Genomic DNA, 123,994 nt, shown 5'->3' on the forward strand with positions numbered 1-123,994 from the left:
TAATTAAAATAATGAAAATTAAATCTTTTAAAAAATACTCTGCCGGGCGTGTTGGCGCATGCCTTTAATCCCAGCACTCGGGAGGCGGAGGCAGGTGGATTTCTGAGTTCGAGGCCAGCCTGGTCTACAAAGTGAGTTCCAGGACAGCTAGGGCTATACAGAGAAACCCTGTCTCGAAAAACCAAAAAAAAAAAAACCAAAAAAAAAAAACCTCTAAGGGGGGCATGTCATTGGAAATGGCTTTACAGTGCACACCTTGCAGACTTGGCAGATCAAAGAAAAAATTAAAACAAACAATCCAGGGCTGGAGCGATGGCTCCACAGTTAAAAGTACTGGCTGCTCTTGCAAAACACTGAAATTAGGGTTCCAGCAACCACTTGGCAGCTCACAACCCTCTACGGCTCTAGTTCCAGAGGATCTAATGCCCTCTTCTGGCCATTGTGGGCACTGCAGGCATGTGGTACTCAGCCGTTTGTTATGCAAAACACGCATACATATAAAATAAAAACAAACAATCTTTTATTTGTTTAAAAAAATAAATAAAAGACTTGGTGTCACATGACAGCTCACTTTTTCATTGCTGAAGAGTACCCATTGCCTGGGTCCCTCTGCACCCACCTCAATGCCTCACCCAGTCCCGTTTGGTGGACATTTGGGTTGTTTTTTTCCTGATGCCCATGTTCAAGTTCTGCAAACTACATGTTTAGGATGGACAGCAGGGCTGTGGTCTGTGTGCAGTTTAAGTGTACACAAGAACTGTGCAGTGCTCCTCCCTGAAGGATAAAAATCATCGCAACAAGAGAGAGGATGTTACTTAGCTAAGATTGCAAATCCCGGCTGCCTTGAACCTGGAGTTCCCTGCTCTCGGGCCCAACTGCTTATTCAGCAATGCAAGCTGGACAGCTGAGATCTGTCGTACTGTCAGGCTGAAAGGTTATTGGGGGCTGTCACTGGGGGCGTACATGTCCTGTTATTCTGACCTCTGTCCCTAACCATTAATTATTAACCCTCCACCACCACCCCAAGAGACTGCTATCCTAAAGATTTGCCCAGTTAATCAGTAACTGCCCCCCAGCTGGGCAAGGGGCATTTGGTACAGCTGCTATCTGCCTGGCCCCTTCCCCTAGTGTGGTGGTAACCAGGCACTTGCAATGATCTGGACGCGTCTGCCGCTGTATGGCCCCTCCAAGCCCTCTACAGGTGGCTGGCAGCCCCTGCGCTTTGATGGTGGGGCCTTCCATGTCAAGGGAACCGCAGAACTGGCACGGGCTTTGCTAGTGCTTCGCCTATGCGCCTGGCCCCCTTTGGTCACTCATGGACTAGCGGTGAGCAGTAGGCACAAGGTCTGGCCTGGAAGTCTCCCAGACCTGGCTCTGAGCATGTGTTCCCTGTCACCCAGTTTCAGGCCTGGTCTCAGCGACTCCTGGGATCCCGGCTCTCAGGCGCACTTCTTCGAGCATCCATCTACGGGCAGTTTGTGGCCGGGGAGACAGCAGAGGAAGTGAGGAACTGTGTCGGGCAGCTGCAGGCCCTGGGACTCCAGCCCCTGTTGGCAGTACCCACCGAGGAGGAACCAGACTCCACTGCCAAGACCAGGTGAGTAGAGAGAGGAAGGGTAGAAGGGAGGATGGAGTGGGCAGGAAGGGGGCTCTGGAAGCTGACCTCCACTGGCCGGGCAGTGAGGTCTGGTATGAGGAGAACCTTAGCGCCATGCTGCGCTGTGTGGACTTATCCCGAGCCCTCGTGGACGCCCACGGCCCAGCCAGGAACAGCCTCATGCAGCTGAAGGTGACCGCGCTAGCCAGCACTCGGCTTTGTGTAAGTGACAAGTGAGATGGGGGTGGCGATGTGGGGGTGGCTGCCCACCAGGACACCCTCACCATGCCAGCCACCAACCCATTTCAGAAAGAGCTGTCGGCTTGGATCCAAAGACCCAGAGGCTCCTCGGAGCTGAGCCCTGAGAGGCTGGCAGAAGCCATGGACTCGGGTCGGGTAAGGAATGCAGGTGCTCCTCACTGAGGATATGGTTGGCCTGGATAAACATGGGACTCTTGGAGTTCTAAGGGAAGTGTGGGGGTGAAGAGCTATCCAGAGAAGGGATCAGACCAACAGCGCTTTCTCCACAGAGGGCAGGACACGAATAAGACCTGTTGGTCAGTTGCTGAGCATGGTCGTGCATGCCTGTAATCTCAGCACGTGGGAAGCTGAAGCCTGGGCTGTAGAGTGAGACTTGCCTCAAAAGCACTGGCTGGAGAGATGGCTCAGCAGTCAAGAGCCCTCTTGCAGAGGACCAAGGTTTGGTTTTCAGCACCCGCATGGTGATTCATAGCAATCTACAACTCCAGTTCCAGAAAATGCAGCCGTCTCTCCTGACCTCCATAGGTGCCAGGCACACCTGTAGTGTGCATACAAGCATGCAGGCAGAACATCTATAACATAACACACACACACACACACACACACACACACACACACTCACACATGTTGGTGGGTTTGTTTTTAAGACATGCATCCCAGGCTGGTCTTGAACTCTCTGTATAGCCAAGAATGCCTTTGAACTCTTGATCTTCCTGCCTCCACCCCACTAGAGATATAGGCATGTACTATTGTTTCTGGTATAGCTGGTCTTTGCTATTTTTGTGGGTTCTTCTTTTTCCTACATGTATCCTTCTCCCCCGGCCTCCTGCTCTGGTTTCATGCCCTAACACTAGGGATAGGGCAAGAAGGATAGAGGGGGGAGAGAGTCCTGAACTTAATTTCTTTCCTTCTGTTTCTTCTTTGAGCTTGACTAACAAACTACAACCAATCCTCCCCCAAGGGACCAACAACCACTAACCCTGCCTCTTGGAGCCCTGGCATTTATATACCCACTGAAAAGTTCCAGAATTCCAAACTGTCAGACCCCCGAAGCTGGGCCTCCTCTCAAGTCCCGGGATGAGCTGGCCAGCACCCAGTGACCCGAGAGAAAACCACACCTGATGCAAACCGCAAGAGGTTTTATTATCAGCTAGCTGAGGACCAAGTCCCTCTGTCATACAGGGCAGGGGAGTTCGACCCCGAGCGGTGACAGTAGGGGGCTTTTAACAGCTAGCTGAAGAATTGGGAGGAGTTGGAAGGAGAGTTGGGAGGAGTTGGGAGGAGTTGGAAGGAGAGTTGGGAGAAGTTGGGAGGAGTTGGGAGGAGAGTTGGGAGGAGTTGGGAGGAGAGTTGGGAGGAGTTGGGAGGAGTTGGAAGGAGAGTTGGGAGGAGTTGGGAGGAGTTGGGAGAAGTTGGAAGGAGTTGGGAGGAGGAGGGAGGAGTTGGGAGAAGTTGGGAGGAGGGAGGAGTTGGGAGAAGTTGGGAGGAGTTGGGAGGAGAGTTGGGAGGAGTTGGGAGGAGTTGGGAGGAGAGTTGGGAGGAGTTGGGAGGAGGGAGGAGTTGGGAGGAGTTGGGAGGAGAGTTGGCTACAGCTCCTTTCTGGTGAGGGGGGGAGTGAGCTGTAGCCTCCTCTCTGGCGTCTATCTCCATGTCCTTGTAGGTCTTCCTACAGTTATCGCATCTCTGGCTGTAAGGCACAGAAACAAAAAGGCTTTTTGCTGGCTATAGAGAACAAAGCTTCTTTCTGGCTGTATTTTTAGAGATCAAGGAAAACAAGCTTGGGGAACATCCAGGGGCTTTACCTTCCAGGGAGAAACACTCTAAGTCAGGGTCTCACATTCCCCACTCCTTCTAGTACATAGTTCTAACCTTAGATCTAGGAAAATTAAACCTCTGGTCCAGCTGTCAAACAAAGCCAACGTGAGGTCGCAGCTTTAGGATTTGTAACATTGAGAGCCTCAGAAGCCCCTCGAATGAGACTAGAGAGTCTCTCCTCAGTGGTAGGAGGGAGGGAGGAGGTTCCTGTGCTGTGTCTGGTGAGTGTGAGCAAGTGTGAGCAAGGCCAGGCCAGTGGGCTGCAGCAGGGCTGGGAGGGGGAGCTGGGTACATGCTGGAGGAGCAGCGGGGCTTGTCAGAAGCACCACGTAGGGTCCCTTCCATCTGGGTTCAAGGTTGCTGGAATGGTGGCACCAGACCAGGACAGGATCTCCTATTTGAAATTTATGTGGCACTGCAGTGGTTCCTGGTTCATACGCAATTCCCAGGCGTCTTTTCTGACCAGTTCTAGGGCCTTCAAGCGAGCTAGCAGGGGTTGGGAAAAAAGGAACATCAAGGTCGAACATTCTCCTGCTTCTGTTAAGGGGGCCAGTCCCGATGGAGGAGTTCAAAGGGTCTAAGTTTAAATTTTCCTGGGGTGTTCTGTACTCGAAACAAGGCTATGGAAGGAGAGCTGTCCAATCCTTTCTGCCGGTCTCTAAAGCCAATTAAGTTAAGATTTCTTTAATGGTCTATTTACCCGCTCTACCTGTCCTGAACTCTGGGGTTTATAAGCACAATGTAACTTCTAATCTATCCCCAATTGTCTGGCTAACCCTTGGCTTACCTGGGCAATGAAGGAGGGGCCATTGTCTGACGAAAGTACTTTAGGGATGCCAAATCTTGGGAAATTTTCCTCTAATATCTTCTTTGCCATGACATTGGTGTTCTCCTTCTTAGTGGAGAAGGCTTTGACCCACCCTGAAAAAGTGTCTATTAAACCTAATAGATATTTATTACCGTACTTGGCTGGCTTAACTTTAGTAAAATGTACTTTTCAGTATGCCCCTGGTCGGCCACCTCTTAGCCACCTTCCAGGGGCGTTCTTGTGGTGCCCGGCATTGGTGAGGGCACAGGCTTGGCATTTATTAACAATCTCTTGGGCAACGTCAGACAGTTTTATAACATAGTAGTTTGAGTTCTTAACAATTTCTTTGAGCTTCTTAGTTCCCAAGTGCATGAGCCAGTGTAGATTGGCTACATATTGTTGCCCTTCTTTGGTGGGCAGGGCCGAGCAACCATCTTGGGTCTTAGCCACTCCCTGGGGAGTATACCCACATATCTCAGGTATTTTGCCTGTTAGTTCCTGGTCTTCTGAAGTGTAGTCAAAGCCTGCTTCTTTGAGTTTATAATGGTCTTTAAGTTCTTTATTTTTCTCTTAGGGCCACCTGTTTGGCAGCCAGGTCAGCCATCTGATTTCCCTTTGCTATGGCATATTGGCCTTTCTGGTGACCAGGGCAATGTATGATGGCCAGTTTTTTTCTTTTTGGCAAGTGTATGGCTTCTAATAGGCTCAAGATTTCTTCTTTACTTTTAACATCTTTCCCAGCAGATGTGAGTAGCCCCCTTTGCCTATAGATTGTCCCACGTATGTGAGCGGTGGCGAAAGCATACCTGCTGTCTGTGTAGATATTGATGTTCTTCTCTTTGGCCAGCCGCAAGGCTTGGGTGAGTGCGATTAGCTCTGCTCTCTGGGCTGTCGTCCCTTCAGGCAAGCTGCTGGCCCAGATGGTTTGTTTTCCGTTGACCACTGCTGCCCCCACTTTTCGCTTACCTTCAACTAAAAAGCTGCTACCATCCATGTACCAGTTGGGGCAGTCTGGCCATGGCTGGTCAGTGAGGTCTTTCTTAGTTCTGGTTTCTTCTGCCAGGATGTCCATACATCGGTGCACTGGTAGGGAGTCATCGGTTTCCGGCAGCAGGTGGCAGGATTCAGGATAGCAGGGGGTGCAAACTTCACTCTCTCAGTCAGTAAGAGGCTCTGATAATGGGTCATGCGAGCATTAGTCATCCAGCGATCAGGCGGTTGTCTAACGATGCTTTCTAAGGCATGGGGGCTACTACTATAGTTTGTTGACCGAGAGTCAGTTTGTCAGCATCTTTGAGAAGTAGTGCCACAGCAGTGATAGCTTTTAAGCAAGATGGCCATCCACTAGCCACTGGGTCTAATTTTTTTTTTTTTTTTTTTGACAAGTAGGCCACAAGTCGTTTTCATGGCCCCAGAGCTTGGGTCAGGACCCCTCTCGCTATTCCTGCTCTTTCGTCTACATAGAGAGTGACAGGCCTAGTCAGGTCCGGCAGGGCTAGGGGTAGTGCACTAAGCAAGGCCTTTTTAATCTCTTTAAAAGCCTCCTGGTGTATGGGGGGTCCATGAGAAAGTCCCAGTCTCTTTAGTAAGGGGGTAGAGTGGGGCTGCCAGAGTGGCAAAGCTTGGGATCCAGAGCCTACAAAACCCAGCTATGCCCAGAAATTCCCTCACCTGCTTCGAGGTTGTTGGAATGGGGATTTGAGTCACAGTCTTTTTCTGAGCTTCTGTCAGCCATCGTTTCCCTCCCCTGAGAGTGTAACCCAAATAGGTTACTTCTGTCTGGCAAATCTAGGCTTTCTTAGCAGATGCCTTGTATCCCAACTTGCTCAATTCCGCCAGTAATTTCTCAGTTCCCAGTCTGCACTCTTGCTTGGTGGTGGCAGCAAGTAGCAGGTCATCAGCATACTGAAGGAGAGAAATTTGGGGGTTTTCTGACCTGAACAGCACCAAGTCCCAGTGGAGGGCCTCATAAAAGAGAGTAGGAGAGTTCTTGAATCCTTGAGGCAAACGTGTCCAAGTTAGTTGTCCAGCCTGTCCCGAATCTGGGTCTCTCCACTCGAAAGCAAAGATTACCTGACTCATGGGATGTAGTTTTAGGCAGAAGAATGCGTCCTTCGGGTCCAGGACCGTATACCATTGTCTGTCAGGGTGGAGAGAACTGAGTAGATTGTAGGGGTTAGGGACAGTAGGATGAATATCTCGTACTCTTTTGTTTACTTCTCTTAAGTCTTGTACTGGCTGATAATCATTAGTGTCTGGCTTTTTAACTGGTAGCAATGGAGTATTCCAGGAAGACTGACAAGGGGCCAAAACACCTAGTTCTATGAGCCTTTGAATGTGAGGTCTGATGCCCTCTCGGGCCTCTTTGCTCATGGGGTGTTGTACCCCAATAGGAGTCACACCAGTTTTTAGAGTCACAACGATGGGGGGGAACACCCTCTTTGCCTCTCCCATACCTCCAGTCTCTGCCCAGGCTTGAGGATATCTCTCTAACCAGGTCCCTTCTAGTACTTTTTTCGATGGGGCTTGAGGCTCATGTAATCTATATTCTTTTAATTTTAAGGCTAAAATTATAGAGATAGGGGCTTGCCAAGAAACTGAAGTTCCTTCCGAAGAGAAGCTTATTTGGGCTTTTACTTTTGATAGTAAGTCTCTCCCCAACAGTGGGGTGGGGCATTCAGGAATGATGAGGAAGGAATGAGTTACTTGGCTTCTTCCTAGATCAACTTTCCTATCAGTGGTCCAAGAGTATGGTTTCTGACCAGTAGCCCTGATTACTACGGTTTTCTTATTCCTCAGTTTCCCCAGTGGCTCTTTCAGGACTGAAAACTCTGCTCCAGTATCAATAAGGAAATCCGTGGGGGTCCTCTCTACAGGTAGGGTTTCCCTAGGCTCGGGGACGGGGTCCGAGCCCCGTCTCCCCTAGTCATTATTTTTTAGGGTAAGGACCTTGGGCAGTCTGGTATCTGTCTCTTTCTTGGGGCAGTCTCTTGCCCAGTGTCCCTTTTCTTTACAGTATGCACATTGGTCCTTATCTAGAGGTGGTTGTGAAGGCCCTCTGGAGTTCTGAGGTCCTTTTGGCCCTGCGTTGCCCAGGTACCCTGTCTGCCTACTTCTTTTACCTTTTTTATAAACTTTCTTATCACCTGCGAATGCAGCCAAAACCCTAGCTAAATTTTTTTCCAGCCTTCTATCTCGTCTACTTTCTCTTTCCTCATCCTCTCTCTTTTTTCTTTTTCAGTCTCTCTCTTATGATACACTTTCTCTGCCTCCTTAACCGGATCTTGCAAAGATAATGTTTGCAGACTCTCTAGACGCTGTAACCTTCTCCTAATGTCAGAAGCAGACTGCCCGATGAAAGCCATGGCCACTGCCGCCTGCTGGCCCTCTGACATAGGGTCAAAGGGAGTGTAACACCTGTATGCTTCTAAGAGGTGCTCCAAAAACACTGCTGGGGGCTCCTTTTCCTCTTGTAGGATCTCTCTTACCTTGGCCAAATTGGTGGGGCGCTTGCCAGCTCCTCTCAGTCCTGCTACCAGAGCCTGGCGGAAAACTGTCAACTGTTCCCTACCTTCACCCCAGTCAGGATGTGTCAGAGGGAAGCCTGCATCTATTTCATTTGGAAGTTGTGTCGGCCAGCCATCCATTGGCCCCCAGCATGTTCTTTCTTGCCTCAGCAGAATCTTTTCCTTCTCCTCTGTGGTGAAAAGAACCTGTAAAAGCTGTTGACAGTCATCCCAAGTGGGCTGATGAAAGAACATGAGAGATTTTATTAGATTAGTAAGGCTAGAGGGGTTTTCAGAGAAGGGGGCATGGTTTGCCTTCCAATTATAGAGATCAGAGGAGGAAAAAGGCCAGTACTGAAGGGGCTGCAGTTGTCCAGGGTCCGCTGGAGGAGGGCCATAAGTATGTAAAGGCAGCGTGGTGGTTGAGTCTGGTCCCTCTGGGCTCCGAACTCACTGGCCTTGGGTTCCAGCAGCTGGTCCCTCCCCCGAGTCTCCAGCGGCACCCCGTTGAGAGGTCTGGGAGGGGACCGGTTGGGGATATGGGGGTGGGGTGTTACGCCATTCTGGAGGTTCTTCTATCTCTGGATAGATCCTGGGAGGAGCCAAGGGCTGCAGTTCAGCCCCCACCATTTTTATTTTAGTTTTTTTCTCTGGGTGGTGGAGAGCCAGGACTCGGGAGCCCGGCTTGTTCTTTTGAACCCAAGGCTTCAACCAGGATGGGGGCTCCTGTGCTAAATTTCCCCAGATGAGAATATAGGTCACTTGATCTGGTTGAGACCCCAGTCTCTTCTGCATAACATTATCTTTAACGGCAGAAATCACAATCAAATCAAGAGTGCCCTCTGGTGGCCAGCCAACATCAAAAGCTGGCCATTCTGGAGAGCAGAAAGTTCTCCAAAATCTCTTTCTGACATCCACAGATTGTGAGCTCTAGTCTTAATTTCAGTCCAATGCTCGAGAGTCAGTCCAAGGGGAGTGCTAATAGTCTGTCCCATCGTCAGAGTCACATACAGGGAAACAAACAATATATACACACAAAAAGATTACAATAACCGAGACCAGGACCCAATCAGACAGCTGAGTGAGCACACTCTCTCTCACTTGGCACCCAGTAGCAGAAACAGACGGCTGAGTGAGTACACTCTCACTTGGCACCCTGATGGGAAATCTCCAGGCGTCCCTGGAGCTCCCTCAGACCTCCTAGGACATCTCCCAGGGTGGCAGCCAGTTACTCCTTACACGTCTGTCAGGAACCCACCCCTCCATCCTAGACAGGGAGTTCATTGCTCTCACGAGCACGAACGACTGCAAATCGAGAATACCGAATTCAAACACAGCCTGCAGACAAAGATAGAGACAAAGAGACAAAGATATAGACAAAGATAGGATCCTACCTCTAAGCGGGGTCTCTGAGAACTGGGGTAGGCCACAAATCCCGGTGGACGAGCCCCCACATGTGAGACCCCCGAAGCTGGGCCTCCTCTCAAGCCCCGGGATGAGCTGGCCAGCACCCCAGTGACCCGAGAGAAAACCACACCTGATGCAAACTGCAAGAGGTTTTATTATCAGCTAGCTGAGACCAAGTCCCTCTGCCATGCAGGGCAGGGGAGTTCGACCCTGAGCGGTGACAGTAGGGGGCTTTTAACAGCTAGCTGAGGAATTGGGAGGAGTTGGAAGGAGAGTTGGGAGAAGTTGGGAGGAGGAGGGAGGAGTTGGGAGGAGTTGGGAGGAGTTGGGAGGAGAGTTGGCTACAGCTCCTTTCTGGTGAGGGGGGGAGTGAGCTGTAGCCTCCTCTCTGGCGTCTATCTCCATGTCCTTGTAGGTCTTCCTACAATTATCGCATCTCTGGCTGTAAGGCACAGAAACAAAAAGGCTTTTTGCTGGCTATAGAGAACAAAGAGCTTAGTTCTGGCTGTATTTTTAGTCAGGGGAAACAAGCTTGGGGAACGTCCAGGAACTTTACCTTCTAGAGAGAAACGCTCTAAGTCGGGGTCTCACAAAGCCTCACACAATCACAGAAACTATCTGCAGCTGGCAAGACCATGTCTCTGCTAGAGCATGAGACAAATCATAGTCAGCTGCTGCGGACAGTCAGCCCCATGTCCCACACCTGGGATTAAAATGTAAAAATATTATAATATTTCTATATTTTTCAAAGAAACCAAAATCACAGAATTCTTACTACACTCTGGTTTTTTACAAAAACAAAGTAATAAGTTTTCTTTTATCAATTAACAGCTACACAGGTGTGTGCTTCCTGCATGTAAACTCTTATGTGACCAACGGGATATTCTTTTTCTTTGTGTGTGTGTGCATGTGTCTGTGCGTGCGTGTATGTGTGCATGCGTGCGTGCGTGCGTGCGTGGGTGTGTGTGTGTGTGTGTGTGTGTGTTTTGAAACAGGATCTTAGCATATGGCCCAGACTGGTCTGAAACTTACAATTTTCCTTCTCAGCCTCCTTAATCTTGGGATTACTAATGTTTGCCATCATGCCTGACCCTTCATTCATTCATTCATTCTTTCTTTCTTTCTTTCTTTCTTTCATTCATTCATTCATTCCTTTGTATTATCCTAATATCCTATTTCTGTGTGCAAAATGTGGGTACATGTGTATGCATGTTTGTGTGTGCATGTGTGTGTGTGTTCATGTGCACATGCCCAAATGTGAATGTCAGAGGCTGGCAACAGGCTTTTTCCTCTATCACTCTCCATTTTATTGTTTGTGTTTTGCTTTGTTTTGAGACAGTGTCTCTCTACACAGCCTTAGCTGTCCTGGAATTGAATGAGTAGATCAGGTTGTCTTCAAACTCACAGAGCTCTCTCTGCCTCTGCTTCCTAAGTGCTGGCATCAAAGGTGTGTATTGACACATCTGGCTAATAAACTCTTTCTGGTTTTTTGGTTTTGGTTTTTGGTTATTTGAGACAAGGATTTTCTATGTAGCCCTAGCTATCCTGAAACTCACTCTGTAGATCAGGCTGGCCTGGAACTCAGAATCAGAGATCCACCTGCCTCTACCTTCTGAGTGCTGGGATTAAAGGTGTACATCACCACATCTGGATGTCCCAGTTTTTTGTGGTTATTTTGTTTGTTTGTTTGTTTGTTTCCAAGACAGGGTTTCTCTGTGTAGCCCTGGCTGTCCTGGAACTCACTCTGTAGACCAGGCTGGCCTCGAACTCAGAAATCTGCCTGCCTCTGCCTCCCAAGTGCTGGGATTAAAGGCGTGTGCCACCACGCCCCGCTCGTTTTATTTTTTAACAGGGGGTCTGTCGTTAGACCTGGAGCTCACTGTAATGGCTACACTGGATGGCAGGGAGCCCCAGGATCCAAGTGTGTCCATCCAGGATGCTCTGATAGGGTTAGAGGCATGTGCTGTCTCACCTGGGCTTTTATGTAGTGCTGAGAATCAGAGCTCAGACCCTCACAGTCACCTAGCAAGAGCGTTATCCACTAAGCCATCTCCCTAGCTCCCACTGCCATTGAGATTTTTGGCATAATAAATGTATACTTGGCAGTGGGAACAGGGAGAGGTTGCCTTGCTAACATTTCTTGAGACAGGGTCACTATGTAGCTCAGGCTGATCTGGAAAACACAATCTAATCTTTCCACATTAGCTTTCCAATGCTGGGATTACAGTCATTTGCCAGTATACCAGGCCTCTTTTTATTGTCTTATGTGTTTGAATTTTTTCATAACAAAATGTTAAGAAGCAAGGCATAGCTGTACACATCTTGAAGCCCAGCATTTGGGTTATTGAAGTAGGAAGATCTCAAGTCTTAGGCCATCCTGGGCTACATAGTGACATCATCCTGTCTTTAAAATAGAAAGAGCAACAGATGTACCTCAGTGGTAGAGCACCTGCCTAGAATCCCCCAGTGAGGGGCTGGGGGCGTGGCTCAGTGGTAGAGCACCTGCCTAGAATCCCCCAGTGAGGGGCTGGGGTCGGGGCTCAGTGGTAGAGCACCTGCCTAGAATCCCCCAGTGAGGGGCTGGGGGCGTGGCTCAGTGGTAGAGCCCCTACCTAGAATCCCCCAGTGAGGGGCTGGGGGTGTGGCTCAGTAGTAGAGCCCCTGCCTAGAATCCCCCAGTGAGGATCTGGGGGTGTGGCTCAGTGGTAGAGTGCCTGCCTAGAATCTCCCAATGAGGGGTTGGGTGTGTGGCTCAGTGGTAGAGCATCTGTTTAGGATCCCCCAGTGTGGGGCTGGGGGCATGGCTCAGTGGTAGAGCACCTGCTTAGGATCCCCCAGTGTGGGGCTGGGGGCGTGGCTCAGTGGTAGAGCACCTGCTTAGGATCCCCCAGTGAGGGGCCGGGGCGATGCTTGGTGGCAGAGAGCTTGTCTAGTATGTAAAGGTCCTAGGTTTACCCCCAGCTCTGCAGTGGTAACATTCAAAAAGTAAACAGCTCACTGTGCAGTAATCATCCACACACCCGGCACCTTTAGCATTTAGCCACACAGCCGTCTCTGAGAAGCACAGGGCACGGGGTGAAGCAACTAAAACCTGAGCGTGCTCCAGTCCACCAGCCATGGTATTTGCGTATAACCTGTGCACATCTTCCTGGGCATGGTAATCCTGTCTGGGTGACTAAAACGCCAAGTGCAGTGTACCCTACATAAACAGTCACTGTGCAGAACTGGTAAGGACCTGTCTGAGTGTCTTTTCCTGGTGCTCTGATAAAATGCTCTGACCAAAGCAACTTAAGGGAGAAAGGACTGATTTGGGCTTCATGAAAGGAACTTGAAGCAGCTGATCACATGGCATCTAAGCTTAAAAAGCAGAGAGCCACAAGCACTAGCTTCCTGCTCCCAGCGCCTTCTCTCCACTTATACAATCCAAGATGCTCACCAAGGACCATGGTCCCCCTGCTGCGGGTTGGAAGACAATCCTCGGCAGGCATGCCCGGAACCCTGGTCTTTCAGATGATTCTAGATGTGTCAAGTTACCAATACTAACCAACTCAGGGAATGATGACAGCATATGACTGTCTACACTTAGTGCAGATGCAGAGGTTTTTGTTTTAATGTATTATTTTACTAGTGAATGTGTGCACCACATGTGTGCAGTGCCCACAGAGGCCACAAGAAGGGTAAGATCCCCAGAAGGTAGAATTACAAATTCTTTTCTTTTTCTATTACCGTTTTTAAAAAATTCTACTACATTTTTGTGCTGGGCCTGATGGTGTAGCTCTTTAATCTCAGCTCTCTGTGAGTTTGAGGCCAGCCTGGTCTACAAAGTGAGTCCAGGACACAGAGAAACTCTGTCTCAAACAAACAAACAAACAACAAAAAAACTACTACAATGTTATTTATTTGGGCTTTTGGTGTGTGTGTGTGTGTGTGTGTGTGTGTGTACCCCTGTGTACATGCATGGCACAGTATGGAGTAGAAGTCAGACAACTGTCAGGAGCCAGTTGCCTCCTTCCACCACATGGGTCCTGAGACTTGAACTCAGGTCTTCAGGCTTAGCAGAGGGAGTCTTCAGCCACTGATCCAACTAGCCCTCTTTCTTTCTCCCTAGATAGACTAGCTCAGGCTGTCTCAGCCTCCCAAATTGTGAGACTGCAGGCACGTGGCATCCTGTCCTGCAAGTCACTTTCTAATTTCCCACCAAGTCTTCACGCATGCCCTTTCCTGGTGGGAAAGAGGACTCGGTCCCAGAGGAGTCTGTAGTCCTGAGCAGTCTCCTGTTCCCTGGTACCTCCTAGAACCTCCAGCTCTCCTGCCTCAGCACAGAACAGAATCAGCACCTGCAGGCCTCCCTCAGCCGCTTGCACCGAGTGGCACAGGTAACACATGGGCATCCTGGCTCCCCACCCCTTATGGACCCCACTGGCCCTGACATCTTTCTCTCTGCCCCTCAGCACGCCCGGGCGAAGTGTGTGCGGCTGCTGGTAGATGCTGAATATACTTTCATTAACCCTGCACTGTCCCTGCTGGTGGCTGCCCTGGCTGTGCGCTGGAACAGCCCTGAGGAAGGTGGTCCGTGGGTGTGGAACACTTACCAGGCCTATCTAAAGGTAAGTGGCAGGCTCAGAAAAGCTGAGAGTGGGAACTCAGCAACCTGACCCCCCTGAGTCTGTCCATGTGCTCTGCAGGACACTCACCAACGGCTGGAGCAGGACGCCGAGGCAGCACACAAGGCTGGCCTGGCATTTGGGGTGAAGTTGGTGCGAGGTGCCTATCTGGACAAGGAGAGATCCATGACACAGCTCCAAGGGAAGGAAGACTGTACCCAGCCTGACTATGAGGCCACTAGTCGGAGGTAGGGAGAGGACCGAGAGGATGTAAGAGGAAAAAGAAATGACAATAACATGTCAGGACAAGCAGATGCTATAGGCTCTAGGGGTCAGTGCAGCTGAGACACTGATCTTGGGTTCAGTGAGAAACCCTGCCTCCAACTGTAAGGCACAGAGAGATGGAGATAGGGAGATTGACCTCTGCCCTCTACATGTGAGTGCACAGTGAGCATGCACTCACAGACACTCAGGTACACACACACACACACACACACACCCCTACACACACACAAACACACACATATATACATAAAGAAACACACAGATGTACCAACACACACACACACACACACAAACACATATACACAGAGACACAAACACGCATAAACAACACACACACACACACACACACACACACACACACACACACACACACCGCACATGGGGGCTTTTCTTAGTATAATCCCAGTCCTGAAAAGACAGGGACAGAAGAACGTCTAGAGCTCACTGGCAGCAGCCCACTCTAATTAGCAAGCCCAAGTTCCAGTGGGAAAAACAAAAAACAAACAAACAAACAAAAAACCCCGACCCTGTCTCAAAAAACAAGGTGGGGCTTGGGGTGATAGCCCAATGGATAAAGCACTGGCTGGCATGGCCCTGCAGCTGCAGGGCAGATCCCCAGGACCCATATAAAAAGATGAACAGGTGTGGTGGGTGCTTGTCATCTAGACAGGAGCCAGGAGCCAAGTAAATAAAGTGGAGATCCATCGAGAACAACGCCCAGTGTCAACCTGGGCCACAACCCACACATGTGCACATGAACACAAATGGACACACATACATACACACATCAAATAAGAAAAATAAAATGTAACTCTTCTTTTATGGGAAAGCCAATTACCTAAACTTGACAAGCACTCTACCACTGAGCCAGCCTCTGTGGGGGTGAGGGAGCAGGAGCTCTACCACTGAGCCACGCCCCCAGCCCCTCCCTGGGGGATTCTAGGCAGGGGCTCTACCACTGAGCCACGCCCCCAGCCCTTCCCTGGGGGATTCTAGGCAGGGGCTCTACCACTGAGCCATGCCCCCAGCCCTTCCCTGGGGGATTCTAGGCAGGGGCTCTACCACTGAGCCACGCCCCCAGCCCCTCCCTGGGGGATTCTAGGCAGGGGCTCTACCACTGAGCCACGCCCCCAGTCCCTCACTGGGGGATTCTAGGAGGTGTTCTGCAACTGAACTCTATCCCCAGCCCTCTTTCTACTTTTGTTTTTGAAACAGACCCTTGCTATGTCCCTAGGGTGACCTTGAACACACTCTACAGTACAGTTAGGCTTTGAAACTTGCAACCCTCCAGCCTTATTCTGCAGGCCTGCACCACCAGGCTGTAACAATATAACCTTTCACTTGCTCCTCAGCGGCCATGGGGTTTGGTGCCGAACATCTTGTGTCTCTATGTTGCTTCCTCTCTCCAAGGTTTTAGGATGTTGTTGTTTCCCCTCTGGTCAGCAACTTCTTCCTTCCTCCTTCACTGCCCCCACCATCCCCAGCTTGGCTGCTTCCTGCTTAGCTGCTCCCCCCCCCCCCATCCCTGGAAGTCCTTCCCCAATTGTGAGAGCTTAGGTTGTTGTTAATCACATTCTGCAGGTGTATCGTTACTCTTCTCACTCCTTTGACAAAAATCGCTCACAAAAGCAAGTGATGGAAGGAAGAGTTTCTTTGACTCCTGGTGTGAGGGGACAGAGTTCACAGCACCAGGGAGGTATGACCATATGGACCTGAGGTGGCGGCAAGTCACCCTGCATCAGCATCAAAAACCAGAGAATCAGATGCTGCTGCTCTGCTCATCCCTGCCCCCATCTAGGTTCTGTTTGTTTTATTTGTCTGTGATTTTCAAGACAGGGTTTCTCTGTGTAGCCCTGGCTGTCCTAGAACTCACTCTGTAGTTGAACTCACAGAGATCCCCCTGCCTCTGCCTCCTGAGTGCTGAGACTAAATATATGGTCCACCACACCAGGGTTTCACTTTCTCAATTGTTTTCGACCTGGGACCACAACCCACAATCAGTGTGTGTGTCAGGGGTTGGGAGTCTTTTCTTCAACAGAAGTCCTTAAACTTCTGTGACAATGTCATCAGAGACGGGCCAACATTTTTCTCTTATACGTAATTCCCCATCATGTCATATTGAAAATTAAGACAAGCAGTGGCTGGAGAGATGGTTCAGCCGTTGAGAGCACTGCTGCTCTTCCAGAGGACCCAGGTTCAATTCCCAGCAACCACATGGCAGCTTACAACTGTCTGTGACTCCAGTTCCAGGGGATCTGACACCCTGACACAGACATATATGCAGACAAAACTCCAATGCACTTAAAAATAACAATAATAGGTAAATCATTTTTTAAAGGGGGAGAAAGAAAATTAAGACAACTAACACAGGGCTCAGCAGGTAAAGGTGCTTGCCACCAAGGCCGATGATCTGAGTTCCATCCCTGGGACCGTCACTGTAGAAGGAGAGAACCGACTCCTGAAAGTTGTCCTCTGATGTACACACACACACACACACACACACACACACACACACACACACACACATGTACACACACATGTACACACACAAGGAATAAAATGTAACTTAAGGAAAATAAAAAATCCATCCATGCTGCTGCAGTGACTAACCCTAGGCAAATGTCACCTTGGCCGTGGTTGTGGCGGCCACCAGGTCAGAGACCGGTCACTGTTGGCCTTTAAGAGCACGTGCTTGTCAGCCTTGTCCATGGGAGGCAGAGGCAGGAGAGTCATGAATTCTAGGCCTTGGCTATACTCGGTGAAACTGTGTGTCAGAAAACTCTGTTTCTCACACCCTCCCCCATCCTGACGACCTGAGGGGAACTCAGGTCACAAGAGAGGGAGAGACAGCTCTGAGGAGCCTGTGCCCATGGAACAAAGGCGTGTAGGCACTCCATCCTTGGAGCTTGGTCCTCACTCCCTAGATGAGCTGAGCAGAGCATCTCCCTTCAGTTACAGCCGCTGTCTAGAGCTGATGCTGCGCTGCGTGTCGAACCACGGTCCCCCGTGTCACCTCATGGTGGCTTCCCACAATGAAGAATCCGTTCGCCAGGCAACTAAGCGGTATGAGGTTGAGGGGTGGGAAACCAGAGCCTCTAGGAAGCCCCTGTGTCTACACGACAGTGAGGGACGGGTGGTGAGTGGGGGGACAAGAATAAATCCAGCAAGAAGGAGCCCAGGGAGGAGGATACTACAGATATTTCATCCCAACCTGCTATCGTGACACACACCTCTTAGTCCTTAAGGCTGAGGCAGGAGGATCAAGACACTGATGCCAACATGGGTTACATAGTAATCTTTAAAAAAAAAAATGGACTCTATGCCTACATATATCCTGTAGGCTCAGGTGTGACAGGGCATTGTCCTGTATTTACTGTGACACAGGGAGTACTGAGGATTCCATAATGCAGCTAAGACTCACAAGAGAGCTCCTGGGAGTTGTGATTGATTGATTAATGATCGATTGATTTGATTTGATTTTTATTATATGTATGTGTATGTGTGCACCCATGAATGCAAGATGCAGGGGCAGTCAGAAGAGGGTGTCAGGTCCTCTGGAACCAAGGCTGCAGGCAGTTGTGAGCTGCCTGCCTTAGGCACTCGGAACTGAACTGGGATTCTCTGCAAAGGAAGAGCTCTTTATTAGATTTTATTTAATTTTTATTTTTAAAAGGTTATGTTTGGGTATTTTGCCTGCATGCATATGTGTCCACCATGTGCATGCCCGGGACTTACAGAGGCCAGAAGAGGGCATCAGATCCCGTGGAACCGGACTTAGAGACAGCTGTGAGCTGCAGTGTGGGTGCCGGGGGTCAAACCCATGTCCTCTGGAAGAGCAGTCAGTGCTTTTAACCACTGAGCCATCTCTCCAGCCCTGCGGTGGTTATTTACCATTGAGACTGGGGATAGAGTCATTTCTCAGAATCTGTAGAAATTGTGTTCTAGGACCAATCTCCATGGAAACCAAAATCTCCAGCTGCTCAAGGCCCTCATATCAGATGATGTCATGTTTGAATATTTGCTTATGACCCACGAGCATCTTCCTGTATGCTTAAAGTCATCAGGCTCATTAATAATACCTAGAATAACGAATATAAATGCTACATAAACAGCTACGCAGTTAAGGACAATCTAAGGGGAAACCTATGCAGGCGTTCCACCTGATGCACCTTGTGTCCGATCCCTGGCTGAAATCTGTGGGTGTGGAACTGTGGCTCCATCTGCCCAACGGTTCTTCCATACTTGAGTTCTTGGGTGGGTAATGGCTGGCTTGCTCTCTAGATCTAGCCACTATCTGGAGTGACAATGTGACCCTTTCTGCAGCATGTGGGAGCTGGGCATTCCTCTGGATGGGCCTGTCTGTTTTGGACAACTTCTGGGCATGTGTGACCATGTCTCCCTGGCATTAGGTATGTGAATGGCCCATCCCTCCATTTCCATCCACCGCCACCTTTCACCCCTATTCCCTCTCAGCAGATCCCTCCTCTTCCCACTCTCACATGGAACCTGCAACGGGCTCCACTTCCTTCCAGAATGATCTCCCAGACTGTTCCAATATTTGAGGCCCTTGCTGGGCTGTGCCCTGCGTCTTCTCTCCTGATCTGTGCTGGTTCTTGTTTATGGTGCCATACTGCCTGCGTTATTTAGGGTCTGACTGCAGTCCCTAGTGTCTCATGCCCAATTTCTCTCCATCTGTGGGGTATTAAGGATGGCCAAAGTTCTTTATTACTGGGAAGATGGCTCAATGGGTAAAGTGCCTACTGTGTGGCCCTGAAGACCTTAGTTCAGATCTCCTGAACCCATGCAAAAGCCAGACAGTAGTACAAATGTCAGTCAACCTAGAACAACTATGGGGATGGGCGGCAGAGACAGGAGACCCTCCAGAAGCTTGTAACCCAACTAGTCTAGATTTATTCAGAGCAAAGAGTCCCTTCTCACACAAGGTAAAAAGGAGAGGATCAAACCCCAAACCTGTCCTTTGACCTACGCACACACATACACACACACACCACAACACAGAGATGTGTTTTCAAAGACCATTTTGCTCTCAATCTACATGTGTAGGTGTTTTTGTTATTTGTTTGCTTTTTCTAAATTCTATGTTCACTGTAGCTATCTTCAGATAGCTGAAGAGTGCATTGAATCCCATTACAGATGGTTGTGAACCACCACATGGTTGCTGGGAAATGAACTCAGGACCTCTGGAAGAGCAGTCAGTGCTCTTAACCACTGAGCCACCTCTCCAGCCCTTTGTTTTTGTTTTATTTTTGAGACAGGGATCTGTAATGTAACCCTGCCTGGCCTGAATATCCACATTGACTGAGTTGGTCTCAAACTCACAGAAACACTTCTGTGTTACTCCTGGGGGCTGGGATTAAAGGCATGTCCCACAACACAACCAAGGTTTCTTGAACTTCTTGCTCTCTGTGTAGTATCTTAATCAACTGAGGTTGTTTGGTTTTTTTTTTTTTAATTTTATTTACTTATTATATGTAAGTACACTGTAGCTGTCTTCAGATACTCCAGAAGATGGCATCAGATTTCGTTACGAATGGTTGTGAGCCACCATGCGGTTGCTGGGATTTGAACTCAGGACCTTTGGAAGAGCAGTCGGCGCTCTTAACCACTGAGCCATCTCACCAGCCCCCAACTGAGGTGTGGTGGTGCAAACCTTTAATCCTAGCACTCAAGAGGCTGAGGCAGAAGGATTTAGATTGGAGTCTAACCTGGACTACTTAATAAAAGCCAATCTCATAACAAGCAGGAAGAAAGGAAGGATGGAAGGAAGGAAGGACGGAAGGATGGGAGGGGGAGGGATAGAAGGAGAAAAAGACAATTATCACTTTTAGGTGTGTGCTGGGGAGTGTTTTAGTGATGGATTGTGTCTAACGCACTTCGTGTGCCATGCACACTAAGCAAGGGAAGTCGCTATTGCTGCTGATACCCAGGAACGCCTCTCTCTGAGCCCCACACTCTGCCAATGCTATCCCAACAGGGCAGGCTGGATATATGGTGTACAAGTCTATTCCCTATGGCTGCCTGGAGGAGGTGATTCCCTACCTGATCCGAAGAGCCCAGGAGAACAGGAGTGTGCTGCAGGGTGCCCGCAGGGAGCAGGCACTACTCAGCCAGGAACTGTGGCGGAGACTGCTGGGAAGGACGGCCTAAGATGTCTCCATCAGCACCATCAGGGGCCATGTGCTCAATAAAGGTCCCGAGTCCTGGCCCTGTCTGTACTTCTCAGAAGCTGCCTCCTTGGGGAAAGGGCTGACCCTGGTGTCTGCTCGGACAGGTGGGGCATGCCTGAGACTCAAGAGATCTTTAGTCCTGTGTGGTGGCACACTCCTGTTATCCTAGCACTTGGGAGGCTGAGACAGGAGGGCCATGTGTTCCAAGCCAGCCTGGACTACAGAGTGAGAAGAAGGAAGAGGAGGAGTGGGAGAGGGGAGGGGAGGAGAAGTGCTAGCCTAGGGTGGTAGTGACTTGGTAACCGAAGGGTAATTAATCCTTCAATGTGCTTAGCCAGGGATCTAGTCAAGAATTCTTTCCCTCTCAGAGGATTTGTAATAAACAACACAGGTGAATAGCAGACACTGATGGCCTACGACAAATGACTGCTCAGAAGGGGTGGGTCATTCCTTCAGTTAATAAGCACCGATGAGCAGGCTGAGGAGATGTTTTGGTCAGTGACATGCCTGGTGCACAAACTTGAGGACCTGGATTTACTCTCCAGCACCCACATAAAACTCCAAGCATGGGGATACAGGCTGAGACACAGATACTGGTTGGCCAGCCTTGCCCAGTTGGTGAGCCACAGGTTTCCAGTGAGAGATGCTGTCTCAAACAGATGTGGCACTCGGAAGCACAGGCAAGAGGATTCCAGGTTCTAGGCTAGCCTGGACTACATAGTGAGACTCTATCTCAAACAACAGCAACAAAACCCAAGAGCTGAGGACATAGATCACTGGCAGAACACTTGCCTAGAGTCATCCCGTGAGAAGCTGGGGCACAGCTCGATGGTAGAGTATGTGCTTAACATGCACAAAAAGTCTCTCTCCAGCACTGCAAATGATAATAAAAGCCACAAAGATGGAAAGGAGTTCCATGGTGGTGGCACATGCCTTCATCACAGCACTTGGGATGGGAAAGCAGGCGGATTTCTGAGTTCAAGACCAGCCTCGTCTACAGGGCAAGTTCCAGGACAGCCAGGGTTACATAGAGAAAACCTGCCTCAAAAAACAACAACAAAAAAACAAACAAACAAACCAGGGGCTGGAGAGATGGCTTAGTGGTTAAAAGCACTGGCTGCTCTTCCAGAGGTCCTGAGTTCAATTCCCAGCAACCACATGGTGGCTCACCACCATCTGTAACGGGACCTGGTGCCCTCTTCTAGCCTGCAGATGATTCATCAGAGAATTCATATATTAAATAAATTAAAAAAAAAAAAACCACCACCAAACAACCTAAAAAAATCCCATAGAGAAATGGTTCAGATTAAGGAGTGAGGAGCTACGGATAAAGGGAAGTACAGGGCCTTTAGACTTGCTCTGTGCTCCAGAGGCAACAAGGAATCATGGGAGTTACAGGCAGAGGGGACATGGCAACAGGTTCTCTATCATGTGGACGGTGAGCCAAATTAAAGGCAGCCATACCAGCATAGCTTGTTTCAGTTTCAAACAGTGGCAAATACTATGAACAAGTTAGGGGAAACTTCTTGATGCATATTGTTAAGTAACAAGGCGAGACAACCATCTAAAACTGAATGGAGCCAGCCTCGACAGTCCAGGTGATGTCTAAAGGGAGACGTTCTGAAGGGCCTTCAGGTATGGGGCTCAGGGAAGAGCCTGGAAGTAGTCATGGTGAACACGGGACGACAGTTAGAGATGCGGAACCGCGGTTAAGAGGGTCCAGGATGGCATGGCTGGGAGTTGGGAGAGATGGCTGAACGGTTAGGAGCACGGGCTGCCCACCCACCCCAGTGTCTTGATTCTTAGCACCCACAGGGTAGATCACACGCCCCTTTAACTCCAGTTCCTCTCTTTTGTCTATCGTGGACTTTAGGAGCCCGTGTGCTGCGCTTACATACATACAAGCAAAATATTCATACACATAATTAATATAAATAATAAATAAAAACTAAGAGATTCTGGCTGGCCTGAAGTTCTGGAGCACACAAGGAGGAAGGAGAGTCAACTGAAACCCTTGGGTCAACATCTCTGAACCTTCGCTATGAGATGGTGGGGTCGGGTTGGGGGAATGCTTCTTAGGGCAGGCTACTGCGCAAGTGCGAGGTAGCAGGAAGCCGCCGGCATATCTGCATCTAGAATTCCAGCACAGACAGCCGTGGCTGGATCACGGTTACGTGACAGTCACACTAGCGCCCAACGGTAGGTACCTGGCTGGGCCAGAGTCCAGGCCCAGAACTATTTGGAGCTTTCAGGACCCACGGCTCTTCACCACACCCACCTCATCTCCATACTCCACCTCCAGCCCCAGCCCTGCCCTCTTTCACTCAGACCCCACGTCTGTGTTGGAAACACCTAAGATGTTCCCAGCCCGCAGACCCCACCAGCCTTCCGGGCCTCCTAGCCTTTTGATACTTCAGAGCCTTACCCGGGCTCAGATTCTGCCCAAAGCCCTTAAATTTTCCTTGAAATGCCCGCCCTTGCCCTAAACCTCCCACTTATCACTTCTGATCCCTCGGGCTCCTGGTCTAATGGTGTGCAGCTCCCTGGCCCGGCCTACCAGACGGTAGATTTCCCATCAGAAATCTCCCAAATTCCCTTCTCAAGTAGACTGCTCCTTAGCTAGCCCTATTGTCCTTTATCCCCGCCCTCCCCTCAGGAGTGTACCCCATTCCAGGAGCTGACAGGCTCTAAGCGGGCTGCAGATGCATTCACAGGCTCCCCGCTTCCCTGTGGAGCTGGGCTCCGTGAGGGATCCAAACGCCCAGGTGGGGCGTCTGCATCGCCTAGCTATGGCCAGAGGCCCATGCTGGGGCCTAGCCAGGCTTCTGCGCAGAGGTGAGCTTCCACTGCCGGTGTGGTGTGGGGAAAGAACCAACCACGGAGGGACAACTTCAATTGAGCCGGTCCAGAACTGGGTGCCAGGGTCCTTATGCTGTTGCTTGCCAAGATCTACGGTCAGAGATGGGCTATCAGGGTGAAGCTGGCCTCGCGATCGTTGGGAACAAAATGTAGTTGGTGGGGAGGGGTTGTGCTGCGTGTGATAGGAGTCTCACAGTGTAAACCATTCTGCAGAAAACTGGGGGAAGGGATCCTTGGAAGCTGGGATGGCCTGGGCCAAGGCCCTAAAGTCCAAGCTGGGCATGTGTGTGACTAGCCAGATGTGGGGAGAGGAGAGTAAAAAGGTATTGAACCCAGACAATAAGAATCTGAGAAGGCTGGGCAGTAGTGGCTCACACCTTTAATCCCAGCACTTGGGTGGCAGAGGCAGGTGGATTTCCGAGTTTGAGGCCAGCCAGGTCTACAGAATGAGTTCCAGGACAGCCAGGACTACACAGAGAAACCCTGTCTCAAAAAAAAAAGCCTGAGAAGATGAGGGAATGGTGTTGGATTTTGTTGGGTGTTGGTTGGGAAAATCCCATTGAGACAAACATTCAACAATTTCACAAGTTTCTCTGATTTCTGTTATGTATCTGGCCACTGTCGGAACTTGCTTAGTAGCTGTGATTTTTTTTTTTTTTTTTTTTTTGCTGGGTTTTAATATTTTTGTTAGTTGAAAAGGGAGAAAACAGGGCACACGTGCCATTCTATTCCTCAGAAAGCTGCGGCTGGGGGAAAAAGACTGTGGGAGAAGCCTATGCTAATGACATAGCCTGTGCTAATGACATAGCCTGTGCTAATGAAACCCTGCCTCCAAAAAAAAAAAAAAGTATTTTTTCTTAAAGTATAAGACTAAACTCCCAAACCACGGTTGCCATTTGACACAGATATAGATATATATCTATAAAGAATTAAGTCTCTTGGGTGGTGGTGGCTCATACCTTCAATCCCAGCACTTGGGAGGCAAAGGCAGGACGAACTCTGTGAGTTCGAGGCCAGCCTAGTCTAAGAGTGAGTTCCAGGACAGCCAGAACTACATAGAAATCCTGTCTTGAAAACAAACAAATAACAAAGAATTAAATCTGTTTGTGCACTGAGTATCATGTTTGCTATTTGGGGTTTATAAGTGTAATCATAATTAGCAATTCCCGGCTAAGTCGTCTGAGTTTTTTCTCCCTAAGAGGATGGAATCGTACACAGGTGTTACACTTCATTGCCTTCCCTTTTTCTGTATCATCAAAGCTAAAGTGTGATTTTTTTTTCTTCCCACTGGTGCTAGAGCTAGAGATAGAACCCAGTGCTTTATCCATGCCAGGCAAGCACTCTGCCACTGAGCCACGCCCTCAGCCCCTCACTGGGAGATTCTAGGCAGGGGCTCTGTCACTGAGCTATGCCCCCAGCTCCTCACTGGGAGATTCTAGGCAGGGGCTCTCCCACTGAGCCACGCCCCCAGCCCCTCACTGGGGGATTCTAGGCAGGTGCTCTACCACTGAGCCACGCCCCCAGCCCCTCACTGAGGGATTCTAGGCAGGTGCTCTACCACTGAGCCACACCCCCAGCCCCTCACTGAGGGATTCTAGGCAGGGGCTCTACCACTGAGCCACGCCCCCAGCTCCTCACTGGGGGATTCTAGGCAGGGGCTCTGCCACTGAGCAGTCCAGGACATATTAATTTTGTCCTTTAATCCGTGAAAGTTGATTACACTGATAGGTTTTCTTAGGGTGAATGGTGCCTGCTTTCTGGGAAGAAGTCAGGTTTATACCTGTGTGTTCATAAATGGAATTCACGTACAGTTTTACTTTCTGGTTCTGGAAACTCATCCACGCTGGCCTCGTAAAACAAGCCTCACCCTGTTGGTGTATTTTCATTTTGGAACAACTTGTTTGGGATGATGGAGTTTTGGCAATGGTTTGTGTTTTAGGAAGATCCCTTTGGGGCACAGGTTGAGAGTGGAAAGCCAGTTGTCACTGCAGAAGATGGCAGAGGCCTACAAGTAAATAAGAGGCTGCGGATGTGCTGCTCAGAGATTCCAGCAGGGCCACCTCTGGTCTGGGGAGGAGACAGGCACCCCACCTTGTTCTAGCTCTGTGGAGCTTCTAGTGCACTGTGTTGAGGCGCTATTTCCTGAACCTAAAATCAAGGCATAGGTGTGCTACGTTTGAGGTCGCGGCTAGGACAGAACCAGAGGCGATGGTGGGATGGATGAAGAAAGGGGCGGGGATGAAGACAGACAGCAGAGGCTGGACTTGACCAGAGTGTTTGCCTAAGGCCTGGGGGTGTAATAGAGTGCGTGTTTTCAATGCTCAGTGTCCGGGTTGGGGCCTTAACACTCGCATGTAAATCCCAGCTCTCCGAGATGAGAGAAGCACAAGTTCACGGTCATCTTTGGGTGCATATTGAGCTCCAGGAGAGCCTGACAGACATGAGATGTGTGTAGCCTGGTGGCTGGAAAGACTTCTGGGAATCTGGAGCGAGTGCAATCTTAAGCTTTCTGTCCCTCAGTTGTTCAGGTAGATGGGGAGAACTCTGCTGGGCAGACAGCGCTCTTCCTGTCTGCGCTACTGGGCCACACTTCTGCTGTGCGCCTCCTACTGGCCTTTGGCGCCAACCCCAACCAGTGAGTGAGTAAACAGGTCCCTGTACCCTAACACCCCCAGGGCACAAGTCCCCTTCAATCCCCTCAGTGCCCTTCCTGTTCTCAGTTACCCTCTTCTCACTCCCAGAACTCACAAAGGTCCGCTCATCCCTGGAGTTCTCACGTGACCCACCCACATGACTCCACCCATCCACTCAGCCCCCATCCAGCTTCCCACCCCCTTTTCATCCATCCCGCCCTTGCCTCCCATTCTGCCCTAGCCGCTGCCTGGATGGCAGCACACCCATGCATGCAGGTGCCTCCTCTGGCCGAGGCTTGGTGTTGTGGCACCTGCTGCAGGCAGGAGGTGACCTGCGTCTGCGTGACCAGCAGGGTCGCACGCCAGGAGATTGGGCTGAGCAGGGTGACGCCAAGCAGAGCTGGGAGGTAAGTAGTGTCCAGGGCAGAGTGGAGGCTTCAAGGCCAGTGTGTGCTCCCAGGCTGACCCTGTGCCCCACCCAGGTGCTGGAACTGTTACAATGGTGCCGGACCCACATGTCAGCACTGGTCCAGAGTGGGGAGTTGGCCCCCAGTGTGTCCTTGAGTCAGTTGCAAGCTAGCTCTGGACACAGCCTGTGTGGCTCCCTTCCTTCACTAAGGCTGGTCCAGGCAGACAGGTAACAGCCCACACCCTTGAGTCTCAAGGGCCAGCACACCCGGTGACCTCATACCCACAGCCTACCCTTTATTCCAGGGCACTGAGGCAAGGGCAGATCAGAAGGTCCCCCAAAACCCCAGCGTTGGGGTTTGGCCAGGTAAGAGGGAGTGGGTGGGAGAGCAGTGACCACCTCTGCATCCTCTTGGTGCTCAAGCCCAGGCTCTCTTCCCTCAGTTGAGCAGCCTCCAGCCACCGGCACTGGTAATGGGCATCCCAGTAGTAGACCCCAAGGAGCTGGTACCAACCCAGGGTGAGCCTGACCGCACCTACAACAGCAGTTCTCATACTATCATGACCAAGTGAGAGCTTCCTCCATGCCCTCAGAGAGCCCTTCCCTCCTGCTGCCCTCACAAGGAAATCCTGCCCCTGGCACTCACCTGCTGCCCATTCTCCAGCCTCCTGTGGAAGGGCCACCCGGTTACTGTACGGCAGCTGAAGAGTTCTGAATCCAGCCCTGATGTGCTATTGGCTGACCTTCAGCACTGCAGGTTACCAGTCCCAGCTGACCTGACTCCATCAGCCCAGAACCAAGTGGGTGTGGTACAAGCCACAGCTGTACCTTTGGCTCTGTGCTAGTCTCCAGCACAGTGCCCTCCAACTGTAATGACCCCCCTCCCCTACTACTGTACTCTTCCCATAGAGTAGTACCCAGATCTGTGTGGTATGTCTTGTAAGCCCTAGAGAGGAGGAAGGGGTGGGAGAGGCCTTAGGCTGTTATGGGTGGGGGCTGGCTCTGCTACTGCTTGGCTTGTGATGGGCATCTCAGTGTCCCCTGTATGGTGGCTGGTGGGACAGTCTTCCCCTGGCCCACAGTAGATGTTCTGTGGCCTGACAAGGCTTTCACCCTGCGCAGGTTGGGGCAGTTTATAAAGGGCCTGCTCTGTTCCCTCCCAGCATCCTGCACCACCCTGGCCTGCTGTTGCTGATGGCACTGAGCCCCTCAGAGGACCTGTCCAGACTGAGTCTGCTCTTCGAGCCAGTGTGGCTGGGCTCCCTTTACCTCCTGCTGCACTCTGTGAGAGAGGATGAGGAAGGTCCCCCAGCCCTGCCAGGCCTGCTGCCCGGCCCTCTGCTGCTCCAGGTGTTGGAGGCCCTGTTGTTCCTGCAGTCCCGCTGCTGGGCCCATGCTGGCCTGACTTCCCATGCTGTGCAGCTTGTGCGGCCAGGCTTGGCTAAGGTGAGCCACCTAGAACACGGGCGTCCACTGCACCAGCCCAGGCTGCAGCCCAGGTGAGAGCCTGCCCCCATGTCTGCCCTATGGCCCTCCCACTATCCACTAGCTCACTAGACCTCTTGGCCTCCCCAGACTGAAACAAGACTGCTCCCAGAGAGACCCAAATCCAGGGCTGCCCCCACCCCCTGAACTGTACCCATGGCTACCACTTGAGCTGATCCATGGCGACGTGCCAGCCACTACCTCAGACCTCTACAGCTTCTGCATCCTGGCCCAGGAGGTCTTCACGGGTCAGTGATCCACCCTGCATTTACACCCAACCCCAGAAACATCCCACTAGTGCGGGTCTCCTCATGGTACCCCTCCACAGGAGAGCTGCCCTGGGCTGGAGGAGAGGGGCCTGAGGTGAAAGCTAAGCTGGAGGCAGGCCAGAGTCCAGGCCTGGACCCCTTGCTGCCAGCCCCCTACCAGGCCTTGGTCCAAGCTGGGCTGGGTCTAGAGCCTGCTGACCGCTGGGGCAGCTTGCAGAGCACTCGGTACCTGCTGCGCAAGGCCATGGCCAAGGTACAGGAAGGTCAGAGTGGCATGGGGGTTTATGGAAGCCCAGGCAGGGCCCATAGCACTCCTTCTCATTTGCTTTCCACAGGACTTGGCACCCAAGGCCAGCTCCCCACTAGAATGGACAACACTGTCTCCTGTAACCCTGGGTTCCCTGCCAGGTTAGAGAGCCAGGATCACGGTGGGGGACTGTGGCAGTGTGCATCCAATTCCAACCGTCTGGTTTGTATCCCCAGAGCATCTGTACTGTGAAGGGGCTCCCAGGACCAGGGCCAGAGCCAGGCTTGTGCTCCCTTCCCCAGACCCTTCCCAGGTAGGAAGCAGGGGATGGTCTGGAGAACCAAGGGAGGTATGAGGACGCAGACAACCATGCCTGTTCAACATTGTTTTCTGCAGGCTCTGGAGACTCCTGAGGTCACAGGTCACAGCAGGGACCAGCAGAATGCAGCCTGGGACTCTGGCAGTAGCTTGACTCTAGGCAGTAGCCTCAGTCCCAGTCCCAGTCCCAGCCCCAGTCCCAGCCCCAGCCCACACTGTTGCCCGGAGCCCACCTCAATAGTACGGATACCCCCACCCCAGGCTAAACCGGCAACCCTTGCCTCCAGAAGTCTCCCAGCTCCCTCGGCTCTGACCTGTGGTTCCCTGAGCAGCTCTGCTCCCCCCAAGGGCCTCCCCTGCACACCAGCCTTTTGGAACCAGCCTCCCTGCTAGGGAGGATGTTCTGTCAGAATCTAAGCTCCACAGGGGCAGCTGTGGCACACATGGGGCTGGTATTTGGACCCCCAGCACTGGGAATCCACCCCTACGTGCTGACCAACAAAGAGGCTTCAATGCCCAGAGAACTGCTGACAGGGAAGGCCATAAGTAGAGCACCCAAAAGACCCAGGCTCTGAACCTGCAGGGCAGCTGCTGGCAGTGCCAACCTTTCCTCCTGCAGAAACCTGCTAGTGAGGATCTCGAGCTGACAGAAGGCAGTCTCTTCTCCAGCCTACAGGAGTGAGATAACACAGGCTGTGGTGGGCAGCCCGGGTCCCTCCCTCATCCCTGAACTAAGCCCAAGTCTGTCTCTGCCCTCCACTGTCCAGGATGGATCTGTTGGAGGAGATCATGGCAGAGCTGCAGAATAAGTGCCACCTTGAAGCCAAGCCCCGACTGAGTCCCAGTCTTAGCCCAGACTCCTAGGATGCCCTCCCTGAAGTGTCTCCCTTCAGACACTACCCTGGGCGCCCTCCCAAGACTGACCCAACCCTCAATGTTTGCTTCAAAGCAAAGAAGATGGAAAGTTCCCAGTTTGTCTCTATCATTCACTAGCTCCAGCAACCAAATTTCTGCCATTTTTATTCCTTAATGTTGTCAGGTGGCTTTAGTGGGTGGGGTGCACGAGGAAGGTGGGCAAGAACTGTCTCCCCACCGTCTGTGTACAGGCTGGAGACTCCTAGAGGGAGTAGGGACAGGCTGTCAGCCTTGCCCCCCCTCAATTGTGCAAGAGTCCCAGGAGGGAGGGGGGTGGTCATATCCTGCAACCCATAATAGGGACACAATGATTTTGGGGTTAGGGACCCACATCAGAGCAAGTTACAAAGTTAGAAACCTGGGGTGGGGTGGTGAGCTCAAGAAAATACAAAACAAGGGATTGACTTGGGCCAAGATCCAATGCAGGGAGAGTCCTTTCCTGGTCCTATCTCAGCAGTAACTTCTGGTCTGTCCTTCTGAATGTAAGGACCAGCTGGGTGTGGGGTAAGGAGGAGGGGGACCAGCCCCCTCTCCTCTATGTCCTCCATTTCTGTACAAGGATCCTCGGACCTCCCCTCCCCTCCCATAGGATGGTGGAGCTGGCCTATAGAGCAGAAAAGGTTCGGGGGAACCCCAAGGTCCAGGCACCCGATGGGGAGTATGTGGACCCCAAGGAGCCCGCTGTTTCTGAGGGAGGCGGGGAACAGGAGGCCCAGGATCTGACCGGCTCCTGGGGTGGGCAGGAGGAGAGGAAGAGGAAGAAGAGGCAGGTGAAGGGCCCCTGGGCCCTAGGGCTAGGTTGACATAGAGGGGCTCAGGACGGGTAGGGCGCCGGGCAAGGCGCTGTGAAACTGAGTGGGTAAGGTGCTCTGGGGGAAAGCAGGAGGGGGGAGGCGGGTAGCTGAGCAGGAAATCAGGGGACCTGTGGAGCGGTGGTGACTGGCCAAGCATACCATAGGAGGCATTATGCCTGTCGGGAGGCATGGAGCGAAACGGACTCCAGGACCGGCTGGGGCCTGAGTAGGAGGTCCCCTCCCCTACCCCAATTTCATAGTACAGATTCTCTCCCCTGTCCAATGCTGAGGGGGCACCCAGAGAGTTCCTCCAGACTGGGGCTGGAGAGCTAGGTGGGAAGGATGGGGGTCCCAGAGAGTACAAGCCTTGTTTGGGGACGCCAAGGAAAGGTGGCAAACACTCTCGGGGGGTTGAGAAGAAGCTGGGGTTAGAACCCTGTGAGGGGACAGAACATGGTGACTGGGCTGCCATCTCTGGAGCATCCCTGTAAGCCCCGCTTGCCCTGAGATGGGCACTGACCTGGGAAGGCCCTCTGGGACTTCTCCTTGAGGTCCCCAAGGGCCGCTGGCTTCTTACCAGGCTCCCATCACTCTGTTGCCTTGGGAGGTAAGGTGGGGGACCTGGAGCCCAGGCACCTGGGTGAGCTAAGGAGGGAGGGTGTATCCCACTCCCTGAAGTCCCCACAGGCTCCCCACCCACCTCTAGGGACAGAGAGCGTCGAAAGGGGGAGTGGGGAGCAGGTGGGGTGCCCCCCTGCTCTTGTTGGCTCTGTTGCTCTGCTACCTGCTGAGCTCGCTCAGCCAAGGCCAGGGCCATGAGACGAGCTGGGTTCTTGGGGGGAGGGGGCGGAGCCCCACCAGGGCGCAGCAGAGGCAAGGGTGGGGGCAATAACGGTGAATCCATGCCGCCAGGACCTACAATACAGAAAGGAATGGGAAGGCAGTCAGCCGGGTCCTGGGACAGCTTGGGGGCTGGGTCTACTGTGAGTGGGGTCTACTGAACAAGGCTCACTTTGCTGGCCTGGAGCTCCCCGGGTTGGTGCTAGCTTGCTGCTGATCTCCTGCTGACAGGTGTCACTTAGCTGGGCCTCAGCTCCACGCAGCAGCAGGGGGATGAGATGAGGGCTGAGAGCCGGTGTTGGGGTGGCTGAGGCAGGCGTTCCTCCAGCTCCCAGTAGTTCCAGGACAGCAGGTGGTACTGATACAGCCAGGGGCTCTGAGATGTCCAGGGCAGTGGGTGAAGCAGGCTTAGTGGGTCCATGGGGTGACAGAGCCTGTGGGGTTGCCCGAGGTGGGAAGGCAGAGGCTGAGGCTGGAGGTGCTGGGCTGGCAGGAGGTGCAGGGTCCCCTGGGGTGGGGCTGCTGCAGCGAAAGGTAAGGGGATCAAAGTCAAGTCCCCGAAGTCCTTCCAGACAGCGGGGTGGACTGAAATCCAGATCATCGCCATCATCTAGCCAGGCTGAGGTGCGGTGTGAGGGGGAGCCAGAGAGTGGCCCCAGGCCACCTGCTGAAGACTCTGAGGAGGAGGAGGAGGAGGAAGAGGAAGAAGAGGAAGAAGAAGAGGACAAGCTCTCGCAAGAGCCAGCAGGTGCTGGGCCCACGGGAAAAGCATCGCTGCTGGAGTGGGGTCGTCGCAGCCGGTGCAGCCTCTGGAGGCCTGTTGGGAGAGGGTTACAGTTAGAGATCAGAACCTTACAGACCATTACATCAGTAAAGACCAGATGCAACTTGGCAGAAACAATGTGAAAGAAAGCAAGAACTCCCTGGAGGATGCCCAGCTGACTCAGAGCTGTTGCAGCCAACAGGGGTAGGGCAAGGTTATGAACTGGTCCAGACCCAGAGCAAGGATGGGGTTTGGTGACTGCATAACCTGTGAAGTATGAGAGCAACAGGATATCATGCACTGTGCAGGGTGTCCTTGGAAAACCACTGGCTGTTCTGTTCCTGTCCAGCTACAATGCTGACCCTACAGAACAGCTTCACTCTTGGGCATCTGGCAGAGCAGTCTCCCAGGACTGTGAGTGCGGTGGGGACTGCTGACCAGAACCACCAAATCCATTTGGTGGAGGAATGATGCTGACCACACTGGGGGTGGGAGCACATGTGCGCGCGCACGCACGCACACACACACACACACACACACACACACACACACACACACACACACACACACACACACACACACACAGTGGGAGGAAGCAAGCTGCAGAGGGCCAGCGCAGATGAACTTCTGGCTAGGTGGTGACTGAAAATCAAGCTGCAGATGCAGAATGCTTCCACCTCCCATGTTGCCCACAAATTCTTCAAAGTAACTGGAACTGAGCAACAGCTATTCCCACATACACCTGTAAGTGAGAACAACTCCCACTGAGGGATGATGGCTGTCCAGGATGCCTCTGGTCAGGGGCAGCAGCAGGGAGGGAAAGACACTCTCAGGTAAGGAGTGGGGCTCCTTTAATTGCATCCAGGAAGTTTTGGGGTGTTGCAATATTATTTAAGTCTTTTTAAAAGGAATGACTAAACAAAAGACCCTATATGAACCAATGAATACCGAGTGTACTATCAACAGCAATTTATATCTAATTTGTACCTAAAATGTATCTAGTTTACACCTAAGGCCTTGGTTTTAAAAGTTTGAATCCCACCAGGCTGTGATGGTACATTTGTCTAATCCCAGCACTCAGGACATTTGAGGCCAGCCTGGTCTACACAGAGAAACCTTGTCCAGAAAAAACAAAAGTTCAAGGAAGGCTCTTGCTGGATGTAGTGACTCACACATGTAATCTCAGTTCTCAAGAGTTGTGTGGCCATCCTGGGCTCTATAGCAAGTTCCAGGCTAGCCAGAGCTACATAGCAAGACCTAATCTCAAAGCAGTAACCAACCAAACCAAAGAGCCAACACCACCAACACCAAAAACACAAGGCCCTCTCTACGAATCTGAAGTACAGTATTTAGAGATGAAGCCAGGGCCTCAGTCCTCCTAGCTCAGTTTAGGTACATGTGGGGTCCACTCTGTGCTCACCAGCCCCGCTGGCCTGGGATGACAGAGACTCCTCACTTTTGGCAGATCTCAGCGTGACAGTGTCAGGTCTGCTGCCTGTAAGGAGGAGTAAAATAAGTCACGTGCCTCTCCAGCATACAGCTACTCCTACCACCCCTCAGCGAGGCCCCAGTCTCAGACCTGAAGGCTGTGGTGGGGCTCGGCTGCCACCCAGCCATGGCAGCGGCTTCTTCCGGGGTATGCTGGGGCCCCGCCCCAGAGCAAAGAATGTCTTCCAGCTGCTACCTCCTGGCTTCCTTTGTTTCTCCGCCCTCTCTCTTTTCCTCCTGGAGTTTGGGTGACAGGAAGAGTAGGCAGTCCGAAGAACCAGGGCCTCCAGGCTAATCCTCCCCTCACCAGCATCCCATGTATACCTTTCCACTGGTGAGGCTGGCGTCTTAGGAGTCGTGGGCTCTGTAGGTGTTCCAAGACGGCCCTGAGTTCGTGCCTGGGCTTCTTCCAGTGTTAGCAGGCGAGTGGAGGGACTGCTCCCCGCAAGGGACTTGGGTCTGGGAAGGAGGCAGCGACCTGGAGAGGTCGAAAAGGGGACAGCTATAAGCTTTGAGTCATTTGAGACTACAGGCAAAGCCAAGCGCCACAGCCCAAGCCCCGGCCCCCGCAGCGTGCCCACCCGGGCTGGCAAGGCAGGGGGCCGGTGTAGATCAGGCGGGAATTGGGGGGAGGGGCAGCAGGCAGGTAAGGAAGATGGGTAAGGCAGAACGAGCTGATGAGAAGGCAGCTCCCAGCAGCCAGCAAGGGCAGTGGCTCTGGTCAGTTACCTCGGGCCAGAGGGCCCTCCGACGAGCAGAATCCTGACTGGGCTGGGGTCCGGGGCAGGGCAGGGACTCTGGGCAGGGCCAGGGTGGGGTCAAGTCTGGGGACCTCCCACCTCCTCCCGGGTGGACCCAAGGCCCCACGCGCCCCCAGGAGCTATAAGGGGTGAAGGAAGAACGGTGTCCTGGCCAAGAAGTGGGGATCCTGGGCGTAGGAGCTGAAATGAGAAGGAGGGGGGCGCGGGGAAGGATGGGCCAGGGTGGGGTCCTCAAGGAGCTGCGGGGGAGGTCTAGTCAGTGGAGTAGGGATAGGGGCCAGGAGCCCACCTGCCCTCCCACTGCAGCCCTGACACTGAGGGGCAGTAGCCAGGACGTCAGGGGATGGGCTGGCCATACCTGCAGGGTCCAGGCCAGCAGAGGTGAACGTATCGCTGAACAGAACCTCCACGTGGGTAAGCAGGAACTCCACCACCACCGACTGCACCCGGACCTCCCGGAAGGCGGCTGCCCCACCCAGCCCCACCGACTCCAGTTCCATAGACCTGGAGTTGGGGAGAGTAAGGCCACCCACGGACTCTGAGCCTGGTTGGCAGTATAGGGTGCCAGGACGAGATCACTAGTGATACCAGTCCTGCTCTAGTGGTTCTGGCTGTTCTTGAACCCTCTTTCCTTCAAACCCACATTCAATCTGTCAGCAACCCCGAGTGTACTCAGACCTCCAAAAATCGACCCAGATTCTAACAACACCCTCTCCCTCCACTGCTGCTTCTGACCCCATGCTGCTTGATAGAGCTTGAGAAAGTATCCCCCAAACACCCATGTAATAAAAACTTGGTCCCCAAGGTGGGGATTTAGGAGGTGGGACCTGATGGGAGGGGTCTTTATGTCACTATCTCTCAAAGACAATCCTGGGGTCCTGGCTCCCGGCTCCCCTAACCCTTCCTTTGTCTTGGCCATGAGCTGTGCATTAATTCTACCGTATATGCCCACCATGTTACCTTGTTACAAGCCCAAAGCAATGGAGTCAGTCAATTGTGGACCGAAATCTGGAAAACTGTGTTCTAAACAAGTCCTTCTTCTTTATAAGCTAACCACCATGGGGATTTTGTTATAGTTATGGAAAGCTGACTAGCGTTTTAGCCCAGTCTCCATTCCTCCCATGTGGAAGTCATAGTAGCCTCTTTCCCTTGTCCCCAGCAGACTGTCCTCAGAGAACCTGTGCAGCCCTGACCAGTGAGGCTTCCCAGCTTCCAGGCCTTGGCTATACCTCAACACACATCAAAGTCTTTGCTGACTTCTATCTGGTCTTCAATCTGTGACGTCATCGCTACTTCCCACCCATGCTCATTCACTCGACTACAGCCAACAGACCTCCGTGGGGCCCCTTCCAACCACCAACCGGGCCATGTGCTGCAGGCTTGCACTCTGCGCCTTCTGCCTGCTCTGATTTTCCCTGGATGCTCTCATGGGGCCCATGTAGGTCTTGACTCATGTTACTTTCTGAATGGAGTCTATCCCACGGAGGAAAGCTTACCGTAGCAGGTTGGGTGCCCAGACAATGGCCAGGTTGCGGGCATGCATGCTGGTGTTAGCGCTGTGTCTTGCCATGCGGGCCAGGTGCCTCAGCAGGTACTCCAGGGTCCTGGGGGCAGAAGCAGTGACAGATGACTACTTACTTCCGTTCTCTGCATCCTGAGATGCCCTTCTTGACTCTGCCCATTTACCTGTAGTGTGGTGGAGGCAGCTGCTGGATGACGTCATGCACTCGCACTAGGCGTTCTTCCTCCCCAGGCACTGACATAGCCTCCTGAAATGATGGGAAGGCATGATGATGCTGGGCCACATGCGGCTGCCCCAGCCCCCCCAAAGCCCCCCCTCCCCGCTGCCCTAGCCAGTTCCCTTACTCACACTGAACTTCCCATAGAGCTGGTAGGTGAGCAAGGGGTTGGGCAGTTCCCGGAAGTAGAGCTTGCAGAGGGAGGACACACTGTGGATATCTTGTAGGAAGGCGGGGCCAGACAGCTCAGGGATCCTCTCACTATCAAACTCATGCCTGAGAATCACCACAGCAAGGAGAAGTTCATCTCGCTCACCAGGCCACGTCCCTACCCCTACCCACAAGCCCCACAGATGGATACAGCAACCTTCCCTAGGCCCCGTGCAGGGATCCAGAGTGGGAACCTTATTGAATCTCCCATTGGAGAGAGACCCTGCATGGCAAGGACAGGGGAGCCACTAGAGAAGGGGTATTGAGGCCCAGGTATAAGATGCCTCTGTCGATAGCTATCCAAGGACTCCAAGTCTAACTGTGGCCCTGCCATAAGCCCCACGCTGTGCTGTTCGCTGGACTTTAAGCAGACACTGGGAAGTGAAGCACTCACTACCCCGTTGAGCGTCTGTGGCTCACAGGCAGAGCTTTCCCTCTGGGATTCTACTCAGTCACTGCCCCTCAACTTTTCTGCTCTCGCACATCCTAGTTTTCTTTTTCAGTGGTGGAGGACTGTTTTGGTTTTTTTTTAGTAAGTCTCTTACATAGCTTAGTGTGGCCTAGAACTCCCTATGTAGCCAAATACAACCTTGAATCCCTGACCTCCGACATGTTAGGATTACTAGTATGGCATCTGTTCCTTGCTCTGTTTTAGTTTTGCCTATCCTCATTAGCACAAATCTATTTTTCTCCATTGCACCTGTGGTAACTTCAGCAATCTTGTTTGTCCCTCAGGACCTACAATATGGTATGCCATTCACTGAGGTGTCCCCCAGTTCTAGAGTTAGTCCTGGCATATCATGGGGTTCGTTAAGCTGACTCTCTGGGGATGCTACTCCTATTCTCACCTTCCAGCCTTAGCCTGGCTGTCACCTCCTCAAGGAAGAAGCTTCAGGCCACCATTGCATTGCATTTGTGCCTCCCTAGCTCCCCACACATGTGACACTGGCACGCAGCATAGAGCTGGGACAGAAGGTGCTCACCGAAGCCTCTGGATGTTGGAGGACACGCCAGAGAGCCTGTAGATTCCATCCACCACACCATGGGCCTCAATAAACTCAGAGCAGCAGCGCAGCACTTGGGGCACTGGGAGAGAGGGCGGGGTCAGGGCCAGAGCGGCATCATGGGTGAGGCAGGACGGGTGAGAGACCCCAGGCCTCACCGTCTTGGCCTGAGTTGCTGAGGTGCTCTCCAAGATCACAACCAAACACCCTCTGCCGCAGGATTCCCCGTTGGCGCAGCCGCTGGCGAGAAGGACGAGAGCGCATGAAGGTGCGGAGGAGTCCTGCCAGCTTCCCACGTGGCCGGGGCACAGCTGTGGGGGCAAAAGCAGAGCATTAGAGTCAGGAGTGCGGCTGGCTTGCTGGGGCAGGGGCAGAGATCTGATTTCTCATTTCCATTACCTGAGGTCAGAGAAGAGATGCCCTGGGGAGCTGGGATGCCACACAGGGGACTGTCAGCATCTGTGGGTGGACAATGGTAGAAAGGACAAGTGGTAGGCTGAGGGTGAGGGGGACTGCTGCCCACTCCCCATGGCACTTACCTGCCTTTAGGCCAGGCCCTGGCCTCTCCGTGAAGAGTTCCACACACTCACTGGGGAAGAAACCAACCTGAAGAAAAATCAAAGTGAGTAGCCGGGCCACCCTAGTGGGCAGAGCCCTAGTGCACAGGTCCACCTCAGACCCAGCTCACCTGGAAGCCCCGTTTGCCCCGCCACCAGCTCCGATCCTCTGTAGGTGGCATGTCGATCACTGAGACAATGTCTCCCACCTGGGAATGGATGGGAGGACAGGGTTCAGAAGAGGCAGGAGAAGCACAGAGCACAGGTAGAGTCCATTCCTGCCAAGCCTCACCTCAAAGGACAGCTCATCTGGCGCCTGGGCAGTGTACCGCTTGACCACGTGGGCAGCAGCCACAGCAGGGATATTGAGGGAGGCTTCCTCACTGAGGAGCAGGCGCCGGCCATGGTTGTCCAGCTGAAGTGGAGGTAAAATGTGGCAAGGAGAAGTCAGAAGGGGTTACTAATCAGATCAGTTTCCTCCGTGTCCGGTGAGACCACCACCTGTCCCTAAGAGCATCTGTCACTCAGAACTATTGTCCAAAGCTGGAGAGATGGCTCAGTAGTTAAGAGCACTTGCTAGAAGACCCAAGTTCAGGTCTCAACATGCACAAGGCAGCTCATGAGATCTGAAAGTGTAGTTCCAGAGGATCTTGGGCTTCCCTCCCACCTCTGCAGGCATGCATGTGCTGGACACACAGGCAGGCAAAACACTCATACACATAAAACATTTAAATCCAACAAGATAACAGCAACACCAAGAGATAAGTAGTTGCCTGCCCTCCACCCAACTTATCCCAAGACTCTCTTGTCCCCAAACTCCCAAGGACATCTGTACATATTTTATCCAAAATTCATTTAGTTTAAGTGACTGTCAGAAAAGATGTATTGTGAACTGCAAGCAACACATTTCTAACTGGTATACCTTTAAATCTCTACAGCCACACAGCTACACACACACACGCTCGTACAAACAACACATTTCTAACTGGTATACCTTTAAATCTCTACAGCCACACAGCTACACACACACATACACACGCACACGCACACGCACACACACGCTCGTACCTTTCTCTTGCTGGCATGCACCCACACAGACACTAAAATACCAATGCCTCCCCACTTCCCCCAGCTTCCTTCTTTCCTGTGCCCACACACTCCTAGGCTGCTTCTTGTGCCTCAGACACCTCTCATTAGATCTTAGCTCCAGGTTCCCCATATCAGGCCCACCTCCATCCAAGTGAGCACAGGTCCACAGTTGAGGTTACTGTCCACCAGTCCTGACAGGGTCTCCAGGTACTGCAGCAGCAGCGGTACCAGCATCTGGGAGCAAATTGCCAAGGAAGCTGCTGTGAATTGATGAAGACAGAGCCCCCTCACTGCCCCCCACACTTCCCACAATGCTCAAGCTCGTCTCGGCAAGGCTGATTCAGCCTGGATGCCTGGGTGTGGCTCAGCTGCGAAGCTCTGAAATGTTATCTGAGCTGAGCTCTGGAGTGAAACTGATGTGGCTGTGCTGACCGGTGAATCCCCTTGGACCTTCCCATGATCCTCAAACTACCGGGGCCCTCTAACATCCTGATTCATTTCTAAGGCTTCTCCACACAGATTGGTTGGAACTCAGATCATATGACAGGAGCCTTCCAAGTGCTGAGATTACAGGCTCACGTCAGCATGGCCAACTCAAGAGATCTTTATTACCTCTTCCCCTTGCCTTACTGGCTGCACACATAGCTGATGATATACCCTTGATTGCCCAGGAAGGGATTGAGGCAAGTAGGTTACCTGGGCAGCCCTGGTACCCTCTGGAGGTGGAGGGAGCTCTGGGAGGCAGGAAAATCTCCGGTCAAATATGCACCGGTGGAGATGGGCATCCAGAGAACGGAAATCGTCATAGCTCCGGAGGACTGGCCAGGAGCGGCCCTGTTGAGGCAGGCAAGACAGAGGGTGCAGACTCCATTACACAGAGCTGAGGACTACAGAGGCTAGCTAGTCCATGTTAGACGAGAGGCAGAGGCAGCCTCACCTGACAGGTCACCTGTACCCCAAAGACCAGCTCATTTTCTCCAGAGAGGCTGGGGCCCTCACGCTCTGGAGACAGCAGGAGCTGCAGAAGGAAACAGAAACCAAAAGGAGGGCTTTAGTTTTGTTCCAGACCTAACCTTTCTTGGCTGAGACTATCTAGGGGTAAATCCGTGTTCCCCATTGGGCCTCCTCAAGGACAGGGCGTGACGGTGTCACTGTCTGGGTAGAGAGTCTTGTCACAGAGCAGAGCCTATCAGAACCCTGGTGTGGAGGAATAAATAGAAAAATAAAGGGATGAAGCAGTGCCTCCCGGCCAGCTGGGACCTTGGCTTTCTGCAAGTGTCTGCTCGAGCATGCAGGTGGCCAGGGCTCAGGGATGGGCTTCTGGGGTATAGTGGCTGCTAGCAGTTCACCTCCCTGCCTGAGCACAAGTTCGCATACCTGAATGTGGCCAAAGTCAACATTCTCATAGTGGAAATGGGCACAGTCAGCCAGCCGGGGGAAAGGGCCTCGAGGAGCTGAGAGCCTGGAAGACAAGCAAAATATCATCCACAACAAAATATCATCTCCTGGGGCTTCCCTCCTCCCTCAGCTAAACCCTCTGGCATCCTCTCACCTCTTCCCAGGCTTCCCCTTTGTACCCGGCCCCCCAGTAGTGGGTACGGGCTGCACTGAGCCCTCCCCTGGGCCATCCAGGCTGTCAGTGCTGCGGGCCTGTAGAGCAGAGAGAGAATCAGAGGCCCCCAGAGATGGGAGCGGGAACAACAGGAGCATTGTTATCTGCAAGCTTGGGCCTTGGGCCAGGAGGCTCTCCACACTGTCCTGCAGCGTGGGGTAAAAGGGCAGGTCAGCAGGAGATGAGTGCTGGGCTGGAGTCAGCCTGTTTCTTCCTGTGTGGTCTGGGAGGAAGGACTGGAGGTGCAGGGACCAAGGGTGAGCAGGCAACAGGAGCGAGGGCATGCCGATCCTGTCTGTGCGTGTTTAAGACCCTTCTGTAGCAACCATACAGCAAGGGTACGGTCACTTGCCACTGTCCACATCTCAGTCTTCTGTTCCCAATCTTTCCCCCTCCTGGCATGATGCTTTCCACAAAGTACAAATGTGATTGGTTTTCCTGCTTCCGTGACTCTCAGGAATTCTAGATGAGGTTGGACTTCTCAGGTCTGAGAGCCAAGCTTCCTTGAGCTGGGTTCCGTTTGCCACTCCAGTCCTGTCTCTCCCCTGCTGCCCCAATTCTCAGAGCTCTGAACTTTTCAGAACACACGTGCCAGCTTCTCATTTACCTTCTATGCCTTTGCAAAGGCTATTCCTCAGACTGGAATGTGGTTTGCACACCGTCACTAGGTTCTCTCCTCCTCATTCCTCATGTGTGTTCCTTCAGAAAGCCCTCTCTGTCCATCTAAGGCTGTTTCAGACAATTGTCTCCATCCCATCCTGTGGGCTTTCTCCATCCCATACTACACAACTATACCTGAGCTTATCCATCTCACTCTGAGATGCTTCCTGCAAGGAACTCATCTCTCCCTTTGGAAATAGGGCCCCAGGCTGACACCCTCACCCCCACCCCCGCCAATGCCCAACAGAGATCAGCACAGAGTTAGTACTGTATGTATGATTCTTCTCTGGGTCCCTGACACGCAGTGCCAATCCAGTTGCACGGCATAGACTGGGCAACTCTGATGAATAAAATAACCAGCTGCCAGATGGGGATTCGGGGATTTGCTAGACTGGGCTTTTTCCCTCCTCCGTGTCCCTGCAACCCCAAGTTCATCCCTGGGTCTCACCCTCAGAGTCTGTCCCCTGCCAGCCCATGAAGCTCCCCAAGGCAGGATGGGATCTGACTGTTTCTGTGCCTGGAGCATGGGGCCTGCACAGAGGAGGTCTCAGTGAATGTCTGTGGAGTGAGGGAATGAATGGATGAATGAGCGGGAGCAGTATGGAGGAGGGGAGATGAAGACAAGGAGATGGAGAAGCCCCAAGGCTCAAGTGGAACGGAGGCGGGAGGCGCGATGTTGGCCTCGAGTAAGGATCGGGAAGCGGCGGGAGAGACTTCGATAAAGGTTCAGATCGATGTCGGTGGAGGGATTGAGAGCGCGTGGCGTGGGATGAAAATGAAGAAGAAAAGGGTCAGGCAGGGGATGGAGTGAGATGGGGGTGGGGCTCAGGAATGAGAAAGGGGCTGTTGGGAGCAGGAGGTGGTGGTCGGGAGGGTGACTGGGGATGAGGATGCTGAGGAGGGCGCTGGAGTGGGGGCTGGTTTCCAGGGAGCCTCGGCAGACGCCTGCAGGGGGGAAGCCCTCATGGGGCGCGCGGGTCCTTCCCTGAACCAGCCCCCTTTTCTCAAGTCCGGATCCTCCGCCACTGTCACCCCTTTTTCAGGGCCCAGAAGGGGGAGGGAGGAAATGTGCGCTGAGGGGGCGGGGTCGAGGCCCGGGCCGCGACCCAGGACCGCACCGAGGTGGAGACCGTAGGGGACCGCGAGGAAGGGTGAGGGGCGGCGCGCAGGCCGCGGGCTCGGGCGGGGCCGGGGGCGGGGCGCGCAGGGCGGGGCCGCGCGGACAGACTGGCACGCGGACACACAGACTGATGGCCCCGAGGGCCCCTCACCACCATGGTCGCGGTAGCCTCCTCAGACCCCGGCGGCTTTCGAGCCCTCGTTCGCAGTCCTCGCCACCGCCGCCTCCGCCGCCATGGTGACACAAAGGGGAGGGCGTGAGGCGCGCGCGGGCGGTCGCAGGCTCCTCCCCTAACGGCTGCCGGGGGGGTCTCTGGCGCGCGCCCCATGAGGGGCGGGCCAGCGGGCACGCGGAGGCCCTTCTCATTGGCTCCAGTTTTGGCCTGAGGGCTACGCCCCGCCCACAAGGCGGCTGCTTATTGGCTTTGAGTGCTGCTCTACTTCCCGCCCCCATCCCCGCCCCGTCTCTCCAGTCCCACCCCCCGAAGTTTGACAGCGCCACGCCCATGGATGGTTGGCATTGGCTGTCAGGGCCCTCCTGAGATAAAACCCTGTATTCTTTATGCTCCGCTGCCGCCACTTCTCTCCTTAAGCAGCCTGCCCTTTCCTCCCGCGGTCGCTCCTCGGACGTGCTTCATTGGGTTCGCCTACGACTATCCCCCACAAGCAGCCTTTTCGAAATGCGGGTCCTCCAGTCCCCACGCTGTCAGTCCTGATCCTGACCCCGCCCACAAGCTTTTTGATCTCGCACACCCCGCTGTGTCCCCACCCTAGGCTCTGTGCGACTTGGCCTCCCCCTATTCACTGGACATCTTTCCTTGTTTCCCTATATTCGCTTATTTGAGGCTAGCCTTTGACATCTTTTTCTAGGAAAAGCTTCTGTATGGAATGCTATGACATTCATGCCTCTCAGAAAGCCAGGTGCAGTCTTTTTTCTTTTTTTAAACGATAGAGAAGTGCCTAGAAAGCATTGCAGCCACACCCTTTCCGGAAGGATGCTTTCACTGATCTGGACCTGAGCAGGCCTCTCGTTTCGGTAGCACGCTCCCGGTCCAGGCTTTTAAAGACTTTGATTATTTAATTCGGGGATATACCAATAATCAAAAAAAAAAAAAATACAGCCTTACCCATATGGAAGCTCAAAGGCTAGTATGAACTAGGTGATTTCGGTTTGTAATCTCAGCACTGGAAAAGTGGGTGCAGGAGAATCATGAATTTGAGGCCAGCTTGAGCTGCATAGTGAAAATCTGTCTCAAACAAACCAAATTAGGGACTGGAGAGATGGCTCAGCAGTTAGCACTGACTACTCTTCCAGAGTCCTCAGATTTCTACTCCCTGTTCCAAGCACCCACATGACTGTTCACCAGCTACAGCTCCAAGATGTCCAGAAGATGCTCTCTGTGGGCACTAGGCACACATGGAACCCCCAACATATACACAGGCAAAATACCTGTATGCATTAAATAAAAAAATTTAAAACCTCCAAATCAAAGGCTGATGGGGGAAGATAATGAACAAAATAAATATAAATATGTATCATCCGAGAGAAAAGCTAGTTGGGATGGCGAAATATGGAAAGTGCTGGGTGGGGGGAGGGAATAAGTGTAATGAGTGATGATGCTACTAAGTTTTGGGGGTGGTTTGTTACCCAGCCACAGTTAAGATGGCCTCGGTCAAGTAGGTAATCTCAGCTTAAGTGTGACTTCCTCGGGCAGCCTTCTAGTGCCCCCTCTTAACTTGATCAGGATGTTATTGTGAATATCTTCTATTGTTCCTTGTGTCTAAACAGCTACCTCCTTATTGATTCAATCAAGTGTGTGGTTTGTTCAAAAGGATGAAAACCCACATTTATCTTGTTTCTGACATAGAGAATTGCATGTCAGAAATCTATCCCATTTCCCTTCATAAATCCCATACATATATCAAAACAACATTGATCTCAGATTAAAGAATCCCAGAAACCCTGTCTTAAAAAACCAAACCAAACACACACACACACACACACAAAAACCCTCAACCTAACCCTCATCATATATAGTTGCCATCATTTTATTTATGAAAAGTTCTAAGATAGGGAAAGTTGACACCCACACATCCACCAGCTAGCTCTTATCATTAAAACATTTTACTATATTCATTTTGTCTTACATCTACTTATTGCTTTACTCACCCATCCAACTCATCTTTGGGAATGTTTCAAAACAGATTAGGCTGGGTGGGTGTGGTGGCCCACATCTGTAATCCCAGCACTTGAGGATGTGAAGGTAGGAGACTCAGTCCAAAGCCAGGCTTAGGTTACATAGTGAGTTGGAGCCTAGATCTTAAATGATCCTATTTCAAAAGACAAACCATTGCATCCATACTATCCTGGAATTTTCCTCACTTCCTTTTTTTTTTTTAATGGTTTTTCGAGACAGGGTTTCTCTGTGTAGCCCTGGCTGTCCTGGAACTCACTCTGTAGACTAGGCTGGCCTTGAACTCAGAAATCCGCCTGTCTCTGCCTCCCAAGTGCTGGGATTAAAGGCGTGTGCCACTACCACCCAGCTTCTCATTTCCTTTTGTAAAAGTCAAAATTTGTACCTAATATTTCTTTTTTTTGGGGGGGGGGATTCGAGACAGGGTTTCTCTGTATAGCCCTGGCTATCCCGGAATTCACTTTGTAGACCAGGCTGGTCTCGAACTCAGATATCCGCCTGCCTCTGCCTCCCGAGTGCTGGGATTAAAGGCATGCACCACCATGCCCGGCACTGTACCTAATATTTCTATATTTCTATATTTCTATATTTTTTTTTCTGAGACAGAGTTTCACTATGCATCCTTGGCTGGCCTGGATTTCTCTACATAGACCAGGTCACAGAGATTAAAGGTGTGTGTGACCATGCCTTGCTCACATGTATCTCCTTAGCTAGAATTCACTTTTTCCCTTGAGGGAAACCACCGCAGGGATTTTGATGAGGATGGCCTTCATAGGCTCAGACGTTTGGATACTTGGTCTCTAGTTGGGAGACCACTGTTTGGCCTTGTTGGAGGAGGTGTGTCACTGCAGTTAGCTTTGAGGTTTCACAAGACTCCCATTCCCAGTGTCTCTGTCTCTGCCTCCTGGTTGAGTCTCAAGATGTGAGCTCTCGGTGCCACTCCAGTGCCATGTGCCCTGCCCTGACGGTCATTGACTCTCTGAAACTCTTAAGCCTCAAATAAACACTTCCTTTTTACATTCCCTTGGTCACACTGTCTTATAACAGCAATTTAAAAGTAACTAAACCACCACAGAGAACGAAACAAATCTCACTGAGCTCAGTAGATGCATGCTTGTGTGTCCCATCCCTAATATAATGACTTTTTTTTTTCCCGACACAGGGACTCTCTGTGAGAGTGACCTCAGAGTCGAGATCCTCTGTTCTCAGACTCCTAGGATTACAGGTGTGTGCCACTGTGTCTAGTAATCAGATTTTATAGCAGACTCTGAAAAGCATCCGAGTCACAGAAAGTAGAAGAAAAAGAACAGAACAGAACCCACTTTCCTGACAGAAGCTGCAGGCCTTCAGTTGCATTTAATTTGTTGAAAGGCTCAGTTTCAAAGAGAAGCAATAGGATGTCCCCCTGGGTGGCAAGTGCATCAAAGAGTGAGCAGATGTGTTTATAGTAATGACAAGCTTTCAGCTGTATAGATAGGAGGTAGCCTAGACTGAGCTGAGGGCAGTGGGAAGGAGTTGGGTTCTGATAGACAGAGTCAGCATCTAGCAGGTGACTGTGTGTGGGAAAGAGAAGAGTCAGGATGACAGAAGATGTTGGTCCTGAGTAGAGAGAACACAGTTGAAGAATGTGAAAGAGGGGGAACAAACGTGGGGAAACACCAGGAATTTGAGCACCTGTGGGAATTGAGGCATCTCTTAGGCCCGTGGATGGAGATGGCGACCAGGGAGGGAAAGATGCTAGCACGGATGGAGATGTACTATTGTCCAACACTGATGTTTCTTAGGACCAGATAACAGGGCCTTTGTCTCCATCCGAGATATAAAAATCCACTTCTGAGTTCCATGAGTCAGGTAGTCAGATGCCCACATTATCTAGAGCCATGTGCTCACCCACAGAGAGAGAGGGAGAGAGACACATTTCCTTATTAGCACAATTAGCCTTTCTACAACAATCCATTTCTTTTTTTTTTTTTTTTTTTGGTTTTTCGAGACAGGGTTTCTCTGTATAGCCCTGGCTGTCCTGGAACTCACTTTGTAGACCAGGCTGACCTCGAACTCAGAAATCCGCCTGCCTCTGCTTCTCGAGTGCTGGGATTAAAGGCGTGCGCCACCATGCCCGGCTCAACAATCCATTTCTTAGAGATGAACAGTAAACTGGAAAAATGTTAATTGGGGACAACTTTATTTTTACTCTGTGTGTGTGTGTGTGTGTGTGTGTGTGTGTGTGTGTGTGTGGTGTTGTGTGTGGTGTAGTGTGTATGTGCCCCACAGCTCGTGTGTGGAAGTCAGAGAATTTCAGAGATTCGTCTTTGCCTTCTACCTGGATTGAGCCCCGTCCATCTCCATGGGCCAGCTGGCCTGTCCGCTACCTCTATGCAGGTTCAGGAGATCCAAACTCGAGCCTCCACACTTGCAAGTTCTTTGCCCACTGAGCTATCTCCTCAGCCCAGGAAAAACCAGAATTTTTCTAATTCAAAGTCGTCTGGACTCAAGGGAGGTTCCTTCCCTCCTCAACCGCATTCTTGAGGACCTGGAAGGTGACCTGGCTAGAGGAGACGAAGATCCCGGGTCTTTAGTGTGGTCCAAGAGGAGAGATAACTGGGCATCCACCTTCCTGGAGAAAAGTGGGGAGAGGTAGAGGCTGAAGCATGCGCTCACAATAAGAACCTGCAACAGCGGGTGAGGGGTTCAGGAAAGGGACTTGGAAGAGACAGGCACCAAATAGGGATGTCACAGGACTCAGGGGTCCAGTATTGTGACTCCTGGTGATGAAGAGTCACCTTTTCTGCTGCCGGAGCTCTGCCCTCTGAGCCCTTAGCAGCTGCAACACAGGATCTTCCTGAAACTCGCTGCCGTCCGAGTCTGGGGAATAAAAGACTGAGCTCCAGAAGGCAGATACAGGGTTTGGGTCCACCATCAAGATACCCAAGGGCCCAGGAATCCCCCTCACCTTCCGCAGCCTGTAGAAGTTTGGTGGCCTGGGATAGCAAGTCCTCGGAAGGGGCGTGGCTTGAGGCAGGGGGGACAATGGTCAAGGGGTCACCTGCTCCCATCCTGGGTGCAGACATCTTGAATTCACGTGGTTGGACCTCTAACAGAGTGGATGCCTTTGGAGCTGTAGCCGGCTGTGGATCCCCAGCGTCAGCTGGGAGGGTGACTTGACTTTTGCGGGACTCTGTCTTGGACCCACGCCGAGACTCAGGTGGAGGTCGCAGAACTTTGGCTTGAGAAGGGATGGCCTGGACTTTCCGGAAATCTGCCTCAGATGGAGGCGTATCCTCCGGGCTGTCCGGGAACAGCCGAGCTGTCACTACCTGGCTCAGGGCCCCCCTGAGCTGTGAACAGGGACCCTCAAAAGCTGTAGTGTCTGGCACCGTAGTCTTCTGGTGAGACGAAGTGCTCACCCTCCTTGGCTTGGGGCCCACCTTCTTGGGCTGGATAGAGCTACTCAGCTCAGGGATGGCTGGTCCCTGGGGGGTGTCAGGTAGTGGGAGGGTGGAAGCGGGGGTGGAAGCGCAGGGGGGTGGAGCGGAGGTTGGGGGCCCTGGGATGCAGACCTGGGGAGTGGGGGTGGGAGCTGGGGTAGTTGAAGTAGAGGTAGGTGGTACAGGAAAGGAAGCCAAGGGAGCAAGGGTGGAGGTTAGCAGTGTGGTAGGAAGCATCCCAAAAGATACCCAAGGATTGGCCTGTGGGGCCCAGAGAACCCCGTGGGTTCCGGGGGCCCAGATGTGTGGAGAGGGCCCTGAAAGAGGTGGCCTCTCCATATAGAAGGCCTGTGAGGGAGGAGGCTGGGCCACACTGCCACATGGTGCAGTGCAGTTAGGCTGGGTGTCCTGGGAACCAAGATTCACGGCAGAGACAGGAGGAGTCTGTAAGCAGAAAGGAAGAGGTGAATGGTTCTGTGTCACTGGGAGTGACCCTTATTACCGTCAGGCTCACTCTTCCAACTCACCTGCGTGGTGAGGGCCGGCATCCGAGGCAACACCCAGGTTCCATCACCTGCGCCCTGGAGAGACTGTTCAAGCTTCCTCCGCTGCCGCCATTGGTATAAAATGTCATCCTCAGGCTTAAGTGTTGCCTGGGACGAGGCTGGGCGGGGTGCAGGGATGGCCTGGGATGGCCCCGGGGCTGCGGTGGAGGGAGTAGAGAGAAAAGGGCTAAGGAGAGAGCACGAGGTGACGCCGGCAGGCCACTGTGCGGGAGGGTTGTGCAGACAGGCCGATGCCCAGACACCACCCAGATCTGTTTTGAAGTGGGAAGCTGGGTTGGGGCTTCTAGCTCTCTTACAGTTTTAATCTGAAGCCTGGGCCTGGTTCAAATTGGCAATCCTTCTGACTCAACCTGGGTTTATAGGCAAGTTCACTACACCCAGTAGTGTAGTTCTATTTGCATTTTTCCTTATTTGTTTTTTCTTCTCTTCCTCTGTGATTCTTTCAAATTTGATCACTTGCCTGCCCTCTGTTGGTCCAGCTCTGGTCCAGGAGCAGAGAGCAGCCACAAGACCCTATTAACATCCAGAAAACAATGTTCCCTCCAGTGCTCAGAAGTCTCCTCTCCAGGCCTCCTTGGCCAGCCTCGGCCACCTGTACTGCACTGCTCCATCTCTAGATCTTGCCTTGTCTCACTATGCAACCCTGGCTGGCCTGAGACTCACTGTGTGCCGGCTCTCCTGCAACTCACAGATCTGCTGTCTCTGCCTTCCACATGCTCAGATTAAAGAGGTGTGTTCTCGTCTTAATCCCAGCACTTGGGAGGCAGAGGCAGGTGGGTCTGAGTTCAAAGCCAGACTGATTTACAGATCAAATTCCAGGACATCCAGTTCTATGCAGAGAAACCTTGTCTCAATATCACCCCCACCCCTGCCAAAAAAGGCATGCAGTCTCAGACTTGCTTCCCTCTGGCTCATGAGGTAGTCTCACAGAGCCAATGCTGGCCCCAAAATCAGGGTGTAGCTGAGGCTGGCCCTGATCTTCCTACTGGGGCTGCCTGCTGAAAACTTCATCTCTCAAGTTTTCGGCCTTCAACAGTTCAGTAGCCAAGTTGCATTGATGAATGCACTACGGAGGTGTTTATGTGCACTATAGACATATTTATATGCAGTGTAGATATGGGTTTGGGACAAGGCAAAAGGCTGGAACACACTGAGACTTAGCTAAGTGCCATGCCCTTCAGTGAAGTCTGCTTGACAGGCTGAGAAGCCTAGAAGCCACTCATGAGGCAAAGAGTTTCACGGAAACTCACCTCCTGGAGCTTTGGCGTTCTCATTAACCTGTATACTCATACCCTATCCCTGCGTTAGTCTGGTGTATGGATCCACGTGCTCTCTTTTAGTATTATTTTATTATAAGTGCTTTTTAAGATTAAATTCTGATATAGTTAAGTCTCCCACCACTGTTCCAATGTTCCAGAGCTTGGAACTGTAAGAATGCAGTAAGGAAGTTATCTATTCAGTAACTAATTAAGCATTACAAAAGATGGAGCCAGTAGCTCAGAGCTGGTCTGCAGAGTGTTTACTAAGAACAGTAGCAAATCTCACCCAAACAAGGGAATACCATAATAGAGCCAGGGAATCCCACTGAGATAGAAATCTTCAGTCCAGGCTGCATTGCATCTTAGAAGTAAGTTGGTGAATTTTTCTGACAAATGGAGATTCTCCAGATACTTAAAAGTTACACTCATATAAGAATTTAGCAAGGCCTAGGAAATAGGGGGGCATTCTGCTAAGAGCAGAACCCCCTGGTGCTAGCTAGCCTTCACAAGGCTCAAAGGAGCAACAATAATTGTTGTGACTAGGGTGTGAAATCCTTACCTGTCATTAGCTGACCCTAGGCAGGACTGCTTTATCTTTACTGTAAACATTTACCTGGTTCCTGTAAATCCTTTTGAAGTCGTTCCTTTGTTTTGTGTCAGGCAACTTGAATGTACTTTGCCTGCTGTGACTTCCTACCCCTTTTATTTTCTGTACTATATAAGACTGGTGCTCACTTTGTGACAATACATTTAGATTCTACACAATCTCGCGTGTTGGTCTGTCTGTCACCCGCCGACTCCTTGCCCACCTGCCCCAGAGACTCATTCCAAGCAGACAAGGGACCCAGAGGGTCTGCGGCAGCTAAGCCATATAAAATTGCCAGACACTCAACTATTTTTGACCTGCAAAAAAGTTCCATGTAGTTCATTGTGATATACACAAAGCAAAAGAAAAAACAAAACACAACAAAACAAAAACCATTGTGTAGAGATGTGCTCCTGTAATCCCAGTGCTAGGGAGGCTGAGGCAGGAGTGCTGAGAACTCACGGCCAGCGGGAACTACACATGGGTTCCCAGCCAGCTTGAGAGGCATAGCAAGACCCTGGTTCAAAGAAGTAAAACTCAAATCAATAAAGTATAATGTGAGTGAGGGATCCAGTTATTAATTCCTGGTTCCCAGTTAGAGAAACAAGGCCGGGAGAGGCCCAAGTCACGCAGCTAGTAACTGATAAGATGAGATCTGAACCTGGCTACCATCAGCCCTTACCTCCCAGCACAGGTTCTTTGGGATTAGAACTCTTGTTGGAGTCCGGATTGAAGGTCACAGAGCTGGGAGAGAGGCCATCGGAGCTGATGGGGAAGGAGGAGCTGCTGGCATCGTTGAGGGAGGCCTTGCTGTGGGGGGAAGGCAGCCGTGAGGAGAGCAGGGACTGGGTACAGCTGGGAAGGGGGACCAGGGGGAGGGCATCACCTGCGCTTGAGCAGCCTGGCAGCTCGGCTTTGTAGGCTTAGGGTCTCCAAGTCCAGCAGAGACGAGTTCCATGAGTTCAGACTCTGCAGAGAGAGGGACCAGAAGCTAGCCCCTATGCCAAAGGTCGCTGAGAAAGAGGCTCTCTGCAGAAGGCCTGGGGGCCGATATTCCACCTGCTGCTTGAAGCTTACAATCTACTTCTCTACCTTGGGGGAAGAGAGGCTCTCTTTCCTGCTTTGACTTTTGGGGTTTCTGTCTTTTGACCCCAGGCTGGCCTTGAACTCTCCATCCTACCACCTTGGCTACCCCAGTATTAAAGGCTTAGTGGGGGAAGTACTTTCCGTATAGGCCTATGATCCCTAGAACCTACACCGAAGTAACAGAAGAGAATCAGCTCCTAGACTGACTTCTCTCTCTCTCTCTCTCACACACACACACACACACACACACACACACACACACATACACACAGACACACACACACATACACAGACACACACACAGACACACATACACACAGACACACATACACACACACACACACATACACATACACACAGACACACACACACATACACAGACACACACACAGACACACATACACACACAGACACACACACACATACACACATACACACACAGACACACACACACATACACAGACACACACATACACACACACACACACACACACACACACACACACATACACACACACACACACATACACACACACAAAGACAGGCAGACAGACTTATACACAGACATGCACCACATTTAAAATGTAAAAAAGGAAGATGAAGCTTATCTTCCTGACCAGACTCTGCCTAATCAAAACATTCTATCAAATAGTTCAGAGACTGACTCAAGGGTGACTGAATAAAAGACAGAGATGTGGGGGCTGGAGAGACGGCTCAGCCATTAAGGTAACTGGCTGTTCTTCCGATGGATCTAGATTCAACTCCCAGCACCCAGGTGGAAGTTCACAACTGTCTGTAACTGCAGTTCCAGGAATCTGACACCCTCTTCTGGCTTCCATGAGCACCAGGCCCACAAGTGGTACACAGACATACATGCGGGCAAAACACCCATTCACATAAAATTTTTCATTAAAAAACAAGAAGAAAGACAAGGGAGGGAAGAAGGAAGGCAGTTAGTCCTTCAGTCTTACTTTCCAGTGTTATATCTGAGTACCACAGGCATCTCGAGCCACTGGGGCCATCTTGGTTACTGTACGGAGAAAGTCTGTGAAGGCTTAGGTCAGGGATTCAGAACCAAGAGTTAGGTTTCCCCCCAGCACTGTCCAAACATAAGGATCTGGCTCATGTTTGGAATGCTAAGGTCACAGTTTATGGTACCAATTTGAAGGCTATGGACTCTTTAAGAAGTAGGGCCTTAGGGCTGGTGAGATGGCTCAGTGGGTAAGAGCACCCGACTGCTCTTCTGAAAATCCGAAGTTCAAATCCCAGCAACCACATGGTGGCTCACAACCACCCGTAATGAGATCTGATGCCCTCTTCTGGTGTATCTGAAGACAGCTACAGTGTACTTACATATAATAAGTAAATAAATAAATAAATAAATAAACAAATAAATCTTTAAAAGTTCATAAATAAATAAATAAATAAACAAATAAATCTTAAAAAAAAAAAAAAAGAAGTAGGGCCTTGCAGGCCACTAGGTACAGGCTCTTGAAGGTATGCCCACACACGATTCCAACCTGCACTCTCTGCCTCCTGGTCTGCTAAAACATGAACACCCCCACTCCACACTCCTGCACTGGCAGCCTCTGAAACTGGGCTTAGAATAAACCTTTCTTCCCTTCTTCCTACCTAGTGTCTTGGTCATATTAACATGGGTGAGAATCTACTTTTTTAAAGAGTTCAAAGTTGTGGGGCTGGAGAGATGGCTCAGCAGTTAAGAGCACTGGCAGCTCTTTCAGAGGTCCTGAGTTCAATTCCCAGCAACCACATGCTGCCTCACAACCATCTGTAATGGGATCTGGTACCGTCTCTGGCATGCAGGTGTACATGCAGATAGAACACTCATACATTAAATAAATCTATTTTTTAAAAAAAAGGTTCAAAATTGTATTTAACTAGCAAATCCTATTGTTAAATTTTTATTCTATTATTAATTCTTTTGAGAAAGGATAGTCTACAGCCTGGGGCAGCCTCCAACTGGGATGACCTTAAACTTCTGCTCTTCCTGTCTTTACCTCCTGGGTGTTGAGGTTACAGCTATGTGCCACCATGCCTACTTTATGTGGTGCCCAGAGATCAAATCAGGGCTTTGTACCTGCTAGGCAAGCACCTTCCCAAATGAGCCATACCTCTAGGTCTACAAACCCTTTTTTGTTTATGATGCTCTAAGTTAGTCAGTATCTCTGCTTCTGTCTCAGGCACATGAGAGAGGGAGAAGAGAACACTGTCACCTGCTTTACTTTCTGAAGAGGCGCAGAAGCCAGAGATGTACTGGACACACCAGTGGGAGATGGACCTGTCACAGCAGATCTTCCTGTAGGTTCACCAGCTCCTGCTGGGAAACCTCCGTTAAATGACCGGGACCAGGAAGAGTGGTGGCCGGGCTCTGCAGGACAGATTTAGGTATACCTGCTGCAAGGTGACCACTCGAGTCTGCTGTAGGCTGTAGCCACCAAAAGTCAGCTGAGGTCGGGCCTGCAGGCTGGCGGTCCTCTCTGCTCGTGGGCTGAGCTTGGCGGAACCTGTTTATGTACCTGTGAGCATCAGTGCATGAGACGACAGAGGGAATAAGGGAGCCACGTAGTAATAACAGTAACCATCACAACAGCAGTAGGCACATCGCTCTTCAGTTTATCAAGCACCATGCAAAGGTATGCTCAGAAGCCCAGACAAAACGAACTCCTTTTGGTGGATGGTGGTGGCACACACCTTTAATCCCTGCCCTTGTAGTTGATAGGGGTGGGTGGGGAGGCAGGCAGATCTCTGAGTTAGAGGACAGCCTTGTCTACAGTTAGTTCCACAATAGCGAGAGGCACACAGAGAAACCCTGTCTGAAAAAAATAAACAAAGCAAAAATAAAAATAAAAAATTGCTTTTTTCACATCTACCAAAAGCATATAACTGGCCTCAAAAATCCGTTTCTTTCTTATATAGTAATTTTAATTTTTTCACACTTCATTCTGCAAGTGTGTACGCATGTATATACATACACATGCATACAGGCATGGGTGCACACTTGAGCAGGCATACTACCGGACACACATGGAGGTGGTTCCCAAGGATCGGAGCCACCTTAGGTTGGCAGGCTTTGGTGGCAAGCACCTTTATCCATAGTCAGCCCGATTTTAATTTTTTGTTTTAGTATCTTAAAAATTTTGAGGGGCTCCTCATGTAGCCCAGGCTAACCTCCAGCTCTGCAGCTAAGGACTGCCCTGAAGTCCTCATCCTCTTACTTCCACCTTCTAAGAGCTGCAGCTGCAGGTGTATGCCACCATGCCAATCTTAGGTCTGTCTGTCTTTCTTTTTAAAAAATTATTTAACCGGGCAGTGGTGCTGCACGCCTTTAATCCCAGCACTTGGGAGGCAGAGGCAGGCGGATTTCTGACCAGGTCAGCCTGGTCTACAGAGTTAGTTCCAGGACAGCCAAGGCTACACAGAGAAACCCTGTCTCAAAAAAACAACAAAAAAAAAAATAAATAAAAATTATTTATTCATGTTTGGAAATGATGAAACTTGAACTCAGTGCCTCCTTGCGTATACCAGTATATCAGTTAAATGCTATACTGCCTGGTCACAAATTTTTAGCCAGGTACATAACTATTTTTTTTTTTTTAGAGATCTGTTTATGTGTGTGCCTGTATATATGTGTATGCACCACATATCTACATATGCATACAGGTTGCCCACATAGACCAGAAGAAGGTGTCTGATCCCCGAAAACTAAAGTTATAGACTTATAAACCACTATGTTGGTGCTATGGACTACATTTGTCATATAACTTGTGAATACATAATTAGATTTATTTTCAAGATAGGGTTTCTGTGTGTAGCCCTGGCTGTCCTGGAACTTGCTCTATAGATCAGGCTGGCTTTGAACTCAGAGATCCGCCTGCCTTTTCATGAGCCACCACTGCTACGCCACAATTAGATTTTTAAAAATTATTTATTATGGTTGTATGTGTGTTTCTGCGCACTGCATACTTGCTGTGTACAGGGATAGCACACGCATCACAGCCTGTGTGTGCAGACAGAAGACAACTTTGTGGAGTTAGTTCTCCCTGTCCGTGCTCACGTGGAGGTCTAGGGATCAAAAGGAGGTTGCCAGGCTTTTGTGGCAAGGGCTTTGACCCACTGAGCCATCTTGCTGGACCCTGGTTTTTTATTTGTGTGTTTTCCACAAGGGATCATTTAGCTTAGGCTGGTCTTGAATTCACTATGTAGCTGAAAGTGCCCTTGAACTTCTGATCCTCCTTCTTCCGCCTTCTCAATGCTGAGACTACAGGCAGACATCACTATGCCTGCTTTTATGTGGCTTTGGGGATCAAGCCAAGGCACTGTGTATGCCAGACAGGCACTCTAACAGCTGAACTACATTGCCAGCCCAAATGATTCTTGACCAACAAAGAATAAGGAAGAATGATTCTGGAAGAGTAGTGTCACTGAGAACCATTTTTGGCCCATGAGGGAAAGGACAACAGCCTAGACATAGGACAACAATAAGACAGACAGAACCTAGGATCCTAACACCTTACACTGGGGCTGCTGGGTCAGCTCTGGTTTCTTTTGTAACAGTGAAACAGAAATAAATGTTATCTTGGTTAGGCCATAATTATCTTAGGACCTTTGTTACAGAATCTTTTATTTCTCTATCTTTCAAATTCAAGTACTTACTCTAAAATGAGTGGGTTTTGGTCTTAGTTTGTTTGTTTGATTGATTGGTTGGTTTTTTGAGACAGGGTTTCTTTGTGTGGTCCTGGCTGTCCTGGAACTCACTCTGTAAATCAGGCTGTCCTCAAACTCAGACATCCTCCTGCCTCAGCCTCCTAAGTGCTAGGATTAAAGACATGCACCACCACCACCACCTGGCAACAGGTGCTCTTATAGTTCACTGTATGGAGGAACTGAGATTTCAAAACAACTCCAATGTTTGTGTGTGATTAATATTCCCAGTTGAAGGAAACTGAGACCAAAGCAATATAGGGAGTAAGTTAACAAGCAGGATTTGAACCCAGGCTCTACAGCCCTCAATACTACAGATGAAATGCCTGGTCCTAAAAAAGTACTGCATAAACAGCTCTGTCTCTGATAGTTATTATGGGATGCCTTCTTCCTCTCTTCCCCCGCCCCCCAGGAATTCTGGTACTCACTTGGCTACTATTGAGTCCTCGTTGTCAATTAAGTTGCAGGGTGGAGAGGTACTTTGTCCCTCAGTGGTACTGGCTGGGGAAGGGGTCCATGAACTAGATGGCCAGGACTCCTCAGACAGCTCATCGGAACTGGCTGCTGTGGCCTTGGGAGCTTGTGGCCTTTGAGACCTGGATGGACCCGGGATTTAAATAGGGAGAAAACATAAGAAGTAAAGATCAGATCAGAAAGGTGACCTCATAGGGGAATGAACACACATAGAGGGTGTCAGAAAGAGGAAACATCCCACACTGTTACCATCGGGAGGTTCAGTTAACTACCTAAGTGGGGCTGTGGTCAGGGATCCAGGTGCTAGAGAGCTAGAAATGCGTAGACCACCAGCACTGGGGTAAGGGGTTTCTCTTAATCTCTCACTGCATGCCTTCCTTCCCTCTAGTGGTCACTGACAGCTACCAGTCTGAGGCACAGAACTTTACCTAAAAAGTGTCCTCACGCCAGGGCTACACAGAGAAACCCTGTCTCGAAAAAACAAACAAACAAAACAAACAAACAAAAAAAGTGTCCTCACCTTGTGGCTCCAGTTCTGGTTTCTTGATGGCCCAAAGGGTTGTCCACCTTGGGGAACATTTCCAAAGGGGTTGTCTTGGGAGGTGAAAACTAACAGGCTATGAAAGAAGCAGAGCATAGTAAGAGGAGGACAGAAGCTGACAATTCCTATAGATTACTGGAAGAAATGTCTTGCGCATGCTCGACTGGCCAGGAAGAACGACGCTGCAACAGGATCCTTCTGCACACGTTTATTGGGAGAGCTTGACTGTAGAGGCGAAAAGACCCCGAGCCCAGAACTGGTGCTGCTTATATAGGCCTAGGAGAGGCGTGTCTCACATCTGATTGGTTAACTTGTCTCTCATCTGGGCAAAAGAACCTTCACTGCCTGTGTATGTGTGGTGGCCAGCAGTAGCCAACTACCACTCTGCAACTGCCACTCTGCAACGGCTTCCCACAGAAATGGACTACAATCCCCATGAATCATCACAACTCCCATAATTCCCATGAGCTCTAAGTCCCATGATAGAGACATAGAAGAACCTAGAAACTAGTAGTTGGTAGTTCTCAACTCTGGTAGCCTAGTAGGAGCTTTATTTTTGAGATAGGGTCTTACTCTGTAGCCATGATTAGCCTTGCACTTGAGGTGATCCTCCTGCCTCAACTTCTTGAGTGCTAGGACTTTAAAAATTACAGACTAATGCCAAATGTGTAATGTTCATCTGTCGTCCCAGCACTCAAGAGGCTCTGGCAGAAGGATCCAAAGTTCCAAAGCAAAGGCTGAGGAGATGGCTCAGTGAATACGATGCTTGCTCCCCGAACATGGGGACCTGAGTTCAAATCCATAGAATCCATGGAAAGCCAGATGTGGTAGCACAATCTGCAATCCGAGTACTTCTATACAGAGGTGGGAGGTGGATACGGGAGAGTCCCCTAAAACTTTTCAAGTCAGCGAGCCTCAGAGGTGAACATCAAAGAGAAGACCCTGGCTCAACATGGTGAAAGATGAGAACAGACGCCTGAGCCTGTCTGATTTCCACAGGGTGCACACACACACACACACACACACACACACACACTCTCTCTCACACTCACACACACACAGAAACAAGTGCACTCATACGCAAAGGCTGCATAGAGAACTCTTGTCTCAAAACAAGAATAACATTTTACCTGTTGCCTGCCTGTGGATCCTGTTCCTCTAACTGGACTGCCTTGCCTGGCCTCAGTGGGAGAGGATGTGCCTGGTCCTGCAGAGGATGTGTGAGAGTGGGTTGGTACCCATGCACACCCCCAGAGGATGAGTGAGAGTGGGTTCCCACTCCAGGCTAACAGAATCAGACTATCAGGAAACAGGCTAGACACTGCAACTTCTTCACACTATTCAGGCAATTAAAAAAAGATTTATTTATTTTTATTTTGTATGCATGGGTAGTATTATGCCTGCATGTGCCTGTGCACATTTATGTATGTGCAATGCCCTTGAAGACCCTGGAATGAATGTGAGTAGCCATGTGATGCTGAGAACTGAACCTGGGACCTCTGGAAGACCAGCCCCTGCTCCCAACCAATGAGCCCTTTTTCCAGCCCCATTCAGGAAAAACCTGGTCTGTTGCATAGTTCTGTTTTGTTTTTAACTGACACTAATTGTACAAGTTTATGCGGCACAGTATGATATTTCAATACGTGTATACAATATGTTACAGTCAAATCAAGGTAACTAATTTCTACCTCTTTAAACATGTTCCAAGAAGCCCATTTCATGAAGCTCCAATTAATTCCACGAGGAAAAAAAAAAAAAACCCAAGTAATGTAGCCAAGAATGGTGGTGGATGCCTTTAATCCCAGAACCCAGGAGGAAGAGGCAGGAGTTTAAGGCCAGCCTGGTCTACAAAGTGAGTTCCAAGACAGGGCTGTGCAGGGAAACCCTGTCTTAAACAACAACAACAATACAAATCATTTTAAAAAGCACCCATATGGGCTGGACAGATGGCTCGGTGGTTAAGAGCACTGGCTGCTCTACCAGAGGTCCTGAGTTCAATTCCCAGCAACCACATGGTAGCTCACAATCATCTGTAATGTGGTCTGATGCCCTCTTCTGGCACACGGGAGTATATGCAGAGAGAGCACTCATATACCTAAAATAAATAATAAATCTTTTTTTTAAAAGCATACAAATGAAAAAAAGAATGAAAACAATAGGCAAAAACAAAACATTAACAAAGAGCCACGACGAAACCGTACACAATATGTTTCCGGTTAAACCTGTTAAGGGAAGGGGGAGGTGGTGGCATGACTCCCAAAGAGAAAGGGGCAGTAGAGACTACAATCCCCATGAATCACTGGGCTCCTCCTAAGTGAAAAAGTTCATAGACAACACCCCTAGATGTCTGGGGCAATTTGGAAACTAACGAACTAAATTTTCAAATTTCTTTTCGACTCTTCTTCGGCCCACCCTGCGGGAACAAAAGACATGAGACACTCAGAGATGTTGGAGGGCCCAAACTGTGTGGTATCTTGGGAGTTGTAGTTCTCCTGAGATTGGGCGGGAGACTTCAGGCTCACGTAAACCCGTGTTGCCTTCCCAGGCCTCCTGTGGTCTCTGAAAGAGGACCAACCTCACCTGCAGTCAGTTTGTCGGCATTTACCGCAGCCTTAGCGCCAGCGGAGCTTCTTCGCGGAACAACCCTGCGCCTACTCTCCTCGCTAAGCAACGCCGTCAGCCCCGCCCCTTTCTGGCTGTGCAGAGTAGGAGCGCGGCCTCCAAAGCGACCAATGATAGACTAGAAAATAAAAGTAACTGGAAAGCGGCCGAGGGGCGTTCTCTCTTGACGAACTGGGAGAGCGTGTGTTTGATTGGAGCGTGCAGCAGTAATTGGCAAGACTTCAGACCAATAGTAAGGATCAAAGGCCGGGCTGACGCTTGAAGAGCGCTAAGAGTCCTGCCTTTTACTCAGTCCTTATTTCTAACCGCCAGGATACCTGTTGGAGCGAAGGCCTGACTCCAGCCTAGCTACTATTGCAGGGCTAACCCGAGACGTCTGTCTTTACTTTGACTGCTATCCCGTCCTGATGGTCACCTTAACCACTTTCCTCTTGAGCAGCTGGCCGTACTCCTTGCCAGGCCCGGGCTCCTGGCCCAGGTAGTGGGATCAAAACGAGCTATTTCGGGCCCCGGCGCGCAGCCCCCGGGGGCCAACCTGGAGTGTTCATGCTCATGCCCCCTGGCCGCTGAGCACCCCAGGCTGAGTCAGAGGCACAGAATTAGGCCCGACCTACTCTGGGGTAGGGTCTGTTCTGTGTCCTCCTGACTGCCTGGCATGGGTGCAGCATTCTCCAGGAGTCTGTTACTAAGACTGATGCGTCATCCTCAGAGCTGCCAGCCTGGCGGAGATGGATTAAGAGGACTGAGAACTCTTTGGGGGACTAATCGGGACCCAGGGTCCCAACTGCCACAATGATTGCCACACCTATAAGGGTCTGCCTCCTAGACTTTTAGCTTCCCCTTACAGAAATGGAAAAAGGCTTAATGACATTTCCCTGGTGTCCTTTTCCGGGCATCCAGCAGGCGTTTAATAACTGGCCAAGTAATTATTGAAGTTTCTAAATAAGGAATACTAATGCCTGAGTTTGGCCTCAATCCCAGTGTCCCTGAGAGGCCCGCCGCAGGGGCGGCACAGGGCACAGTATAAATCGGAGCCAGCGTGCGTTTGGGCACTGCGGGGCCCAGGGTGGCAGCGTAGGAACAGGATGGAGATCCCCGTGCCTGTGCAGCCTTCTTGGCTGCGCCGTGCTTCAGCTCCTTTACCAGGTTTCTCTGCTCCGGGACGCCTCTTTGACCAGCGTTTCGGCGAAGGGCTGCTTGAGGCAGAGCTGGCTTCACTGTGCCCTGCTGCGATCGCCCCCTACTATCTGCGCGCCCCCAGTGTGGCGTTACCCACAGCCCAGGTGCCAGGCCTAGGGAGAGGGCCAATCCAACTACTAACAAGACTGGGGGCCAGGAGGGGGGTCTAACCCCGGGCCGGGGGTGCGGGAATGTCTGTTGATTTTTAACTTAGAGGAGAATGTCACCCCTCAGTGGGGCCATTGGGTGTCCCTTGAGTGCGGTATTCTGAGCCCCTCCCCCCCCCCCCCCCCGTTACTGATCTTCTGAGGGGGTGAAGGGTGGGGCAAGTGAGCCGGGAATCTGGGGGAAAGGACAAGTGAGTCCCGACGGGCTGTAATGTTCCTAGGGTTGCATATGGTGATGCTGCATCTTCAAGAGGGATCCTGTGATTTGATGAAGGGGGTCTTGGGCACTCTAAACGAGGGGAAAGTACCCGTAAAGGGCACAGGAGGTCCCATGACCTAAGTAAGAACTCTGGCGATGGGGAAGTGGCATCTTGGTTGCTAGCATGGTGGGGTCTCGTAGCAGAAATGGTGACTGTGGAGTCAAGGACATGGGGTGGGGGGTTATAGGGTAGATATCTAACTTGGTTACCACAAAGAGGTGGACCCAGTATTTGAAGGGGAGGGGGGCCAGTTATTATGAGGCTGAGGTTCTGGTGACTTAGAGGGGACAGTCTACACAAGTCCTCGGCAGCAGCACTGTAACCTATGTATCATAGAGAGTGCTGGGTCCCAGAAGCCAAGACCCCTATCCGATCGACGCCCCACCCCTACCCGCCATGTGTGCAGGTGTCCACGGACTCTGGGTATTTTTCCGTGCTGCTGGATGTGAAGCACTTCTTGCCAGAGGAAATCTCTGTCAAGGTGGTTGACGACCATGTGGAGGTCCATGCTCGGCACGAGGAGCGCCCGGTAGGTCTGCATGCCAGACTGGGGAGCGGGGTAGGCAGGAGGGTAGGAGTCTCAAGCCCATCTCTCCCTGTACCCCACCCTCAGGATGAACACGGATTCATTGCTCGAGAGTTCCACCGCCGATACCGCCTGCCTCCTGGTGTGGACCCTGCTGCTGTGACCTCAGCACTGTCTCCTGAGGGTGTCCTGTCCATCCAGGCCACACCAGCGTCGGCCCAGGCCCAACTTCCGTCACCACCTGCTGCCAAGTAGGGGTCCCAGCTGCACAGGACCGAACCCAGGAAGCCTCTTTAGGCTCTCTTTTAAAAGCCGATCTGACTCCACTGCCCAGCCAGATGTCCCAATCGCCGTCAAGACAGCCTTTCCCAACCACACCTAGATGTCCTTCGGAGACCTTTCCACCCCTAAGCCTACCTGAGCCCTAGTAACCTAGACAGCCTCCCTAAGCCCTCTCCCAGCTTTCCGGCCCGACCCAGGACACCTCTCTAGGGACGCTACTGTCACCCCTCAGTCAAGGCTCCCATCAAATTGACCCCACTTTGGGCTTCTATCACCACGCAGGCCTCCTACCGCACTTGTAACCTGTGTAGAATACCCCAAGGTGACACCAGAGTACAGTGTAGTCACCTAATTCTCCACATGGAGAAACTGCATGGGCTTTCCACATCAGAACATCCAAGCCTAGTCCACCAGTCCTACCCACTAGTCCTGTTCTTGTAACATAATGCTCCTCTGCCCAGCCCACTTTCAGACTTAAAACTCCAGGCACCTAAATTCTTGAATACTATTCTGACTTCCAATTCTTGGGAAAACTATTCCCAACTAACCAGGAACCCCAAACTCAAACTGTATGGACACTTCAACTTCTCCAGATGTGCTAGGCCAATGAACAAGAACCCTTGAGTTCCTCTGTCCTGGCTGCCCATCTGCAGCCAGATGTCTTAGGGAGCCTCCTTCACATCTGCCATTCTCTAAGGTCACACCTTCACTGCCAACATTTCCCATCTCCGCAGGCCTTCCTACCATCAGTCCCCAATAAATGCACTTGAGATTTGTCAACTGCCTTATGTCTGGGCCAGGAACGATGGCCTGGCCAGTGTGGGTTGGGGGGCACATTTATTGGGGTGGGGTTCCTGGGAAGGTCACTGCCGGTCATACATCTCCCGTAGGATCTTCATACTTTCTGAGTAGCGAAGCTGGTTCCGATGAGATGCCTCCTTCCACCTAGGAAGGCAGAGGGAGGATTTAGCAACTGCTACAGAGGACACTGGGACAAGCAGCAAGTGAGGCAGGCCACACTCACCTCTGGCGTATGCGTTTCCAACGTTGCATGTTGCGATAGATAAGTGTGGAAGGAGAAGGTTCAGGCTCGGAAGGCTGCATGGACAGAGAGGCTCAGCTGGGTGACTGTGTCCTAGCCCTCCCAACATGCCCTGAAGCTCCAGGCCAGCCTTGGATACCTACTTCATCATCGGGGGTACCCTCGGTCTCAGGCTGCAGTGGGGATGGAATTCTGGATCTACAGGCATCTCCAAGTGGTCCAGGAGCTGTGGGTGGAGGCAGCTTGTACACATCACGGTTTTTGCTGTTGATGACCTCTGAACCCTGGGGAGACAAAGCCCCAGACGAGACCCAAGAGTCAGAGCAGAGGGTTGAAAGTACATGTCGCTGGGTGTGGTGGCGCATGCCTTTAATCCCAGCACTCGAGAGGCAGAGGCAGGTGGATTTCTGAGTTCGAGGCCAGCCTGGTCTACAAAGTGAGTTCCAGGACAGCCAGGGCTATACAGAGAAACCCTGTCTTGAAAAATCCAAAAAAAGAAAAAAAGAAAAAGAAAGTACGTGTCATCGCTCCTACCTTTCCCAGCAAGACAGACATGAGGGGTCTATCCAGAAACCTGTACTTGGAGAAGTCACAGTAGAAGGGACATGCCTTTATCAGCTAGAAGATAGTCGTCCTGTTCTAGGGACCGTGTCTCCTTGTCAGCCGGAGAACCCTTGTCTACCTCTGCCAAGCCCAGGGAATTCCATCTCTATCTGTCAGCCCAGGGGCAGAGGGTGGTCAAGATGCTCTCTTTACGCAGTTGTCTAGGGCAGGTGTCATGTCTACTTTTATCTTGAGAGCCCCAAGAATCAAAGTCATGTATCTGTCCCAGGAATCCATGTCTACCCTTTCAGGCCAGATGATTTTCAAACCTGTTACCCTCCGCCCAGCCCGTAAGGTCCACATGTGCTCACCAAGGCCCCATCTGGTAGCCACATCTGTTTGCACTTAAGATCCCTGTTCCCTAGGAAGCCATATCTATGTGGCCTAGGGACCTCTGTCCATAATCCTAAGAGCAAATAGCTATCTGTCCTACCCGATTCTCTATTCATTGAGGGGGGCCCAGGCATTAAAGCTATCTACCACTCATGGGGGAGTTGTTGACTTATCCACCCACTCTTCAATCTGGCCTCCTGATTGAACTCATCCTACCTCTCCATCCTCGGGCAGAGGAGGCAGCGGTGAGCCGGGTGAGCGCTCGCGCTCTCGCACTGTGGGGCTGTTGCGCATCCAGGCGCGGCAGATGGGGTACAGTGGTGTGTTCTCACTGAACTGGGCCAAGTCCACACTCCGGTCAAATAGCTTGATCACATACGTATCTGGGGTGGTAAGGTAGGCGATAAGTGTGTAGTTCCTGGCTCCACACCCACCCTCTCAGTCCCCTGCCTACTCACTGGATCTCTGAGGACCCCCCTCAGCGAGCCCATCGTCCATCTCCCTCCTCTTCTTCCTCCGCTGGTGGGGGAAGCGGGCAGATGGCCTGTGTGGTTAAGGTGAGTGTCAGGCCCGGAGCTGGGGACTGGGAACCTTTTAGTGAGCTGGGGTCCCAGCCACCTTACCTTTTGCCTGTGGCAGCAATGGAACAATCCCTGCAGGGAGAGACATGGTGTCAGGAGGCTTTAATAAACAGCTGCTCAACGCTGCCCCCCAAGGTGGAAGTGACGTAGTTCAGGAACAGAGCATTTGCCTAGCATGGGCAAAAGCCCTGGGGTTCTATCGCTAGCTCTAAAAACAAACAAAAATTAACATCCTGGGGATTATTGGTACTCCTTGGGCCTTGTATCCCACCAATACCCTCCTCTAAGGTGTTAGCCACTTATACAACAGGTATCTTTGTCTATGCAAGATGGTTAGGACTCAGCAGAGAGAAAAGCTACCTAACCCAAACTCTCAGGTCTAAATCCCATCAAAGTCCCTTACTTGTTGTGCGTATCCAAGGGGGTTTTCCCAGCTTCTTCATCCAGGCGTTCCCTGGGAACAAAAAAAACACTACTGGCTTAGGGTACCAAGGACCCAGAGTGTGATGCTATTAATTAGTCTTCCCATGAAACATCCCATGGGGCACTTTTCACCCTAGGCAGCCCCTCCAGCCTCCCATCCACATCCCCCCTCCAACAATCAGAGTCAGTCCAAACAGCTCCCACCCTGTGGTTCCCCAGGCTGGACCAGGTTCCAACCTGTCCATGTGACTCTTCTCCAGCAGACACTGAAGAACGGCATCCAGCTGGTTCCGGGCTTTGGCCATCTCCATCTCTGAGGGTAGAAGGTAGGAATCAGCTCTGTGTGCGCCTCCCACATTCGCCGTGGGAGGCGATCCTACGTCCTGTCTGGTCCAGTTACTTGGAAAGCAGCTTTAGTGCCACTCAGTGGAGAGACCAACTAAAGACAGAACCAGGGTGACAGAGCCTTAGGCGGGGCCAAGGGCACAGCTGCTACCACTGCTCTTTCTCTCCAACACCTACTCAGGAATCTAGGATCTGGACACCTTCCATGGACAGCCCTTAGGGTATTCCCACTGAGGTCTCCTCGAAACCCACTCCACTCCCTGGATTCTCCCATGAGGCGTGACTAGCTGGCCCACAGGCTCCTGACTCGCTGTGGGCACTCCTTTCCCAGCCCCAGTCTCAGCTCACTTGGCTTGTGGGAGTCTGTCAATATATCCCCTCCCTACCTCGCCTTTTCCTCCCACCCAGCGCCTAGCCTCTGTCATCTTTTCTGATCCACCTCCTTTTATAATGCAGACAAAAGAACCTTCCTAAAAGAAAGCCAAGCCTACTGGGCATAATAGCATATGTCTGCTATCCCAGCACTCTGGAGGCTGAGGTAGGAGGATCAAGAGTTTCAAGGTCAGCCTCAGCAATGAAAGATCCTCTCTCAAACAATAAGCAAAAGAAAGAAAAAATACAAAGACAGACAGACAACACAACGTGGCTTTGATCTTCTCCAGCACAGAACCCTCAAGGAGTCTTCAATCCTGACTCCAGAAAATGGGGTCTGTACTCAGTCTGGCGTTTCCAAACCCACCCTTGTCCTACCTGCATAGTTGTAGTGAGGCTCCCTCCACTATATATATTTCTCTCCTCCCACCCCCAGTTCTTCACTATATAGCCTTGGGTTGGCATGTTGTTTGCTAAGTAGGTCAAACTGGCCTTGACTTCAGAGATCCGTTTGTCTCTGTTCTCCATGCCCTGGGAATAAAGGCAGCTGCCAACACGAACAGCCCTCTCTCCACTCACTGCATCTCTGAGGATGTCCACTCAAGCTTTGTTGTTGTTGTTTGTTTGTTTTTTTGCACTTTGGGGTGTACCTTTACCAACTCACTCCTTCTTCAAAAACCTCCCTAGACTACCCACTTCCCTCAAAGGAAAAGTCGAAAGTCCCTTCCCAGAACCCACAGATCTGTCCTCCTCCCCTCCCATCTCTCTGCCTCCGTTTCCTCACGGCTGCAGTCGCCCTAGCTGCTCTGCTGCCCGCTTCCTTCCTACACCCTGCCACTCCTCCCACCTTGTCTATTTATCACCCTACACCCTAGCGTTATTGGAATGCACAGCCAGTGAGGATTGATTCAGGGACACTCCACAATTGATGACTCATGCCCACTGTCAGAAATGGGGAAAGTGAGGTAGAAAAAGAAAAGGACCCTTTTTAGAGGATCCTGTCATATGGGCTGCAGAGAGATGTCGCGTACTCCGCTTTTTCACTATTAACATATCTCTCCTGGATCCCCAGTCCTCACCTGATTTCTCCACTTTCACCTTTACCGGGAACATGATTTGGGTGCAGGTCTAATGCGCTGGATCAGAAAAACTTGGAGGAGGTGTGGTTCAAAAGCTAGGCGGAAGGCGGGCAGGGAAAGGTCAAAGGTAAGTCTGGGCACCACTGGTCCTCGGGCCTGAGCACTGTCCAGCCGCGACTGCCTTGGCGGCCACTTCCCTTCTTCCCCTTCTGTAGGCGGGACCCTTTGGCAACTGCTTTTTCCCACTAGTTGATGAAAACGTCAATTTCATTTGCTGGCCAATTGACAGCCTGTACTATTGGCTCCCAGCCTTAGGCTCCACCTTCCCGAGGCCCTGTATCCGGAAACAAACCAACGACAAGCCAGGCACCTGGGGGGCGGAGGTGGGGGTTGTGATTCAAACTTCCGAGGCTCAAGACGGAGGTAATGCGCCTGCGCCGCAAGGAGCACTATGGGAAGCAAAGACTCAGACATCCCAAGGCTTTTCGGGATTTGTAGTGTTATATTTTAGTATTGCCACTAAACCTATTTCCAGCTCCTAAGTAACTATCATAGTCACTGACATCCTTCACAGGAAGATCATTCTGGAGACGGACTGGATCCTTTCTGACAGAGAGCTCGCTAGGTGTATTTCTCAGCTAACTCTCTTTCATTTAAATACTAAAAGCGCTGGGTACTCATCCACATAGTGAGGACGCTTTAACGAGCAAAACAGGCAAAAATCCTTGCTGAGAATGTGTCTTATCGTGTAGAGGATAGACGATAGTCAATAAACAAGCCAAAAATTCTAAGTGAAATGTAATGGGAACACACAAATATGTAAAAATACTCAATAGGGAACATCAAAGTGGGGACTGAGACTTTATCATTATTTATTTATTGCCTCACTCTGGCTCAGTCTAGCCTGAAGCTCATTATGTATGTGACCCAAGCTGTCTCTGAACTCCCGGAAGGCCTCCTGCCTCAGCCTCCCCAGTGTGTGATTAACACAACAACCTGTTGGGTATATGCTTTTCTTAACTTATTGGGGGGTGGGGCACACCTGTAGCAGTCAGATCACTTACAGGATTTGAGGATCAAACGCAGGTCATGACTGGCAGCAAGTGTCCCTACCATTGAGTTATCTCACTAGACTCTTTGCTGAAATTATGTTGACACAGGGTATCACTACAAACCCCAGCTGGCCTGGAAGTCACAGAAATCCACCATGCCTCTGCTTCCCAAGTGCTGTGGTTTCAGACATAAGCCACCAAAATCATGAAATATTTATTTATTTATTTTTGAGACAGGGTTTCTCTGTGTAGCCCTGGCTGTCCTGGAACTCACTTTGTAGACCAGGCTGGCCTCGAACTCAGAAATCTGCCTGCCTCTGCCTCCCAAGTGCTGGGATAAAAGACGTGCACCACCACTGACTGGCCATGAAATTTTAAATGAGAAGATCAAGATGCCAGAGAAAGGGCTTGCTCACTTGTTGAGCGCAGTAGTTAAGGGGATTCACATGGTGTCTAACAACCATGTATAATTGCAGTTCTAGAGGATGCTGATGTCCTCTTCTGGTTCCCATGGGCACTACATAAAAGTACACACACACACACACACAAAACTAAATCAAGAATAAAGAATAGGCTGGGTGGTGGCGGCGCACGCCTTTAATCCCAGCACTCGGGAGGCAGAGGCAGGTGGATTTCTGAGTTCGAGGCCAGCCTGGTCTACAGAGTGAGTTCCAGGATGGCGAGGGCTACACAGAGAAACCCTGTCTCGAAAAACCAAAAAAAAAAAAAAAAAAACAAACAAAACAACAACAACAAGAATAAAGAATAGGAAAGTCAAGGAAGCTGTCCTAAGGAAGCTCCTGGATAAGACACCTCCCTTAGAGGGAGAAATGTGAATTCTTCCTTGGCAGAGACTACCAAAGCCTAGAACAAGAAAGTGATTTTCTTGCTTGGTTTGTCAGGCTAGGAATGTTAACAGAGTGCACTGCCAGTAAACTACTGCTCCAGTTCAGAAAGTTGTGTTTTTAAATCCACAACTACCCGGCTGGAGAGGTGGCTCAGCGGGTAAGAGCACTGACTGCTCTTCTACGGGTCCTGAGTTCAAATCCCAGCCACCACATGGTGGCTGACACCCAGATGCCCTCTTCTGGAGTCTCTGAAGAGAGCACTGGTGTCCTCATATACATAAAGTAAATAAATCTTAAATTCACAACTACTAGTGCAAGATAGGGGCCCCTCAAAGTGGGAGCGTCATTTCTTTCCGAAGTAGGAAAGTTCTTATTTCAGAAAGGTACGAACAGTAGTTAATAAATAAAAATTCATACACTGGGTAAAAGCACAAAGCCTAACATGTAACACATTCAGTAAGTGCCTTTGAGTGTTAGCAATCATTTTATCCTTCTGGCTCCGAAAGATCCCAAGAACTCAATATTTAAAGTTAGGGTCCTTTATTGGGGCAGATGGGAAATGAGAAACAGATGTCTTCAGGGTCTGAGGGAAAGCCTAGAGCAGAGAAGCCTTCATCCTGGGAGAAAGAACAGATCAGCAGCTTATGAAGTTGTTAGGGAGTGCCCAGGGGAATGGTGAAGGAGAGGTAGTCCCCAAGAGCGCCCCAGCGGGGCCGGTAGATCTGGAAGATGGTGATCCAGGTGGCGAGAATGATCACCCAGAAGAGGAAGCCCACAGCTGAGCGCCAAACATCTAGAGTGAAGAACAAGGGTGAGAGAGTTGGCCTCCAGCTGCTCTGGGGGGAGCTGGACCCACCCAGGACAGCCCGTTCATCTCTGACACAGATCTCCTAGAGTTCTGGAGCCTCCATCATCCCTTCCAAACCACCCAACCACCCACTGTCTTTTTTTTTTTTTTTTTTGCTGGTGCCCTAGAACTCACAGCCTTTGATTTGGCTCTGCTCTGTGTAGGCTGGGGCGAGGAACGCCTCTCTGAAGAACCAGAAAATGTTGACTAACCAAAGAAAAGGCAGGAACGCAAATCCACCTAGGAAAAAGAAACCCACACTTAGTCAAACGACAGTAAAGAGCTTTCCTAATCTCCACCTTAGAAAACCTATTTGGAAGGTCCTCTCCCACGTTTAACTGGAGATCCTTGCTGTTAGGGGATGTGGGGTTCGAGCTCTAATCTAAGGACTGTCTCCTCCCAGGCGTTCGCTCATTCTTTCTTCCTGCTCATTGGGACTGTGATTGAGAGACCTCAGTTTCCTCCTTCCTGAAGCCTCCCTTCTCGCGGACTAGAGTCTGCGTTCCCAGTTGTGTTCCCACGAATCCAGGCTCATATGCCCTCTTGCCTTGGGCGCTCTAGTCCTATCCCCTCTATTACCCCCGAAACCTTAGGGGACCGGCCTTACCAAGATAGTACTTCCGGCACAGGTTCAACTTCTCCTCATTGGATACCCGCTCCAAGTTCATAGTTGCGCTGGAGCCCGGTGGTCCTAAGGGTCTGCAGAGCAAGACCCAAATGACAGACGCAAGATCACGAGCAACCACGCCCCTATTACGATAAATTAGAGGAGCGTTGGCTACAGGAAGGGTACCTCGGAACAGGCTCGTGGGACGAGGAAGTTCCCTATCTAGCTAGGGTATACCAGACGACTCTCAACTCACCAGTGCGGTTTATCCCTTCTGCCTGGATTCCTTTGCGGGAGATTTGCGGGAGATGCCGCAGTTTTCAGTGGAGTTTGTTGTCGCTTTTTTTTTTCTTCTCCTGCCCAGCCCCCCTCGCACCCCACCCCCTCCGCTACGTTGTACGCATGCGCTCCCAGAAAAACACGCGCTTGACGGTCGAGGACGGTCCGCTGGCCTCTAACACGCGTGCGCAGTAGTACCACAGGCAGAAACTACACTTCCCAACGCTCCTAAGCAACGGAAGTGACGCAAGGAGCAGGCGCGTTGGAGTGTTCGGGTAAAAATGGCTGAATATTTAGCTTCGATATTCGGGACTGAGAAGGACAAGTGAGAATGGTGAAGGGAGTAGCCTCTCAGGGAGCCGGGGCACTTGGGTCCCTACGGGCTGGACGGACAGTGTTCGTGGGATACCCGGCCTTCCCGGCCTTCGGTTTACCTCTGTCTTTGCACCTCTTCCAGGGTTAACTGCTCTTTTTACTTTAAGATTGGAGCCTGCCGGCACGGGGACCGGTGCTCCCGACTTCACAACAAACCGACTTTCAGCCAGGTGAGACCCAGATTCAAGCCTCCCCGCGCTTCACCTGCTGTCCATCATCTCGGGGTCCCGCCTCTTCCGGATTTCTAAAGCCAATCCTACCCCTCTTTGCTTTCTGACCTGGTCCTCTGGGTAGACAGACCCTTCTTCCCCGGGACTGGACCCCGCCTCCCATGAACACCGGCCACGCCCCCTGGCTGGCTAGGTAGTTTTGGCGTCTCTGACTCTACTGGCTCACATCTCTCTCTCCCCAACTTCATACTCACACTGTATGCAGCCCTGCTTTCTGTCTGAGCTCAGGTCTCTTTTAAATTTTGTTCAGACCATAGTCCTGCTCAACTTGTACCGGAATCCACAGAACACAGCCCAAACTGCAGATGGATCACACTGTGAGTAAAAGGCTAGATAGTTCAGGGACTGGGCAGACAGCCCCAGCAGTTTACGCCCTCATTTCACCCTCCATCCCTCCTCCAGGTCACGTGAGCGACGTGGAGGTGCAAGAACACTATGATAACTTCTTTGAGGTGAGGGTTGCCAGGGTAACTGGGTTTCCTGTGTGCCAGACCTTAGCTGAGCTTCTCCCCATCTTCTGCAGGAGGTATTCACAGAACTGCAGGAGAAGTATGGAGAGATTGAAGAGATGAATGTGTGTGACAACCTCGGGGACCACCTCGTGGGCAATGTCTACGTTAAGGTGCCTGTTGCCCCCTGCTTAGAACCCAGAAGTGGAAACATTTCAGTGCCTATGGCCACCACTGAAACCTCCCAACCTGAGGACTATCGATAAGTTGAGTCCAGCCTCAGAGCTGACTAGTCCCCTGAAGATCTTGAATTCCACAGCCCATGGTCACCCACTTTCCCCTCAGTTCCGGCGGGAGGAGGATGCAGAGCGGGCTGTAGCGGAACTCAATAACCGCTGGTTCAACGGGCAGGCTGTGCATGCCGAGCTGTCTCCTGTCACTGACTTCCGAGAGTCCTGCTGCCGGCAGTATGAGATGGGGTAAGGTAGTGTAAAAGTAGGTTGGGCATCAGAGTCCCAGAAGCTTGAGTGTTTGATAGGGAGTTCTTAGTGATGGTGGCCTTCTCTGTCTTTAGGGAATGCACCCGAGGTGGCTTCTGCAACTTTATGCACCTACGGCCCATATCTCGGAACTTGCGCCGGCAGCTCTATGGGCGAGGACCCAGGCATAGGTACCTCAGACCCAGGGTGCTGTGTTCTCCTGTACCCTAGGATGAACCTGATGCTAACTTGTGGGCTCTTGTGCTTTAAATAGAGTTTTGAGCCTTGCCTGGGTAGAAGTACCTTAGTCTTAGTGTCCCAAACAGTGTAAACCCCATATCCACCCCCAGCTTGGGTACCTGTCCCTGAGTACCAATCCTCAGATGACATTACCAGCCACCTGTCCCTAAGAGACAGGCCTGGAAAAATCTTGACCACTCTTAACTATTCCTACCCATCTCTGTCCACTCCTCTTCCTAATTCTTAGGTCACCTCCAAGGTCCCACACAGGTCACCGTCCCCGAGAAAGGAACCGACGTCGTTCCCCAGACCACCGGCATGGTCGCTTCTGAGACGGGTGCCCTTGCTCTCCACCCAAGGGCATAGATGTTCCTGTCCAGCGTCCCTTTTCAAAGTGCCCTTCACTCTCCAGTCCCAGCATCCCCAGGCTTCGGAGCTTCATAATATAATCTGTTCGACACAGGAACCTCCTCCTCCTGTCCCTCCTCCAATAAAGGTTAAGAAGTTTGTCAATCAAGGTCTGTGGTTTCCTTCCACCCCCACACCTAAGAAAGGGTGTAAGCCAACCACAGTCTCAGCAGAGGAACTTGGAGCCAGCTTGGGGTCTGGGTCTGCACTGGTAAGTCGGGGCTGCTTTAATACCTGTAACCTCAGATTATCCATTCTAGGTGCCTTTTAGGGACAGGTGCCTGTTTGTGACAGGCCAGAGGATTCCAAACAGAGATGGAAGTTAGAAAAGGAGAGGTGCTTAGGTACTGGTGAGAGTTTACAGTAGGTTAGGCCTGGTAATTGAAACCCACCATACCACCCCGAAATGAAGGCACTACATAATTCCTAACACTTATAAAACTTTGAACTAAGTTTACTCTCTGCTAGGTACTGTGGTGTCTGGCTTGTTTGTTTTGTTTCTGAAGCAGAGTTTCACTCGCTCTGGGTGGCCTGGTACTTGTTATGTAGCCCATGTTGGCCTCAGGTTTCCAAGAGATGCTCCTGCCTGTACTTGAAGTGCTGAGATTGAAGTGTACACACTACGCCTATTGTGATCTTTTAAGTAGATTTATTATCTCTCTCTCTCACACACACACACACCGCCTTCACCCAGTGAGACAAGTTCTATTACCCCATCTTAGAGATGAAAATGAGAAGGCAGGTATGTAAGGTTACAAATAATCTGGTGATCCACATCAAGTTCTTTATACGCCTTGTGGGCTTGGAGTTGGGTATGAGACACGCCAGCTCCCAAAGAGGTTCTGGAAGTCTGTGACCCCCACATCCACCGCTTTCTTCTGCCTTGGACTTCCTGGAATGTGCTGCAGAAACAGTGTGGGTGGAAGTGGTCACAGCCCTCAAGCTGCAGGCTCTGCTGAGATGGGGCCCAGCTGGCTTCTCTGGACAGTGGCGGTGGCAGTGCTGCTCCTGACCCGGGCTGCGTCAATGGAAGCCTCTAGCTTCTGTGGCCACCTTGAGTACTGGAACTCTGACAAGAGGTGCTGCAGCCGCTGCCTGCAACGCTTTGGGCCTCCTGCATGTCCTGGTGAGCAGTGACTGGGTGTGCACTAGATGGTGTAGAGAACAGGGACGCTAGCAAGTGGCAAGGTTGTTGCCGGCCTTGCAGTAGGCTTCTTTGGGGAGTAGGTGTGCTGGGTCTTAGGCAGGTAAGGCTGTGGGGGTGGACACAGGTTAAGCTTGTGCAGAAAAGACCAGTTACAATGGGGACACCAAGAGCAAACTTTACCTCTGAGTGGAGGACATGGGGAGAATGGACTTAGGTAGGCTTTATTTATAGTGAGGGCAGGGCTTGGTAGAGTGATGGGGGAAGGGGTAGGGTCCTCATGGGGGTTTGAAAAGGGATGGTCTAGTGGGATTAGTGGGAGAGCCTATGCTCCATTGTCTCCTACTAGATCACGAGTTCACGGAAAACTGCGGGCTCAATGACTTCGGCGATACTGTAGCACATCCTTTCAAAAAGTGTTCCCCTGGGTATTGCAACCCCAATGGCACAGAGCTGTGTAGCCAGTGTAGCAGCGGAGCCGCCGCAGCCCCAGCTCACGTGGAGAGCCCTGGTAGAACCCACAAGCAGTGTAGAAAGGTGCTAGACTCCTGGGGTATGAGTCAGGGCTTGCCTGTGGTTCCATGGGTAAAGCTTGGGTCAGAGGGGGAGCCTCACCCCAAGTGGAGTGCCTGAAAGGGGGGGATGAGGCAGGGAGAGGAGAGGGAGCTCCATTTAGGGACCTAAGGGATGGGAGGCTTGGGCTAAAGGGTCCTCTTGTTTCACTCTCAAACCTCTGTTCCCAGAAGCCCGTCCCTCCCAAGGATGTCTGTCCTCTTAAACCTGAAGACGCAGGTGCCTCTAGCTCACCTGGGAGGTGGAGCCTTGGGCAGACAACCAAGAATGAGGTCTCCAGCCGACCAGGTTTTGTCTCAGCCTCAGTGCTGCCTCTGGCAGTGTTGCCACTGTTGCTGGTGCTGCTTCTGATATTGGCAGTGGTCTTGCTCTCTTTGTTCAAGAGAAAAGTCCGTTCCCGTCCTGGTTCCAGCTCAGCTTTTGGAGATCCCAGCACCTCTCTACATTACTGGCCCTGCCCAGGTACCCTGGAGGTATTGGAAAGTAGAAACAGAGGGAAAGCTAATCTGCTGCAGCTCTCAAGCTGGGGTTAGTATAAGACAGCCCTGCCGGGAGGGAGGGTAGCCTCCAAGCTTCCTCTTCCTACTCTCACCTCCCTGGCCTTGCAGAGCTTCAGGGTCTGGCCTCTCAGCCCCTCTCCCTCCTGCTGGATGAGCTGGAAGTTCTGGAGGAGCTGATTATGCTATTGGACCCTGAGCCTGGGCCGAGCGGGAGCACGGCTTATGGTACCACACGACACCTGGCTGCAAGATACGGGCTGCCTGCCACCTGGTCTACCTTCGCCTACTCACTTCGGCCCAGTCGCTCACCCCTGCGGGCCCTGATTGAGATGGTTGTGGCAAGGGAGCCTTCTGCTACTCTGGGTCAATTCGGCACATATTTGGCTCAGCTAGGTCGCACAGATGCTCTGCAGGTGCTATCTAAACTTGGCTGAGTCAGAGTTTGCTGGGGCTTACTACTCCATCAATAAAGTTTCCCTTGAAGCCAGTATCTGCCTGTCCTCATTAAAGGGGTCTTCTTCATGTACAATCTTTTTTTTTTTTTTTTTTTTTTTTTTAAAGATTTATTTATTATATGTAAGTACACTGTAGCTGTCTTCAGACACACCAGAAGAGGGAGTCAGATCTTGTTACAGATGGTTGTGAGCCACCATGTGGTTGCTGGGATTTGAACTCTGGACCTTCGGAAGAGCAGTCGGGTGCTCTTACCCACTGAGCCATCTCACCAGCCCCCTTCATGTACAATCTTGATCGAGCTTCAAGTCAACAGACATCCTCTCCCATAAAGGGTCCATTCCAGAATAAACAGGACCATGTTACCTGGCCACTCCTGGAATCACTCACCTGTCTGCCCTCAGCTGTCCAGGAAGGTGGAAACTAGCACACTTGCTCTGATGCCTTCACAGACCCTGACTTTTGAGGCTGGATTTCATGTAGCGCAGGCTGGCCTTGAACCCCAGGTGAAACTAAAAATGACTTTGAACTCCTAGGATCTAGAACCTGGATCTTCCTGCCTTTACCTACCAAGTGTGCATCACTTTGTCAGTTTGTGTGCTGTGGATCTAATACATGATATGCAAATATGTCAACAGTCCTGGCCCTGCCCCACCCAATCTGGTTTCATTAGTGCTTCCTTGATTACAGAGGTTATAGAAAGTGGGAGCTTCCTTCCACCTGCCTCCAGCACCATACAGATCAAACAACAAGGGTTGACAACATGGTTCATTGGGCAAAATCACTTAACACACAGCTTGCAGACCTCAATTAGCTTTCTAGAACTGACTCCTGGAATTGCCCCTGCCCTCTATGGGCATGAGACAGCACATGCACAACAGTACGCACATAAACACAACAACCACAGTAATAAGGCACGGAAAGACCACCTCTCCAAACGCTGACAGACTTTATTGTGGGGGGATTCCCACCTGGGACCCCGCCCTCTTAAATAAAAAAGTGCATAGAAAAGAAGGGATTTAGAAACCTTTGTACAATATCTACATCCTGGGTCCCCAGGGAAGGAGGAAGGAGGCAATGGCTGGGTAGGCAGGAGGGGTGAAGGCAGACTCCTGCCCCACTACATGCCCACATTCACCATGGACAGGAAGGTAGGAGTGAGATACTGAGACTAGGGAGCCACAGGCCAGGGTGAGATGGCAGCGGGCACGTGAGGAATCCGGGCAGCCATGGCCTCAGTTAAGAAAGCGACGGCAGCGCTTGGCGCCACAGTTGCAGGGCAGCTTGTTGCTGGCATCCTCGATAGGAAACTTGTAGTCATAGGTGAGCTCCTCACCTCGCAGGATGCGGCGCAAGGCAAAGATGACAATGTGTTTCTGGCCTTCCACATGGATGACACGAGAGAAGCAGTTGGGCTCACATGAGTGGTTGATGAATCGGGCAGCATTGCCGTGCATGGTGGCGTCCACCACATCAAAGTCATCCATGCGGAACATGTAGCACCCAATACCCTACAGCACGGGACGAAGGAATTAGTTCTCTGTCAAGGTCAGCCCACATCCACTCACCTCAAACCTTCACGCCACTTACCTTCCCATCATAGAACTTCTCTCGCTTGTCAGTCAGCACAGAGCGAATGACAATGCCAGAGTACTCAATGACCATCTCTCCCGCATCGATGTTGCGTTTACAAAACAGACCTCGTCCATGGATAGCTGATCTGCGGGACAGAACAAACCACAGTGAACTCGGGGATGGGGGACAGACACCAGTCAGCTCCTCGTCATGGCTCCTATCTGTCCACCCAAGGGGCACCCCACAACCCCACTAACCTGTAGACTCCCACAGCCTCTTTGGATGTCTTTTTGAGATGACGAAAGCGCATGGCCATAGGAAGCTCCAGGCTGGTGGCACGTCTGGTATGGGACAAAATACCACATAAGTTGGTATCCAGTCAACTCCCCTTTAGGACCCTTTCTGACCAGGTCCAGGACCCTAACTTATCTGCACACCTGGTGGACCGAAGCTGCACCTCATCCTCTTCTTCATCACAGGTGGCTCCCTCGGGGAGCACACGGTGCTGGGAGGCCAGGAAGTTGAACATGTCAAAGGTACACTTCCTGCAAGTGGAGCGGGAAAAAAAAGTAGGAGGGTCACAGCCATTCCTTCAAAGAGATGCTGCCTAGCTATTCTTTCATCTGGTCCAGTATCACCAGGGACTATAGGGCTGAAGATAACTAAACAGGAGATGGGTGGGGTCCACTCTTCTGGCGTGAAGTCTACAAATGACTTTTGTGGTAGCCTAGTGTCTCAGTTTCAATCTTTCTAGACTTAATTCCCACCTGGGTGCTCCCCAAACACTGACCGGAGATAGACCTCAGCACGAGCAGCCCCATGGGGATTCAGAGGTGGCTCTTCCTGGCCCTCTCCCTGCTGGTGGTAGCGGAACTTATAATGCTGGCAGCGCTGGGCCCCAGGGAGCTGCTCTGCCAGGAAGATGACAGCATCGTGGTGGATGCCCAGGAGCCGCGCTCCACTCATTCCTGAGAACAGGACGGGAAGGACATAGCAATCACATGGAGGGTCCACCTTGCCCTTGCTCCCAGGATTCCTGGGGCTACTTCTTACCACTAAAGGAGAGATGCCTGAGCCGTGCATGCCCTCGTGCTTCTTGCACTTTCTCAATCAGAGTTCTCCATGCCACTGGAATGAGGAGCCAGAAGTCAGGATGGGGTATGAACACTCTTCCCCTCTGCTATGCTGCCCTCAACTCACCCTCCAAGCTCTCTGCCTCCACACTGAAGCCATCATCACTGCTGATCTCAAAGCGCAGGTGTGGACCAACCCGTTTGGGGACCTGGTTTTCTTTGTCCTCTGGAGATGGAGGCTCTTCCTCAGAGCTTGAGGCCTCGCCTGCTTCCATGGGGAAGGTAAAAGTAGGAGAGGATCACTTTCCTGGACTCAAAAGCCACTGCTGCCAGGCAAGCAGTGCATGTATTTAATCACAACATTCCAGAGGCAAAGTGAGGCAGATGTCTGTGAGTTTGAGGCCTGTCTGGTCTACTTAGTGAGTTCTAAGACAACCAGAGCCACATAGAGAGGCCTTGTCTCAAAACAAAAGGGGGAAGAAAAAAAAAAAAAAAGACCTAGTGCCCCTGATTCCCAGCTGACATCAATCCCTCCCACCCTTTGGCACAAACACATACAGGAGACAGATGGTCCTCTTCCTGCTTCAATTATTGAGTGAGTCCTGTGGCATTGATTTGAATGTTCTAAGGGGCCTGGAAAAACTTTTCCACCATAGAGCAGCTGCATGCATGGAAGCATGAACGCCTGGACTCTGCCGGCTCACTGAAAGCTAGCCCATCATTACACCCTATAATTATTCTGTCCCTGAAACAAAACTCTATAGATACTGGAGAATTACTTATACACAGTTAAATAAGTAAATAATTGGGGGGAGTATAGAATTGAAGCCAGAGCCTTGAATGTGCTAGGAAAACATTCTATCACCAATTTATACCCCAGCTGAAAATACACTAAATTTTTATACAAGTTAAAATGTATAGCTTGGACACATTCAAGTACACATAATATTTATTACATACCAGTGGTTCTCAACCTGTGGGTTGTAATTCCTTTGAGGGTAGCATATTACATATTTACAGGATTCATAACATTAGCAAATTAGTTATGAAGAAGCAACAAAATAACTTTATGGCTGGAGGTCACCACAACATAACGAACTGTACTAAAAGGTCACACAGCATTAGGAAGGTCATAAACTATTTTTGGGACTTCTTGAACTGTATGTATTTATTCAGTTTTAAGACAGGGTCTCACTACATTGTCCAGGTTGGCCTTGAACTTCTGGACTCATGAGACCTCTCCGACTCAAGATTATCTGGGATCATACAGATGTGCACCACCTCCAGGGGTCACAGATTGTAAAGATAAAGCAACAGGACTCCTGATGTGGCAGGCTTTATCTGTGAAAAGGGTAAGGGCAACCCTGAGGTGTGGGCTTGGCCACAGTAAGGAGGCCATCAACTGCCATGAGGCTAAGGACTATCTGGAGCATGCTAACTGAGCTGTCTCTCAGAGGATATCCCCGTGCAACTTGATAAGAGGATCTGACACAAGTGCAGAAAGCAGGGGCCAAGTACAGGGACCAACTAGGTCTGGGCTGCAGAAAGTGATGTGGTAGCTTTAGGAACAAGGCCTTGACGTCCCAGAAAGTGGATTGGGGGAGCGACACAAACACAAGGCCAAGGGCCCGGGACACAAAAATTGGAAGGGTAAAATGAGGCATGAGCAGAGGCGAGAGGACAATGTGGGGTCCTGGAAGCCACATTTCAAGGAGGGAAGTTGGAGAACAGATGCTGCCAGCAGCATCTGCAGTGGACACCAAGGCCAACCACTGTATCTAGGGCAGGGCAGGGCAGGGCAGGGGTAGAACATGACATAGGAGCAAGACCCACAAGCCCCATCAATCACCACAGCCTTTCTCTCTAGCACCCTCTAGTCAGACAATCCTGACTCTACCACAGAAGTCAGCTCATCTCCAGGCCCCAAGGCCTTCCACTCCTCCTCGATTCATCTACTGAACAGACAGGGGCAGCTAACGAGTCCTTCCCCATTCTCTTTCTCACACTGCTTATCTAAGCTGAGCTGCAGGATGAACATGTCTGGGTCCCCACGAGCAGGCATGTGCTTGTTATCCTCACCATCACACCCCAGTGGCAGCCAGACCAAAGCCTCTCAGCTAGGCAGCCTTGGTCCAGCCGGCTCTTATGTGGTGCTTCGAGCCTACCTCTATGTACTGAGAGAACCCAAATACCTGGGGAGGATGGGTCACTATAAACCCAGTTTGCCTGCTAATCACACAGCTGCTCCACAGAGTGACCCCAGAGGCCAACAGAGCCTCACTTCTAGTCTGAAGTCTAGCAGACAAAACCACTCAAGAACCCACCTGTGACTAAACCTCCAGCTACACCTGCCAGATCTCTCTCCCATCCCAGGAGTCACCTGCTCAAAGCAGATCACTATCCTCCCATGCCCTTTTCCTCAGCCACCACCCTTCCCCCTTTCCTCAGCTTTGAAGTTGCAGCCCTCATAGCCTCAAGCTCTCTGACCTGCTGCCCGAACTCCTCCTGATCCTTAGCACAACTTCTTGGCTAGCTGCCTGGGTGCTGCTCTGGCTTCTCACCAACCACTATCTTCAACATCCTACCCGCCCCATGCCACCTGCTCATGCCCTTTGCCAATCTAGGACTCACAGGCCTGGTCTGGTGGCTTACTGTGGCAGGTGGACTGCTGACAGCTTCATTCCTGGCCTTGGCAACACCAGCCTTTTCTAATCTTCCTGTTCCTGCCCCTTACTTGGGCCCTGGGGCTCCACCCTCCCTGGATGACCCTGACCTAAGCTTTGTTAGACAGTAACTCTGATCCCAACCATTAGATGCACCCCTACTCCACCCCCTATAGCTGCATAAAGCCCAGCCACTTGAGCTTGTACACAGAGCTGTTGTTTTTCCTTGGTGTTTTGTTTCCTTCTGTTGTGAGACAGGGTCTCACTATGTAGCCCAGACTACCGTATCTGAATCAAATCTGGCTCAGCCTGCAGCTACAAAGATACATTATTAAATCTGATTTCTTTTGTGGTGTTTTTGAGACAGGGTTTCTCTATGTGGCCCTGGTTATCCTGCAACTCCATCTCTAGACTGGCTTCAAACCTACAGAGACTCACTTGCCTCTGCTCCCCAAGTGCCACCACCTCCCAGATACTGATTTCTAGCCCCAATTCTGCTGTCATGAGGCCAGGAGCTCCCTAACAGTCCGTAACTCTTAGCACCGAGCCTTGGGTTTCTACACACTGAGCTTATGTAGGGTTTTTGTTGTTGTTTTCTAGTGTTAGAAAATGAACCCAATTAGCCCATGGTGTGTACTGTGTTTCGAGTGAACCAATCCAGGTTCTGTCAGTCTCCACCGGGCCCAGCACAAGGAGGCGATGAGAGGAAAAGCTGGTCTCTACCTGAATAGTGATGCCACTGGGACTCAAACAGTAGGTCTGAGGAACCATCGAGGGCCTGGGAAGGAGCTTCTGCAAGTGGCAGCAAAGGACACCGGTCCTGGGGGCGCCTGTCAACAAAGACCTGTCAGGAGGCAAAAATTACCGGGAGGGGGTGTCCAGAGCCTCAGGGAGGGGACCCGGTCACTCACCCAGGGCTTTCCTCCTCAGGCTGCTCCCCAGGATTGTTCAGGTCCAGAACTCCACGGACTGTGGGCGTTTTCATGCGAACACGACTGAACCTGAAAAGCAGCACAGAAAGCCCACGTGTCCTCCTCCTCCTGCCTACCTCCCTAGCCTGCCAGCCCCAGCCTTAGAGACGCACTCACCCACTGCCACTGATCCCTGGCACATGATGGGCATCCTCCAAGGACTCTCCATCTTCATCCAGCCGGGGAGTTTTGTTTGGGGGAGGAACTGGAGGGGATCGGCCAGAGAAGGTGGATACCCTCTTGACACGAATGGCCTGGCGTGGTGGGCTGGGGGGCCCACTGCTAAACACCAGTGTTAGTGGGGGTGGAGGTGGGGGTGGGGCAGGCCGGACCACTCCTACCCCTACCACTGGTAACACACTGAGCAGGGGTCCTGGGGGCAGAGTCCAGGAGGTGGGAGCTGTTGGGGGAATGATGGGGGGTAGAGGGGGCTGCTTTACTGGGGGTGCTACAGGCTCACCCTCCCCTGCCATCTTCACAAATACTTGCCCCAGCTTGTTGACAAGGATGATCTTGGATGTGGCAGGTTTGGGGGGTTCTGGAGCAGGACCCAGACTCAATACCCGGACCCCTGGAGCTCCAGGGAGCCAAGCAAATGTTCGGGTGGGGTCAGCTGGGCTAGTGGACAGGCTTTGTGGGGGTTGGCTGCCATTAGCCAAGGGAGGTGCTGAAGGAAGAGAGTCCTCTCTGGGGCCAGCAGCCCCCTCCCCAGGACCCCCTAGGTTCTTCAACACGAAATCCACAATTTCTGAAGGCAGGTCTTCAGGAGGTTGGGCTCTGTCGCCTGCTGCTCCAAGGACCCCTCCTCGGCCCACTCCTGGTCCTGAAGGAGGAGTCCCCTGTCCCCGGGGTTGTTGGACAGCCTCAGCCTCGCTGTCTGTGCCATCATCCACTCCGTCCAGCTGCTCGATTCGGGGAGCTCCAGCAAGGGAACTGGGGGCCAGGGCAGGGCCAGACACCACGGTCACAGGGAAGTGGACATAGTGAGTGGTAGGGCTGGCCTCCTCCTCTGAGCTGTCCCCTGGACCTCCCTGGCTGCTCCCCACTGCCCCAGCAGCCACAATCTCTTCCTGGAAAGGCTCAGTCCCCAGCAGGCTGGCTGCAAAGTCCAGGTCAGCAGCACTTAGTCCTGACACCACCTCCATGTCTTCAAAGTCTGGGCCCAGGTCTTCAGACGGTGGAAGGGGAGATGGGGCCAGGTCAGGGGGAGCCAGCTCCCCTGAGGTAGGTGTGAGGGCTGTGACTGAGGTAGACAGGGGCACCCTGAGCTGAGGGGAAGTTCTGAGAGGAGAGGAGGTCCTCCGGGATGGTGGTGGCCTGGTGGCCAGGGGGCTAGGACGCCGAGATCGCCTTGGGGGAGCTGGAAAGTCCGAGTCTCCCACAGTAGGGATGTGGTGGGTCAGGGAAGATGGACTTCCTGCAAGAGGGAAAAGGTCAGTATCAGTCAGCAACTCCAGGTTTCCTAGCTAGCTCTACCCATTCCTTTTGAAAGGCAGGGTTTCTCTGTAGCCCTGGCTGTTCTGGAACTTCCTCTGTAGACCATGCTGGACTTGAACCCACAAGAGCTCTGCCTGCCTCTGCCTCTTAAGTACTGGGGTCAAAGATGACCACCACCACTGCCCATTTCTCTACCCATCGTGCTTACCTGGAGAGGGCAGAGGACCAAAAGAGACTCCCCCTAAGGGCCTCCGAGACGGTGAGTAGTTGGGCACTTTGATTCGAGCCCCTGAGAAGGAGCGAGGGGTGGGAGGAGGGCCATTGCTTGAATCTGTCCGAAGCGGGGGATCCAGATTCTGAATGGGGGAGTGGTGTACAGGATCTCCAGGGATCAGAGAATCTGTATCTGGCAGATCATCATGATTGGGGGGCTCTGAAAAGTCAAGAACAAGGGAGGTTGGGGGTCCTGTACTAAAACCCCCCAACCCGTGCCCCAGAAACCACGTCAAATGGCTCATAACCAATCCAGCTCTAGGGGATCTGACACTCCTAGCCTCTGTAGGCTTGTGTACACAAAGGCTGGAAATAAGCACATGCAGGCCCAAATCCTGACTGTGCCACTGTTCTTGTAGAAATAAACCATTTCTCTTGTACATAATGCAGCAGAATCTATGAACTTATTAGCAAGACCAACCAAACATTACAAGAGCACACAGGCCTCAGGAAGCCAGCTGTGAACATTCCTGTTCCCTATGGCTGGTAGCCTGGTGCTCTTCCCTCACTTCCTGTGAAATGCTGAGCACAGCCCCTGTGGTATGCTTCGAAGTTCAAAGCCAACTACCATTGTTTCTGTCATTTCGAGAGATCATCCTGAAGTTTCTCAACACATGGAGCATATGGAGGTGGGGGAACAGCTTTGCGAGGTCCCCCTTTGGAGAAGGGGATGAGGCATAAGTACCCAAGTGCTACCTACCTGAGGAAGGGGTTGGGCTATGCACAATGGTCTGGTTCTCCTCTGCTGCTTCTAGGTGCACTGGCTCCTCCCTTGGCCCCCAAGGGCGATACTCTAGAATTCGGCACCGATACCAGCAGCGCCTCCGAGCATCCACTGTGCTCCAATACAGGCGGGAGCATCTGGAGCAGACAAATGGGGCAAGAGGGTTAGGGAAACCTAGAAACAACACCCAGCCCTGGAGTCCTCCTCCCCTCACCAGCCCTGGGGTGCTCACTGGTAGCCAATGGGGAAGAGTCGACCCTCACAGTCTGAGAGATCAGATAGGGTGCCCAGGGAGTTGATTCTGATGGAGCCTATGGTACAAAGGAGAGGTCAAGTAGGGTAGTGCCAGGTAAGGTCAGAAGCAGTATGTAAGAGAGCAAGAGGCTTACCAATGAGTACATTGATGACATCTGGTTCAAGTCCAGTCAAGAACTTTCGCTTGAAGTTGATGCCCTCGAAGTCCACATAGACTCGCCGAAGAACATCAAAACCATCAGGGGTCACGATCTCCTGGGAGGCAGGAAGTAAATGGGGGTTGCTGGACTGGCAGAGGGTTGGGGGAGCACGAGGGCAAAGTTCTGACCTCAGAACATGACCTCAGGGAAGCCCGAGATGCTAGGGGAGAGGGCAGTGGATCCCCAGCATCCTGGCCCACCTTGCCATCTAGGAGGTCTGTGTGTTTCTGGCAGAAAACCTTCTTGTCATCCTGGAAGATGCAGTAGCTGGCCCGGGCACACATGAAGTGGAAGTTGCTGAGACATGAGGACAGGCAGCAGCCAACTGTGGCTCCAGGCTTGAGGCAGAGCTCACAGCGCTGTGGGAGGAAGGGGCTGCTGAGGTGAGAACTATGTGGCTCTGCATCACTGACAATACTGCACAGGCCCTGGCTGGCCCAGCACCCTACACAGCCTAGGTAAGAAGGGAAACCCCTTTCCTAGCTATGCCCAGGGCCAGGAGCACACACAAACTACCTCAGGAACATAGAGCAAGGTCTTGAGAAAGCTATCAGCTCTTCCTCATTGGTACTTGTCACCTTCTTTACACTCGTCCTCACCGCCCCTGCCAGTGTAGGTCTTCTCCAGGACTCCACCCAGGAGCACACAGTGAGAAGGATTCTTTCTTTTTTGAGACAGGGTTTTTCTACACAGCCCTGGCTGTCCTGGAACTCATTCTGTACGTAGACCAGGCTAGCCTCAAACTCACAAGACACAAGAGATCATCCCACCTCTGCCTCTCAGAGTACTGGGACTAAGATGTGTGTCTCGCCTGGCTGAGAGCGATTCTGAAGCTGACTTGACTGCCTAGTGAGAGAAAGATGACACTGTATGGAAGGTGGCCTTCAGAGGTACAGTAGACAAGGTGTGTAAATTCCATCTCTTAGAATACAGGCCTAGATCTAGCTAGAGAAAGGATGCTGCCAGTCATCAGTGCCAGGGTCTTGAGACAACCAAATGGGCACCAAGGGAGCCAGATTCAGGGCACACACCTACAATCCGAGCACTTGGGAAGCAAAAGCGGGAAGATTATGTTGAAATTAGATTGGGCACCATGAGTACCTGGCCAGCTAGGGCTCATTAGTCACTGTCCCATTAAAAAAAGGGGGTTTGGGGGGTGGGGGCAGAGACTATAACACCACTTAAAGGTAAAGCACTTGCCTAGCATATGTGAGGCCCTGACTTCAATTCCCAGCACCACAGTAAGAGTAACAAGGACGAGCAGTGGAATGGAAGGACATGTCCCAGAGATCATCATTTAATAAAGGATTAGGTTAGTTCCACACTGAAGGAAGTGCCAACCTGTGACCCCAAGAAATGCTCGCCTTTCTGGGCCCACGTCCTTACCATCTGCCTTCCACGTGCAACAGCAGCATGGACGTTCTTGAGGGAGCCATCATTCTCCTCAAACACTTCAGCTGACCAAATGGCACAATTGACATGTGTCCACTCATTCTGCCCAATGTACAGGAGCCGCCCCGCCTCCTGTGGGCAAAGAGGAGAGGAATCACGGGGAAGTTCCCAGGACTGGACCCCACAACCTAGAGCTCTGCATAGTAGCCTTTACCTTAGAGTCAGCATCCCCATACTTGAGACAGAGTGCACACTGACGAGGGTCATCCAGGTGTGAGAAAGCAGCTGGGTCCTTGCTCTGGAAAGCTGCAGAGGATATAGAAGTCAATCTACAAGAGTCAGAATCTAGGGCATGGCACAACAATCAGGGTTCAGCCTTGTTTCCCACTACCTGCTGAAGGATCCCCTGGAGGCTGCCCCGATTCTGGGGTCTCTGATTCCTGTTGTCTCCACTGAGCATAGACATGGTCCAAGGATGGAGGCAACACAGCATTGGGGAGCACTCCGCTGTGGAGACAGGATTAGAGGTTGAGCTGGAGCCTTCCCATGACATAGCCTTACATGCCATGGTTCCTTTCTTCCTTTCTCACATGGATTTCTCTCTCCCGCCCCCCACACTCCCCTCAAAGAAGCCAAGCTCCTCTGTGCCAGTTATATGTGCTGTTCTCCACCCCACATCAGTTCAGATGTCATCCCTTCCAGGGTACTTTCTCCTCTTACGTATCTAGGCTCTTACAACCTCTTGGGCTTCCATGTCGCCACTCTGACCAACCTGGGCCATCATCAGAGCCTGCCTAACCTCCCCAACAGCTTTCAAAAAGTAGAAACAAAGAGCCAACAGCACATGCGCCATCTTTGCTAGTCTAGAAGTAATGAGGAACGCTCACTCTGGCTCTACCACCCTCTTCAGCCTTGACCTGAGCCTTACCCCTTATCCCAGCCTCATCCCCGGAATCCCAAATGCCCTTGCTTCTGACCTCACTCCTTGGTCCCCCTCCAGCTACTCATCCCTGCTCACTTTGGCAGCCGTGTACTCCGTCGCCAGTACTTAGGATCATGGGCGTCAAACCAGCAGAACGCAGACTCTAGCAGCTGGGAAATGGGTTAAGAGGATGAGAAGAGCAGCCTTCCCTCGAGAATAGATGGGGGCAGGGTCTGAAGGACACACTCTTTTCCCCTCCCTATCTCCACCAATGCTCAAGCCACCCTTCAGGCACCACGCCAGCACTCACCTTCAGTAGGAGTCCTTTCATCTGGCTTCCAGCCCGGCGCTCTGGGGTCTCTCCTTCTTCTGAATGCCTCATCAAGATGGCCACTACGTCTTCCATGAAGCTGTGCTGTAGGTGAGTTTCTTAGCATCTGAGCCCTTACCCCAAACTTCACCCCAGCCTAACTCTGCTCACGGCAGCCACCTGCTCCTTCCCATGTCTCACTCACCACAGACTTATAGAGACCTTCCTCAAAGCGCTTTCCCACAGCTTGTAAATCACAGGGTCCTGGGTGGAGCTGCTTCCCATCCTGCCCACACTGCAAATGGGGGAAGTCAGAAGGGCTAGGGCTGAGCCCAACTCCACCCACCCTGCGTCTGGGGCCCTCCAGACCTGGGTGCACAGCAGCAATGGGCCTGCCACCTTTGAGCTTAACAGGCCCTGGAGCACCTGACGCAGGCCTCCCTGCAGGGCCCCACTCAGGGCCTCTCGCCAGCGGGGCTGTGTCGCCCCAGCACATGGCCCACACGTGTACAACACTGAGTCTGGCAGTCCAGAAAGGATCTCGTAGTCTTCATCTAGAACAGTCAATGACAAAGGAGACAATGGATTGGAAAGATGTAGGGGTTCCCAGGAGCCCCCAAGGCCCAAGGACAGTTAGTGCACATGTCACCCTACAGGCCTGTGGTGGGGAGAGGGTCCCCAGAGGGCTGAACCTGTAACTCTGTGGTAATCTTCTCACCTGAGAGTCCCTCACACTTGGCATGCACCCAGTGGTCACACTGTGCACACTGCATCATCTTGCTCTCATAGTCATTGTCTTCATAGCAGCGTGTGCAAATTGGGCAGTAGTTCCCTGGGGGAAGAAGTAAGAGGCAAAAGTCAAAGCAGCCAGGACTGACCAACGCCTGAGTCATGTGCAGAGGCTGTATACATCATCTGACAGCTACACAAGGTGTCACCCCTACACCCTTCAGTCCAAAAAGCTGTATGTGGACAAAGCCTGTTTTCTCTGTAGCCCTGACATTGTATGGGTGAATAAGTGCAGACAGTGCAGGTCTTCTTCACACGGCCCAGTGGAAACCTAGGGGTTCTTCCAGGAGGGATATTAGAAAATGAGTGGGTCCCCAAGCTCTGTAGCTGCACTACTCCCAGAGGGCTCTGCTCTGTGCTCGTTAGCTTTGGTTGAACACTACTGAGTCACAGGAAAAGTTCTGCAGCTCAATGGCAGAACGCTACTAAAATCTCCTCTTTTTGGTGCAAGAGCCCGGCCCACTCTACCACAGTCCCCCAAGCCCTTTCTGCTGCCAGGTCCCACCTTTTTCATAGAGCTCGGTGCACCTGGGGCAGAGGCTGTAATCTCCAGACCACTCGACATCCCAGTTCTTGCCTGGAGTTGCCCCACAGCTCTTACAGCGCACACAGGCTGAACAGATCTGGGGGATGGGGTGGGGGTGTGTTAGAAGAAAGCCGGACATCAGGCTGAAACAGGCTGACCGGTGAGCCGGGGAGGATGGGTAGAAGGAAACAGATGGAGAGGGACCAGTACAAGAAATGATGGTAAGGGGCTGGTGAGATGGCTCAGCGGGTAAGGGCACTGACTGCTCTTCCAAAGGTCCTGAGTTCAAATCCCAGCAACCACATGGTGGCTCACAACCACCCATAATGAGATCTGATGCCCTCTTCTTGGGTGTCTGAAGACAGCTACAGTGAATTTATGTATAATAATAAATAAATCTTTAAAAAAAAAAAAAGAAATGATGGTAAGACGGGGGAGGAGGAAGAAAGGGGCAGAGTGAGCCCATGAGCTCCTAGAGACCACCTGTCCACCTACAGCTTGCCTATGTGCATGCTGCCAGTCAGTCTCAGAGTGGTGGGCAGCCCTACATCTCTATGAGGGCTTTGGTCAGGTTAAATAGAATGCAGGACTAAGGGACGTGGCTCGTCTCTCACCCAGTGGCGCCGTCTACGCGTGGCCCGGGTTGGGTAGCTGGGTCCCAGGCAGGCTGGGTGGTAAGCATGACGACAGCGTTCACATTCCAGGAGGTGCTGCAGGCAGTGGAGGGGAACGGAGTGTACAGGAGACTGCATGAGGTCGCCCCTCCCCAGGCCCTACCTGCCCAGGGCTGCCAGTGCCCCACCTTGGACCCTCGGCCTTTGCGCCCACAAACATGGCAGAACTTGCAGCGCCTGCAGCACCAGGTGTCACGATGCTGAGGTGAGGGCCGCTCAGCCTCCTCCAGACAGAAGGGGTGGAAAGGATCGCAGCAGACTTGGCAAAAAACCAGCTAGGAGGGGTAAGGAAACGACAGACAGACAGCATGAGGCTGGACGGACAGCCGGGAGGTGATCCCTGCCTGAGAGCTCCAGGTCAGGAATGGCAAATGGAGACTTGGAGGCCAGGACTGTCTTGTTTTTTTGTTTCTGTTTTGTTTTGTTTTTTAAGAAAAATAAAAGGACAAAGCACCAACCTCATGGAGGCCTTTGCTAGCACACAGCAGACACACCATCGGTGGCCCCCCTGGCACAGAAGTCAGCACACTGAGACCACCCATAAGCCACACATTCTCTAGGTCGCAATCCTCCTGGGGTAAGAGAGGACACAGGATTGGAAAGCAGCCAGGAACACAAGTCAGATCCACGTTGAAAGCTCTGGTTACAATAAAGAAGTTTCATCCACTGCATGCTCTAAGTTGCTCTCAACCCTGTACCTTAAAATCTACTCGGACCCGGTGCACACCGTCAGGAGACTTCTGCTTTCCAGTCCAGCCATTGGGAAAAGAGGCAAAGGGGCCAGGGGCTAAAGCATCCTAAGGAGGGACATGGGGTTGTCAAAAGATGCCAACCCCACCCCTCTGCAGACTCCTCTCCTCACTGGCCTCCCCCAACCTGCCATACCCTGCCTTTTGCCCAGATCCCACTTGGCTTTCCAGAAAGGCAAGGCCTGCCTCATCCCTCAGGACCTGTCCTCTGGTGAGGACACACCACGACACTCAGGTGTGCCCATCACCCTGACTTGCCAGGTAGCTCCTGGAGAGCAGGAGCCATGCCTCACACAGGGCTTGGGGTTCTCGGAGCGGGCCGTGCTGACCTTGTCCAGGCGCCTTCGGGCCTTGAGCTGCAACACAGGCTGCAGGGTGGGTTTGCGGGGCCGGCTCTGCTCCTCAGGTTCTAGTACTGGCAGCTCTAGGCAGGACACAGGACAGCTGACCCTTCCTATGCCGGGTCCTCTACCCATCTGCACCTACGTTCGTTCCCAAGGCTTCCTCCAACCAGGGCTCAGGAGGAAGACCTTCAGTGAGTACTGAACACACCAACTGTGTGTGTTCCCCAAGAACGACTTCCTCCTTTGTTCCCAGCTACCCTCTTAGACAGACTGAGGAGTCCTGTCCCTTCTAAGCTTAACACACACAGGGCCCTGGATTCCACCCCAAGAATGGCCAAAAGGAAAAGAGTCATAAAACAAACTGCTAAACTGAGAGCATACCATGTTCTCTGGGGGTGCGACGTCTTGGAGCAGGAGGACCCCCGGGCTCTGAGTCATCTGAGTCCTCGAAGACATCATAGGAGGGCCGCTGTTTGACGCAGCGTCGGGCTGACTTGCGCTGCAGTAGGAGGGAGTCCTGCTCCTCGGGCCCGGGAGTGGCCCCCACCTCCTCCCGGGACCCCCCAGCTCCCGCCCCCCGGCGTGGGCCTGGAGGACCAGGGGAGGCCTCAGGAGATTCATCGGAATCCCAGGGCAACAGCGTCTTCACTATCGTCCGGCCTGTGGGAACAGGGGACTTGGTAGGATTTGAACTCAGCCAGGGATATATGGGCACCAGGACAAAGGAAAGCCAGAAAGTGCAGCACAAAACAAACAATGCAGGACAGGTTTAAGCTCTGATAAAAAAGGACACGTGTCAAATGCAAAGGCACGAGTGGAAAGCAAAGAAAACATGGCCTCTGCCACCCCGCTATCTATGTAAGGTTTTGTGAAGAAACCCTCTCCAAGCCTTATTACCTTTTTTTGCCAGCCGCTCCATCTTCCGAGCCTCTATCTTGTCACACTTCCGGTATCTGGGGAGGGGAGCAGCACGTCACCAGGGTAGGGACTGGTGGTCTGGGGGAAGAGAGGAAGCTCTCCACAAGGATGCCCATCCCACTGCTCTGGCTGGGACAAGAGGCTCAGGTGACTGACAACCCCAGGTGGGACCAGAGGCTACACTCCAGCTACTTACACACAGCACTGCTTCTTAGTGTTGGGACCCCCAAATTTAGGTTTATCCAAGCAGTTGACACAAGAGCCACAGTCCTGCACACGCAAGCAACCCCGACAGTGCCCACAACGAGCCATTCTCATCTTCTTGCCATGGTGGGATGGCAGTGACCGCCGTGGTGTGTGGGCCAGGGCCCCTGTAGACCCTGTAGGCTCCGAGTCTCCCCCAGGCCCTGCAGATTCCACCTTTTCCCGCTGGGATCGGGAAGGGACACTCTCAGTCTCTGATGCTGATGACGTATCTATTGCAGCAGATGGAGGGGAGACAGAGCCACAAAGCCACTAGGTATCCTACCTCATTTCCCTACTTTCCCTCTGCTTTTCCACACTGACTCTAGGTATTCTGGACCTAACCAGATCTGTCCAAGACCTAGCAGCACTGCAACCCATCTGCCCCCTAAGCCCCATCCAATTCCTCTGCTCAGCTCCCTGGTACTCTTGCTCATGCACAAACCTTATTTGTCCTCAAGCCTCCCACTACTCAAGTCCCCTACCCTCAGTGGCGAGGTCCTGCCGATCCCGGAGAGGGAGGGCACTGAGGCGGGGTACATCTTCAGGCACCATGGCCCGAGCCTGACCCAAGGCCACAGCAGCGTGACGGCAGACATGTTTGATTCGGGGGCCTTGTAAAGGTGACTCAGGGCCCTGAGAGAGGAAAAACCAGGAAGAGGTGTGGGAAATGGTTCCATGTGGTTCTGCAGCCAGCCTTCTTCAGAAGACCCTCCTCTCACTGCATACCGAGGCTCGATCTCTCTTAGCTTCCATGGATTCATCTTCAGACCTGACACAGCCTCTGTCCGGGGTCTGTTTGACAGTCCCCACAGCCTCCTCGGTTTGTACTGCAGGGCTTAGCTGGTGGGGGAAATTAACAGGGTCAGGGGCTGCAAAGTGAAGACCAGTGGGAACAGGGGAATAGGAGAGGGAAGGGATAGGGTCAGGGTAGAAACAATTGGGAGGTAAAAGGGAAACTGGTCCTGCATGTCCGGCTAAACACTTATCTAGACTGAGTGCAGGGACTTGCTCAAAGTAACACACTCACCGGCATTGAAGCCGCCACTTTCTGCTGTTGCTGTTGATCGATCTTGAATAACTGCACCTTAGCTCTCTTAAGAAGGCTAAACATTTTCTCCTCCACCCCAGATAGTGGCAGGGAACCCAGACTTGCAACACGGGCCTTTTCCAGTGGTGGTGTGTGTTGTGGTGATGGAGGTGGCTGCGCTTGTGGTTGCTGTGGTGGTAGTGCCTGGGGTAGGAGCTGGGTCTGCAAGGCCTGCGGGGGCTGCTGGAGCTGAAGCTGCTGGCCTTCACTCAGAGCTGGAGCTCCATGGGGGGGCACCTCAACCTTAACAGGACTGGTGACCACAGGGACAAAGCGAGGCAAGCTGAGGTGATTGGTCCGCCCCACTGCCCTAGGCTCAGGCTCTGCTGGAGAGTCATCAGCAGGAGGCAGCTCTGGCTCAGGGGTTTCAAGAGCCCCAAGAGGAGGAGGGGTAAGCACCGATTCATAGATCTTCAGGTGGGCTTCACTTGGGGTAAACTGAGGGGCCCGAAGGAGCAAGGGCCTCCGGGAGGGAGTGGCAGGGGCAGGTGGTGGAGATGGGGCTGGTGGAGGAGCAGGTGGAGGTGGCGGCAGCTCCCGGGTTAGTGAGGTCCAGCGAAATGTGGGTTCCCTTAGGATAGACCGCCTCTTCTCAGGGAGTGGGACTGGGGTAGATGGGGGAGTTGGGACACGAGGTGGAGAGGAGACTGGTACTGGTTCCTGGGGAGCAGGTGGGGAGGTTGCAACAGGAGGTCGAACAATAGAAGCCTCCACCTTTGGAGGTTTGGGAGGATCTTCATCCATAAATCGCCGGGGTGTCTTGATAACACGGGAGGAGCGAGCACTCACTACAGGCATAATAAACTGCCGTATATTCTTTAAAAAGGTGGTACTTTTGGGGACCACAGTAGGACTGTCTTCCAAAGGGCTTCCTGTGGTGGTGCTAGGGTTTGGAGTGGGAGAAAGGGTGCCCTCTGGTCCTGACCGAGCAGCTTCCCTCTCTGCCCGCTGGCTAGGAGTCAGGGGAGGCCTGCCCCTCTTCCTAGAGCATGTAGCTGGGACAAGAGGAGGAGACTCTTCCTGCTTCTCTGGGGCTGGATATGGGGGAGGGGAAAGTGGGGGAGGAGGAGAAACTGGGGGTGGTAGAGGGGATGCTGGAGGTGGAGGAGATGTTGAAGGGGGTGGTAGAGGAGGAGGTGGTGAAGGGACTGGAGGAGTCAAGGGTGGTGACGGAAGCTTTGCCTCTTCCTTCTCCTTGGCTAGCATCGCTTCTTCCTCAGCCACAGCTCTCTCAGTCTCCTCCTCTTCCTCTTGCTTGTTGTTATCCTCATTGTCATCTTTTTCTTCCTTCTCTTCTCCCTCCTTCTCCTCCTCCTCCTCCTCCTCCTCCAGTTTCTGCTCCTGTTTCTTTCTACACGAGCCCCTTTCTGGTTCATCTCCATCTTTTCTTTGGGGGGCATCCTGCCAGCTTTCCCCACGTTGACCATGACCCTGACCTGATTCTAGTTCCTGGGACAATTGTCCCATCTTCACTTTCTTGGCCTTGGAAACAAACTTGATCATAAGGGGAAGTCCGCCTCGGCCTCTGCCCCTGCCTCCACGGCCTCCTCTCCCAGGCTGTCCTCCACGTTTGGGGGTTCCAGGTCCTGGACCAGGTCCCTCCTTGCATTTCCAACTGCCAGCTTTGTTCTTTACTGGAACCACAGGGGGCGGAGGCTCGGGTTTAGGGATTGTCACAGCCGCTTCTGCTAACACTACTGCTTGCTGCTTTTTCCGGCAGGGACCGGCTGGCCGTCCTGGGGGCCTTCCCCGAGACCGTCGGGGAGTAGAGGGTTCACGTGCCCGTGCCCGGCTCCGGGGGGGTTGGGGTGCTTGGGACCGCCGGAGAAGTTCAGTCAGTGCCTGCACCATCCGTTCTGTGCCCTCCTCACCCCGTTTCCGAGTAGGGGCCTTTGGGGGGACAGGAGTCACATCTGCTAGGCGAGGAGGAAGGGGGGTCGTCTTATGCTTGCGGCCCCGACCCCGAGGGGCTCGACCTAAAAGGAGAACAGTTGTGGGGAGATGGGTCAAACTGGCCCTTCAGTCTTAAGAAAAGCACCCCAGAAAGACAGGATACTAAGTCTTACTTGTCTGTTTTTCCCCACAGCCCAGGCTACCTTGGACTGAACACAGGACACTCAGTAACTGGTAGAGACTAGCTGAACACAAAGGGCAAGAACCTTCCCGCAACACTAGAGAGGTAGAGTTTCCCCATCACTCACCTCGCTGGGACCGAAGCGCAGAGCGCAGGGAACTGGGGGCCACATCTTCATCTGAATGAAAACCCTGAAACTCCTGATTTAGGGGACCAAGGGTGAAGGGGAGAAACAGCAGTCAGTACCAAAGCCCTGGTTCCATCTGGGCTTCAGGTGTTGCAGATATGATAGTTATCGTCCACCTTAACATACTCCTCCTCATTTACCAAAGAACTTAAAAGACTGAGGCAAGGTCAGAAGGAATAAAGGTACAAGGCGTTCTTGAACCAGACCATTCCAGCACAGCCATCAGTAATTCACTAGCCCAGAAGAAAACACTAGAGGGTCTCCTCGAGTTAAGCAATAGGCATTACAATGAGGGCTAATTCCAACTTAAAACAAAGTAGGTCCTCCATTTACACCCTTGCAGGGCATTCTTAAAAATGGGGAGTGTTTGGGGGAGATGAGAGGTGGAGCAGATGGTTTATCATATTAGAATCCACTCTGAGCCCTCAGAGGACAGCTAGCTCTCCTAAGCAATAGAATCCACACCCTCCTGCCTTCTCCAAAAGGCTGAGAGGGATAAACCATGACTGCACTCACTCCAGATTCAAGACTCAGCATTCATTCTATCCCTCTTCAACCCGCGCCTAAGAAGCCTCCACCACTCTACCTTAGAACCAGAGAGCAACTGGGGCCCTGGTGGAACCAGGGCAGGGATATGTCGCGGATTTTAAGGGCCAAGGAGGCAGCCTGCAAGTAAGAGCCCAGGAGGCTCTCTAGCCTTGGTCAATTAAGGCCACGCTGCTGCTGTCAACCACCGCTGGTCCGGCATGCAATCCCTATGGCCTCTTCACCCACTCCTGTCCTGCTCTGCCATTGCTACCGCGAAAGATCAGCTCAGGACACCAATTGGGCTCCAGGCGTCTAGCTGCAGTCAGGGTTTCTCTGATCACTTTCAAAGGCCCTAGCTACCCAAACGCTCCACGCAGCCTGCTTCCTTCGTGCTTCTTTCCAGGAGCCCCGAGAATCCCACTTGTCCACAACACCCTTCGGAGCTATCCGGAGCCCTGCAAGCCCCTGGCCTCCGCCCTACCCGGCGCTAGAGACACCTCCGACCGCCTCACCTCCTCCTCGGATTCCCCGTCACTGCTCTCTTCCTCCGGCATGCAGCCTCGGTTCGGGCCCCAGCCCCGTCCCCGGCCGCGGCCTCGGCCTCGCTGAACTCGCGCACCAGCCCACAGGCGGCGGAGCCGGCGCAGGCCCCGGCGAAGACCCAGCAAACGGAGCAGGGCCGTGTCCTCCCCGGGCTCGGCTCCTCCCGGCCCCGCCGCGCCGCCACCGCGCCGCAGGGCTACCCGCACTCTTTCGGCTCCGTTGCCTCGGCCGCCGCGGCCCCCGCCCCCGCCGGAACCCCGCGGCCGGCCCGGGAAGCGGCCCCGTGCGGAGCCAGGCCCGGGGCAACTGCCGCCGCCCGCCGCCGCCGCCATCTTGGCACCGTGAGAGGGGCCGGGGAGGCGGGGGGAGGGGCAGCCCGTGCGCAGGGCCGGGGGGGAGGGGAGAGGAGGGGAGGAGGGGCAAAGCGGGGCGGCTGCGGCTCACGACAACAACCAGCGCCGCTGTGGGGCGGGCAGGAGCCGGGGGCTGGGCTGGCCACGCGCGGGGCACCACGGGAGCAGGAGTCCTGGGCCGGTCGGCCGTCACCCTCCAGCCGCACCTGAAGAGCGGACCCCGCGTCGCGGCCTGAGAGCGGGAGGCGCAAGGTCTTCTGGGGAATGTAGTCCAGTCGCCTTGCTCCTTCCGCCGACAGCTGGGGCGCGAGAACTGGGAATACCGGGTTGGCGACAGAGACCAGGAGAACCAGTTCCTGGTCTCCAGGAGGTGTGGTTCCCGGCTCAGACTCCTCCCATTGTTCTAGTCGGAACTAGCGACCTGCATGGACTACCATTCCCAGGGTCCTTCCCAGGGTACCGTTGGCTTCGGACCCTGGGAACCCGACGGACACACAGTAGACGAAGTTAGCTATTGCGCTAGGCGTTGGCTGAGGGGAGGGCGGCGGCGCTGGATTAGTCTCACTTCCAGGCGCAACCCGGTAGCCGCATTGCCCGGCGCGGAGGGGAGATGCTGGAGAGGCTAGTCTTCCGTCCCTTACTCGGAGGAGAGCAGACCGGTGGTCGAAATCCGGACCTCAGTCTGCGCTCCTCTCCAGCCCTAGACTACGCGCGCGGTAGATTGCTGTGGGAGGAACCAGAGTCTTGGGGCGCCTCAAAGCCACCTTTCCTCTCCCGCAGGGTCTGGAGCGCCTTTGCCGCGTGCTGCCCTCGGGAATTATACGAAGCCCCCCGGAAGGAGAAGTGTGACCCTCTGTTTATTGAATGGTGAATGGCCAGCAGGGGCCGCTACAGGGCAAGGGTGGAAACCCCCTAGCACAGAGGAAAAGTCTGGACTCGTCCTGACTGGAGCACAGGAAACTTTATTATAGTGATGAAATTGACAGTCCCCAGTTAATCTTCACCGAGTTAATTGTCCTTTAACTCGGGCTCGCCAGGCCGAGGCTTCTGCAACTCGCTTGTCCCGGAAGGGTTCGTAGCTCCTGTCTCGCAGTTCTTCTGTGGTTAAATTTGCCAGGCCGCCCTAGCTGAGCCCTTCTGCCTTTCATTCTTTGGACTCTTTGTCAAGCCAGAGAAGCTACCAACACCCGGTCAGGTGGCAGCAGAGGAGGTAGGACTACCGGGAGAGCTGGAGGCCCGGGTCGGCCTCGAGGAAGAGTAGAGGAAGGTGGAGCGTATGGTCCATCCAGGCGGCAGCCGGCTGGGCGAGTGGCCACGCATGTGCGCCTGCATGGAGGCCAGGCTAGGGCAGCCAGCCCTGCACAGAGGGCATCGATAGGGAGCAGCCCCATGTGTCCTCAGGTGCTTGGTCATGGCAGAGAAATCCCGGGAGCGCTGAGGACAGAGGCTACAGGAGAAGGGCTTCTCTCCTACAGGTGGAGGAGAAAGCCAGAGAAGGAAGAAATGGGCGAAGGCTCTCCAAGCTAGGGGTGCGTCGAGCAATAGGGCAAGGGAGGAGCTGGCAGGCCGGCGATGGAAACGAAAAAGATAAATTCACACTGGGCAGGATGCCCATACCTGTGTGGACTCGGTAATGTGTCTCCATCTGATGCTTGAGTGAAAACCTCTTTCCACACACAGAGCAAGAATAGGGCCGAGAGCGAGCAGGAGAGGGTAAAGGAGGGTGTTGGTGAGATGGGCAGTTCAGTGTGCGCTCCTGACTCACACAGGTTGCCAGTGTGCCTGTGTGGACAGAGAAATGGCGTGACCCAGACAGAATCCCTGAGGCCGAATCAATACAATGTCTAAACGATTTGGTGAGGAGAGGGGAGGCGGCAGCTCTCACCCTACTTACCTGTGAACCCTTGCCCAGACGTTTCTATCTGCCAAGGGCTGAGGGTTTCAGTGCCCTGGGGAAAAGATCCTGGAAACAGAGTGAAGTAGGGGCCCTGCTAAGGCTGGACTCCTGGAGCCCAGCCACTGGGCAAAAGCCCTGTGTGGAATACTGAGGGGCTTACCTGGAGTGGGGCTAGAGGAAGCCAGCTGATTCTGACTCCAGAGAGCTTTGGAGTGGTTCAAGGTCAGTGGGATCCTGGGTGGAGAAGAATTACAGTCTTGGCAAAGCCTGAGAACCTAACTGACTCTGGCCTGTCTTGTGATGACAATATTTGTTGTCTCTAACTCAGGAAATGTACACTGAACCCTTCCAACCATCACTGCTGCCTCTCCGGAGCCACTCCCTCCCTGCCTAGATGTCCTCCTTTAAGCCTCTCACTCACCTCTGATCTTGAGGCCGGACCTGCCAGGCCGCAGTGATGGGGGTACTATGGGAGAAGGGAGCACCGTATCTGGAGGGCCACAACAAGATGCTCCACAAGGCCGACTGGCCCTCCCCCAACCTAGGGACTTCAGCCCACCAGGGCCTGGGAATGAGGCTAGTTAGGAGGGAACCTGGTGGGGAAAGGGGATCAGGGCACCCACGAAGACTCTCCTCAGAGCCCTTGTGGCTCTCGATACCTCGCATGACCTCCTCTGAGCTCATCATCCTAGTTGCTCCTGCCATCTCAGGCCTCTCTCCGGGTGCTTTATGCTTGTGTGACATCTCCTGTTCTCTCCCATTACTTCTAAAATCCTTCTCTGGCTTCTGTTTCTCTCCAGGACTCCCAAGTCCTCTCTCAGAGCCCCTCATGAAGTCTTCTGATTGCTGGTGCCTCTTCAGTCCTGGATCCAGCTCATCTTCATCCTTGCCCTTTTGAGCTCTCTGACAGGCCTCTTCCAAGGCCTGTACCCCCAAGGCTTTGGCTGCCTCTTCAAGGTCCCCCAGCTCCCCAGGCTGTAGCTCTATACTCTCTCCATAGACAAAGGTCAGAATCTGAGCAAAGGTGGAAGGGCTTATGTCTTCAACCAGAGCCCACCGGCCCCTGCAGCCAAGCCTTGGGCTTGCACCTGCCAGCACTAGGCTGTGAGCCGGGAACTCCAGGCCCCCTACTGTGATCAGGGTATCACACAGTGCTGGCCGGAGTCTAGCCGCTAACTGTACCAACCTATCAGAGCCATATGGGCTGATTAGTCTTGTGGGGGTCTGGGGCATTGTTCCTGGCTAATCTACCAGTTTCACAGGCTCTGAGAGGAAAGCCACAATGGGGGATCCATGATTGAAGTGGGAGAGAAACCGCATACTCTCTGGCCTGTGAAGGGGAAGGGAGAAAGAGTGAGTGTCTGGGCTCAGATTGGTGCTGTCTGTCCTGAATGAATCAAATAAACTAAGCCAAAGGCCAGCTGTGGGGATGCCACACTAGGAGAATGCACACTGGGCCAGAGGTTAGGTTTGGGGCCTGAAGAACGACAGCCAGGCAGTTAGCAGAGGTATCAGATAGTGGGTTTAGGGCTGGTATAGTTAGCAAACACCCAGCTTAAGGAAGGTTTGGCTTCCCCAGGCTCTTTTGCAGGGAAAGCCTCTGAACAGCCTGGCCTTTTCCACACTTTGCATCAAACCTGGCATTTATGAATGGAGGAAGATGCGACCTCATGAGAGAGCTCAGACAGCTTTTGGGTCCTCCCCCAACATGAGCCCAGAAAGCCAGAGAAGGCATCAAGACAGCTCACATGGCAGGACAAAAGACTCTTAAGGCGTCACACAATTGTCTCTGCAAGACTGAAGCTTCTAGAATACACCCTCTGAGAAGGGATTGGAAAAGAGCAGAGATCTCCATCCAGTGGGTTAAGGGAGTCACACAAGAGTTTTAGAGAAGGCTTTGATGCCTGAGGAAGTGAAAGAAAGGAAAAAGAGACTGGGGAAAGGGAAGCTACTTCCTCTCACAAGGAGGATAAAGAATGGTTGAGTTCTGTTTTTCATAAGCCAAAAGACTAAGACTCAGAAAGTGCTCAACAAGTCAAGACTTTAATCACACATCAAAACCATCATGACACAGAGAGAGATAGCCTGCGAGTCTTAGCATCCTGCAGGCCTAGCTCGGTGTGGACCCTCCATGAGTAAGCAGCATGGTGGGGGAGGCAGAGAGAGGAATGAGGAACTACTTAGACACCTTGGAGTGAGGGATGCAGGGTGGCAGGAAGTAGAAAGAAGGTTGGAATGGAGGAAAAGCACAGCTGGGGAGAGGGATGGTAACTCACCTCTGTAGCTGCCTCCTAGTACCGCATGCTCACTACTGCTCCTGGGGTTCCTGCCCACCTACCCCCAGTTAGCTCCACCCCGTCCTCAGTCATCCCAAGTATTAGTCTGCCACAGTCCCCTAGAGGGGTGTGGCTTACTGTCTCTGCTTAGGACCTATAAGAGAGGCTACAGATCTACTTTTAACAACCCGGACTGCCTTGCCTCCTCAGTCTAATTCACTTGTGAGTTCTGTAGAGTCAAAGATGTGAACCTGTGGTGACAGGGACTTTGGGATAGTCAAGAGTTGAAGCCTCATCTCTGCCATTTACTAGTTGAGTCACCTTGGGCACGTCATCCCTCCCTCAGTCACCTCATGCATCAAGTGTCATGGTCTCGTCCAGAGGTGGGGGTGAAAATGAAGTGCCATGCATGAGGAAGCAGTCTGTGAGCACAACACAGCATTCAGCTGCTATTAGTTCTACATCCTGGAGGTGGCCATAGCAAGGAGTAGCTGGAAAAGCACTTGTGATACCTCAGAAGTGTAAGCATAGAAACACAGAATGGGAAGCAGCAGGCAGAGGAAAAGCCAAGGCTCCTCCTTTCCCTGGCTTAGTTCATCAGGCCCCCCTTCCTCTATGAGACTGACCCTTGTCCTCTGGACCACAGCAAAGACTAGGTGTGTGTGACTCAGATCCTCCCAGCAGACTCTGAGGGGGGCAACCCCAGGAAGCCTGTGGTGGTCTTCGAAGAGAAAAATCTCCTTTTCTTGGGCTGATGACAAATGACATTTCTCTGAAATCAAAACCAGGGGTTTCTTTCATTTTCTGCTCAAGGGGTCAAGGTCCCTAGAGATTTCCACCTCTTTTGACACCTTTAGCGCCCCCCCCCCATATGTCTTCTTCCTGTGTAGCTCAGGCTGGTCTTGAAATCTCTATCATCCTGTCTCAGCCAGTGCCACCACGCCCAGTTTTGATACTCTTTAAATTGAGGAAGGGATAAAAAGCCTTTGAAACTCAAATTTGTTTGTTTCCTTTTAATTTATTTTACTTATGTTTTGTTTTTTACCATTCTACCAATCTGATCCTAAGCTGCTCTTCTCATTCATGGCAGGTGTCTAATCTGTCATACATATGGAGTAAATACGGAGAGGAGAGACAGGCCAGACATTGGCTGGGCTGCTGTGGTGCCAGAATGAGCTGAGTCCCCTGAGGTTTCTCCCTAGCTTCTGGCCCCTCCTCGAGCCAATAACGAACAGTCAGATCTGTTTTTCCCCCTTGGCTCCAGGACTCCAAGATGTTCAGTCCAGCCTTCTATTACTCTATCCCTCCAGACCTAGGATGCCTTCCCTCCGATTCTAGCTTGGGTGCAGGCAGGTGGCGACCCTCCTAGATCAGACAGGGTGTGTCGGTGGGTGAGGCTGGTGAAGGGTTAGTAGGGTGGAGATAGGGGAAGATGAGTCAGAGCGAAAGGGAAAATGCAAATGGAACCCTGTGTTCATCTGCTCCTCTGAATGTTAAATATTTTCCACTTCTGAGCTTTCTAATTCCTAACATCATGCACTTGGGATCATACTAGATACTGCTATGTAAAAGGCATACTAAATGCCAGCCCTTCTGATAAATGTACAAACAGATACAAGCCTTCCTCCAACACAAAAACACAGTCTCTAAAAACAAGAAGTGGGGCAAAGTTGTAGCGGGAAAGGCACTGGGGTCTGACAGCAGCCGCATCACCCAATGGAAGAAGTCCCTCCCTTCTGCCAGTGACTCAGCTGCCCCACTAGTATGCTTCACCCACTGATGACCAAAAAGTAGGGACCACTCAAAGATAGTCTGTGAGGACTGACAGTAGGCTTTCAGAGCACTGAGGAAAGAGCCAGGGGGTTCCCCAATGAGTAAACAAAAGGCCCTGAAGAATAGGAAACCCCATTTTGCCTCCCACTTCCCACTTGGTGTCTTCCCACAGTAAGGTTATCCCTTACAGAGAGAGGGGGGGGGGGCGCCCGTAGAGGTATTTTCAGGGCCCTTTGCACCTAAGCCCTTATGCTGGGGACACTGGGGTCCCTTCCCTGGCCTCTTCCTACAGCCATGGAAGAGTAATCACAGACACTTGGCATTAAGCAATGATAGGAGAAACAGATCCAACAGCGTGCACTTTGACTTGCAAGAGTAGAGCCAGGATCACAGACCCTGTAGTTGCCTTTATCCCTCAGACATTTAGCCACATCCCCCTGCTGCTCTCCCGATGGCTCTCTGGGTCAGAGTTCGGAAGCCCTGCTGTGCTATGGCCTTGCAGACCCTCCCCCAGTGCAACTGCAAGATAAGGTCATGGTTCCATCTAATATCTGGCTCCATGTAATGCCAGGAGTCACGTAGACCATGCTACACTAAATCACATGGAATGGAACCTCCTGGTTCCTTAGAAAAAAACCTAGACAAGTCGGATCCTCTAAGATTAGATGTCTTTTCTTCAGGATCCCCATTATGCGGTACATAGAGGCTATCTCTCCTAAGAAAGTACCTCTCTAGGATTTTGAAAGAACACTCTCCCTTCAACACCCTCTACATTCTACCCATAGTGTGATGCCACACCTCTCATAATGCTCTCCCACTGCAAGACCCAATCATACCCCCAGCGTAGCAAGTTCAGCATCCTAATAAAGCTCCTTATTATGAAGGGTAATTTCAAGTTCAATCCTTTCCCAAACTAATTACCCTGCTGCACCTGGCCTCTGACATACTGAACCTGACATACTGTTCTGGTAATGTCTCTCATCCCTGAGAAAAGTGGCACTTGCTGGCAATCATAGCACTCAGGAGGCTAAGGCAGGAGGATTGTGAGTTTGAAGTCAACCTGAACAACATATTGAGGCCCTGTCTGAAATAAACACAATTGTCCCTATTTCCTGCTTCCCAGGATCATTCAGAGAGCATCATCTCCCTAGCGTAGTAGAGTCTAGAGCTCACAGATTAGGACACACTGTGTCCAGGCAGAAGCTAAAGTGCATAGATTTGGACATATGATTGGAAGAGAAATATGTGGGGAAAGGAGGGATGATCGCCGTACTATTTTGTTGTTAGTTTGTTCTTTGAGATAAGGTCTATAACCCAGGCTGACCTCAAACTCATGGAACTCCTCCTGCAGTAGCATTCCAAATGCTGGGGGTTCTAGGAATGAGCCGACATACCCAGCTTTTCTGTTCTCTTTAATACCTGTATTACCGAGTCAAACTTGAGGTCTGACATTTTCTTCCTGCCAGTAGGATTGACCAATGAAACTATAAGGAACATGTGTGAGGTACTCAGAGCACACAGCCCGAGTGTAAAAACAAAGCTTAGATTGTAGTGCAAAACCCAGCTTAATGTAACAAGGTAACAAGTACTGATTCTATGTAAATATTACAGCTAAACTCAGACCTTTCACAGCATGCCAGGGGTGGTTGCTTTATGAAAATGCTCTCCTTTCATTTTCCCTCACTTTTTTCAGTTTTGAGGTAGAATCTCACTGTCTACCAGACTGCCCGGGCTGGTCTTCGTCAATTCTCCCACCTCGGCCTCCCAAGAGCTTGGATTATAGGTATGAACCACTACACATCCCTTTGTCCCAGGGGTTTTAAATACTGAGTCCATTTCCCAAGCCAAGCTGAACAGAATTCAACTTAGAAAAAAAAAAAACTGTTAAAATAAAAATCTTCCCAACAAAACATTTTCTCCAAATGAAGGTCCACACACTCCCCACAGTATTTACAAGTGTAAATTATCCAATTATCCAAATCTGAGAGGAATTTTTGAGCTGTTCACTGGAGACAAGTATGTCCCACGCATACCAGAGCAGAGAGACACCTCTGGTGAATTCCTTTCTTCCCTTAAACCAGCACATAGGAATAAATAATAAAAGAAAAAAAAAAAATACTGGCACTTGGCTTAACCCAAGAACAAAGTATAGTCGATGCCTGAAGGGGCTGAATGGGATCCTAAAGACCCTGTGATAGTTTAGCCGTCAGAAACCGTAGGCACCAACTCATTTTCACAATCCTGTCCTCAGTCTAATTATGGGGCTGAACTCTCGCCAAATCCTCAGCCGCTTTGTGAAGGCTGCTTCAAGATGAGTGCTAAATATCAGTATTTACCTAAACTCAAGCAGAGGGCCCCACTCTGGACTCCTTGGGCTATGTTCCTCCCTGTGGGCTGAAGAGTCCCAGGGCATCAAGAAAGTAAACCCACTTGTGTGCTGAGAGAACTGAACTACATATACACACTCATTTACACATGTGCATACACAAACATACATACACATAAACTTTCACATATACTCACACATACACACAGACACACACACTCTCACACACAGACAGATACACACACCTAGACTATATTCTGGAAATCCAGAGTCCAGAGTTTACTGGACCAAAAGATGCTGAGCCCACACCCTAGGTCCAGATGGGCCTCAACTGTGCACCCATGAGAGTGGACTATCTATAAACATATATACACACTTGAGGTCCTGTATTGACTTGGGATGGATGTGCAGGTTAGTATATAAGACCTACAGCAAGCATGGGGGAAAATGGGTAATTTGTGGTCTCACTCAGAATCCGTACACAGTATGGAATAAAGTCTGCTCTATTCCAGTGGTTCTTAACCTCTCAGGACCTCACCACCCAGACACAGGAGCAGCTCTTCTTTTTACATTGATCATTTCAGACACGCATACAATTTCACATATGAACAAGTAACAAAATGAATCCCGCAGGATGCTGTGAAGCCCGTGCCTATTCTTGTCATCTTTGCAATCCCTGTAGCCCTTGTCCCACTAAATACATATACACACACATGTGCACACATTTCCTGGTGATTTTCATGAGCAAACAGACCGTGGAAGCCCAATCATAGCTCTGTCTTCCATATCTATATTTTGGATGTATCCCCAAAGTACCCCAAAGACCTTAATACTACAAAACAGCCAAGTGAAATTAGGTATCAACACACTGCCCCACAAGTTACCACAACAACAACAACAACAACAACAACAACAACAGGATCAGTGACCCAAGAATGGAATGCAGGCTTCTAATTCCATCACCAGAAGCTGAGGCAGGAAGATCACAGGACTGGGGACAGACTAGAAGTACATAGCAAACCCCTGTCTCAACCAAAACTAGCAATGTAAAAGATCACAGTGAAGACGGTTCCCTAAAGCACAGAGGGTCTCACACAACTCTCTCCACAGGCCAGCACAACTGGTATGCCTGCTCTATACTTTATAGGTCAAGAGCATGGGAAGGTTTGGGCACCCCCGAAATTTGAAAAACCACAGATCCAATCGGGGAAGTTATCCGTTCCTATTGGGCAATACGTTTGGCTGGGATGTAGAGGCTTTCACTCCAGAACCTCCAGAGAACCACTGGGCCAACATCCTGATCACAGTGTCCACTCTGGATCCAATGCCGAGGCACTTCAACCTCAAGTCGGGAAAACAACCATCTGTGAGGCCTGGGAAAACGGATATTGATAGTTTCCCAGTGAGCTTCCAACCTCATGAACATTCACTTCAGCCCAAGCTGGGTCTAAAACCCCCAGAAAACTCGTCACCACGTGCACACCAGGGAACCACAAGCCTCTCCCTTCAGTTGCCAGAGCCCAGCAGTGCTGGTGGCTTTTCCCACTTCAGCATAAGCTGGCCTCCGGGACCATAACAAAAGTCGGAGGGCATGCTGCCTCTCCTGACCAACCTGGGTCCAAAAATGACCAAGAGCCACACAACCTAAAGCCATTAACTCTATCTTCTGATCCTCAACAATGTCCCTCGAGGACACCCCCACCTCAGCCCTAGCATTCTCTAGGGTAGGCGCAATAACAAAGAAAAGGAAGAAAAGCCATAGCACTCACCAGTTTGGTCTCCTCCTACATCAACCTCACCCACTTTAAGGACTGCTCAGGCCAGAGTGGCCGTTACAAAATGGGGATCGACGCAAGCCCAGGAGCTCGAGGCCAGCGCGTGCACAGCCTCAGTGCGCTTGATCCTGATGCAGACACTGATTGGCTGCAGCTCTGGCTCTGCTCTTTTCTTATTGGTGCCTGTTGGGTGCTGACCAGCCAGGGAAGCAGCTGGCTTCTCCTTGCAGCTGATTGGCTGTGGAACTCGGGCCTTGAGTCTGATTGGCCTGGAGGTGTGTAAGCCGCAAGGCGTGAAGCTGAGATGCGGTGTTGCCACGTAGCCAGCCAACAGTGTTGATTAGTTACAGATTTTGCCCTTTTATGCCTACTCTGACCTTTCTGTCACCATTAAAGACCTTGAAGACTTCTTCAACACGAACTTAAGGAAACTACCATCTTTCCTGTTTATGCCCGGCTATTTGAGCACCTCCAATCTGAAAATTCAAGCTTTCTTCTTAACCCCCTACAATATGTGGAAAATAACAATCTATTGAGAGGACGTAACCTAACGCAAGGAGTTTGTGTCTTGGTGAGTGCAAAATCCAAATAAAGCCGGACATAAACAATCAAGAAATTTTTATTTTCATGTTCTCCATCAAAAGAAGTATAAGGAATTTATTAGAGAGGCTACACACACTCATTTGGAAAGGATATATTACTGAATGTGCCCAGTTTGTGCCATAAATTTTTATCTGAAAATAAATAAATGGTCCAAAAAAAAAAAAAAGACAGTTTTACTCTGGAGGCAGATCTCCCACCCTCCCTCCTTCCCTCGGGCGCCCTCTCTCTCAGAGTGAGGTGCCCTTAGAAGACAGATGTTAGATCCACTGGAGCATTAGCACTCACCAGCGCATTAGGCCCTTCAAGGTATCTGCTTTGTCTAGTCTCTAACAAAGTGAGGAGAGTAGGAAGAGAATGTAGGGGGCTACCACACTAAATTGGAAGGGCCTCAAAAGTCAGCCCAGCGGCAGGTACTTTTCCTAAACCACCACGGACTGGATGTATGACTAGCCTGCCCGACCCTCACCAGAAAGTATTCCAGCAGGGAGGACGCCAGCCCCAGCCATGGGTGTGGGTAGCGGTGCCTTGACCCATTATGATTGGCCTGTTTGAATAAACACTTCTATTGAATAAAGCACTTCTAATTTTTCAAGACTTGACGGCATGCTGAGCCAGCAGCCACCGAGTAACACTGCAGGGCCCAACCAGGATCAAGTAGTCCCTGGATCTCGGCCAGGGAGGCACCTTGCACAAACCAGTTCTGGTCCCAGCCTGCGGTGGCACCGCTCATTGGCTGGCCCTGAGCCACAACCAATGAGACACGAGGGCGCTCTCAAAGAGGCCGGCCTTGATCTGCCGCTGCCGCTTCTGATTGGCCGCAAGGCTGCACTCGCTGTTGATTGATCAGAGGGCCAGAGGCGTGTGGAGCCCGCAGCTTTTCTAGGCTAGGCACGCTTCCTATCCCTAGGCCTACGGAAGAGCTGCAGGGAGGAGACAGGAATGAGCACTATGAGTATCCTTAAAAAACAAAACACAACACACACACACACACTCACAAAACAAAGCAGCGCACGATCCTAGTTCAGAACCCACAAATGTAAATAGCCCTCCAAGGGTTGAAAGAAGCATTATAGCATTAGCAGCGGCTGATTCAGCCCTTTCCACAGATCGAGTTGTGTACGTCGACCTGATCAAGCCTATTATCAGTTAACCTCTGAAGGTTAGAGAGGTGAAACCCACTGTCTCAAACCTCACAAGTTCAGAATCTGTTCTTAGAGTTCGGCCTCTGAGCCACACGGGTCCCCCTCCACATCGGGTGAGGAATTGGACTGTGTGCCGAGGGAACCAAAGCTAGTTAGAGGTGGAAAAGCAATACAGTCGTGAGAAGGTTGGAGGATTGCAGGACGCTGGATGGCTGGCTACCTGTCCCTCCTAAGATCCTTGTTCTGACCTAGCCCTCACCTCTCTGTTCCCCTCTTACCCACAGGCACTGGTCTCTGGGCAAGGGGCCAGGAAGGAGAAACCTGTCGTGCCAGCCCAGGCTGTCTCCATCACACTGCATTGCTGTCCACCCTGCTGAGCCACTCAGCAGGTATGTGGACAAGGGGAACCGAAGAGGTTGGTGGCACAACCCTGGACAGATACAGGGGTCTACCAGCGCCCCTCCTCCGGAGCCACCCTAAAGCACCCATCTACAGCAAGGTCTAGCTTGTCTGAACTGCTTAGGGCAAGCTCAGAAACGCTTGGCAGAATAATTCTTCCCTCCATGTACATTTTGCACAACCAGAAAAGACACATTAAAAAAAAAAAAAAAAAAACTCCTTAAAACGTAAATGTCTGGCACTGGACAGATGGCTCAGTGTATATGAGGGGTGTTGCTCAATCTTAAGGACCTAAGTTCAGATCCCCAGCACCCATACAAAAGCTTTCTTTTTAAAAAAAAAATTCTTCTTGAAAGTGTTGGGCTAGAGAGACGGCTTGGCTCAGCAGTTAGGATCGAGCACTGACTGCTCTTCCAGAGGTCCTGAGGTCAATTCCCAGCAACCACATGGTGGCTCACAACCATCTGTAATGGGATCTGATGCCCTCTTCTGGTGTGAAGACAGCAACAGTGTACTCACATATATAAAATAAATAAATTTTTTTTAAATGGAAATGTCAAAATATCTAAGGAATGAAGTGAAGATCCACAGGATACCAACTCCTGGCTTCTTGGTTTTTCTTCACTGGATGGGGCAGGTCTCTGCCTTGGTAACAAAGCAGAAATGAAGAAGATTGGCTGAACAGCATGCAGGTGAATCTCAACTCTCCATCCTTTCCTGAGCTCTCAAGTTCTGGGAAAACATATATGTACCACAATGCCCATTTATTAGAATGAAAAGTCTTGTAGTCCGTTATTTTTCTTTGTTTTTGTATTGTTTTGAGATAGAGTCTCATGTAGCCCAGGTTGGCCTCTAATTGACTGAAAACCTTAACTCCTGGTCATTCGTCCTCCACCCTCTGAGCACTGGGATCATAGACAGGGCATGCAGCTACTTTCTGCATTCCATCTGGTAACAGTGAGTTGAGAGAAATCCATGATTCACAATAAAAAGATCTGTCAGGGGTTGGAGAGATGGCTCAGTAGTTATAAACACTGGTTGCTCTTTTGGAGGACCTGGGTTTGGTTCTCAGCACCCACATGGTAGTTCACAACCATCTGTAACTCCAGTTCCAGGAGACCTGACACCTTTTTCTGACCTCCGAGAGCACTGCATGTATGTGCCCAGGCATACATGCAAGCAAAGCAGCCATACTCATAGTGTAAATGATCTAAAGTAATAGTAAAAACAATCTGGTGGGTGTGCCCCACACCTCTAATCCCAGCACTCCAGGAAGCAGAGGCAGGCAGATCTCTGAGTCTACAGAGCAAGTGCCAGGACAGCCAGAGCTACACAGAGAAACCCTGTCTCAGACACCCCCCCCCCCAAAAAAAAGAACCTGAGTTCAGATCCCATTTTAAAACATCAGTAACTCTAGTACTGGATGGAGAAGAGAGGGTGGGCAGGTCTTATTGCCCAGCCAAGCTAGCCTGGGGGAAAACTGTTGGATGCCAGGTTCAGTTAGACACTATCTTAAGGGAAGAGGGGGAGGGGCAGGGAAAGACACTCCTTGGGCCTTTGAGCACATGTACGTGTGTGTGTGTGTGTGTGTGTGTGTGTGTGTGTGTGTGTGTGTGCCCGCGCACACAAAGCCTGTAGTACACACACACAGAGAAACAAAGAGAAAAATTCAAAACCTTTCTGGAAACCAAGACAGCACTCCTGTATCCAGGTGCACCTGAAGCCAACCATTTTGAACCAATGGCATGGGCCAGTAAACCCCACTTGAGGCCTTATCAATGTCAGCTGGATGTTGGCCACTCCCTTCAGAAATCTTATTCACTCACCCTTGTCCCCAAGAGAAAACAAACTCCGGCTGGGTGGAATGCGGCATGCCTGGAACACCAGCATTCCAGAGGAGAGGACAGGAAGGGGAGGAGTTTGTGGGTCACACCTGTAACCTCTCAGTGGGGAGGCAGCTGCAGTGGAATCACCTTGGCTTCAAGGCTAGCCAGGAATTATATACTTATACGTATATGTACACAAACACACCACACACACACACACACACACACACACACACACACACACACACACACACACACACACACATTCCAGAGACAGTTTGGGCTTCAGAGTAAGACCTCATCTCAAACAGAACAGAACAAGCTCCTCTGCTCATTCAGCCAGTATTTATTGGGTGTCCAGCCAACGCTCAGACACATGTTGGGGTGATGATGGGAACCCCCACAATGACCACGGCAGAACGTGTCACCCTCCTCTTTTCGCTACCTAGGCGTATAAGAGCTTAAAACTACTGAGCAGCAGTGGCTACACCTGCAAGAAGTTATGGAAGCCACAGTTCGGGGCAGGATGGGTTGTTAGGAGCAGCGGAAGGGCCTCTAAGGACAAGATATGTTGTTGTCCGTAGTCAGCCAAGTGAAGCAGGGTCAAGAGGTTCTGGGCACACAAATCCAGGCCCAGGGGTACAGGGAGGGCCCGAGGCAGCTCCTACATCTAGAAAGGGATGTTGGGATCACAAGAAGGGAAAATGGAGGGAGGTGGATGGGGTGGGTTGAGGCTGAGGTACACGGAGGTGGGATGGGGAGGAGGTTGAGGCTGTCCAAGCATGTGCAGCAGCGAGGCAGGAGCTTCAGGCCAAGGTGCATCTATGGCCTCCCCTTCCTCCTCAGAGAGTGGTGTAGAAATACATGGCTATCAACATCACAGGGAGCTGGGTGGGCAAACGAGAAGATTGGGCACTGTAGCCCAAACACATGTCTCCCCCCCTCCAAGCCCACACCCACACCCCTGAACACCCACAGCTCCCTCCCCCACAGCCCACGGGTGTCCCATTTCTCACGGTCCACATCAAGATGGCAAAGCCAAACCACGATATGCCCCACGTGTAGCTATCAATGGCATGGCCGATGTGCTCGAAGCAACCCTGGAGAGAGGGAGAGCAGAGAACGGCTTGTGAAAATGTATCTCATCTCGGGGCTGGTGGGTGATGCAAAGTCACCATGTGCCCTGGGAGACATAACTTTTCTTCCCTTTGCCTTGGTTTTCCCATCTTTGCAGTGGGAATTTTGGTCATGTCTGCCTTCTGGGACCCTCAGCCAGGAAAGTGCTGTTGACCACCCCATCCCACCCCCAGCCTCAGCCTGAGAGGCAGCGGGTGCCACTCTGCATTCTAATGTTCTGATGGCAGCAGTCGGGTATGTTGGTTATTTATGTTCAGCCTGGCTTTCTGTACTACCCATACACCCCATCTGCTTCTGATGAAAGATGAGCCAGAGCAGAGCCCGACACCAGGGCCACCTTCCTGGATCCTCTTCCAGCCATGAAGCAGCTGAAGCAAAGGTCCAGGGCATGGGACCCTGTCAGATGCACTCAAGCCTGGAGCTAGCTCTGCCCTTTGTAGAACACAGAAATGATTCTGGTTCTCTGAGCCCCAGTTTTACAATCTGTTAAGTCCTTGGTGATGGGGTGCCCTGGGACGTCTCCCCTCCGAGCCTGATCTAACAACCTGACTTGTAGTCACACGTACCACCACACACAGCTGTTATTATTTTTAATATTGCCCAGGCTGGCCTCAGACTGGCAGTGACCCCTCTGCAAGTAAGATTACAGATGTGCACCACCTCCACGGGCTTTCAGCTGTTATTTTTTCGTTTCCATGGTACCTGGGATTGAAACCACGACCTCCCACGTGCCTAGGAAAGCCAATCTCACTAAGCCACACCTTCAGCCCCCGGGGAATTTAGGAAGGTGCTCTAGCACCGAACCCTAAGCTTGGCTCCTTTTTCTTTTGAGGCAGGCAGGAGCTTTCGAAGTTACTCAGACTGGTCATGAACTTATGGCCAAACTGCCTCAGCTTACTAAGTGGGCAAGATGACAACAGGTGTGCATGCAAGGCCCAGCTCCAGCACCTGATAAACGTTTCTGTTGCTTCGCTCATTCCCATCCAACCAGGCCCAGACATCCGGTCTGAATCACAGAGTCTATGCATTCTGTTGACCCAGACAAAGAGCTGGGAGGACCAGGGAGAAAGGAAAGAAAGAAAAGGCTAGAGAGCAGAGGCCGAAGGACAGAGGGACAGACAGGCAGTAGAAGGGGAAAAGGGAGGAAACAGAGGGCAAAGAGACACACCTTGGTAAACAGGTAGTCCATGTGGCCTACTCGGCAGCCATCTTCATTGATGGGGATGAAGTTGCCTGTCCGACGACAGCACAGTGGGGGCCACGGGAACACCACTTCCGGGGTGGCTGCCCGGAAGGCTGATGTGTAATTCACCCAGTCCATGGGGCCAGATGTGCCACAACACTCTTGCTGGAGAAACAGCCAGGGTTTAGGCAGGGCTAGAGGTGAGGTTGTGCACCAGTAAGCTAATAGATTTGGCACAAACCATTGCTGATAACCATGCCGGCAAATTTGATTTCGGGGGAGGGAGGGCAAACAGCTAAGAGCACCTGCTGCTCATCAAGAGGATCCAAATTCACTTCCCAGGACCCATGTTGGATGGCTCACAACTACCTATAACTCTGTTCCAGAGGATTGGATGGCCTCTTCTGACCTCTGTGGGAATCCCCACACAAGTATGCATATACACACAGACACTCATGCACATAACATTTTTAAATCAAATTTTATAAAAGGCAGATTTATGGCATTTCTCAACCCACTGAGTGGTTTGTTGTAGTTTTTGAGACAGGGTTTCACTGTGTAACCCAGGCTGTTTTCAAGCTGGTGGCTGCCTGCCTCAGTCTCCCAAGTGCTTGGATTTCAGCAGTGTACCACAATGCCTAGCTCAAATGAGCATTTTAGTAGAAGGCCTTAGCTTTAGCTTTTAGCTGAGGAAGACAAGTGTGGGTACCTTTAAACATAGTTCAGTTGCTGGGCCTCTGCAGACTTGGGCTGAACTGAGCTGAGATTCCTCCTCCTCCTCCTCCTCTTGCACAGTATTATGTTGGATGCAATTAAGACTGTAGCTTCGCCACGCTGAGTGGCATCCAACTTTAATCCTAGCACTTGGGAGGCAGAGGTAGGAGGATTTCTGAGATCAAGGCCAGCCTGGTCTACAGAGTGAGTTCCAGGACAGCCAGGGCTACACAGAGAAACCCTGTCTCAAAAAAACAAAACAAAACAAAATAAAACAAAACAAAACAAAAACCCAAAAAAACAAAACAAAACACAACAAAAAACCCAAGGACTTTGTGTGTGTGTATGTGTGTGTGTGTGTGTGTGTGTCTCGCCGCCACCTTCTAAGGTTGAAATTACATCCCCAGCCCTCATTTATCTGGGTTTCTGGAGACCTGAACTCTGATCTTCTCACTTGTAGAACAAACACCTAACCACTGAGCCATCTCCCCAACCCTCAATAAATAGATATTTTACAATGTAATAAAGGAGCTCCCCATGTAATCCTAGCTACTCAACAGGCTGAGACAGAGAGTCAGAGTCACAAGTTCAAGGACTGCCTGGGCTACATAGTGAATTGAAGGGTAGCCCAAATAACTCATGGTAACCCTATCTCAAACATTAAGAGAGAGAGAGAGAGAGAGAGAGAGAGAGAGAGATACAGAGACAGACAGACAAACAGACAGACAGAGACAGAGCAGTGGGAAGTAGGGTAATGAAGAGTTCAGCAGGAGAGCCCCTGCCTAGAAGTTATGAGATCCTGGATTCCATCCCTAGCAACACAAACAGCTTTGTTTGGGGAGGGAGGGCGAAAAGAGAAGAATAGTAGGCTGAAGGGTAGCCTGGGTTGGCAGTAAAGTTTTTATGACTGTCATAATGGAGGAGAAACACCTTCATTACTTCACTGCAGACAGCCCTGAAAGGGAAACTCCTTTTCTGGGTCTGTGGTCTACGAAACTGTAGTGACCAAAGGCACTGCTACCCTACCTCAGTCCCCAGAGTGGAAATAGTCATTCTGTCAGGTGAGTACACAGGGCCCAACCTACCTCAATCATGATCCGGTCCCAGAGTCGGGTTAGCTCCTGGCCCTGGTCAGTGTCTGCACTGTAGTAGGTCAACATTTGCTTGGTTATCAGGGATGGGTTGGACACCATCTGAGGAGGAAGGACAGAAGGGCAGAAGGCAGCTTGGTTAGGGATGGGAGCCTACTGGGCGTATGCTATGCAACTCTAGGGATGCCCTCACCACCACCGTGACCACTCCCGGCATCATTCTGCCCCTGCTGCCCCCTTCCCCACTCACATAGTCGCGGTGGGTGTAGGATGTGATGCAGGAGGCACACTCGAAGATGTAGACGATGAGCATCAGCAGCAGGTACTGTAGAGAGAGCAAAGGTGGCCCTTGGTGCAAAGGCAGGCTGCCATGCATAGGTGCCTTGGGCCCAAATAAAACTTTTTTTTCTTGTTGAGACTATGTAGACCTCTCTGGTAGCCTGGAAATCACTACATGTAGACCAATCTGGTTTTAAATTTACAGAAATTTGTATCCCTCCCATACCACCAAGAGATAAGCACTGAGCTGTACCATTACATCTAGCCCGTTAGAACCTTAGTTCCGAGGGAGAGCGTTCCCCAGCATGTACAAGAGTCTGGGTTCAGTTCCCAGCAGTGTATGAAAGCATGCTAAACAAACAAACAAACAAACAAACAGAAAGAGAGAGTGATTTTTGAAACTAGTGTGTGAGGTGGGAGATTGAAAACTCGACACTTGGCTGGTCAGTAGTGGTTCACACCTTTAATCCCAGCACTCAGGAGGCAAGGGTAGAAGATCTCGGAGTTAGAGGTCAGCCTGGTCTATAGAGCAAGCTCCAGGACAGCTGGAGCTACATAGAGTGACCCTATCTCAAAAGAAATGACAAACAAACAAACAAAAAGGTAGTTAGATTGACTTTCAGGCTTTGATTAAATTACTATGACAGGAGTCTATGATTGGGGGTGAGGGAGAAATGACAGAACCTAGAGGGCAGCTGGGCGTGGTGGGGCACAGCTTGAATCTCAGCACTTGAGGTGGAAGCTGGCGGATTTGAGAGTAGCATGAGATAAAAGGAGGAGGAAGGGAGTGGTGAGGAAGCCCTTCCGTTAATAGCTCTATCTTATACATAATAAAGTCCTCGTTGTCTCCTTAACCTGCTCCCCTCCTGGTCCCCACCCTGTGCTGTTTGCTGACTGCCAGACACTGCTGCCCCCTTCTGGCCACAGGACCTTTGCTCATGCTGCTATGTCCACCAGAGACATTTCTCAAGCCCCCGCGGACTCCCTGCCCCCAACCTGCTTTTCTTGGCATCTGCTGGCTGTGGGTTTTCGTCCATTTCCCCAGGCTCCCTTCACTACCCCAGTTGTTTTTTGTTTTGTTTTGTTTTGTTTTAAGTTGCGCTCAGTGTTCCTTGCTCAGTAAACATTTGTTGTGATAATTCTGGGAGCCAAGGGTCCCACCACAGCAGAGTAAGCACTGAGCTGAAAGCATGGGACCCCTCGCGCTCTCCAAAGCCTGGCAGAGGCAGTGGCCTCCTTTGGGCTTCGGGTTTATTTCTCTGCCTGGCAATGGGCTTAAAAACCCAATTTCATGTGGCTTCTGGGCAAATGGAAGGCTCATTGACTGTGTCAGAGATCAAATGTGGGGGCTTCCCGAGCCTGGCAGTTCAGTTGCAAGCTGAAGGCCAACTGAAGCACGGTGAGGCTCTGCCTCAAAACAAAACAAAAAGAGGATGATGGGCTTGTGCGTTGTGGTGGCGCACATTTATAATCCCAACAGGTGAGGCGCTGAGGCAGCTGGGGCTTCAAGGGGAGAAGACAAAGGGGGCGTGGCAGAAGAGATGGCTTAGTGAAAGCCCGGTGCTGCTTTTTCAGAGAAGCTGAGTTCAGCACCTGCGCCCCACCCCCGCCCCCCAATCAGGCCACTCACAGCCACCTGCAACTCCAGCTTCAGGGGATCCAACTCCCTCCACTGATTCCCATGGACACCGAGCAAGTGCGCGCGCGCGCGCACACACACACACACACACACACACACACAAGTCACACACCAATAAAAACAATACAGTAAAGCTTAACCATGAGGAGGCATAGAGTCAAAAGCAGACGGGTTCAAGCATAACTGGGCTGTGTGGTCCCGGATAAGTGTAGGCACCTCTCTGAACCTCAGTTCCAAGTGTCTGTCAAATAGTGTAGAGGCTGCGGCAGTGGTGGCATTTCATGAGAGGCCATGTAACATAAATGAACAAATCTGTGTAAACTGTTGAGCTCCTGGCTTGGGTTGCATGCTTGGTAAACAATAGCTGTGTCATTACAGTTTTTGTTGTTAATGCTGCTACAACTCAGGACCGCAGACCTTGGAGACCAAATAATTGAGTTCAAATACATACTACATACATACATACATACATACACATTTACATATCTACACACATGTACATACACATATACATATGTATATGTATGCATATATGTATGTGTATATGTGCATATTTGTATGTATATACATATATGTATATATATTGCTTTTAGGAGTCTCCTAGCAGCTGTGCTGAACATCCCTCTTCTCCTCGCACCCAGGCTCCTCTATACAATGGGGGTGACAGCTGAAGCTAAGCCATGGTACCAGGGCATGGTGAATGAAGTGGTGTTTGCGGGGTCTTTAAGTGAGGGGCCATGAATGAGTCACATTCGTGGCCCCGCTGTCACCCATGACTGATGACAAGTGCCACCATCCCCGTCCTGGGATCTCACCGTGAGGATCATGTACCGACGACGACAGAGCGCAGCTCCTACACCAAAGCTGGCCACGACGAAGAAGGAGAAGCCGCAGAAGATGGCAATCCAGGCGCCAGCGAAGACATCATCCTTGCCTGAGACGCCCATCAGTGGGTACACGCGGTACTGGTCAGCTGTTACCCACACTGTCTCCGCAAACAGGGCCAGGCCTGACAGCTGGGCAGGGAAAGGTTAGCCCAGCAGTTGGATTGTGCGAGTCTCCAGAATTCAGCCTTTCCTGGTCCACAACCTCCCATGCCCTTGGGGTAAAGTGGGGCTTGGAAGGGAGGCCGACTCACATTTTTATGAACAGGGATGGGGTGGGCGGGGAAAAGCCAAGAAGGAAGAAGAGGTACAGGTAGAACCTCAGCCCCCCACATCCCTGGGGCTGGTTGCTTCAACAACAGGAAGCTTGGAAAGCAGGGTGGGCACAGGGCAACTGCTGCGCTGGCCTGCCATGCTTGGCGGCGCTGTTCTCAGCATTTTATGGGTGGGAGGAACCACATAACACTTTCAGCAATTCTTTGGAAGGTCAGTTCAGCCTACAGGTGCACTGTCTCAGGCAAGGCCAGGGCCAGCTAAGAGGGCTATTCTCAGCAGCACTGTGATAAGCGGGGTGGAGCCACGTGGCAGAACCCCTGTGTGACTGCCAGATGCCTGGAATCGGTATTCTGTGGTCTTGTCTGGAGCAGCCTATAGGCAGTGTGAGCTACTGAAGGGCATACAGCAGGGTGAGCTACACGGGAACAAGAAAATGGGCTTATCTCTTCCTATTCAATTGTGTTTGCTTAAAGAACTATCAGGAAGACTGAGGGATGTCTCGCAGTTGGTACAGACTGCTTCTCTAGCATGCAGAAAGCCCCATGCTCAATTCCCAGTCTTGTATGAACTGGGCCAGCTGGTGCACACCTGTGAGCCCAGCACTTGGGACGTAGAGGCAGGAGGATCTAAAATTCAAGGATATTCTTAACAATATAGGGAGTTGGAGGTTAGATTAGACTACATGAGAGACCTTCTCTCAAAAATAACAAAAACAAGCCAGGTAGGGTGGGGCACACCTTTAGTTCCAGCATTCCAGAGGCAGAGGCAGATGGTCTCTGTGAGAGCCTGTTCTACAAAGCAAGTCCAGGACAGCCAGGGACAGTTACACTGAGAAACCCTGTCTCGAAAAACAAACAAACAGCTGGACAGTGGTGTCGCATGCCTTTAATCCCAGCACTTGGGAGGCAGAGGCAGGTGGATTTCTGAGTTTGATGCCAGTCTGGTCTATAGAGTGAGTTCCAGGACAGCCAGGGCTACACAGAGAAACCCTGACTTGAAAAACAAAACAAAACAAAACCAAAACAAAAAAAAAAACCAGGTTGTCATGGGGACAAAGGAATTACAAACTGTCCTCTGTAATGCCAGGCTTGATGGTACACACCTTTAATCCTAGCCCCTGGCAGGCAGAGCAGAGGTGGTGGATCTGTCCTGAAAATCAGAGATGAGGGGCTGGAGCACTGGCTGCTCTTCCAGAGATCCTGTGTTCAATTCCCAGCAACCACATGGTGGCTCACAACCATCTGTAATGGGGTCCTATGCCCTCTTCTGCTGTGTCTGAAGAGAGCAACAGTGTACTCACATACATAAGATAAATAAATCTTAAAAAAAAAATCAGAGATGAGGAAAGAAGGAGAAAAGGAAAATTTCTCTGTGGACAAGCTTTGGTTGTTGTCTTGGGTTTTTGACACAAGGTCTCATGATATAACCTAAGTTGGCCTGGACTTACTGTGTGGTCCAAGGTGATTTCAAACTTGTGGTGTGGCAGTCCTCCTGCCTCACCTCCTCAGTGCCACAGGTGTGTGCAAAGCATCCCTGTTCCTCTCTTCTCTCTCTCTCTCTCTCTCTCTCTCTCTCTCTCTCTGTCTGTCTGTCTGTCTTGCTGATGAGAAAGCCAGGGATCACAGAGGTGATACTGATGGCCTCCAGTCCCATAACTAGCAGAGCTGGGATATGAACCCAAGCCTGCCTGGCTCAGGGCAACACCCAAGCATCACATAGTTTTCCTCTTTTAAAAACCAACATCACAACATCAGCTGGACAGTGGGGGCGCACACCTTTAATCCTAGAACCCAGCGGGCAGAGGCAGAGGCAGGAGGATCTCTGAGTTCGAGGCCAACCTGGTCTACAGAGTGAGTTCCAGTACTTGATACTTGACAGATTCTCTTGACACTAATTCTCAACTTTCTCTTCTCTTTTCCCTTCTCTTCTCTTCTCTTCTCTTCTCTTCTCTTCTCTTCTCTTCTCTTCTCTTCTCTTCTCTTCTCTTCTCTTCTCTCCTCTCCTCTCCTCTCCTCTCCTCTCCTCTCCTCTCCTCTCCTCTCCTCTCCTCCCCCTCCCCCTCCCCCTCCCCCTCCCCCTTCCTCTCTCTAAACAGAACTTCACACACTATAGTTTAGATTGGCTTCAGACTCACAGCCATTATTCTCTGGCCTCAGCCTTCCAAAAGCTGCGATTACGGCTGTGTGTGTGTGTGTGTGTGTGTGTGTGTGTGTTTACCACTCTTGTCTCTCAAGCGTTTCCCCTGAGTTGTGGATGAATCTACATGATCCACAAGAAGGATTCCCAGAGAACAGGTTGCTCCCTCTGTAAGAACAGGTAGCTGGGATCCCCTTTAGGATCTGGGACTAGAGCCTGCAGCTCATAGACCTGGGATCTCAGCTGCCACCTCCCCACCACACTTTCCCGCTCCCATTATTCCGCGTCTCACCAAAATAATGATGTTGCCCACGACCAGCAGCCCCACCACCACAGGAGACCCCTTCTCTCCCTCTGTCGCTGCAGAAGCCATCTTCCTGCTGGGGACACAGAAGCAGGGCAGAAGTTAGGAGGGCAGGAGGCAGGGTCTACTTCAGACCCCATCTACCAGGAGATGCTCATGAGCTGCAGAGCCCAGGCTGGTGTCCATATGCCCAGAGTCCAACAGCTTAGCAGTGAGCCTTCTACAGAAGAAGAAAAGCCGAGCAGCCTCTAACTGCAGGGCAGCTGTTGCCCTCCCCAGCCCCTTGCCCTGTCAACCCCCAGAACACCTCCTCACCTTCTCTACAGAAGCCTCTCTGGTCAGCCCCAGCTACAGCAGCTCCCTATATATGCCCAAACCCCTCCTTGAGCCAGTCTCAGAGGAGGAGGGGGCAGGAGTTCAGCAGACTGACCATGATAGATTTTTATGAGCTCCTTGACACTCAAGTGATTTACAGACCTGAAATTCAGGATTGTGCTCCTGACTGGCCACTGGGGCAAGGTGATCTATGTACCCAGAGGCTCTAATTCCCAGGCTGCAGCCATGCCAGAGGGGTGGGGGTGGGGATGGGAAAAGTTAGCCACTTGATCTGTCCTTTCCTTAGGTGCACGGTAGGCTTTCCCGAGAGCAGGGGTCAGATCCATGACAGATCCTCGTGGGAATCCCACATTAGAAAACTGCCTTCTGTAGCTTTGGAGGCAGAGGGAGGACCAGAGAGAGACCCCACCCACACACCCACACCCACACAGCAGAGGATAATGGGGTGGGCTCAAGGCAGGGCTGTGGGAGGGAATTGAGGGCAAGGTGCAAGGCACGCTCAGAGGTGCTTGGTTATGGCTACAGTGGCAGAAGAGAATGGTGAGGGGTTTGAGATAGGTATGTATATATGAAAAAGGAGGAAGGAGTATGCTAGAAAAGGAAGGGGACATGTGGTATGGATGTGGTGGGAGAGGAACTCCTCCTCCCACCCGGGACGGCCGCGTGGACATACACACACACACACACACTCTTCAGGCTGAAGAATAGAAGGGATCTAAATTCAAGTCAGATACAGAAGTGCACGCCTGTAATTGTAATCCCGGTAGTGGGGAGGCGTAGGCAAGGAGGATTATGGGTTCGAGACCATCCTGAGCTATATAGGCAGAGAGGTGGGGTGAGGTAGTGGGAAGGAGAAACAACAACAACAACAACAACAACAACAACAACAAAAGCAAGCATATCTAGGCTTAATTCCTGCTGTCTCCTCTAGCAGCGTAACTAAGCGCACATCTGCACCGTCCAGGTCAGGAAAAGCTTCAGAGGTGTGGTGAATGGGTAGAGCCCGAGGTCTCTCGGACAGCGCCCTCTGGTGGTCGCTTAAAGCAAGAGCCCGGCCCCAGAAATTCTCCAGGGGTTTTGTTAAATTCTCTTTCCCAGTGGTGGCTTTCCTATCTATTGCAGAAGGCGGCAAAAAAAAAAAAAGGCACTTAAAATTCCCCTGCCAAGACAATGGGTTAGCTGAGCGCGTGAGATTAGGACAGGAGCATCTTGACCTCAGGGTCATGTTCAGTTTCCCTGCCTTGGTGTATGCCATTAATCCCGGCAGAGAGAGTTCGAAGCCATCCTGGCATTCATGGGGAATTCCAAGTCAGTCATAGCTACCCAATGAGACCCAGCCCTTAAAACAAAACACCAGGCATTCTTGGTAAGAAAGCACATGAGGTGTTTTCCAATGTAATTGGAAATTATCAGCTTCCTTTAGATTTAAAATACCTGTTCTCTTCCCATTTACATCTATCTAAGGGCTTCCAAGAAAATCTAAACAAAAGTTCATGGACAGAAATGAATTTTAGTTAAAATAATTTGCTAAATAATTGGGCCTTATGTTTATGTGTGTGTGTGTGTGTGCGCGCGCGCGCGCGCGCGTATAAATTTATTTTATTTTTGCAACAGTCTCTCTACACAGCCCAGGCTGTCCTAAAATTCACTCTGCAGACCAAGCTGGCCTAGAACTCACATGATGGGGGAGAACTGAATCCTGCAAATTGTCCTTTGAACTCTACCCTCAGGCTATGGCACATGCACCCTTATTGCATGCATGTACTCACAAATATGAACACTAAATAAATGTAATAAAAAAATACTAGAGAGCTGGGGCTGGAGAAGAAGGCTCAGCAGTTACGTGTATATACTGCTCTTGAAGAGACCTGAGTTTAGTTCCCACCCATATTGGGCAACTCACAACTGCAAGTTACTCCAGCTTCAGAGAATCTACCACCCTCTTCTGGCCACCTCAGGGACATACAATCCCTCACACATACAATTAAAAGTAAAATAAAATCTCTTGAAAAATGAAAGAAAACATCCAGGGCTGGTGCTACGAAACATGTAGTCCAGCACACAGAAGGCTGAGACAGGAGGACTCCACTTTCAAGGAATGCCTGGACCACACAGTGAATCCAAGGTCAGCCTGGGCAACAACAAGATTCTATCTCAAAAGGCAATATGAAAAGAACTGGAGATGCTGTCCTTGGAGATGGGAATTCGGTCCCAGCATGGTACCAGGCAGCTCACAGTCACATACATGTAACTCTAGTTTCAGATCCAAGGCCCTCTTCTGGCTTTACAGGACATTTGCATGTGTGCACAAATACACATATAAATTTAAAAAAAGAGCTTGTGATGTAGCTCAGTACTTGCCTAGAATCCCCCAGTAAGGGGCTGAATGCATGGCTCAGTGGTAGAGCCCCTGCCTGGAATCCCCCAATGAGGGACTGGGGGCGTGGCTCAGTGGGAGAGCCCCTGTCTAGAATCCCCCAGTGAGGGGCTAGGGGAGGGGCTAGGGGTGTGGCTCAGTGGGAGAGCCACTGCCTAGTAACTATCAGTGAGAGGCTGAAGGTGGGGCTGTTGCTAACCTGTGGGTGGCTCTGAGTTCAATCCCAGGACCAAGAAGGCAGTTCTCATTGTCTAATCTTGTTACAAACACAGGAGGCTTTGAGCAGTAGTTAATGATCCGCCCCTAGGCAGGGATCTAAGAGATCCCATCCAAGGGCCATTATTCCTCAGGACGTCTGAATTCTCATCATTGGCCAGGAAGGTGTGGCTACAGTCCCTTGCACATTTTCCAGCTGGTCAGGCTGACTCCCGGACACACTGGTGTGTGGCAATTCCTTTGGGGGATGGTTTGCCATTCTGGCCTTGTCTCAGTCATGACTTTCAACCATTATGGTGATAAAGGGGAGGGAACCTTGAACAGAGACTTGCTGTTAGGCACCAAGAATTCCCTGCCGTTCTACAATGTTAGAAGTCCAGCTGGTTGCTGGTGTGTTTGTAAACCATCCTCCAGTTCCATAATGGAGCTGAGAAAGGGTTGTAAGTTTTAAGCCAGCCTGAGATACAATGAAACCTTTATGAAACACTGAAGCTACAATGAAGAAAAGGAGAGGGGAGGGGAGGGGAGGGAAAGAGAAAAATCTACATAGGGGTAAAATAGCATTTCCAGGATTTACTTAAAAGTTAAGAAGGGCTGGAGAGATGGCTCCGTGGTTAAGAATGCTTGCTGCCCTTGCAGAGGACCCGAGCCACACTGGACAGCTCACAGCCTCCTATCCTCTAACTCCAGTTCCAAAGGATCCAGGTCCTTCTGGCCCCTGAGAGTACCACACTCATGTGCACAGAGCTCCCTGCCACATACATACACATAAATAGAAATAAAGTCATCTTCAGCAGCCTGTGATTCCAACATGTGGCTCTCAGGGCAATCCTGGGCTACATGAGACCCTGTTGAGGAAAAAAGAAAAAACACAAAGGGGGAAGGGGAGGAGGAAGTGGATGGGACATTTGTCTGGAATTGCTCAGTACAGCTGAAGCTGCGCTCAGCAACAGAGTGCTGGCCTGGCACACATGAAGCTCTGGGTTCAAGTCCCAGTACTGCTCTTTTTGTTTTGTTTTTTGAGACAGGGTTTCTCTGTGTAGCCCTAGCTGTCCTGGAGCTCACTTTGTAGACCAGGCTGGCCTCAAACTCAGACATTCACCTGCCTCTGCCTCCCGTGTGCTGGGATTAAAGGCGTGCGCCACCACGCCCGGCAGTACTGCTCATTTTAACACACCAGAGACTTAAAGCTATTTTG

At 51.5% G+C, this 123,994-nt stretch overlaps 11 protein-coding genes, 2 long non-coding RNA genes and 2 other non-coding genes across 59 annotated transcripts; 8 read left to right on the forward strand and 7 right to left on the reverse strand.

The window, feature by feature from the left end:
• Window positions 1-1,054: 1,054 nt before the first annotated feature.
• Prodh2 (proline dehydrogenase (oxidase) 2) lies at window positions 1,055-20,871 on the forward strand. Of its 6 annotated transcripts, none has more exons than XM_006540223.1 (10): window positions 1,075-1,201; window positions 1,401-1,597; window positions 1,681-1,819; window positions 1,907-1,993; window positions 13,690-13,770; window positions 13,846-14,001; window positions 14,080-14,246; window positions 17,236-17,346; window positions 18,607-18,692; window positions 20,279-20,519. In XM_006540223.1, exons 1-10 carry the CDS (start codon window positions 1,178-1,180, stop codon window positions 20,449-20,451), a joined length of 1,221 nt encoding a protein of 406 aa, XP_006540286.1. In that variant the 5' UTR covers window positions 1,075-1,177; the 3' UTR covers window positions 20,452-20,519. The 6 variants fall into 6 exon arrangements, with proteins under 6 accessions (XP_006540284.1, XP_006540285.1, XP_006540288.1 ...); NM_019546.5 differs by having other exon boundaries at window positions 1,127-1,326; window positions 20,279-20,871; XM_006540221.2 differs by having other exon boundaries at window positions 1,055-1,201; window positions 1,401-1,819.
• Window positions 20,872-22,590: 1,719 nt separating this feature from the next.
• Arhgap33os (Rho GTPase activating protein 33, opposite strand) lies at window positions 22,591-29,662 on the forward strand. The gene is made up of 12 exons (NR_036630.1): window positions 22,591-22,670; window positions 25,851-25,969; window positions 26,205-26,370; window positions 26,446-26,600; window positions 26,678-26,738; window positions 26,816-26,940; window positions 27,037-27,172; window positions 27,536-27,871; window positions 27,948-28,105; window positions 28,186-28,379; window positions 28,462-28,686; window positions 28,770-29,662. It is a non-coding gene; the product is annotated as a Rho GTPase activating protein 33, opposite strand (long non-coding RNA).
• A 31-nt stretch (window positions 29,663-29,693) lies between these two features.
• Arhgap33 (Rho GTPase activating protein 33) lies at window positions 29,694-42,640 on the reverse strand. Of its 16 annotated transcripts, none has more exons than XR_003946448.1 (23): window positions 42,395-42,557; window positions 41,572-41,654; window positions 40,404-40,501; window positions 40,229-40,313; window positions 39,789-39,869; window positions 39,548-39,685; window positions 38,993-39,085; window positions 38,055-38,177; window positions 37,894-37,971; window positions 37,745-37,811; window positions 37,605-37,664; window positions 37,364-37,516; window positions 37,185-37,287; window positions 36,123-36,267; window positions 35,939-36,021; window positions 35,749-35,856; window positions 34,611-34,756; window positions 34,221-34,288; window positions 33,816-33,969; window positions 33,583-33,728; window positions 33,424-33,498; window positions 31,413-32,057; window positions 31,189-31,315 (listed from the first exon to the last, which is right to left on the reverse strand). XR_003946448.1 is itself a non-coding variant. In NM_001289682.1 (22 exons), exons 2-22 carry the CDS (start codon window positions 41,647-41,649, stop codon window positions 30,057-30,059), a joined length of 3,918 nt encoding a protein of 1,305 aa, NP_001276611.1. In that variant the 5' UTR covers window positions 41,650-41,654; window positions 42,395-42,529; the 3' UTR covers window positions 29,695-30,056. The 16 variants fall into 16 exon arrangements, 5 of the variants coding, with proteins under 5 accessions (XP_006539951.1, NP_001276611.1, NP_839983.1 ...); XR_003946447.1 differs by having other exon boundaries at window positions 34,221-34,432; XR_003946446.1 differs by having other exon boundaries at window positions 34,221-34,432; window positions 41,572-41,681; window positions 42,395-42,517.
• A 3,957-nt stretch (window positions 42,641-46,597) lies between these two features.
• Window positions 46,598-59,862, reverse strand: Proser3 (proline and serine rich 3). 9 transcript variants are annotated; one of them, XM_006540124.4, is made up of 12 exons: window positions 59,677-59,790; window positions 58,227-58,303; window positions 57,076-57,172; window positions 56,510-56,677; window positions 53,772-53,896; window positions 53,594-53,697; window positions 51,160-51,242; window positions 50,956-51,083; window positions 48,390-48,565; window positions 47,388-48,306; window positions 47,218-47,299; window positions 46,598-47,047 (listed from the first exon to the last, which is right to left on the reverse strand). In XM_006540124.4, the coding sequence occupies exons 3-12, from the start codon at window positions 57,132-57,134 to the stop codon at window positions 46,984-46,986; spliced, it is 1,908 nt and encodes a 635-aa protein (XP_006540187.1). In that variant the 5' UTR covers window positions 57,135-57,172; window positions 58,227-58,303; window positions 59,677-59,790; the 3' UTR covers window positions 46,598-46,983. The 9 variants fall into 9 exon arrangements, with proteins under 9 accessions (XP_006540187.1, XP_011248910.1, XP_017177809.1 ...); XM_011250608.3 differs by having other exon boundaries at window positions 46,598-47,051; NM_001382459.1 differs by having other exon boundaries at window positions 46,603-47,051; window positions 53,594-53,694; window positions 59,677-59,774.
• A 141-nt stretch (window positions 59,863-60,003) lies between these two features.
• Hspb6 (heat shock protein, alpha-crystallin-related, B6) lies at window positions 60,004-62,912 on the forward strand. Of its 4 annotated transcripts, none has more exons than XM_006539957.4 (3): window positions 60,004-60,196; window positions 61,661-61,853; window positions 61,938-62,908. In XM_006539957.4, the coding sequence occupies exons 1-3, from the start codon at window positions 60,126-60,128 to the stop codon at window positions 62,103-62,105; spliced, it is 432 nt and encodes a 143-aa protein (XP_006540020.1). In that variant the 5' UTR covers window positions 60,004-60,125; the 3' UTR covers window positions 62,106-62,908. The 4 variants fall into 4 exon arrangements, 3 of the variants coding, with proteins under 3 accessions (XP_006540020.1, NP_001351108.1, NP_001012401.1); NR_157095.1 differs by having other exon boundaries at window positions 60,009-60,196; window positions 61,731-61,853; window positions 61,938-62,912; NM_001364179.1 differs by having other exon boundaries at window positions 60,009-60,531; window positions 61,731-61,853; window positions 61,938-62,912.
• On the forward strand, window positions 60,297-60,373 carry Gm38670 (predicted gene, 38670). The gene has a single exon (NR_128568.1). It is a non-coding gene; the product is annotated as a predicted gene, 38670 (primary transcript).
• On the reverse strand, window positions 62,910-67,190 carry Lin37 (lin-37 homolog (C. elegans)). Of its 4 annotated transcripts, none has more exons than NM_029377.2 (9): window positions 66,911-67,115; window positions 65,352-65,427; window positions 65,095-65,145; window positions 64,734-64,763; window positions 64,569-64,654; window positions 64,327-64,493; window positions 63,318-63,458; window positions 63,157-63,230; window positions 62,910-63,077 (listed from the first exon to the last, which is right to left on the reverse strand). In NM_029377.2, the coding sequence occupies exons 1-9, from the start codon at window positions 66,942-66,944 to the stop codon at window positions 62,996-62,998; spliced, it is 741 nt and encodes a 246-aa protein (NP_083653.1). In that variant the 5' UTR covers window positions 66,945-67,115; the 3' UTR covers window positions 62,910-62,995. The 4 variants fall into 4 exon arrangements, with proteins under 4 accessions (NP_083653.1, NP_001277498.1, XP_017167858.1 ...); NM_001290569.1 differs by having other exon boundaries at window positions 65,352-65,553; XM_017312369.2 differs by having other exon boundaries at window positions 62,914-63,077; window positions 65,319-65,553; window positions 66,911-67,190.
• Window positions 67,191-69,333: 2,143 nt separating this feature from the next.
• Window positions 69,334-71,096, reverse strand: Psenen (presenilin enhancer gamma secretase subunit). Of its 3 annotated transcripts, none has more exons than NM_001364016.1 (4): window positions 70,978-71,096; window positions 70,265-70,407; window positions 69,793-69,897; window positions 69,334-69,603 (listed from the first exon to the last, which is right to left on the reverse strand). In NM_001364016.1, exons 2-4 carry the CDS (start codon window positions 70,323-70,325, stop codon window positions 69,464-69,466), a joined length of 306 nt encoding a protein of 101 aa, NP_001350945.1. In that variant the 5' UTR covers window positions 70,326-70,407; window positions 70,978-71,096; the 3' UTR covers window positions 69,334-69,463. The 3 variants fall into 3 exon arrangements, with proteins under 3 accessions (NP_001350945.1, NP_001350946.1, NP_079774.1); NM_001364017.1 differs by lacking the exon at window positions 70,978-71,096 and adding an exon at window positions 70,521-70,673 and having other exon boundaries at window positions 70,265-70,356; NM_025498.3 differs by lacking the exon at window positions 70,978-71,096 and adding an exon at window positions 70,521-70,673.
• U2af1l4 (U2 small nuclear RNA auxiliary factor 1-like 4) lies at window positions 70,809-72,833 on the forward strand. Its single transcript, NM_170760.3, has 8 exons — window positions 70,809-70,868; window positions 71,001-71,088; window positions 71,399-71,465; window positions 71,551-71,600; window positions 71,672-71,770; window positions 71,943-72,076; window positions 72,172-72,267; window positions 72,564-72,833. Exons 1-8 carry the CDS (start codon window positions 70,825-70,827, stop codon window positions 72,646-72,648), a joined length of 663 nt encoding a protein of 220 aa, NP_739566.1. The 5' UTR covers window positions 70,809-70,824; the 3' UTR covers window positions 72,649-72,833.
• Window positions 72,834-72,895: 62 nt separating this feature from the next.
• On the forward strand, window positions 72,896-75,431 carry Igflr1 (IGF-like family receptor 1). The gene is made up of 5 exons (NM_145580.2): window positions 72,896-72,935; window positions 73,633-73,850; window positions 74,218-74,405; window positions 74,612-74,969; window positions 75,050-75,431. The coding sequence occupies exons 2-5, from the start codon at window positions 73,685-73,687 to the stop codon at window positions 75,373-75,375; spliced, it is 1,038 nt and encodes a 345-aa protein (NP_663555.2). The 5' UTR covers window positions 72,896-72,935; window positions 73,633-73,684; the 3' UTR covers window positions 75,376-75,431.
• An 892-nt stretch (window positions 75,432-76,323) lies between these two features.
• Kmt2b (lysine (K)-specific methyltransferase 2B) lies at window positions 76,324-96,525 on the reverse strand. 4 transcript variants are annotated; one of them, NM_029274.2, is made up of 37 exons: window positions 95,824-96,195; window positions 94,724-94,796; window positions 92,463-94,498; window positions 92,162-92,275; window positions 91,918-92,068; window positions 91,386-91,665; window positions 91,169-91,224; window positions 90,653-90,931; window positions 90,257-90,351; window positions 89,877-89,975; window positions 89,637-89,750; window positions 89,307-89,453; window positions 89,119-89,214; window positions 88,484-88,601; window positions 87,908-88,021; window positions 87,559-87,743; window positions 87,395-87,484; window positions 87,190-87,294; window positions 86,976-87,049; window positions 86,349-86,464; window positions 86,172-86,263; window positions 85,952-86,089; window positions 84,766-84,924; window positions 84,500-84,620; window positions 84,343-84,421; window positions 84,087-84,247; window positions 83,322-83,519; window positions 81,794-83,093; window positions 81,617-81,706; window positions 81,429-81,535; window positions 78,170-78,310; window positions 78,023-78,097; window positions 77,760-77,937; window positions 77,407-77,514; window positions 77,227-77,310; window positions 76,985-77,114; window positions 76,324-76,905 (listed from the first exon to the last, which is right to left on the reverse strand). In NM_029274.2, exons 1-37 carry the CDS (start codon window positions 96,184-96,186, stop codon window positions 76,630-76,632), a joined length of 8,142 nt encoding a protein of 2,713 aa, NP_083550.2. In that variant the 5' UTR covers window positions 96,187-96,195; the 3' UTR covers window positions 76,324-76,629. The 4 variants fall into 4 exon arrangements, with proteins under 4 accessions (NP_083550.2, NP_001277502.1, XP_006540471.1 ...); NM_001290573.1 differs by having other exon boundaries at window positions 83,322-83,546; XM_006540408.2 differs by having other exon boundaries at window positions 76,327-76,905; window positions 78,170-78,307; window positions 83,322-83,546; window positions 95,824-96,525.
• Gm32082 lies at window positions 96,248-97,828 on the forward strand. Its single transcript, XR_003946734.1, has 3 exons — window positions 96,248-96,788; window positions 96,988-97,074; window positions 97,683-97,828. It is a non-coding gene; the product is annotated as a predicted gene, 32082 (long non-coding RNA).
• Window positions 96,849-96,906, forward strand: Mir3569 (microRNA 3569). The gene has a single exon (NR_106134.1). It is a non-coding gene; the product is annotated as a microRNA 3569 (primary transcript).
• Window positions 97,149-110,288, reverse strand: Zbtb32 (zinc finger and BTB domain containing 32). Of its 6 annotated transcripts, none has more exons than XM_006540246.4 (6): window positions 106,249-106,407; window positions 98,526-99,434; window positions 98,265-98,338; window positions 98,102-98,170; window positions 97,825-97,989; window positions 97,149-97,676 (listed from the first exon to the last, which is right to left on the reverse strand). In XM_006540246.4, the coding sequence occupies exons 2-6, from the start codon at window positions 99,335-99,337 to the stop codon at window positions 97,399-97,401; spliced, it is 1,398 nt and encodes a 465-aa protein (XP_006540309.1). In that variant the 5' UTR covers window positions 99,338-99,434; window positions 106,249-106,407; the 3' UTR covers window positions 97,149-97,398. The 6 variants fall into 6 exon arrangements, 5 of the variants coding, with proteins under 5 accessions (XP_006540309.1, XP_011248965.1, XP_006540308.1 ...); NM_021397.2 differs by lacking the exon at window positions 106,249-106,407 and adding an exon at window positions 100,381-100,411 and having other exon boundaries at window positions 97,150-97,676; XM_011250663.3 differs by lacking the exons at window positions 98,526-99,434; window positions 106,249-106,407 and adding an exon at window positions 110,225-110,288.
• Window positions 110,289-110,560: 272 nt separating this feature from the next.
• On the reverse strand, window positions 110,561-120,203 carry Upk1a (uroplakin 1A). The gene is made up of 8 exons (NM_026815.2): window positions 120,183-120,203; window positions 119,856-119,943; window positions 117,083-117,283; window positions 114,600-114,674; window positions 114,344-114,451; window positions 112,530-112,709; window positions 111,241-111,324; window positions 110,561-111,111 (listed from the first exon to the last, which is right to left on the reverse strand). Exons 2-8 carry the CDS (start codon window positions 119,934-119,936, stop codon window positions 111,067-111,069), a joined length of 774 nt encoding a protein of 257 aa, NP_081091.1. The 5' UTR covers window positions 119,937-119,943; window positions 120,183-120,203; the 3' UTR covers window positions 110,561-111,066.
• Between the last annotated feature and the right edge of the window lie 3,791 nt (window positions 120,204-123,994).

Source organism: Mus musculus, chromosome 7, assembly GCF_000001635.26.
Source record: "Mus musculus strain C57BL/6J chromosome 7, GRCm38.p6 C57BL/6J".
Lineage (NCBI taxonomy): Eukaryota > Metazoa > Chordata > Mammalia > Rodentia > Muridae > Mus > Mus musculus.

Bases quoted from the DNA above. Each gene is read 5' to 3' on its own strand.
- Prodh2 (NM_019546.5), top strand. From the start codon at position 1,153: ATGATCTGGACGCGTCTGCCGCTGTATGGCCCCTCCAAGCCCTCTACA. The intron at 13,771-13,845 runs GTAACACATGGG...TCTGCCCCTCAG, and splicing joins GCTTGCACCGAGTGGCACAG to CACGCCCGGGCGAAGTGTGT. The intron at 17,347-18,606 runs GTATGAGGTTGA...CCCTTTCTGCAG, and splicing joins GTTCGCCAGGCAACTAAGCG to CATGTGGGAGCTGGGCATTC.
- Arhgap33 (XM_006539888.4), bottom strand. From the start codon at position 41,649: ATGCTCCAGGCACAGAAACAGTCAGATCCCATCCTGCCTTGGGGAGCT. The intron at 37,972-38,054 runs GTGAGGCTTGGC...ATCCATTCCCAG, and splicing joins CAGATGAGCTGTCCTTTGAG to GTGGGAGACATTGTCTCAGT. The intron at 36,268-37,184 runs GTGAGCACCTTC...GGTGATTCTCAG, and splicing joins TCCAACATCCAGAGGCTTCG to GCATGAGTTTGATAGTGAGA.
- Proser3 (XM_011250608.3), bottom strand. From the start codon at position 57,134: ATGTTCCCCAAGGTGGACAACCCTTTGGGCCATCAAGAAACCAGAACT. The intron at 53,897-56,509 runs GTGAGTACCAGA...TGATGCTCACAG, and splicing joins GAGGACTCAATAGTAGCCAA to GTACATAAACAGGTTCCGCC. The intron at 51,243-53,593 runs GTGACAGTGTTC...CTCTCTCTGCAG, and splicing joins CTCTTCAGAAAGTAAAGCAG to AGTCTGAACTCATGGAACTC.
- Hspb6 (NM_001012401.3), top strand. From the start codon at position 60,804: ATGGAGATCCCCGTGCCTGTGCAGCCTTCTTGGCTGCGCCGTGCTTCA. The intron at 61,002-61,730 runs GTGCCAGGCCTA...CCATGTGTGCAG, and splicing joins TGGCGTTACCCACAGCCCAG to GTGTCCACGGACTCTGGGTA. The intron at 61,854-61,937 runs GTAGGTCTGCAT...CCCCACCCTCAG, and splicing joins CTCGGCACGAGGAGCGCCCG to GATGAACACGGATTCATTGC.
- Lin37 (XM_011250734.3), bottom strand. From the start codon at position 66,944: ATGTTCCCGGTAAAGGTGAAAGTGGAGAAATCAG. The intron at 64,655-64,733 runs GTAAGGTGGCTG...TTAACCACACAG, and splicing joins ATTGCTGCCACAGGCAAAAG to GCCATCTGCCCGCTTCCCCC. The intron at 63,459-64,326 runs GTAGGATGAGTT...TTGTCTCCCCAG, and splicing joins CTCTGCCCGAGGATGGAGAG to GGTTCAGAGGTCATCAACAG.
- Psenen (NM_001364016.1), bottom strand. From the start codon at position 70,325: ATGAACTTGGAGCGGGTATCCAATGAGGAGAAGTTGAACCTGTGCCGG. The intron at 69,898-70,264 runs GTAAGGCCGGTC...TCTTTTTCCTAG, and splicing joins GTGCCGGAAGTACTATCTTG to GTGGATTTGCGTTCCTGCCT. The intron at 69,604-69,792 runs GTGAGTTCTAGG...TCTTCACTCTAG, and splicing joins GCAGAGCCAAATCAAAGGCT to ATGTTTGGCGCTCAGCTGTG.
- U2af1l4 (NM_170760.3), top strand. From the start codon at position 70,825: ATGGCTGAATATTTAGCTTCGATATTCGGGACTGAGAAGGACAA. The intron at 71,601-71,671 runs GTGAGGGTTGCC...CATCTTCTGCAG, and splicing joins ACTATGATAACTTCTTTGAG to GAGGTATTCACAGAACTGCA. The intron at 72,268-72,563 runs GTACCTCAGACC...CCTAATTCTTAG, and splicing joins GGGCGAGGACCCAGGCATAG to GTCACCTCCAAGGTCCCACA.
- Igflr1 (NM_145580.2), top strand. From the start codon at position 73,685: ATGGGGCCCAGCTGGCTTCTCTGGACAGTGGCGGTGGCAGTGCTGCTC. The intron at 73,851-74,217 runs GTGAGCAGTGAC...GTCTCCTACTAG, and splicing joins TGGGCCTCCTGCATGTCCTG to ATCACGAGTTCACGGAAAAC. The intron at 74,970-75,049 runs GTTAGTATAAGA...CTGGCCTTGCAG, and splicing joins GCTGCAGCTCTCAAGCTGGG to AGCTTCAGGGTCTGGCCTCT.
- Kmt2b (NM_001290573.1), bottom strand. From the start codon at position 96,186: ATGGCGGCGGCGGCGGGCGGCGGCAGTTGCCCCGGGCCTGGCTCCGCA. The intron at 89,215-89,306 runs GTGGGGCACTGG...CACTGCCTGCAG, and splicing joins GCAAAGGCCGAGGGTCCAAG to CACCTCCTGGAATGTGAACG. The intron at 83,547-84,086 runs GTAGGTAGCACT...TTGACTTTTCAG, and splicing joins TAGCCCAACCCCTTCCTCAG to AGCCCCCCAATCATGATGAT.
- Zbtb32 (XM_006540246.4), bottom strand. From the start codon at position 99,337: ATGCCCCAGACCCCCACAAGACTAATCAGCCCATATGGCTCTGATAGG. The intron at 98,171-98,264 runs GTAAGCCCCTCA...CTCTGTTTCCAG, and splicing joins TTCCTCTAGCCCCACTCCAG to GATCTTTTCCCCAGGGCACT. The intron at 97,677-97,824 runs GTATGGGCATCC...CTCCACCTGTAG, and splicing joins ACATTACCGAGTCCACACAG to GAGAGAAGCCCTTCTCCTGT.
- Upk1a (NM_026815.2), bottom strand. From the start codon at position 119,936: ATGGCTTCTGCAGCGACAGAGGGAGAGAAGGGGTCTCCTGTGGTGGTG. The intron at 114,452-114,599 runs GTGAGTGGGGAA...CTTCCTCCTCAG, and splicing joins CCTACACCCACCGCGACTAT to ATGGTGTCCAACCCATCCCT. The intron at 111,112-111,240 runs GTGAGAAATGGG...TTGCCCACCCAG, and splicing joins TTGCCATCTTGATGTGGACC to CTCCCTGTGATGTTGATAGC.